At 43.3% G+C, this 123165-nt stretch overlaps 2 protein-coding genes across 2 annotated transcripts in view; one reads left to right on the forward strand and one right to left on the reverse strand.

Moving 5' to 3' along the window:
• Positions 1-21599, forward strand: part of LOC311131885 (gamma-aminobutyric acid type B receptor subunit 2-like) — a gene marked incomplete at both ends in the record, with an annotated part of 203946 nt that extends 182347 nt beyond the window's left edge. Inside the window, 6 exons of the mRNA XM_084165004.1 lie at positions 487-645; positions 7918-8142; positions 9097-9279; positions 9947-10076; positions 16527-16644; positions 21434-21599. Coding sequence (XP_084021130.1) covers positions 487-645; positions 7918-8142; positions 9097-9279; positions 9947-10076; positions 16527-16644; positions 21434-21599 — 981 coding nt within the window. The remainder of the gene's footprint in view (positions 1-486; positions 646-7917; positions 8143-9096; positions 9280-9946; positions 10077-16526; positions 16645-21433) is intronic.
• A 12031-nt stretch (positions 21600-33630) lies between these two features.
• Positions 33631-105760, reverse strand: LOC311132044 (elongator complex protein 2-like). The gene is made up of 22 exons (XM_084165211.1): positions 105628-105760; positions 105409-105487; positions 105170-105240; positions 103261-103402; positions 93974-94051; positions 93641-93705; positions 93429-93495; positions 91939-92082; positions 90280-90375; positions 89745-89845; positions 68758-68889; positions 65929-66078; positions 62381-62572; positions 61967-62036; positions 61614-61712; positions 55194-55251; positions 53390-53462; positions 47980-48178; positions 45364-45485; positions 42222-42367; positions 40029-40148; positions 33631-34370 (listed from the first exon to the last, which is right to left on the reverse strand). Exons 1-22 carry the CDS (start codon positions 105757-105759, stop codon positions 34178-34180), a joined length of 2529 nt encoding a protein of 842 aa, XP_084021337.1. The 5' UTR covers position 105760; the 3' UTR covers positions 33631-34177.
• Between the last annotated feature and the right edge of the window lie 17405 nt (positions 105761-123165).

Here is a 123165-nt window from a genome sequence, read left to right on the forward strand (position 1 = left end):
TATCCGTCAGTAGCCCACGTTCATGGCAAACTGTGTACCTTTTGTCCCTCCAAAGCAGCCCTTAGGCTTGCATCCTAAATGGCAACCTATTCCCTATATAATGCACTACTTTTGATTAAAGCCTTATGGGCTCAAAAGTAGTGTACTACATAGGGGATAGGCTGCCATTTTGAACGCAGCCCTAGTCTCAACGTGCCAGAGAGTGAGTGGTCAAATATGAAACACCTGCATAGAGGGAAAGGGTTTGTTTTTCCTGCATTTCTCATATATTCCTTTGAGACTCCAGATTTGTCATGATGGAAGCGGATATTAATTGACAGCATGGACAAAGAACTGTCGGAATATGTCACATATATTTTATTGTTAATAAAGAGCAAGGAAATAATCAACTGGGTGATGCTATCTAACTAATTTTTTTGGAAGAGTGTTCAGATATTGATTGTTGTTGTTGCTGATGATGTTGTTGTTGTTGTTGACATGCACTAGGAGCCCACCACTCACCAGCCCATCTCTTCTCTCTGTGTATCCCTACAGGCGGACCCCCAGGGGCAGGACATAGCCATCCGGCCCTTCCTGGAACACTGTGAGAACACACACATGACCATTTGGCTGGGGATCGTCTACGCTTACAAGGGCCTGCTTATGGTGAGTAAGAAGAGAGACTGTGGTGTGTGTGTGTGCCAAATCAAATCAATCCATTTTATTTGTCACATGCGCCAAATACAACAGGTGAAATGCTTACTTACAAGCCCTTAACCAACAATACAGTTTTAAGCAAAATAAGTGTTAAGTAAACAATAGATAAGTAAAAAATAAAAGCAGTAAAATGACAGTAAAAATAACAGTAGCGAGGCTGTATACAGGGGGTAGCGGTACAGAGTCAATGTGCAGGGGCACCCCCCCCCCTAAAAAAAAAAAATTTTTTTTTAAAGATTACAAATAAAAATAAAATAAAAATATATGAATAGAAAACATACAAAAAATATATAAAAATACATTGTAAAGTGGTTGTACTACTGCTTGTAAGGTGAATGCACCAATTTGTAAGTCGCTCTGGATAAGAGCGTCTGCTAAATGACGTAAATGTAAATGTAAATGTAATATGTACATGTAGGTATAGTTAAAGTGACTATGCATAGATAATAAACAGAGAGTAGCAGCAGCGTAAAAGAGGGGGTGGGAGTTGGGGGGACAATGCAAATAGTCTGGGTGGCCATTTGACTAGCTGTTCAGGAGTCTTATGGCTTGGGAGTAGAAGCTGTTAAGAAGCCTTTTGGACCTAGACTTGGCGCTCCGGTACCGCTTGCCGTGCGTTAGCAGACAGAACAGTCTATGACTAGGGTGGCTGGAGTCTTTGACAGTTTTTATGGCCTTCCTCTGACACCGCCTGGTAGGCAAGGAAGCTTGGCCACAGTGATGTACTGGGCCGTACGCACTACCCTCTGTAGTGCCTTGCAGTCAGAGGCCGAGCAGTTGCCATACCAGGCATTGATGCAACCAGTCAGGATGTTCTCGATGGTGCAGCTGTAGAACTTTTTGAGGATCTGAGGACCCATGCCAAATCTTTTCAGTCTCCTGAGGGGGAATAGGCTTTGTTGTGCCCTCTTCACAACTGTCTTGGTGTGTTTGGACCATGATAGTTTGTTGGTGATGTGGACACCAAGGAACTTGAAGCTCTCAACCTGCTCCACTACAGCCCAGTCAATGAGAATTGGGGCATGCTCGGTTCTTCTTTTCCTGTAGTCCACAATCATCTCCTTTGTCTTGATCACGTTGAGGGAGAGGTTGATATCCTGGCACCACACGGCCAGGTCTTTGACCTCCTCCCTATAGGCTGTCTCATCGTTGTCGGTGCTCAGGCCTACCACTGTTGTGTCGTCGGCAAACTTAATGATGGTGTTGGAGTCGTGCCTGGCCATGCAGACATGGGTGAACAGGGAGTACAGGAGGGGACTGAGCATGCACCCCTGAGGGGCCCCTGTGTTGAGGATCAGCGTGGCAGATGTGTTGTTACCTACCCTTACCACCTGGGGGCGGCCCGTCAGGAAGTCCAGGATCCAGTTGCAGAGGGAGGTGTTTAGTCCCAGGGTCCTTAGCTTAGTGATGAGCTTTGAGGGTAGTATGGTGTTGAACACTGAGAATGAATAGCATTCTCACGTAGGTGTTTCTTTTGTCCAGGTGGGAAAGGGCAGTGTGGAGTGCAATAGAGATTGCATCATCCGTGGATCTGTTGGGGCGGAATGCAAATTGAAGTGGGTATAGGGTTTCTGGGATAATGGTGTTAATGTGAGTCATGACCAGCCTTTCAAAGCACTTCATGGCTACAGACGTGAGTGCTACGGGTCTGTAGTCATTTAGGCAGGTTACCTTAGTGTTCTTGGGCACAGGGACTATGGTTGTCTGCTTGAAATGTCAGTGAAGACACTTGCCAGTTGGTCAGCGCATGCTCGGAGTACATGTCCTGGTAATCCGTCTGGCCCTGCGGCCTTGTGAATGTTGACCTGTTTAAAGGTCTTACTCACATCGGCTACGGAGAGCGTGTTCACACAGTCGTCCGGAACAGCTGATGCTCTCATGCATGCTTCAGTGTTGCTTGCCTCGAAGCGAGCATAGAAGTGATTTAGCTCGTCTGGTAGGTTCGTGTCACTGGGCAGCTCGCGGCTGTGCTTCCCTTTGTAGTCTGTAATAGTTTGCAAGCCCTGCCACATCCGACGAGCGTCAGAGCCGGTGTAGTACGATTCAATCTTAGTCCTGTATTGACTCTTTGCCTGTTTGATGGTTCGTCGGAGGGCATAGCGGGATTTCTTATAAGCGTCCGGGTTAGAGTCCCGCTCCTTAAAAGCAGCAGCTCTACCCTTTAGCTCAGTGCGGATGTTACCTGTAATCCATGGCTTCTGGTTGGGGTATGTACATACGGTCACAGTGGGGACGAGGTCATCGATGCACTTAATGATGAAGCCAGTGACTGATGTGGTGTACTCCTCAATGCCATCGGAAGAATCCCTGAACATATTCCAGTCTGGTAGCTTAGAAAAACATCCCTGTAGCTTAGCATCTGGCCACTTCTTTATTGACCGAGTCACTGGGGCTTCCTGCTTTAGTTTTTGTTTGTAAGCAGGATTCAGGAGGATAGAATTGTGGTCAGATTTGCCAAATGGAGGGCGTGGGTAAGCTTTGTATGCGTCTTTGTGTGTGGAGTAAAGGTGGTCTAGAGTTTTTTTTCCTCTGGTTGCACATTTAACATGCTGGTAGAAATTAGGTAAAACGGATTTAAGTTTCCCTGCATTAAAGTCCCCGGCCACTATGAGTGCCGCCTCAGGATGAGCATTTTCCTGTTTGTTTATGGCCTTATACAGCTCATTGAGTGCGTTCTTAGTGCCAGCATCGGTTTGTGGTGGTAAATAGACCGCTACGAAAAATATAGATGAAAACTCAATTGGTAAATAGTGTGGTCTACAGCTTATCATGAGATACTCTACCTCAGGCGAGCAAAACCTCGAGACTTCCTTAATATTAGATTTTGTGCCCCAGCTGTCGTTTACAAATATACAGAGACCGCCCTTGTCTTACCGGAGGCCGTTGTTCTATCTTGCCGATGCAGCGTAAACTCCGCCAGCTGTTGTTCAGCCACGACTCGGTGAAACGTAAGATATTACAGTTTTTAATGTCCTGTTGGTAGGATATTGGTGATCGTGGCTCGTCAATTTTGTTATCCAATGATTGTACGTTGGCTAATAGGGCTGATGGAAGAGGCAAATTACCCACTCGCCGTCGGATCCTTACAAGGCACCCCGACCTATGTCCCCGATATCTCCGTCTCTTTCTCCTGCGAATGACAGGGATTTGGGCGTTGTCGGGTGTCTGAAGTAAATCCTTCGCGTCCGACTCGATGAAATAAAAAATAATCTTTGTCCAGTACGAGGTGAGTAATTGCTGTCCTGATATCCAGAAGCTCTTTTCGGTCATAAGAGACGGTGGCAGTACAAAATAAGTTACAAATAACACGAAAAAACACACAATAACACATAATAGCGCAATTGGTTAGGAGCCTGTAAAACGGCAGCCATCTCCTCCGGCGCCATTATCTACATTTTCTACTGTGTGTGCGTGTGTGTGTGTGCGTGCGTGTGTGTGCACGCATGTGTGTGTGTGTGTGTGTGTGTGCACGTCCATCGATACCTACAAAGGCCTACTCATGGTTAGGGAGGTAGTCTGTGAGACACAGGGAAGGAAGAGATGTTCAATAACAAGTTCTCTGCCACACACAAAGCACACATATGGTAAATATATCTGTGTCTACATACAGTGAGGGAAAAAAGTATTTGATCCCCTAATGATTTTCTATGTTTGCCCACTGACAAAGAAATGATCAGTCTATAATTTTAATGGTAGGTTTATTTGAACAGTGAGAGACAGAATAACAACAAAAAAATCCAGAAAAACGCATGTCAAAACTGTTATAAATTGATTTTCATTTTAATGAGGGAAATAAGTATTTGACCCCTCTCAATCAGCAAGATTTCTGCCTCCCAGGTGTCTTTTATACAGGTAAAGAGCTGAGATTATGAGCACACTCTTAAAGGGAGTGCTCCTAATCTCAGCTTGTTACCTGTATAAAAGACACCTGTCCACAGAAGCAATCAATCAATCAGATTCCAAACTCTCCACCATGGCCAAGACCAAAAACCTCTCCAAGGATGTCAGGGACAAGATTGTAGACCTACACAAGGCTGGAATGGGCTACAAGACCATCGCCAAGCAGCTTGGTGAGAAGGTAACAACAGTTTGTGCGATTATTCGCAAATGGAAGAAACACAAAAGAACTGTAAATCTCCCTCGGCCTGGGGCTCCATGCAAGATCTCACCTCGTGGAGTTGCAATGATCATGAGAACGGTGAGGAATCAGCCCAGAACTACACGGGAGGATCTTGTCAATGATCTCAAGGCAGCTGGGACCATAGTCACCAAGAAAACAATTGGTAACACACTACGCCGTGAAGGACTGAAATCCTGCAGCACCCGCAAGGTCCCCCTACTCAAGAAAGCACATATACAGGCCCATCTGAAGTTTGCCAATGAACATCTGAATGATTCAGAGGAGAACTGGGTGAAAGTGTTGTGGTCAGATGAGACCAAAATCGAGCTCTTTGGCATCAACTCAACTCGCCGTGTTTGGAGGAGGAGGAATGCTGCCTATGATCCCAAAAACACCATCCCCACCGTCAAACATGGAGGTGGAAACATTATGCTTTGGGGGTGTTTTTCTGCTAAGGGGACAGGACAACTTCACCGCATCAAAGGGACGATGGACGGGGCCATGCACCGTCAAATCTTGGGTGAGAACCTCCTTCCCTCAGCCAGGGCATTGAAAATGGGTCGTGGATGGGTATTCCAGCATGACAATGACCCAAAACACACGGCCAAGACAACAAAGGAGTGGCTCAAGAAGAAGCACATTAAGGTCCTGGAGTGGCCTAGCCAGTCTCCAGACCTTAATCCCATAGAAAATCTGTGGAGGGAGCTGAAGGTTCGAGTTGCCAAACGTCAGCCTCGAAACCTTAATGACTTGGAGAAGATCTGCAAAGAGGAGTGGGACAAAATCCCTCCTGAGATGTGTGCAAACCTGGTGGCCAACTACAAGAAACGTCTGACCTCTGTGATTGCCAACAAGGGTTTTGCCACCAAGTACTAAGTCATGTTTTGCAGAGGGGTCAAATACTTATTTCCCTCATTAAAATGCAAATCAATTTATAACATTTTTGACATGCGTTTTTCTGGATTTTTGTTGTTGTTATTCTGTCTCTCACTGTTCAAATAAACCTACCATTAAAATTATAGACTGATCATGTCTTTGTCAGTGGGTAAAGGTACAAAATCAGCAGGGGATCAAATACTTTTTTCCCTCACTGTTTGTTAGATGTCGATTTCATCAGGCATAGAGCACATTCTATTATTCTATGTAAATACTGGGGTATGACTCCTACTTTACACATAGAGAAAGAGCACATGGCCTGGCATTGAATTTTCATTAGTGTATAGATAGGAAACTGAGTTCATTGATAGATTACCGACAATTAACTTGTCCTTTATTAAAGACACCCTTTCACTGTGAGAAAGAGAAATACAGGAAACACAAAAGTATTCAACTTTGACACCTCTTTGATCACTGTTCTCTCCCCAACTATATAAGGGTGCTACCATTCTGTAGTGACTAAGTTAATTGTGAGGTGAGCCCCTCACCTGCCACACCTTGTGTGTGTGTGTGTGTGTGTGTGTGTTTGTGTGTGTCACACTCACCATGCCTTTAAGCAGAGCTCCCAGTGACGTAGTTCACCGAGCCCCTCCAGAAGCCCAGGGTTTCTAAATGAAATGTGACAACTTTGAAAATGTTATTCTTCCCTTCGGCTGGCATGTTTGAATACCTTAACTAGCCCTAGACTGTAAATAATTCAGCCTTTAAGTCCACTTATAGCCATGAGAGAGAACGAGAGAGAGAAAGAGTGGGAGAGAGATACAGGTTTTGCAAGAGAGAAAAAAGCTAGAGAGAAAGAGAGAGAGGAGAGCTAGAGAGAGAAGAGAGAGAACAGACAGGTGGAGAGAGATGAAGAGAGAGAGAGAGGGTGGGATGAGGAAGAGAGTGAGAGAGAGGGGTGTGTGCTAGAGAGAAAGAAAGAGGGATGAAGCCTAAGAACGGTAAAAACAGTGAGAGGCAGACAGAAAAAAAGGAGAGTGAGAGAGAGAGTAAAACAAAAAGAGAAAGAGAGAACAGACAGAGGGAGAGCATAGGGACAGAAAGAGAGAGAGAACAGACAGAAGGAGAGCACAGGGACAGAAAGAGAGAGAGAACAGACAGAGGGAGAGCACAGGGACAGAAAGAGAGAGAGAACAGACAGAGGGAGAGCACAGGGACAGAAAGAAAGAGAGAACAGACAGAGGGAGAGCACAGGGACAGAAAGAGAGAGAGAACAGACAGAGGGAGAGCACAGGGACAGAAAGAGAGAGAGAACAGACAGAAGGAGAGCACAGGGACAGAAAGAGAGAGAGAACAGACAGAAGGAGAGCACAGGGACAGAAAGAAAGAGAGAACAGACAGAGGGAGAGCACAGGGACAGAAAGAAAGAGAGAACAGACAGAGGGAGAGCACAGGGACAGAAAGAGAGAGAGAACAGACAGAGGGAGAGCACAGGGACAGAAAGAGAGAGAGAACAGACAGAGGGAGAGCACAGGGACAGAAAGAGAGAGATAACAGACAGAGGGAGAGCACAGGGACAGAAAGAGAGAGATAACAGACAGAGGGAGAGCACAGGGACAGAAAGAGAGACACATGGGGCGACAGACTTCAAAGTTCTTGTGTCTGAGACAAACCTGGGACATGACAATAGTAGGAGCAGCATCTGAGGGTTGAGTCATCATCTCTATATGGCACACACACACACACACACACACACACACACCTATTTGTCATCTGTGACGACTGCCCCTGAAATGCTGCTACTTGTCATTTTAGTTTAAGACTCATTAACAGTTCAATTAATCCCACTCTACAGCGCTTAACTCCTACATTATTCATTAGAATGTTGAGAGACACTGGGGTTCTGTTCTGGAATACTCCATGAAGTGAACACTCAGAAAATAACCCATTTATGACCCCAAAATCAAAAGGCTTTCTAAGTTTACATTCAATGCTGCTGTCTGCTATAGGGTGCTGTAGGTCACGTTAGATGGTATAATTCATGTATTTTGTGTACATAATGAGCTGTCTCCCTTCTATTTTATTTTCTCCTCCCCTCTCCTCCTGCCCTCTCCTCCCCTCTCTTCTGACTTTTCTGTTCCTCTCCTCTCGTCCTACCCTCCTCTTCTCCTCTCCTCTCTCCTCTTCTCTACTCCTACCCTTCTCTCCTCTCCCCTCTCCTCCAGTTGTTTGGTTGTTTCCTGGCCTGGGAGACGAGGAATGTGAGCATCCCGGCCCTGAATGACAGCAAGTACATCGGGATGAGTGTGTACAATGTGGGCATCATGTGTATCATCGGGGCAGCCGTGTCCTTTCTCACGCGAGACCAGCCCAATGTGCAGTTCTGCATCGTGGCTCTGGTCATCATCTTCTGCAGTACCATCACTCTCTGTCTGGTGTTTGTGCCAAAGGTAAGGACGACAGAAAATAGCAGTGTCACTTCCTGTCCATCCAAGGTGCATGAACTGTAGAACAAACTACACTGAACAAAAATATAAACGCAACATGTAAAGTGTTGGTCCCATGTTTCATGAGCTGAAATAAAAGATTCCAGAAATGTTCCATACGGATAAAAAGCTTATTTCTCTCAAATTTTGTGCACAAATTTGTTTACATCCCTTTTAGTGAACATTTCTCCTTTGCCAAGATAATCCATCCACCTGACAGGTGTGGCATATCAAGAAGCTGATTAAACAGCATGCTCAGGTGCATCTTGTGCTGGGGACAATAAAAGGCCACTCTAAAATGTGCAGTTTTGTCACACAACACAATGCCACAGATGTCTCAAGTTTTGAGGGAGTGTGCAATTGGCATGCTGACTGCAGGAACGTCCACCATAAGCCACCTCCAACGTTGTTTTAGAGAATTTGGCAGTACGTCCAACCGGCCTCACAACCGCAGACCACGTGTAACCATGCCAGCCCAGGACCTCCACATCCGGCTTCTTCACCTGCGGGATCTTCTGAGACCAGCCACCCAGACAACTGATGAAACTAAGCAGTTTTTATGCCTGTATTAAAGCTCTTTTGTGGGGAAAAACTAATTCTGATTGGCTGGGAATGGCTCCCCAATGGGTGGGCCTATGCCCTCCAAGGCCCACCCATGGCTGTGCCCCTGCCCAGTCATGTGAAATCCATAGATTAGGGCCTAATGAATTTATTTGAATTGACTGATTTCCACTCTTAAGAGGATCTCAGAAAGTATAACGTTACTGATTGTATGAACTACTTTCCCTTGTACTTTCCCTTGTATTTAAAACATTAAAATGTGAGTGAGTAAGTGTAACATGACACCAGAGGAGGAATGGGATGTGACACCTTAACCTGTCCTTCTAAGCCACTCCCCTTTATTATGACAACTTGCAGTTCATCACGATGAGGACCAATCCGGACGCAGCTACTCAGAACCGTAGGTTAAAGTTCAATACGAACCAGAAGAAAGAGGACTCCAAGATGTCCACGTCAGTAACCAGTGTGAACCAGGCTAACACGTCCAGACTGGACGGCCTGCAGACCGACAACCACCGCCTCCGCATGAAGATAACAGAGGTGACTTCATCATTATGTTGTCTTGTGTCACGTCATGTTTCACGAAGAGGGCAAGTAGTCTTTCCCCACCACATGACCTGACCTGTTACCTACATTTAGTACCCAGAGGTTTCCCTGGTCAACTTTACATGGTCAGAAAAAACTCCTGTTGATGAAGATCATTGTGACCAGAATGACACCCTGTTTTTTAGGATTTACTGTATCTAAAGTATGGTATTATTCATTGGTGAGAGTAGGAGAGGTCACACTTAGAGCCTGCCTTATCTCTAATAGGCCCTGTCTGTCAGTAGCACCATCTTGTATCCTCCTTTCTACTTTAATTTACAAATATATGATGTTTTATGTCTTTGACGTTGAATGACATGAGGAGAAATCTCATGCCAATCACTTTTCCAGAAATCTCTCTGCATTTCACTGTATCTACTCCCTTCTAGCAGTGTAAGAGTAGCCGTTGCCTCAGTGTAAGAGTAGTTGTTGCCCTTCTAGTTGTTGCTAGTGCTTGAAGTACAATGGAGTTGAATAGAAACGTATCAAAATCAATACATTTCCATAGACGGCCCTGATCTGTCCTTGACGCTTTTTTCCTATCACTGTTTAACAACTCTATTTTAACAACTTAACACTATTTTAACCCCTTAACCCCTTTTAACACAATTTATCTGTGCAGTTGGATAAGGAACTGGAGGAGGTGACCATGCAGCTGCAGGACACCCCAGAGAAGACCCCGTACATCAAACAGAACCACTACGGAGACGTCAACAACATCCTTAGCATACGCAACTTTACAGACGGCAAAGGTGACATGCCGCTGCTACTTTTGTATACACTTCTACAGTATCATTTACATTTACATTTTAGTCATTTAGCAGACGCTCTTATCCAGAGCGACTTACAGTTAGTGTATACATATCTTTTTATACTGGCCCCCCGTGGGAATCGAACCCACAACCCTGGCGTTGCAAACGCCATGCTCTATCAACTGAGCTACATCCCTGCCGGCCATTCCCTCCCCTACCCTGGACGACGCTGGGCCAATTGTGCGCCGCCCATGAGTCTCCCGGTCGCGGCCGGCTGCGACAGAGCCTGGATTCGAACCAGGATCTCTAGTGGCACAGTTAGCACTGCGATGCAGTGCCTTAGACCAGACACACCTCTGTCAGCCTGGACTGCTGCTGACACATTAACTGTCTACACATTATTCTCTCTGAAGAGATTAACACTATCTGTCCACCGAATACAGTACATAGGCAACAACAAGCTTTTAATTGTTACTCCAGTTTCTTGTCTGCTAATTATGATACCGTACTACTATCTCTGTGTGTGAGAGCTTCAGTTTCCTCGGTGTCCACATCACTAAGGATTTATTAGGGTCCACATGTCAACACAGTTGTGAAGAGGGCACGACAACACCTATACCCCCTCAGGAGGCTAAAAATATTTAACATGGGCCCTCAGATCCTCAAAAAGTTATCAAGAGCATCTTGACTGGCTGCATCACCGCTTGGTACGGCAACTGCTCGGCATCCAACCCTAAGGCGCTACAGAGGGTAGTGCGTATGGCCCAGTACATCACTGGGGCCGAGCTCCCTGCCATCCAGGACCTCTATACCAAATGGTCAAAAACTCCAGCCACCCAAGTCATAGACTGTTCTCTCTGCTACCGCACGGCAAGCGGTACCGGAGCTCCAAGTCTGGGACTCTCTTGCACTGGCTCTATGCACACACTCACTGGACTCTACTCACACACTCACACATACTACACTGACACTCCAATACACACACACACACACACACACACACACACACACACACACACTACATACACAAAACACACACACACACATGCATATTGATGCCCATACACACACACTCACACATAGACACACGTTCAGACTATTCACATATGCTTCTGGTACTCTGTTTATTATCTATCCTGATTACCTAGTCACTTTTACCCCTACTTACATTTACATATTACCTCAATTACCTCAACTACCTCGTACCCCTGCACATTGACTCGGTACCAGTACTCCTTGTATATAGCCTCGTTATTGTTATTTTATTGTTACTATTTTAAAAACATATATACACTACCGGTCAAAGGTTTTAGAACACATACGCATTCAAGGGTTTTTCTTTATTTTTACTATTCTCTCCATTGTAGAATAATAGTGAAGACATCATCAAAACTATGAAATAACACATATGGAATCATGTAGTAACCAAAAAAGTGTTCAACAAATCAAAGTATATTTTATATTTGAGATTCTTCAAATAGCAACCCTTTGCCTTGATGACAGCTTTGCACACTTTTGGCATTCTCTCAACCAGCTTCACCTGGAATGCTTTTCCAACAGTCCTGAAGGAGTTCCCACATATGCTGAGCACTTGTTGGCTGCTTTTCCTTCCCTCTGCGTTCCGACTCATCCCAAACCATCTCAATTTGGTTGAGGTCGCGGGATTGTGGAGGCCAGGTCATCTGATGCAGCACTCCATCACTCTTTTTCTTGGTAAAATAGCACTTACACAGCCTGGAGGTGTGTTGGGTCATTGTCCTGTTGAAAAACAAATGATAGTCCCACTAAGCCCAAACCAGATGGGAATCGCTGCAGAATGCTGTGGTAGCCATGCTAGTTAATTGTGCCTTGAATTCTAAATAAATCACAGACAGTGTCACCAGCAAAGCACCCCCACACCATCACACCTCCTCCTCTATGCTTTAAGGTGGGAGCTACACATGCAGAGATCATCCGTTCACCCACACCGCGTCTCACAAAGACACGGCGGTTGGAACCAAAAATCTCAAATTTGGACTCCAGACCAAAGGACAAATTTCGTGTTTCTTGGCCCAAGCAGGTCTCTTCTTATTATTGGTGTCCTTTAGTAGTGGTTTCTTTGCAGCAATTTGACCATGAAGGCCTGATTCACACAGTCTCCTCTGAACAGTTGATGTTGAGATGTGTCTGTTACTTGAACTCTGTGAAGCATTTATTTGGGCTGCAATTTCTGAGGCTGGTAACTTTAATGAACTTATCCTCTGCAGCCGAGGTAACTCTAGGTCTTCCATTCCTGTGGCGGTCCTCATGAGAGCCAGTTTCATCATAGCGCTGGAGGGTTTTTGCGACTGCACTTGAAAAAACTTTCAAAGTTGAAATGTTCCATATTGACAGACCTTCATGTCTTAAAGTAATGATGGACTGTCGTTTCTCTTTGCTTATTTAAGCTGTTCTTGCCATGATATATGGACTATGCCTTTTACCAAATAGGGCTATCTTCTGTATACCCCCCCCCCCCCCCCCCACCTTGTCACAACACAACTGATTGGCTCAAACGCATTAAGAAGGAAATAAATTCCACAAATTAACTTTTAAGAAGGCACACCTGTTAATTGAAATGCATTTCAGGTGACTACCTCATGAAGCTGGTTAAGAGAATGCCAAAAGTGTGCAAAGCTGTCATCAAGGCAATTTGAAGAATCTCAAATATAAAATATATTTTAATTTGTTTAACACTTTCTTGGTTACTACATGACTACATATGTGTTATTTCATAGTTTTGATGTCGGACTCGTAAGTAAGCATTTCAAGGTAAAGTTGTGTTCGGCATGTGACAAATAACATTTTATTTGATTTTGATATCTTGTCGACAACTACACCACAGTGCCTCTATTAGTTCAGTACTACAGTATCCCAACCCCAAGTTTGTTGATTATTCAATGATAAGCTTCTGTTCAGAATGCAGGCTGACAGACAGACATATAATGGGTCATTATATTCACCATAAGGATTCAGCCACATCTTAGAGCACATCACCACATCCATATCTCTGCCTGAGAATCCTCATCGCTCCTCTAACTGCAGCAATCAGTATTCATGAGACTTCCTGGACTAAACGCTGTGAATGAGTGGCTGTTATGAGTACGACACAGTGTCAACAGTGATTACAATCACAACCAAGCACGAGCAACACTCTCCGTAGGCCATGAATATTCATCAGCACATCGTGTGGCCTGGTGGAGGTTGAGCGGTGGGGTTGAATGACTCAAGGACTATGACACCACCCATATTAGGAATTCCCTCAGTTGAATTCCCCCAGTTGAACAGAGTTTGGTCTGACAATTGAGTCTATGGATGCTGTAGAGGATCTGGAGAATAACACAGAACAAGGTTATTGCTCAGGAGGTAGTGACTTTTCACAATAAATTGCACTTGCACTTTGACACCGTCCCACCGACACTTTTTTCAGAGGTGGGTTTATGCATTTTGTAATCTCTAAACAGGATTATACCGTGAATCGCATGAATTGCTCATATGCAACCAAGTCCATATGAATCCATTATGCTATGTTAACATATCCGCTGCAGTAGCCCTATCTAACAATCAGAGAAAAGAAGTACAAGGAAGCAGCTTTTTTCCATCAGAGGGAGGTTATTTTTATCTAAATAGTTTCCACCTCCTCCTCTTTAGATGCATATTGAGGACACAATGCTGCGGTGTGATCTTCAAATCAGGTCAATGTTATGCTAAGAGGTTAAAATCTGGGACAACTGGAGAGGAAAAAATAGACGCAAAAGGGGATACTTTCGGGCCTCCCCAGGTGCTGTTTGAAAGACTGACAAGGCTGTTTACTTTCATTCCAACCGTGTTCACACTCTCCGTCTGTCTCCCACGGTGATGAGTCTGTTCCCCCCCTGGACTGAAATATTTCCCACAACATCATGAAGCACAGCAGTCTCCCTCTCTCTCCATCTCTCCATCTCTCTCTCCATCTCTCTCTGTCTCTCCTCATTTATCTCTCTCTCTCTCTCTCTCTCTCTCTCTCTCTCTCTCTCTCTCTCTCTCTCTCTCTCTCTCTCTCTCTCTCTTTCTCTGTCGCTCTGACTATGCTACCAGCAGAGCTCCATTTGACATGTGTTGAACTCATAGAACAGAAGTGTTTTTAGTGTTTTTGATGTAATTCTCAACAGATATTGTATCAGAAAATTGAAGCTCTAACAGACAAATTAAGATTTCAAAAATCTTCAGTCAATATTTTCATACTTAGCATTTGTTTTGAGAGAGTGCTTGACATGCATTTTGTAATGATACAGTAGCTATTAATATGACTTATAATAGCTACTGTATTAATAGCTACATCCTTCTGTGGCCTTAGCTTCTCAGGTGTTTTGATCTGAACCAAGGAGAGAGGACATATACAGTGGGGGCATCGTAAATGGCACCCTATACCCTATATAGCAGTGGTATTCAAACTTTTTTATTTAAGAATATCTCGCGACCCGGCCACACCCCAAATCTGTACATTTAGATTTTTATATCAACAAATAACCTTCAATTCATTACATTTTCATGAAACCAATAAATGTATTTACTCAATAACATTTAGTTTTTCAATGTATCTTTCTCATAAAGGTGTGTATATTCTCACTTACAAACATCTGCAATCTAATTTTTTTGTGTGTACAGTTGAAGTCGGATGTTCACATACACTTAGGTTGGAGTCATTAAAACTAGTTTTTCAACCACTCCACAAATGTCTTGTTAACAAACTATAGTTTTGGTAAGTCGGTTAGGACATCTACTTTGTGCATGACACAAGTAATTTTTCCAACAATTGTTTACAGACAGATTATTTCACTTATAATTCACTGTATCACAATTCCAGTGGGTCAGAAGTTTACTAAGTTGATTGTGCCTTTAAACAGCTTGGGAAATTCCAGAAAATGATGTCATGGCTTTAGAAGCTTATGATAGGCTAATTAACATAATTTGAGTCAATTGGAGGTGTAACTGTGAATGTATTTCAAGGCCTACCTTCAAACTCAGTGCCTCTTTGCTTGACATCATGGGAAAATCAAAAGAAATCAGCCAAGACCTCAGAAAATAAATGGTAGACCTCCACAAGTCTGGTTCATCCTTGGGAGCAATTTCCAAATGCCTGAAGGTACCACGTTCATCTGCACAAACAATAGTACGCAAGTATAAACACCATGGGACCACGCAGCCGTCATACCGTTCAGGAAGGAGACGCGTTCTGTCTCCTAGAGATGAACGTACTTTGGTGCGAAAAGTGCAAATCAATCCCAGAACAACAGCAAAGGACCTTGTGAAGATGCTGGAGGAAACAGGTACAAAAGTATCTATATCCACAGTAAAACGAGTCCTATATCGACATAACCTGAAAGGCCGCTCAGCGAGGAAGAAGCTACTGCTCCAAAACCTCCATAAAAAAGCCAGACTACGGTTTGCAACTGCACATGGGGACAAAGATCGTAGTTTTTGGAGAAATGTCCTCTGGTCTGATGAAACAAAAATAGTTTGGCCATAATGACCATCATTATGTTTGGAGGAAAAAGGGGAACGCTTGCAAGCTGAAGAACACCATCCCAACCGTGAAGCACGGGTGTGGCAGCATCATGCTGTGGGGGAGCTTTGCTGCAGGAGGGACTGGTGCACTTCACAAAATAGATGGCATCATGAGGAAGGACAATTATGTGGATATATTGAAGCAACATCTCAAGACATCAGTCAGGAAGTTAAAGCTTGGTCGCAAACAGGTCTTCCAAATGGACAATGACACCAAGCATACTCCCAAAGTTGTGGCAAAATGGCTTAAGGACAACAAAGTCAAGGTATTGGAGTGGCCATCACAAAGCCCTGACCTCAATCCTATAGAACATTTGTGGGCAGAACTGAAAAAGCGTGAGCGAGCAAGGAGGCCTACAAACCTGACTCAGTTACACCAGCTCTGTCAGGAGGAATGGGCCAAAATTCACCCAACTTATTGAGGGAAGCTTGTGGAAGGCTACTCGAAACGTTTGACCCAAGTTAAACAATTTAAAGGCAATGCTACCAAATACTAATTGAGTGTATGTAAACTTCTGACACACTGGGAATGTGATGAAATAAATAAAAGCTGAAATAAATCATTCTCTACTATTATTCTGACATTTCACATTCTTAAAATAAAGTGGTGATCCTAACTAACCTAAGACAGGGAATTTTTACTAGGATTAAATGTCAGGAATTGTGAAAAACTGAGTTTAAATGTATTTGGCTAAGGTGTATGTAAACTTCCGACTTCAACTGTACATTTTGGCGACCCAACTGCGACTTTGAATACCACTGCTATATAGTGCACGACTTTCGGAGTCCTATCGGGTCCTGGTCAAAGGGCATAGGGAGGCATATTGTGGCGTAGTGTTACAGCCTGTATGGTGACTAATCCCGCATCTCTCTGTGTCTTTGCAGAGGGGGAGAAATCTATACTGAAGAATCATCTTGAGCAGAAGCCTCAGGCGCAGTGGGGCTCCATGGACCCTTCCAGAATAAACAGAGGTCCCCTGGAGGATATCAACTCACCTGAACAGTGAGTTCTCTTCAAAACATCTCCCTCCTCCCTCCTTCTAATTCATTTTTTCTTCTTCTTGTTGACTTTTTCAGTAGACTATTGCTACCACCAGCAGCACTGCATGGTGGTTGCTCTGGCAACCAGCTCTGTGAAAGATGGACCAATAAGGTCCCAATCATCTTTCTTTCTTCACACCTACACACACACACACACACACATGTTTGTTTTACTATCCTTGTGGGGACCTAACAATTGATTCCCATTCGAAATCCTATTTTCCTTAACCCCTAACCTTAACAGACCGGGGCAGACATTTGTTGTATTTTGTTGTTTCTTTGAAAATACCAACTTTTTAAATACTCGAGGTGATCGAATATAATTTATATAGAGTTTCAACTAAAAGGCAACTATTTTATTTGATATTCAAATACAGGTCTCAGAAAAACAAAGAATATTAGAAAATATTTTGAATACCTCTCAGAAAACCAAATAATGTTTGAAGGTATTTGAATACAAAAACAAATTATACTTGATGGCCGCCAAATATTTGATGAAGAACCAAAACCTACAACAGTTCGTTGAATTAGTCTAATTACAGTGAGGGAAAAAAGTATTTGATCCCCTGCTGATTTTGTACGTTTGCCCACTGACAAAGACATGATCAGTCTATAATTTTAATGGTAGGTTTATTTGAACAGTGAGAGACAGAATAACAACAAAAAAATCCAGAAAAACGCATGTCAACAATGTTATAAATTGATTTGCATTTTAATGAGGGAAATAAGTATTTGACCCCTCTGACAAGGGCAAAACCCTTGTTGGCAATCATAGAGGTCAGACGTTTCTTGTAGTTGGCCACCAGGTTTGTACACATCTCAGGAGGGATTTTGTCCCACTCCTCTTTGCAGATCTTCTCCAAGGTCATTAAGGTTTCGAGCCTGACGATTGGCAACTCGAACCTTCAGCTCCCTCCACAGATTTTCTATGGGATTAAGGTCTGGAGACTGGCTAGGCCACTCCAGGACCTTAATGTGCTACTTCTTGAGCCACTCCTTTGTTGCCTTGGTCTTTTGTTTTGGGTCATTGTCATGCTGGAATACCCATCCATGACCCATTTTCAATGCCCTGGCTGAGGGAAGGAGGTTCTCACCCAAGATTTGACGGTACATGGCCCCGTCCATCGTCCCTTTGATGCGGTGAAGTTGACCTGTCCCCTTAGCAGAAAAACACCCCCAAAGCATAATGTCTCCACCTCCATGTTTGACGGTGGGGATGGTGTTCTTGGGGTCATAGGCAGCATTCCTCTTCCTCCAAACACGGCAAGTTGAGTTGATGCCAAAGAGCTCCATTTTGGTCTCATCTGACCACAACACTTTCACCCAGTTCTCCTCTGACTCATTCAGATGTTCATTGGCAAACTTCAGATGGGCCTGTATATGTGCTTTCTTGAGCAGGGGGACCTTGCGGGCGCTGCAGGATTTCAGTCCTTCATGGCGTAGTGTGTTACCAATTTTTTTCTTGGTGACTATGGTCCCAGCTGCCTTGAGATCATTGACAAGATCCTCCCGTGTAGTTCTGGGCTGATTCCTCACCGTTCTCATGATCATTGCAACTCCATGAGGTGAGATCTTACATTGTGCCCCAGGCCGAGGGAGATTGACAGTTATTTTGTGTTTCTTCCATTTGCAAATAATCGCACCGTTGTTGTCACCTTCTCACCAAGCTGCTTGGCGATGGTCTTGTAGCCCATTCCAGCCTTGTGTAGGTCTACAATCTTGTCCCTGACATCCTTGGAGAGCACTTTGGTCTTGGCCATGGTGGAGAGTTTGGAATCTGATTGATTGATTGCTTCTGTGGACAGGTGTCTTTTATACAGGTAACAAACTGAGATTAGGAGCACTCCCTTTAAGAGTGTGCTCCTAATCTCAGCTCGTTACCTGTATAAATGACACCTGGGAGCCAGAAATCTTTCTGATTGAGAGGGGGTCAAATACTTATTTCCCTCATTAAAATGCAAATCATTTATAACATTTTTGACATGCGTTTTTCTTGATTTTTTTGTTGTTATTCTGTCTCTCACTGTTCAAATAAACCTACCATTAAAATTATAGACTGATCATTTCTTTGTCAGTGGGCAAACATACAAAATCAGCAGGGGATCAAATACTTTTTTTCCCTCACTGTATATGATCATAAGCACATGGTTTGGACGGCTCTAAGATATGAATCTTCATATAGCCTATAGCCTAGAATTAAATACATGAGGGACATGGAATCACCTCCAATTACAGTAGACCATGTTTGCAGATTCAAAATGACGAACAATTATATTTTCATAATGAGTGTCATAAGATAATACAGTAACACTTGACACCAGCCATACTTGGTGTAATAGCATTCAAGTGACTTTCAAAAATATTTTTATTAAGGAATTGTAATAATCTATCTACTACTACTACACTGTAGTAAATAAAGTCAGACATCTCTTTTATTAAAGGTAGATCATTCAAGTGATGTTCCCCGTGTTTAAAAAAATGTGTAGTAACTTTGTGATTATAACATTAGCAACATTGTTGTTACATAGGACTTTGAAATGTCTTTATAATTGCATAATAATATTATTACATAAGTGGAATAAGGAACAGTCACTATTCCTTTTGTGTACAGTAGTTACAAAAACTATTACCAAAGTATTATGTAACAACATGCTAGTAAAATGTTTGCTCCAAAAGTAATTTCAGTTGTACACAGGCACAATACGTTTTTTAATGTTAAGTGTTACTGAGAATGCTAACGGTAACAAAATGTGCCTATTAAGTGTAGAAAGAAAACGAAATATCCCAAAACTGCTTTCTTGAATCAAATACAGCCAAGGTAGATTGAAAGTCATGTTAGTTTGTATTCTGAGTAAACAATCCCTTTAAAGATGGTATAGTGTGTGTTTGAAACAAGAACACTTATCTGTACAACATATAAATGGTTAATTGGTTTGACTTGATTATGTAAACCTGGGGTGGTGGACATTCAGGAGAATGAACATTTACAAATGTTCAGATATAAATGTATTGTGTAGATCAAATGAAGAGTTTCATTCCAAAATGCTATAGATCAATGTTCAGAAATCTTGGTAAATTAGCTTTTATTGTTTAAAGAACTTATAAAAGAGATGTGTTTTTTCACCATCTAATCATGGAATAGGGTTGTTCAATGACAGACGTATTTGTTTCAAATCTATCACTTGATGGTTTCATTTCAGAGAGACAAATAATCATGTTTTGCTGCAAAATGCTATATATCCGGTTCACTCTCAGAGAAATAAGTAGTACTGCTAGGCTTTACACAGTCAAATGTAACAAGTAGCTACATTTTTTTAAAAGAAATGTGCGAATGATACATTATTGACATCAATTATTTTATTTTTTAAATCAATACAGTAATATGAGATCTATATGTAAAATATTTACATTTGGCATTTCAGTCATTTAGCAGATGCTCTTACCTAGAGCTACTTACAGTTGTGCATTCATCTTAAGATAGCTAGCTGAGACAAACACATCAAAGTCAATATACAGGATACAAACATTCCATTTCAGCTAAGCAATGGATATATAGCATTAGTTTAAGTCAGCCAATCCAATATTTTCATAAAAGTAGTCACTTTCTCAGATTTGTATTCAAATAGTTTACAAAAGTAGGTACTTTCTGTGATCTGTATTCAAATATTTTTTACTTTCCACAAACTATAGTTAAAACTATAGTTATCCCAGGTCTGAACTCCTAACCCTAATTCTAACCCTAATTCTAACCCTAACCCTAAACTTTACCCCTAAGCCTAAAATAGTCTTTTTCCTTGTGGGGACCAGCAAAATGTTTTACTATCCTTGTGAGGACTTCTGGTTCCCACAAGGATAGTAAAACCAAAAACACACACACACACACACACACACACACATAACCAGCAGAGCACAGCTGACTGACTGCATGTTGTCCCAACTCTTAAAATGTGGTGATCCAGAACACTCATAGCACACTCCGGTGACAAATAAAGAACTACCTTCACTTATTAATAACCAGGCTGGGGAATGTCGACTTCATCGGAGAGGGAAAAAATAGTTTATGCATCATTGAGAGCCCTTCATTCCCTCCTCCTCTCCCCCCCCCCGTCCCCCCGTCCTCCCAGCTCTCCTCTCTCTTCCTCCTACGTTCATCTAACTGGGACTGGATAGAGAGAACACACGAGAGAGAGAGAGAGAGAGAGAGGGAGAGAGAGCATGATAGAGTGAGGACATGAGCGGAAGCAGGAGGATGAAACCGTCACAGAAAAGACACGAAAGAGAGAGAGAGAGAGAGAGAGCATGATAGAGAGAGAGAGAGAGAGCATGATAGAGAGAGAGAGCATGAGAGAGAGAGAGAGAGAGAGAGAGCAAGAGAGAGAGAGAGAGAGAGAGAGAGCATGATAGAGCATGATAGAGCATGATAGAGAGAGAGAGAGAATGATAGAGAGAGAGAGAGAGAGAGAGAGAGAGAGAGAGAGAGAGAGAGAGAGAGAGAGAGAGAGAGAGAGAGGCAGAAAATAGTTATTATACTTGTACTATACTGTATGTACAGTAGGTCCTTAATGTAGCACCACAGAGATTTAGAAATATATATTTTTTAGAGGGTTTAACACTTTGACAGCACACATGGGAAAAATACTCCTTCAATGTGAACCTTTATTTAGTCAGGTGAATATAATGATGTTTAATTATGCTTACTATGTTAAACCACTCATCACCATGTCTCTCTCTCTTTCTCTCTCTGTCTACAGCATACAGCGCAGGCTGTCGTTGCAGCTGCCCATCCTGCACCATGCCTACCTACCCTCCATAGGGGGGGTGGACGCCAGCTGTACCAGCCCCAACGCCAGCCCCAGCTCCAGCCCGCGGCACAGACACATGCCCCCATCCTACCGGGTCATGGTCTCAGGCCTGTGAGCATCAGTCGCCCCTGCCGCTTCCAAGAAAGACATCCATGTTTAAAAAACAGACTGAGGTCATCAGCGATAGTGGAATAATATGTGTGTTGGACCAGGGAGGGGGAAGTTTGTTCCACTCTTCATGCCTCGGTCTCTAGAACCCCTCTCTAGAACCATGGGTTGGGAAGAGAAAGGGGAGAGGGTACCTTACAAACGACAACACGATCCATAGCAACAACCTCCCTCGGTCTCTCTCCCCCCCTCACCCACCCCCTCAGGCAGCGGAGTACCAGACCTGACCTGACCAGACCTGTAGCGTATCTGCTTTGGAGGGTTTTTATGTTTTTTTTGTCATACACTTGGCTATGTGTGTGCTTGTCAAAAAGTTAGTGTTTCGCTACTTCAATGCCTAGAAGGCGTTACTATAGGAACAAAGAAGTTCCAGATCGGACTGACGTAGGATTCATCACAAGTCACCATTTTGAACAAACATGTAAATATCATACTGACTTTGACTTACCGTAAGCTTTGAGTATGCTGTGAATTAACATATGGGGGGATGGGGGGCAGGTCTGTATCAGGGTAGGCCCTAAAAAACTCTTATAAAAACTAAAAAACTGGCGTCCTACAAAGCAAAATGTAAGACAAATTGGTTTGTGTAATATTACTGCATCATTGTATTGTGTTAATTATGTTAAATGGATTGGCTCATAGCAAGAAGTAAGTCATTTTTCTGTGACTAGCAAAATGTCGAAAGACACCAGCCAGGGGCCAATTATTTTAACTTGGTGTAATATTCACACAGCTTATTTTCCACTTTGCTAAATTTGCACCATTAGTTTTTCTTTAAGATATTATACTATCTCTTTTCATAGGTCTTTAATGTGTTTCAACTCCCATAGTTTAATTTGTCTCCATACAAGCATGAAATACTACAGTACAGGATAATGCCTTTCTGGGTTTAGAGGGCAACAGAACCAAACAAATTTCCAGGAAATAATGAGAATAGTAATGTGACTCTATGTACAGTACGTGTGTTGACATAAACTCAAACAAATACTCACCTACACAAACACATAAAGATACACACCATTAGGTAAAGTGCACACCGTATCCTAGTGGTGTTAGGTGTCCAGACAAGGCTTTGCCAAAGATCAGTCTGAGGACCAGCAAGCTTCCATTACAGCTGGTTGGTCTTTGCCCCACCAGTGTAAATGGTCCAGGAACTGTCATGTCACTCTATGTAGGGAGTGGGGACCACCCAACGCAGCACCCAGAGCCCAGGTGGCCTGCTCTGTTACCTGACTGTTGTGAGGCTGAAGGAGAGGCTTTCTAATGACCATGTTTCATAAGTCAATGAAATAGGTGCATGGTCAGGCAACATCAAAAGTGGTGAGAAACTGAGATAAAAAACTCGGGAAAAAGTTCTGTTGACAATAAATATATTCAGATAGTGAAGAGTGATAAGGATGTGGGTTTGTCATTTAGGTTCCATTAGTAGTTTCGAAACAGTGAAATTACATTTGAAGCTGTTTCAATCAGTACATTTGAATTTCAATTACCGAAATGGCAAGTGGAAAATGCATGTGAGCCGTATGTGAACCCTATCCAGGAGACCACAGCACTGTCAGTCACAGGAACAATGGCACCACAGACTGGGAGAGAAGTGTCAGTAAATCATGACAGGTCTACTATACAGTGATGTTGTGAAAAATCACCTGGCACTTAGCAACAGTGGAACATACCTCATAGTTGCTGTTAAAAAGTTTTTCTGTGTAGTTGGCCCAAAGGTCATTTCTTGTAGTAAAAAGGGCCATAGACATAGCTTGCTATCGTCATTTTATTTGTACAACTGTTGTCACAAGAAAAACACAAAGTGGATGAAATCCATGAATAAGCTACGTATCATCATCAGAAGTCTAAATAGATTGGTTTCACCATTGGTGTCTTGGTTAAAATACGTTTGTTGAGCACTGTGCCTGTAGTCGTATCCTGTAGCCTGCAGGAGCCACAGTACACAGCAGGTCCAGTAGGTAGTGCTGGTGGTGTGGGCTGGGCAAACTAAACTAAACAAGCATCGGTAAATTGTACAACCTGTCATGATTTCTTTCCTATTCAATGCTCCAACACCTGGGACATACAGTACATTTTACATTACATTTTAGTCATTAAGCTGACGCTCTTATCCAGAGCGACTTACAGTTAGTGAGTGCATACATATTTATTTTTTTCATACTGGCCCCCCGTGGGAATCGAACCCACAACCCTGGCGTTGCAAACACCATGCTCTACCAACTGAGCTACACGGGACCAGTACAGTGTGGGATAGATAACTCCAGAGAGTGGGCTGCTCTGTGAGCTGGACCTGGCGTCTGAACGCTGATGATGTCTGTCAGCCACCGCAAGGAAGAAACCCATTGGAGGACGAGTGATGGGCGGGGGAGGAGCAGGTCTGCTATTGGACACATCCATGTGTGACTCCTGTCTGAGCTCCTCGCCCTAGCCTGGAGCCAATTGGGGCTAAGGAGACCCTGTCCAGAACAGCAACACAGCAGCACAGACCTTCCATGAAGCCAAAAGGTTTCTTTCTCCTCTATCAGTGAGACACTGGGTCTGGTTGTTCATTCAGAAAAAAAAAAACATTTTATATATTACATTATATGTGATTGTGTAAAATTTGCTGATACCCTGAAGGTGTCAATGTACGTATGGAATATTTGGTATTTGGCTTTCTCAAGATGGCATGAAATAAAATGTATATTCACATAAGAGTAACCTCTGTTTTTGCAACTGTCATGACAAATCCACTCTGTTGTTTCTTCTCACTCCCAAGTCAGTTTTTTAAATGTTTTATTTATTTGTTTACTTTGCTTTTAGTTTGCAAACCTGTTGTTCAGCAATCTGGTCACATTCTTCAAGAGTACATCATCAAGCAGTCAATGTCAAAGCCACGATTCTCAGTGAGAAATCCCCCTCTCACACACAATGTAATGTAAATTACATGCAGCATTATACTTGCTGCAAGATGCTGAGGGCAATAAAAGTGTACAACACATAATAGCTTTGGCTAGCTATATCAGAACTAACCTATAGAATGTTCAATAACATATTAAAAATTGTTCCTTTCCCGGCACCTGTGTCACTTTTTATTGTTCTTACAAAATGCCAAATGCTGGTTATCAGGTATTGTTACTTTGCTTTTCAATGTGGCCTATTTTTCTATTATTAATTTAACATTTACAAAGATAGTTCTTCAAATGCAATGTTGGTAGTTAAAGGGCTCATAACTTGTAATACACTGCTTATTTATGCTAATGTTCTGTATTAGCCAGGGGTCCTCAGTTCTTCTGTTTCTTTCCATTTAAAGGTGAAAACACACACACACACACACACACACACACACACACACACATATATATATATATATATATATATATACACACACACACATATTCATATATTTGTGTATATTGTCATTAGGGTTTCTGGAAAATCTATGTTCCAAAATATAAGAATATGAGAAATATATATAAAGTGGGAAAAATTTAACTTCATTCTGTAACTATTTTTGTCAATTTCATATGTGGTATTCCATGCAAACATTGTAGAATTAAAGTTCAATAAAAAAATATGAACCTTATGTTGAATGCTAAATATATGTATGAGAGGGGCAATAACTTGTTTTCTTATTCCAGAAAGAACTATATATCCAAATCTTTACATTCTAAACATTGATTTTTCATAAGAAACCTTGACGTTCACTACACCGATGATGATACTTGGAACTCAATGGAAACTTTTTTATTTACAGTATCTGTAACTATGGTATGTACAGTTGAGATAGATATGAAAACGTCTATAAAATAAGTATCACACTGGAACAATATAACATTTTGGAACCATTGGTTGTTATGGGGGGTTTGAACAGCCTTCTACTTTAATTGTCAATGTTATGGACAGCCTTTACTTTTCACATCATCGTTAAATAAAGTGAGACTGAAAATAACTCCATAAAATGTTTGCTTTGATCTATAAAAAATTGAAAATAGGTTAAAGAACTTCAGAGATTGTTTCAGTGTACCCGTATTCAAAGACCTATTGATGTACTGTTGTCTACCCTTAGGCTACTGCTCTTTACATTTAGCTTTTCAAGAAAATGGAAGTGAAGTAATGCACTGTTTATTTTTTTGTTATTTGGAGCTCAGTTATCTTAATTTTAACGTCAATTAAAACAACTGTTTTATCCACAAGGCAAGGTTGTTTAAAGGCCCAGTGCACTCAAAACATGATTGTCCTGTGTTTTATACATATACACAGGAAGTAGGGGTGCTGAGGATGCTGCATCATCCCCTGAAAAATCAGAATAAAAACTATGGTTTTATATATATTTCCACACTAATAATACTGTGAAAATTATGATGATGCCCTTTTAGTGTAAGAGCTGTTTGAAAAGACCACCTGAAATGTCATCCCGTTTTGGTGGGATGGAGTTGAGGCAGTACATTTGTTAATAGAACGATAAGAAAGAGATCCAAACCTCTCTGCCGATAACAGCTAGTTTTTAGTTTTCCCCTCCCCATTCAGAACACTCCCAGACAGTCCTAGCAAAATTCTTGCTTGAGAAATTGCTCTTCGCTAAGAAGCTATTTTGTTTCTTTTTTTTAACCATTTTAATTGATAACAATCACAGTAAGGTACAGTGGGGAAAAAAAGTATTTAGTCAGCCACCAATTGTGCATGTTCTCCCACTTAAAAAGATGAGAGAGGCCTGTAATTTTCATCATAGGTACACGTCAACTATGACAGACAAAATGAGGAAAAAAAATCCAGAAAATCACATTGTAGGATTTATTATGAATTTATTTGCAAATTATGGTGGAAAATAAGTATTTGGTCAATAACAAAAGTTTCTCAATACTTTGTTATATACCCTTTGTTGGCAATGACACAGGTCAAACGTTTTCTGTAAGTCTTCACAAGGTTTTCACACACTGTTGCTGGTATTTTGGCCCATTCCTCCATGCAGATCTCCTCTAGAGCAGTGATGTTTTGGGGCTGTCGCTGGGCAACACGGACTTTCAACTCCCTCTAAAGATTTTCTATGGGGTTGAGATCTGGAGACTGGCTAGGCCACTCCAGGATCTTGAAATGCTTCTTACGAAGCCACTCCTTCGTTGCCAGGGCGGTGTGTTTGGGATCATTGTCATGCTGAAAGACCCAGCCACGTTTCATCTTCAATGCCCTTGCTGATGGAAGGAGGTTTTCCCTCAAAATCTCACAATACCTGGCCCCATTCATTCTTTCCTTTACACGGATCAGTCGTCCTGGTCCCTTTGCAGAAAAACAGCCCCAAAGCATGATGTTTCCACCTCCATGCTTCACAGTAGGTATGGTGTTCTTTGGATGCAACTCAGCATTCTTTGTCCTCCAAACACGACGAGTTGAGTTTTTACCAAAAAGTTATATTTTGGTTTCATCTGACCATATGACATTCTCCCAATCCTCTTCTGGATCATCCAAATGCACTCTAGCAAACTTCAGACGGGCCTGGACATGTACTGGCTTAAGCAGGGGGACACGTCTGGCACTGCAGGATTTGAGTCCATGGCGGCGTAGTGTGTTACTGATGGTAGGCTTTGTTAATTTGGTCCCAGCTCTCTGCAGGTCATTCACTAGGTCCCCCCGTGTGGTTCTGGGATTTTTGCTCACCGTTCTTGTGATCATTTTGACCCCACGGGGTGAGATCTTGCATGGAGCCCCAGATCGAGGGAGATTATCAGTGGTCTTGTATGTCTTCCATTTCCTAATAATTGCTCCCACAGTTGATTTCTTCAAACCAAGCTGCTTACCTATTGCAGATTCAGTCTTCCCAGCCTGGTGCAGGTCTACAATTTTGTTTCTGGTGTCCTTTGACAGCTCTTTGGTCTTGGCCATAGTGGAGTTTGGAGTGTGACTGTTTGAGGTTGTGGACAGGTGTCTTTTATACTGATAACAAGTTCAAACAGGTGCCATTAATACAGGTAACGAGTGGAGGACAGAGGAGCCTCTTAAAGAAGAAGTTACAGGTCTGTGAGTGCCAGAAATCTTGCTTGTTTGTAGGTGACCAAATACTTATTTTCCACCATAATTTGCAAATAAATTCATTACAAATCCTACAATGTGATTTTCTGGATATTTTTTTCTCAATTTGTCTGTCATAGTTGACGTGTACCTATGATGAAAATTACAGGCCTCTCTCATCTTTTTAAGTGGGAGAACTTGCACAATTGGTGGCTGACTAAATACTTTTTTTCCCCACTGTACTTAATTGTTACCCAGAAATGATTTGATATTGAGATTAAAGTCTGCATTGGACCTTTAAGAATTCATGACCTACTTTTCTTCCTAACCTCAGAACCCTTCTAGGAGTCCAAATTAATGCATGACCACAAAGAATGGAGTGCAATTATTTACTGGCGCAAAGCACTGTGGGTAAAAATGTCAATCAGGATATTACAGTAGTCTGAACCTGCTTTAAATGCCCACAATCCTGCAGTTCAAAAGTATATGAAACCCCAGCCTTTGAAACGCTTCTGTCTTGTTGACAAGACATAATGTATATAACACTGGACATTTATTTAAACATTAGGGCATTTTAAATAATTTGTTACATGACTAAAGTGTACATTTGTGAGGTATTATTGTCTGTATGTGTCTCTTACATATGTACACTAAATCAGCTTATTTTTATTCAACACATGGGATCATCAGATTTTTCAATAAAATGATCGCAAATAATCTGTTGATTAATAAATTGTTACAGTGATTTAATTTCTATTTCCATCACTGGTCATCATTAAGACGAGCAAAAAAACTAAAACTGCCTAAGTGAAAGGCCTAAGATTACTATACAGTAGTTTCACAACAAATCTTTCAATAGCATCATGAGCCTTGTTTATACCTGGTGCTAACAAGGCTACGTTTACACAGGCAGCCCAATTCCGATCTTTTCCCACTAATTGGTCTCAGATATTTACACATCAGATATTTTTCAGAGCTGATCTGATTGGTCAAAATACTGATTATAAAAATAAAATAAAAATATCAGAATTGGCCTGCCTGTGTAAATGCAGCCCATGTGTCCTGATTTTGTCCACATTCTGATTGTGCCCACATTTTAAGACAGGTGTAGGCGATTAAAAGAGCTGATTGTGATCAGATCTTCCTGACCACCTCCGGATGTAGTCAGGGACGAATTGATTGGTTGGATGAATGCTCAGTGGGCAGAGCTTAGTGACAGGTCAGTGGAAGGAGTTTACAGGTGAGAGTTAAATAAAGGAAATGCTTGCAGGGAGGCGGGTGTTAAACACGGGTTATGACACACTAGGGGGTTTTCTTCTCAGTGACCAATAAACCGTGGTCTAGGAGTGTGTCAATTTGTTAGTAGGTAAATGGAAGACGGTCCTCCTCGAAAGACTCCTTTTTGCGAGGAAGCACGAGTGTATCCTACAGGAAATCTGCCACACCCCCTTTGAATCAGCTATTGTTTTCTCGAAGGAGAAAAGCATGCAAACGTTTTAAAACTATACGCTACTAATCCTTTTATCTATAAAATGTCTTGCACAACTAGCTAAATTTGTTTTAGGAGGGAGGAGAGAGGACGCAGGAGTTGAGCAAATCTAATTGAGAAAAGGCCAAGGTTGCCAGTTCGAATCCTGATGCAGCTTTTTTCACCCAACCTTACCCAACATAATTAACTGACATTTCAAATCTTCTGAATGACTAATTTACTGAACAGCTTTATAAATGTGAAAAAAAATGTGTTTGGTGCCCTCCCATTTGCTGGCGTATTGGACTAGGCACTGGGATAGGGGCCAGAAGGTCACGGGTACTAATCTTGCCAATGCCCTTTCTCAAAAAAGGTATATTTTATATAGTTCGATGTCAGACCAGTCATTCTTGCTTTAAATTGTGAGTCTAGATAAACTATTTTAATGTTTTAATTCACAGGCAATAAAGATAAAAAACCACGTAAAAAAAACTAGGGGTTATTTTAGATTCTGAACTCAATTTCGAATCACACATTAGGAATGTGACCAAAATAGTTTTTACCACATGCGGAACATTGCTAAGGTGCAGCCTTTTCTCTCTCAGGCTGATACAGAGAGACTCATCCATGCTTTTATTACAAGCAGGCTTGACTTCTGTAATGCTCTACCCAAGAAAGCCATTGGTCAACTGCAAAACATACAGAATGCTGCAGCACGGGTACTGACCAAGACCAGACTGAGGGCACACATTACACCGGTTTTAAGGGGTCTGCACTGGCTGCCTGTGAGTTTTAGAATTAATTTTCTATTGGTTTTTAAATCAATCTACAATTGTGCACCCCAATACATGTCAGACATGCTTTTAAATTATGTACCCAGTCAGTCCCTCAGGTACTGGCCATTTAACTATCCCAAAGCCTAGGACCAAGACGCATGGAGAGGCAGCCTTTAGTTACTATGCCCCCAGCCTTTGGAATAGCCTGCCAAAGAACTTGAGGGGGTCCGAAACTGGGGACATTTTTAAAATAGATCTTAAAACACACCTTTTTAGCTTTGCTTTTCCTTAGGGTGTTTTTTTGTCGTTCAGTTTTTGTTATTCTATTGTTTTTTATCCTCTTATGTTTGTTGTATAGTAAATATTTAATTGTTTTTATTAGTTTTTTCCTGTAAAGCACATTGTGTTGCATTCCATGTCTGAAATGTGCTGTATAAATAAAGCTTGATTTGATAACTAGCTATGATGTGGGGGTAAAATGAAATTGGGCCAGGTCTCAGCATGTGAGCTCAGCTGTCTGCAATCTGCACATATTACACATAAAGCCAAGGTGGCCAATACATTAGTAATGAAAAGCTCAGTATGTAGAGGATGATAAATAATACAACTGTCAAGGCCCAGTGGCAAACAGGCTGTAAGGAATGTGTGTTGAGTCCTCGTGTCAGAGGAGAAGAGGCCATTCCATCATGCTCTCAAATATTTACCTTGTCAGTGCTAGACAGAGGGCTCAGCGGCCCAGAACAGTCCCAGAAAGGGAGATAGGGCAGAGGCTACAGCAAGGCAACCTCAAGGCCTACTGTACTGTACCTATGGACCTCTGTAGACTTCAAGCTGCTCGCTCCGACCTCAGATGTCAAAGCCAATTTGGTATTATGTAATAATCTGTTTTCTGTTCGAATGGCGATAGGAATCTGATCTGGAGTCTCAATGTGATCCACTGATTCAAAGGACACTTTATACATATTGCAAAGCTACTGTGGGAAAGGGATTGTGAGCCCAGCTAGCCTAGTAGCCTACCACCACTACTGATAGTGTGGAAGATACAGTATACTGTTTGGATACTGGTTAGGCAGCTACTGTATATGACTGGTGTGGAAGGGAAGGGGTGCTACTGAAAGATGTTTAATCTGAACTGTCTCAGTAAAAGTCAAGCTGTATAAAGGGAAGATTGGGGTAGAATAAAGTGACATCAGGCATGTGGTAGGCCTACATGTGGTTTTTCAGGTTTGGAAATCCCATTCTGGAAAACAAAATGGCTACCACATACTGTAGGCTACTGTGTGCTAGTCAAGACAGTACCGAGGCTAGAAGGTACAGAAGCCCATACAAATTAGGGCTCTATTCAATCCATATCGTGGAAATTCAGCGCTATTGCGCAATTTAAACGTTAAGGCAATTAGCGTTAGTAGAGACTGCATTCATGGTAAACGCTGCAGATGTCGGCTCAATAGGAAATTACCTTTACATTTCCTGTAATGTTTCAGCAATACAGATGGAATAGAGCTCTTAGCGTTATGAAATTATACTTTAAAAAATGTCTAGTACTACATCCATATCTTTCCATCATGAATCATCTGTGGAAATACAGAAGCATTCAAATAATTAGAGTCATTTGTATGGGAGATGACGGTGTGTAAATCGCCATATGTATAGCATTAGACACTGTCAACATAGTCATCCAATTCCCTTTCCTCTTGAAAAACAGCCATTTCCCACAAGGGCAAGGGGCCCCCAGATTGAATAATGTCTCCATATACATGCTGAGCGATTAGAGTTATGTCCTCCACTTACACTCTGCCGTGCCTAGATTGATGTTCAACACGTAATCATGGCTCACTCTGCTGCGTGCACAGTAAATCCTAACCATGTCTGCGTCCCAAATGCCACCCTATTCCCTATATAGTGCACTACTTTTGACCAGGTCCCATGGGTTTCCTCTGGCTCTGTCCTTGAGAATTGCACCCTATTCTACCCTACAGTTGTGGTCAAAAGTTTTGAGAATGACACAGGTATTGGTCTTCACAAAGTTCGCTGCTTCAGTGTTATGAGATATTTTTGTCAGATGTTACTATGGTATACTGAAGTATAATTACAAGCATTCCATAAGTGTCAAAGGCTTTTATTGACAATTACATTAAGTTTATGCAAAGAGTCAATATTTGCAGTGTTGACCTTTCTTTTTCAAGACCTCTGCAATCTGCCCTGGCATGCTGTCAATTAACTTCTGGGCCACATCCTGACTGATGGCAGCCCATTCTTGCATAATCACTGCTTGGAGTTTGTCAGAATTTGTGGGATTTTGTTTGTCCACCCGCCTCTTGAGGATCGACCACAAGTTCTCAATGGGATTAAGGTCTGGGGAGTTTCCTGGCCATGGACCCAAAATGTAAATGTTTTGTTCCCCGAGCCACTTAGTTATCACTTTTGTCTTATGGCAAGGTGCTCCATCATGTTGGAAAAGGCATTGGTCGTCACCAAACTGTTCTTGGATGGTTGGGAGAAGTTGCTCTCAGAGGATGTGTTGGTACCATTCTTTATTCATGGCTGTGTTCTTAGGCAAAATTGTGAGTGAGCCCACTCCCTTGGCTGAGAAGCAACCCCACACATGAATGGTCTCAGGATGCTTTACTGTTGGCATGACACAGGACTGATGGTAGCGCTCACCTTGTCTTCTCTGGACAATGTGTTTTCCGGATGCCCCAAACAATCGGAAAGGGGATTCATCAGAGAAAATGACTTTACCCCAGTCCTCAGCAGTCCAATCCCTGTACCTTTTGCAGAATATCTGTCTGTCCCTGATGTTTTTCCTGGAGAGAAATGGCTTCTTTTGCTGCCCTTCTTGACACCAGGCCATCCTCCAAAACTCTTCGACTCACAGTGCGTGCAGATGCACTCACACCTGCCTGCTGCCATTCCTGAGCAAGCTCTGCACTGGTGGTGCCCCGATCCCGCAGCTGAACCAACTTTAGGAGACGGTCCTGGCGCTTGCTGGACTTTCTTGGGCGCCCTGACGCCTTCTTCACAACAATTGAACCTCTCTCCTTGAAGTTCTTGATGATCCGATAAATGGTTGATTTAGGTGCAATCTTACTAGCAGCAATATCCTTGCCTGTGAAGCCCTTTTTGTGCAAAGCAATGATGACGGCACGTGTTTCCTTGCAGGTAACCATGGTTAACAGAGGAAGAATAATGATTTCAAGCACCACCCTCCTTTTAAAGCTTCCAGTCTGTTATTCTAACTCAATCAGCATGACAGAGTGATCTCCAGCCTTGTCCTCGTCAACTCTCACCTGTGTTAATGAGAGAATCACTGACATGATGGCAGCTGGTCCTTTTGTGGCAGGGCTGAAATACAGTGGAAATGTTTTTTTGGAATTAAGTTCATTTTCATGGCAAAGAGGGACTTTTCAATTAATTGCAATTCATCTGATCACTCTTTGTGACATTCTGGAGTATATGCAAATTGCCATCATCAAAACTGAGGCAGCAGACTTTGTGAAAATGTGTATTTGTGTCATTCTCAAAACTTTTGACCACGACTGTAGTACTCTACTGTATCAAGCAAAAGAGAAGGGGCAGGGTATCTACTGAGCATTTGTGGTATATTTCAAGTAAATTGTATGGCATATCAATATCAACAGTATGCTATTACATTTTGCTACAGTGTGATGAAAGATACTAAAGTCATGCAGTTGTCATTGTCATGGGGGTCAACTGGTTCTGATTGTAACTCACAGGAATCAATCAATGTTAACAACAGGCGCTTTATTCAGATATGTACGTTTTTTTACATTAAAAGTATCAGTACTGTGTCATATTCTGTGTTAAACAGAGACAGCAACACATCAGAAAGAAAGACGATATGGTAAAAAAGAAACAGGGGACTTTCAAATATGATTTGACAGTTACTGAGCCCTAACAAATGAATACATTTCAACATAAAAGTATGCTGAAACGGTGAGCCTAATATCCCTTGTCCCAGACCTTAAGAGTGGAGAAGATGATGACTGCAGGGTCAAAATAAAGACCAGAGCTCCATCCAGAGAAACAGAGAAGTCCTGGGCTGGGGGATTCCTGAAACCAGCCCACCAAACCTGGCCTTGTGACTGCCTGGCTGTCTTGTCTGAGCTGGCTGGCTGTCACACAGGGTGAATGGAATGACCCAGTGAACGACCAGCCCCAGCTCTGCTCCACTCCTCTCCTCTCCACTCCAGGCAGACAGCCCTGTAGTCTCAGTCAGCAGTGTCAGGATGCCACTATCTAATGGTGTCAGTGTCCCAGACCCAACGCTAGCTACACAGCCAGTCTATTGATGTTGAATATTTTGACAGAGTGGTCTGCCCCGGCGCTGGCCAGCTGCACCCAGGAGCTGTCTGCTCCTGTGACCCTGCCTTCGCCCTCCTCCTCGCCCCCCTGGCCAGCCCGGCCAGCCCGGCCCGCCCTCGGCCTCCAGCGCAGCCTCTTCACTGTCAACGCATGACTCTGACTGGAGGGGGGAGGTGTTGTCAAGGAAACAAGACAAAGAGTGGTGACAGTGTACAACAGTCATAGTGCAGCAGTGTGTTGTTCTGTCTCCCTCAAGCAGACTGTATATAAAGGACATGGTTAGGCACATGGAAATACAGTGCATTTGGAAAGAATTCAGACCCCTTCACTTTTTCTACATTTTGTTACGTTACAGCCTTATTCTAAAATGGATTAAAAAAAATATATTCCCTCATCAATCTACACACAATACCTCGTAATGACAAAGCAAAAATAGTTTCTATACATTTTTGCAAATGTATTAAAAATACTCAAATATCACATTTACATAAGTATTCAGACGCTTTACTCAATACTGTCATGACTTGCCCTCATGGGCTGAGGATCAAAGATGCCGGCAAGGCAAAGGTTTGAACACCCCCGTTTCCTGGGGGCCAGTTTCATGATCGGTCATAAATTCCTTGCAGAAATGTTATTTTCCGTGCCATGCAATATTGGGAGAGGGAATTTCCCTGTGAGACAAAGGAAGTCTTCCCGCCAAGACTCCAACATCCAAAAGTGGATAATGAAACAATATTCCTACTTAAAATAATGTGGGAAATGGTCAGTGGGGACTTAAAAAACAATCATGTCAAATTCCTTACTATGTTGTGATGTCTTTAAAGATGGTGGAACAACAAAACTGTATCTCTGGGGGTGTACACTTCCCAGTTATGAGGTTTGCATCCAATTGTTGTATAAAACAAATTATTTAGTATAATAATACGTTTGTGAAGATAAATGTGATTTTAGCATTCTAGATGAGATGATTGTTTTCCATATTGATTTGTTCTCAGTCAGTGGCCACGCCCAGATGAGCACAAACATGATGGAATGCCCCTTTTACCCCGAGTGCATAAAAAGCCTTGAAAAACAAATTAACCTCAGACCAGGAAGCCCCACGGCTTAAAATGGTTGACACTCTACAAGACCAGCAGACGTGAAGCGTGAACGTTACAAAATGGTTTAAAACTACAACTCCATTACCAAAGGAAACCAAGCAGCTTACGGTATAAGCTGGATGTTGCAAATGGTTGAATTTCTACCAGACCAGGAAGCGTGAAGCTGTTAGTCCACACGTTTGAAATGGAGAAACTCTGAAACTCTCAACCTCTACACGAGGTGAAGAAGAAGACAATGCACTAGACCTCATCTCAGTCTGCAGCTGGCATACAGTGGGGAGAACAAGTATTTGATACATTGCCGATTTTGCAGGTTTTCCTACTTACAAAGCATGTAGAGGTCTGTAATTTTTTATCATAGGTACACATCAACTGTGAGAGACAGAATCTAAAACAAAAATCCAGAAAATCACATTGTATGATTTTTAAGTAATTAATTTGCATTTTATTGCATGACATAAGTATTTGATACATCAGAAAAGCAGAACTTAATATTTGGTACAGAAACCTTTGTTTGCAATTACAGAGATCATATGTTTCCTGTAGGTCTTGACCAGGTTTGCACACACTGCAGCAGGGATTTTGGCCCACTCCTCCAAACAGACCTTCTCCAGATCCTGGCTAAGCCACTCCAGGACCTTGAGATGCTTCTTACGGAGCCACTCCTTACTTGCCCTGGCTGTGTGTTTCAGGTCGTTGTCATGCTGGAATACCCAGCCACGACCCATCTTCAATGCTCTTACTGAGGGAAGGAGGTTGTTGGCCAAGATCTCGCGATACATGGCCCCATCCATCCTCCCCTCAAAACGGTGCAGTCGTCCTGTCCCCTTTGCAGAAAAGCATCCCCAAAGAATGATGTTTCCACGTCCATGCTTCACGGTTGGGATGGTGTTCTTGGGGTTGTACTCATTCTTCTTCTTCCTCCAAACACGGCGAGTGGAGTTTAGACCAAAAAGCTCTATTTTTGTCTAATCAGACCACATGACCTTCTCCCATTCCTCCTCTGGATCATCCAGATGGTCATTGGCAAACTTCAGACGGGCCTGGACATGCGCTGGCTTCAGCAGGGGGACCTTGCGTGCGCTGCAGGATTTTAATCCATGACGGCGTAGTGTGTTACTAATGGTTTTCTTTGAGACTGTGGTCCCAGCTCTCTTCAGGTCATTGACCAGGTCCTGCCGTGTAGTTCTGGGCTGATCCCTCACCTTCCTCATGATCATTGATGCCCCACAAGGTGAGATCTTGCATGGAGCCCCAGACCGAGGGTGATTGACCGTCATCTTGAACTTCTTCAATTTTCAAATAATTGTGCCAACAGTTGTTTTCTTCTCACCAAGCTGCTTGCCTATTGTCCTGTATCCCATCCCAGCCTTGTGCAGGTCTACAATTTTATCCCTGATGTCCTTACACAGCTCTCTGGTCTTGGCCATTGTGGAGAGGTTGGAGTCTGTTTGATTGAGTGTGTGGACAGGTGTCTTTTATACAGGTAACGAGTTCAAACAGGTGCAGTTAATACAGGTATGAAAAAATAACAGGTCTGTGAGAGCCGGAATTCTTACTGGTTGGTAGGTGATCAAATACTCATGTCATGCAATAAAATGCAAATTAATTACTTAAAAATCATACAATGTGATTTTCTGGATTTTTGTTTTAGATTCCGTCTCTCACAGTTGAAGTGTACCTATGATAAAAATTACAGACCTCTACATGCTTTGTAAGTAGGAAAACCTGCAAAATCGGCAGTGTATCAAATACTTGTTCTCCCCACTGTATATAGGCGTCTAGAGAACATTCACTAAATACACAAGTTGGGAAGGACAATCCCGCTCAGACAACCGCTGATACATCTGAAGTATCCATTCTAACCACCACTACGACCAGAAACTCTACCAAGGACATTGGGATCTTTGGTGGGCAAACCAGAACCCTACATCATCAACTCAACTATCGAGGACAGCTACACGTAAATACATGTTGCATTTCTAATCCGAATGAGCGTTTAGTGGGGTTTTAAGCATTTGTATTTCCGTAAGCGTAGTTTCCAAAGTAACCACAATAGTTTGAATCTCTGCCTCTCCCTTCCACTCTGACCCTCCTTCTACCCAAGCATTCATGCTATTGTTAGTCCAGTCCACTAGGGACCTGTTTTCATCAATAACCTGTGTGTGTGTGTGTTTGTATTGTGTTATTATTTAGTTAGTAAATAAATAATTAAGCCAATTTGTGTATTGCTGATTCATCAATAAGGTTTGGGTTCTTGCAGGTTCAAGGATTATGCGACGTTCAGAATGAGACTGATAAGAGGTAATTATTTGATAAGTGACTGTTATCGATATATAACATATATATCTTCTAAGAGTTTAATTTGGGAGATGGTAACTCGTTAAATAACTTCTTCCGTGGTGCCCCAAATTCCTAATGAGTTAATTGTTACATGATTAATTTAGTGACAATTTAACATAGTTAGGTGATTCGATAAATAACAGTCACACATTAAAGTTAGTCACGTCACGACAGTACTTTGTTGAAGCACCTTTGGCAGTGATTACAGCCTTGAGTCTTCTTGGGTATGACACACCTGTATTTGGGGAGTTTCACCCATTCTTCTCTGCAGATCCTCTCAAGCTCTGTCAGGTTGGATGGGGACCGTCGCTGCACAGCTATTTTCAGGTCTCTCCAGAGATGTTCGATCGGGTTCAAGTCCGGGCTGGCTGGGCCACTCAAGGACATTCAGACTCGTCCCGAAGCCACTCCTGCGTCGTCTTGGCTGTGTGCTTAGGGTCATTGTCTTGTTGGAAGTTGAACCTTCGCCCCAGTCTGAGGTTCTGAGCACTCTGGAGCAGGTTTTCATCAAGGATCTCTCTGTACTTTGCTCCGTTCAGCTTTCTCTTGATCCTGACTAGTCTCCCAGTCCCTGCCACTGAAAAACATCCCCACAGCATGATGCTGCCACCACCATGCTTCACCATAGGGATGGTGCCAGGTTTCCTCCAGACGTGACGCTTGGCATTCAGGCCAAAGAGTTCAATCTTGGTTTCATCAGACAAGAGAATCTTGTTTCTCATGGTCAGAGTCCTTCAGGTGCCTTTTGTCAAACTCCAAACAGGCAGTCATTGCCTTTTACTGAGGAGTGGCTTCCGGCTTGCCACTCTACCATAAAAAGGCCTGATTGGTGGAGTGCTGCAGAGATGGTTGTCCTTCTGGAAGGTTCTCCCATCTCCACAGAGGAACTCTATCAGAGTGACCATCGGGTTCTTGGTCACCTCCCTGACCAAGGCCCTTCTCCCCCGATTGCTCAGTTTGGCTGGGAGTCCAGCTCTAGTAAGAGTCTTCGTGGTTCCAAACTTCTTCCATATAAGAATGATGGAGGCCACTGTGTTCTTGGTGACCTTCAATGCTGCAGATATTTTTTGGTACCCTTCCCCAGATCTGTGCCTCGACACAATCCTGTCTCGGAGCTCTACGGACAATTCCTTTGACCTCATGGCTTGGTTTTTGCTCTGACATGCACTGTCAACTGTGGGACCTTATATAGACAGGTGTGTGCCTTTCCAAATCATGACTCCAATCAAGTTGTAGAAACATCTCAAGGATGATCAATGGAAACAGGATGCACCTGAGATCAATGTCGAGTCTCATAGCAAAGGGTCTGAATACTTATGTAAATAAGGTATTTCTGTTTTTTATTTTTAATACATTTGTAAAAATGTCTAAAATTTCAAAAATATAAAAAGATGATGGGGAACAGACTTTCTAATTTACAATTTCAACATTTATATTTTGAGCTACAGCATGTTGTTTTCTGCAGTAGTAGAAGAATAATCCAAACTTTTACAGATCAGGTAACATTAGAACACTGTTTGAACATTTCCACAGGCTCTTCAGACCATGGATTTCACATCCTTCTCTTCATGACTCAGTGGAAACACCAGCCGGTGGGGCCTTCACAAAAAGAGTCTGTGGATTGTATTTCCTCCTCAATGACACTCTGTTATTACACAGCTATTCAAAACCACCTGGGAATAATATTTTTCCACGGTTAAAGGTACACTCAGCGAAATGACGTTGCCACAAGCAGCACCGCAGATATTGAGATGAGCGAGATGCAAGACTTTGCTCTCACAAAGTCACACACAGTATCTGCGCATGTGCACAGGTTCTCTTCACGCTGTTCCAGCGTGGTAGCCACGGGACCAAAACAGCAGAGAAGTTGAGCCTCACGCTTCAAACCTCTTAGTTGTTGCAGAAATTAACCCACTATGCTGTTTACTTGCTGCACCTACGTCATATCGCTCAGTCTAGGTACTTAGATGTTTTAGGTTGGAGTTTTTATGACTCTGCCAAGAGTTTTAAGGGTACGTCCCAAATGGCACCCTATTCCCTACATAGTGCACTACTTTTGACCAGGGCCCATAGGGTAGGGAATAGGGTGCCATTTGGGATGTACCCTTAAAACTCTTGTCAGAGTCATAGAAACTCCTGCCTAAAAAGTCAGAGTACCTTTTTGGGTATTTGTCATTGAGAGATGTTTTCTTGAGGAGGCTCCAGTGTAGAATAATGGAACCAGTGGTAATAAAAGTATTGGTAGTTAGTCAGTGCCAAAAGGTACGTGGGTGGTTAAAAGGCTATTTTAAAAACTTAAATGTGTGATGAAAACTTGGGATTGTGTGTGTGTGTGCATGTGCACATCAGTGTGTGTGCGTGTGCGTAAAGGATACGAGGTGTCTGTCTCTCCGTATCTGGTCCAGTCTGACGCTCCAGCTCCAGCAGGCTCCTCACTAGGTCTCCACTTATACAGCAGGACCTGGCCACTCTCCAGCCCCACCGCCAACAGGTAGCTGGAGGAGCATCAATCAATCATTCAATCAAACTTTGTCCCCAGATGTAAATTTGGTTTGCAGGCAGGGTTAAACATAAACATACAAAATAGTTAAATACAGATCACACAAAAGACGAATGAACACAGAAACATCATATTGCAAATTCAGGAACTGTCTGGCAATAAAGTGCATGTGCAACTCAAAGGCGGGGCACTAGGCAGACAGGTGGTGCCACCTGTGTGGTGGCTACAAGGGAAGCATACTGAACATACTAAATCCAACATACAGTGAGGGAAAAAAGTATTTGATCCCCTGCTGATTTTGTACGTTTGCCCACTGACAAAGACATGATCAGTCTATAATTTTAATGGTAGGTTTATTTGAACAGTGAGAGACAGAATAACAACAAAAAAATCCAGAAAAACGCATGTCAAAAGTTTTATAAATTGATTTGCATTTTAATGAGGGAAATAAGTATTAGACCCCTCTGCAAAACATGACTTAGTACTTGGTGGCAAACCCTTGTTGGCAATCACAGAGGTCAGACGTTTCTTGTAGTTGGCCACCAGGTTTGCACACATCTCAGGAGGGATTTTGTTCCACTCCTCTTTGCAGATCTTCTCCAAGTCATTAAGGTTTTGAGGCTGACGTTTGGCAACTCAGACCTTCAGCTCCCTCCACAGATTTTCTATGGGATTAAGGTCTGGAGACTGGCTAGGCCACTCCAGGACCTTAATGTGCTTCTTCTTGAGACACTCCTTTGTTGCCTTGGCCGTGTGTTTTGGGTCATTGTCATGCTGGAATACCCATCCACGACCCATTTTCAATGCCCTGGCTGAGGGTCTCACCCAAGATTTGACGGTACATGGCCCCGTCCATCGTCCCTTTGATGCGGTGAAGTTGTCCTGTCCCCTTAGCAGAAAAACACCCCCAAAGCATAATGTTTCCACCTCCATGTTTGACGGTGGGGATGGTGATCTTGGGGTCATAGGCAGCATTCCTCCTCCTCCAAACACGGCGAGTTGAGTTGATGCCAAAGAGCTCGATTTTGGTCTCATCTGACCACAACACTTTCACCCAGTTCTCCTCTGAATCATTCAGATGTTCATTGGCAAACTTCAGACGGCCCTGTATATGTGCTTTCTTGAGCAGGGGTACCTTGCGGGCGCTGCAGGATTTCAGTCCTTCACGGCGTAGTGTGTTACCAATTGTTTTCTTGGTGACTATGGTCCCAGCTGCCTTGAGATCATTGACAAGATCCTCCCGTGTAGTTCTGAGCTGATTCCTCACCGTTCTCATGATCATTGCAACTACACGAGGTGAGATCTTGCATGGAGCCCCAGACCGAGGGAGATTTGTGTTTCTTCCATTTGCGAATAATCGCACCAACTGTTGTCACCTTCTCACCAAGCTGCTTGGCGATTGTCTTGTTGCCCATTCCAGCCTTGTGTAGGTCTACAATCTTGTCCCTGACATCCTTGGAGAGCTCTTTGGTCTTGGCCATGATGGAGAGTTTGGAATCTGATTGATTGATTGCTTCTGTGGACAGGTGTCTTTTATACAGGTAACAAACTGAGATTAGGAGCACTCCCTTTAAGAGTGTGCTCCTAATCTCAGCTCTTTACCTGTATAAGACACCTGGGAGCCAGAAATCTTTCTGATTGAGAGGGGGTCAAATACTTATTTCCCTCATTAAAATGCTAATCAATTTATAACATTTTTTACATGTGTTTTTCTGGATTTTTTTGTTGTTATTCTGTCTCTCACTGTTCAAATAAACCTACCATTAAAATTATAGACTGATCATTTCTTTGTCAGTGGGCAAACGTACAAAATCAGCAGGGGATCAAATACTTTTTTCCCTCACTGTACACACTACATATGTGGCATGAATAGGTTTAAGCAATAGGATTTAAGCGATAGGCTAAAGCTTCCCTATGCCTTCTTGCCTTCTGATAGGCTGCGTATACATTTCCGGCATACTGCTTATACCTATCCAGTATCCAATCATTTCAGATCTGCAGTAGTGCCTAGGGTGAAGGGGCAAGAGGTCGATTTGGAATTGTGCAAATAAGTGCTGTATTATGGTACCTGTTGTCGGGGCAGAGGACGGGGCAAAAGGAGACAGCAGTGGCCGAGTCTCCTACATCTAATATGGAGGAACAGGGCTGGATGACTGGAGGTTCATCAGGGGTCACACTGGCCTCAGAACTACTGCAGTCACCCCATACTATCACCTGTAAAGGGCGGCAGGTAGCCTAGCGATTAGAGCGTTGGGCCAGTAACTGAAAGGTTGCTGGTTAGAATCCCCAAGCCGAAAAGGCTCTGTCAATGTGCCCTTGAGCAAGGCACTTAACCCTAACTGCTCTTGTAAGTCGCTCTGGATAAGAGCGTCTGCTAAATGACGTAAATGTCAATGTAAAGGAAAAGGTGAATTAAGTTATACTGTCACTTCATACTAACATAGGCCATTGTGCATCCCAAATGCCACCCTATTCCCTATAGGCCCTGCTCAAAAGAGGTGCACTACAAGGCCGTGACTAGACTTGACAGTTCATGCAGCTTTTGTATTCTGATCATGGAGTTCTGATCATGGAATTCCGAACACATCATGCGTCTACACCTACATTTAAATGTGTCTACCGTGTCCACAGTGTGTCCGGATTCCATTTTCCTGCGCTATATTGAAATGCCAGTATGCATTCTGCAAACGGTGGAAAAGGCTAAATCTGATAATAACACAACAACAACTTGATGGCTAACTACTGTAGCTAACTAGCTAACCGCTGTAACTAGCCAGCAAGCTAGCAAGCAAAGCTAAAGGGATTGACAACAGGTTAGGATAACTAATCGTTTTCCTAATAAACTAGCTAGCTGGCTAGCATTTATGAAGCCAGCAAACACGTTCCTCACACGCTAGGAACGTATTTCCTCCAACATTTAATGAAAAAAGGTGCTTCTCGCTTTCTGGAGACTTGTGGGCAAAGTGCTGATGACGTCGCCCACTGTATGAGCTTTCGGTAGCCTGATTGCGTCCAGACTGAGCAGAAATCCGTACACAATGTGTCCCTACACACCACTTGAAGTGGTCAGCCAGATCTGAACACAATCTGAACACAATGCGACTTTTGTGCATCTGGACACGTCTTTTCAACGCGATCTTCGTATTCTGATAGCAGAAGTCGCATGGAAGTGTCAAGTCTAAAGGGAATAGGGTGCCATTTGGGACGCAGCCTACGATGAACAGCATCATACTACTTCTTCCTTACCATTGTGACCTTTACTTACTGAGGAGCTCATTTGTAACTAACAACCTTTAAAGGCTGAATCCTGACTTGCGCTTAACACATAATTAAATGTAATGTGAATCTTGTATTGATGTCAGAGGAGTCTTAAGCTGGAGTTCAGGGCCTGTATCACAAAGGGTCTCAGAGTAGGAGTGCTGATCTAGGATCAGATCCCCCTCCTCTAATTCATTATGATTTAAAAGGCGAGACGGATCCTTGATCAGCACTTCTTCTCTGAGACGCTTTGTGAACACGCGCCCAGACCTAAGTGAATACAGTGAGGGAAAAAAGTATTTGATCCCCTGCTGATTTTGTACATTTGCCCACTGACAAAGAAATGATCAGTCTATAAATTTAATGGTAGGATTATTTTAACAGTGAGAGACAGAATAACAACCAAAAATTCCAGAAAAACGCATGTAAAGAATGTTATAAATTGATTTGCATTTTAATGAGGGAAATAAGTATTTGACCCCCTCTCAATCAAAAAGATGTCTGGCTCCCAGGTGTCTTTTATACAGGTAATGAGCTGAGATTAGGAGCACACTCTTAAAGGGAGTGCTCCTAATCTCAGCTTGTTACCTGTATAAAATACACCTGTCCACAGAAGCAATCAATCAATCAGATTCCAAACTCTCCACCATGGCCAAGACCAAAGACCTCTCCAAGGATGTCAGGGACAAGATTGTAGACCTACACAAGACTGGAATGGGCTACAAGACCATCGCCAAGCAGCTTGGTGAGAAGGTAACAACAGTTTGTGCGATTATTCGCAAATGGAAGAAACACAAAATAACTGTCAATCTCCCTCGGCCTGGGGCTCCATGCAAGATCTCACCTCGTGGAGTTGCAATGATCATGAGAACCGGTGAGGAATCAGCCCAGAACTACATGGGAGGATCTTGCCAATGATCTCAAGGCAGCTGGGACCATAGTCACCAAGAAAACAATTGGTAACACACTACGCCGTGAAGGACTGAAATCCTGCAGCGTCCTGCTCAAGAAAGCACATATACAAGCCCATCTGAAGTTTGCCAATGAACATCTGAATGATTCAGAGAAGAACTGGGTGAAAGTGTTGTGGTCAGATGAGACCAAAATCGAGCTCTTTGGCATCAACTCAACTCGCCGTGTTTGGAGGAGGAGGAGGAATGCTGCCTATGACCCCAAGAACACCATCCCCACCGTCAAACATGGAGGTGGAAACATTATGCTTTGGGGGTGTTTTTCTGCTAATGGGACAGGACAACTTCACCGCATCAAAGGGACGATGGACGGGGCCATGCACCGTCAAATCTTGGGTGAGAACCTCCTTCCCTCAGCCAGGGCATTGAAAATGGGTCGTGGATGGGTATTCCAGCATGACAATGACCCAAAACACACGGCCAAGACAACAAAGGAGTGGCTCAAGAAGAAGCACATTAAGGTCCTGGAGTGGCCTAGCCAGTCTCCAGACCTTAATCCCATAGAAAATCTGTGGAGGGAGCTGAAGGTTCGAGTTGCCAAATGTCAGCCTCGAAACCTTAATGACTTGGAGAAGATCTGCAAAGAGGAGTGGGACAAAATCCCTCCTGAGATGTGTGCAAACCTGGTGGCCAACTACAAGAAACGTCTGACCTCTGTGATTGCCAACAAGGGTTTTGCCACCAAGTACTAAGTCATGTTTTGCAGAGGGATCAAATACTTATTTCCCTCATTAAAATGCAAATCAATTTACAACATTTTTGACATGCGTTTTTCTGGATTTTTGTTGTTGTTATTGTCTCTCACTGTTCAAATAAACCTACCATTAAAATTATAGACTGATCATGTCTTTGTCAGTGGGCAAACGTACAAAATCAGCAGGGGATCAAATACTTTTTTCCCTCACTGTAGATGTTGAAGTCTGGAGAATACAAGCTACCTCTGCTAATAACACTAAGGTTTTGCTGGTGTAGAATATTTACCTTCTTGTCTCGACTCGACGTCACAAAGTACTTGTTGTCGACGCTCCAGTCACATGACCATATGATGCGTGTGTGTACAGCAATGTCCTTCCTGGTGTGTGTGTACAGGGAGAAATGAGGTTCTGGACAGGGAAGGAGCACACCCACAAACAATATATGATATTATTTCAAATATCCATCTACCTTCCACTTTGCATTAGTGTTGAAACACACAAAGCTACATGCCACACACAAAGAAACAGTCTGTCTAAACAGTACATAACTGCTCAGCGGTAACAATGAATCTCTCTAATGACAAACAAATAAACCCAGAGCCTCAGTTACTCCTCCCCCTGATGTCTATCATTAATGTTGGTCGTGACACACTGCATCCTGGGTAGTTCCAGCAGCCACCCTTCTAGAGAGACACACTGCTGTCTGTGTAGTTCCAACAGCCATCGCTCTAGAGAGACACACTGCTGTCTGTGTAGTTCCAGCAGCCATCGCTCTAGAGAGACACACTGCTGTCTGTGTAGTTCCAGCAGCCACCCATCTAGAGAGACACACTGCTGTCTGTGTAGTTCCAGCAGCCATCGCTCTAGAGACACACTGCTGTCTGTGTAGTTCCAACAGCCATCGCTCTAGAGAGACACACTGCTGTCTGTGTAGTTCCAGCAGCCACCCTTCTAGAGAGACACAATGCTGTCTGTGTAGTTCCAGCAGCCATCGCTCTAGAGAGACACACTGCTGTCTGTGTAGTTCCAGCAGCCATCGCTCTAGAGAGACACACTGCTGTCTGTGTAGTTCCAGCAGCCATCGCTCTAGAGAGACACAATGCTGTCTGTGTAGTTCCAGCAGCCATCGCTCTAGAGAGACACACTGCTGTCTGTGTAGTTCCAGCAGCCATCGCTCTAGAGAGACACAATGCTGTCTGTGTAGTTCCAGCAGCCATCGCTCTAGAGAGACACACTGCTGTCTGTGTAGTTCCAGCAGCCATCGCTCTAGAGAGACACAATGCTGTCTGTGTAGTTCCAGCAGCCATCGCTCTAGAGAGACACAATGCTGTCTGTGTAGTTCCAGCAGCCATCGCTCTAGAGAGACACAATGCTGTCTGTGTAGTTCCAGCAGCCACCCTTCTAGAGAGACACACTGCTGTCTGTGTAGTTCCAGCAGCCACCCATCTAGAGAGACACACTGCTGTCTGTGTAGTTCCAGCAGCCATCGCTCTAGAGAGACACACTGCTGTCTGTGTAGTTCCAGCAGCCACCCTTCTAGAGAGACACACTGCTGTCTGTGTAGTTCCAGCAGCCATCGCTCTAGAGAGACACATTGCTGTCTGTGTAGTTCCAGCAGCCACCCTTCTAGAGAGACACAATGCTGTCTGTGTAGTTCCAGCAGCCACCCATCTAGAGAGACACTGCAGTCTGTGTAGTTCCAGCAGCCATCGCTCTAGAGAGACACACTGCAGTCTGTGTAGTTCCAGCAGCCACCCATCTAGAGAGACACACTGCAGTCTGTGTAGTTCCAGCAGCCACCCATCTAGAGAGACACACTGCTGTCTGTGTAGTTCCAGCAGCCAGCCACGGTATTGTTTTCCCCCTCTAGAGAGGTTATTTGTATTCAGGCAGGGTGTCTGGCTCTGTCTGTCTGTATCAGCCCACGTCCAGACACACACACCTAGACAGACAGGATAAGGCTGGCTCTGTCTCTCTGTCTGTATCAGCGCACACACACACACACACAGGAAGAGACCTGTCTTCTCTCTACTTCCAGCCACTCTCCATCCCTTTCCTGGCGGGGGCAGCACTGGGCTTTCCAGCCCCCCGATTGGCAAGTCTGGACTGGTTAAGCAGAGAGAGATAGAGCGAGAGCGAGCGAGAGAGAGAGAGAGAGATTTGGGACAGACAGAGCGAGGAAGAGAGGGAAAGCGAGGGAGGGAGGGAAAGAGAGGGGGGAACACGTCCACATCAGTTTGATAGAGATTTGTGGGTGTGTGACGCGGGAGGACAGGGAGCGCTGGGAGAGCAGGGTGTTTGATCACACCTGACACTGTCTAAACTCCCCTGGTCTGGGGGGCTGGGAGGACACTGCTAAGCTAGTGTGTGTGTGTGTGTATATGTATGTGTGTGTTAGCCTGTGAGTAATTCAAGGTTCAACTGGAATAGACTGCCAGTCCGCCGGGCACAGGGGAACCCACCAAGGCTCCCGCCAAAAAGGAAAATAGGTAAAGAAAAACAGTCGCACCGCCGGTTAGGGCCATGTCACTGGTGATTTACCTGACTGGGTTTAAATGGGGATTGAAGACGTTGGTTGTTGGTGCTAGAGGAACACATTGGTCTTAAAATATGTGGTGGTTCAGCTCATTCTGCTATTGTGTTTGTTGTATTCTCCAGTGCTAGCCGTACTGAGTGTTGGGATGCAAGCTCAGGGAAAGTCTCTTTACAGGCTCATTGATACCACTTGAACTATCCCTAGGTTAACTTAAACAAAACTAGCTCTTGGCTGCATAAACCATTGATATGAACCTGAACTAACTCCTAAAGCAGGGAGAAAATAAAATGAAAAGTGACCAGTAAAAAAATCAAATCAACAACGAAGAAGACAGACAGACAGACATGACATGACCCTTCAGCTCACCTGTGTCTGTACGGGTGGCAGCGGGGTAGTCCCGTCTCCATAGCGACCAGGTCCTGTCCCGGGACACGGCCAATAGGAAGTGTCCGTTGGGGGAGAAGGCCATCTGGGTGACGGTGAGGCTGTGGTAGGGCAGCACCTGCAGCTGGCGCCAGGTGGTGGCGCTCCAGAGCAGCACGGCTGCGTGCTCAGCCTTAGAGGCCTAGAACCAGAGAAGAAGAGAAGCACTTGGAGGACAATACTGAACTAGCTTAGACTTACAGCCCATGTTAACTGGGGAAGATGTATTGCCTATCCAAGCTAGCCTCGTCCAACGTGGCTTGCCATGTGGTTGCTAACAAGCTGAGAGCATGCTAGGTAGCGCTAGGTATCAACATCCAATCCCAGTAGGAGCTATATTGAGCTTCGATTGGTCAATTGTGGCTCGATATCGGCGAGTATTTGCATAAAGTTCCGCTTTCCCCAACTTATGTCACGCCCTGTTCTCCTCACCCTCTGTTTGGTGAACACCGATATTAAGCTTTGACGTAAACATTATGTACTAGCAACCCTGGTATAGTCTACTCACGTAATAATATTACAAAATACAGTTGAAGTCGGAAGTTTACATACACCTTAGCCAAATACATTTAAACTCAGTTTTTCCACAATTCCTGACATTTAATCCTGGTAAAAATTCCGTCTTAGGTCAGTTAGGATCACCACTTTATTTTAATTTTAAGAATGTAAAATGTCAGAATAATAGTAGAGCGAATGATTTATTTCAGCTTTTATTTATTTCATCACATTCCCAGTGGGTCAGAAGTTTACATACACTCAATTAGTATTTGGTAGCACTGCCTTTAAATTGTTTAACTTGGGTCAAACGTTTCGGGTAGCCTTCCACAAGCTTCCCACAATAAGTTGGGTGAATTTTGGCCCATTCCTCCTGACAGAGCTGGTGTAACTGAGTCAGGTTTGTAGGCCTCCTTGCTCGCACACGCTTTTTCACTTTTCAGTGGACACGCTGCCCACACATTTTCTATAGGATTGAGGTCAGGGCTTTGTGATGGCCACTCCAATACCTTGACTTTGTTGTCCTTAAGCCATTTTGCCACAACTTTGGAAGTATGCTTGGTGTCATTGTCCATTTGGAAGAATCATTTGCGACCAAGCTTTAACTTCCTGACTGATGTTGTTTCAATATATCCACATAATTTTCCTTCCTCATGATGCCATCTATTTTGTGAAGTGCACCAGTCCCTCCTGCAGCAAAGTACCCCCACAGCATGATGCTGCCACCCCCGTGCTTCACAGTTGGGATGGTGTTCTTCGGCTTGCAAGTTTCCCCCTTTTTCCTCCAAACATAACGATGGTCATTATGGCCAGTTCTATTTTTGTTTCTTCAGACCAGAGGACATTTCTCCAAAAAGTACGATCTTTGTCCCCATGTGCAGTTGCAAACCGTAGTCTGGCTTTTTAATGGCGATTTTGGAGCAGTGGCTTCTTCCTTGCTGAGCGGCCTTTCAGGTTATGTCGATTTAGGACTTGTTTTACTGTGGATATAGATACTTTTGTACCCGTTTCCTCCAGCATCTTCACAAGGTCCTTTGCTGTTGTTCTGGGATTGATTTGCACTTTTCGCACCAAAGTACATTAATCTTTAGGAGACAGAACGTGTCTTCTTCTTGAGCGGTATGATGGCTGCGTGGTCCCTGTACTATTGTTTGTACAGATGAACGTGGTACCTTCAGGCGTTTGGAAATTGCACCCAAGGATGAACTAGACTTGTGGAGGTCTACAAATTTTTTTCTGAGGTCTTGGCTGATTTCTTTTGATATTCCCATGATGTCAAGCAAAGAGGCACTGAGTTTGAAGGTAGGCCTTGAAATACATCCACAGGTACACCTCCAATTGACTCAAATGATGTCAATTAGCCTATCAGAAGCTTCTAAAGCCATGACATCATTTTCTGGAATTTTCCAAGCTGTTTAAAGGCACAGTCAACTTAGTGTATGTAAACTTCTGACCCACTGGAATTGTGATACAGTGAATTATAAGTGAAATAATCTGTCTGTAAACAATTGTTGGAAAAATTACTTGTGTCATGCACAAAGTAGACGTCCTAACCGACTTGCCAAAACTATAGTTTCTTAACAAGAAATTTGTGGAGTGGTTGAAAAACGAGTTTTAATGACTCCAACCTAAGTGTATGTAAACCTCCGACTTCAACTGTATATGTTGGCCAATGGTTTTTATTGGATAAAGGAGAGACAGTAGGAAAGATAATGGGCCAAATTGGAAACCACAGCAACCCTGCTGTACGCGGCGTCACTGACCGCTAGTCCACCCAGGTCACGTGACATCTGCCTTCCTCTGTGTGCTAACGTGTGTGTCCATCTGTCTGTCTATGTGTATTTTTGTGTGTGTCTCTTTCAGTGTGTTCATTCCCAATTGTGCTTGTGTGTGTGTGTGTGTGTGTGTGTTCGTACCTGTCGCCCAGAGCACTAGTGCCACACCTGACCAAGGCAAACTGACAGTAGAGCAGACAGTAACCCTGGCGTGTGTGTATGCGTGTGTGTGTGTGTGTGTGTGTGTGTGTGTGTGTGTAGGAGTGATGAGGGATGGCAGCGACAGGGAGGATGTTGGCAGGCAACATGGAGAATGTGCTTCTCTTCACAGGACCCTGAGTGTGATCTGTAGCTGTGTGTACAGTGGGGGAAAAAAGTATTTAGTCAGCCACCAATTGTGCAAGTTCTCCCACTTAAAAAGATGAGAGAGGCCTGTAATTTTCATCATAGGTACACGTCAACAAAAAACAGCTTTGCACACTCTTGGCATTCTCTCAACCAGCTTCATGAGGAATGCTTTTCCAACAGTCTTGAAGGAGTTCCCACATATGCTGAGCACTTCTTGGCTGCTTTTCCTTCACTCTGCGGTCTGACTCATCCCAAACCATCTCAATTGGGTAGAGGTCGGGTGATTGTGGAGGCCAGGTCATCTGAAGCAGCACTCCATCTCTCTCCTTGGTCAAATAGCCCTTACACAGCCTGGGGGGTGTGTTTTGGGTCATTGTCCTGTTGAAAAACAAATGATTGTCCCACTAAGCGCAAACCAGATGGGATGGCGTATCGCTGCAGAATGCTGTGGTAGCCATGCTGGTTAAGTGTGCCTTGAATTCTAAATACATCACAGACAGTGTCACGAGCAAAGCACCCCCACACCATCACACCTCCTCCTCCATGCATCACGGTGGGAACCACACATGCGGAGATCATCTGTTCACCTACTCTGCATCTCACAAAGACACGGAGGTTGGAACCAAAAATCTCAAATTTGGACTCATCAGACCAAAGGACAGATTTCCACCGGTCTAATGTCCATTGCTCGTGTCCATTGCTCTTGAAGGAAAAGCAGCCAACAAGTGCTCAGCATATGTGGGAACTCCTTCAAGACTGTTGGAAAAGCATTCCTAATGAAGCTGGTTGAGAGAATGCCATGAGTGTGCAAAGCTGTCATCAAGGCAAAGGGTGGCTACTTTGAAGAATATAAAATATCAAATATATTTTGATTTGTTTAGCACTTTTTGGGTTACTACATGATTCCATATGTGTTATTTCTTGTTTTGATGTCTTCACTATTATTCTACAATGTAGAAAATAGTAAAAATATTTTGACTGATACTGTATATACACAGTGCATTCGGAAAGTATTCAGACCCCTTCCCATTTTCCACATTTTGTTACGTTACAGCCTTATTCTAAAATGGATTAAATAAATAAAAATCCTCATCAATCTACACACAATACCCCATAATGACAAAGCAAAAACAGTTTAAAAAAAAACATAAATATCACATTTACATAAGTATTCAAACTCTTTGCTACAAGAATCGAAATTGAGCTCAGGTGCATGCTGTTTCCATTGATCATCCTTGAGATGTTTCTACAATTTGATTGGAGTCCACCCGTGGTAAATTCAATTGATTGGACATGATTTGGAAAGGCACACACCTGTCTATATAAGGTCCCACATTTGACAGTGCATGTCAGAGCAAAAACCAAGTAATGAGGTTGAAGGAATTGTCTGTAGAGCTCCGAGACAGGATTGTGTCGAGGCACAGATCTGGGGAAGTGTATCAAAAAAAGTTTGGAACCACTAAGACTCTTCCTAGAGCTGGCCGCCCGGACAAACTGAGCAATCGGGGGAGCAGGGCCTTGGTCAGGGAGGTGACCAAGAACCCGATGGTCACTCTGACAGAGCTCCAGAGTTCCTCTGTGGAGATGGGAAAACCTTCCAGAAGGACAACCATCTCTGCAGCACTCCACCAATCAGGCCTTTATGATTGAGTGGCCAGACGGAAGCCACTCCTCAGTAAAAGGCACATGACATCCTGCTTGGAGACAAAAGGCGCCTAAAGACTCTCAGACCATGAGAAACAAGATTCTCTGGTCTGATGAAACCAAGATTGAACTCTTTGGCCTGAATGCCAAGTGTCACGTCTGGAGGAAACTTGGCACCATCCCTACGGTGAAGCATGGTGGTGGCAGCATCATGCTGTGGGGATGTTTTTTAGAGGCAGGAACTGGGAGACTAGTCAGGATCGAGGGAAAGATGAACAGAGCAAAGCACAGAGAGATCCTTGATGACCTGCTCCAGAGCGCTCAAGACCTCAGACTGGGGGCGAAGGTTCACCTTCCAACAAGACAACGACCCTAAGCACACAGCCAAGACAACGCAGGAGTGGCTTCGGGACAAGTCTCTGAATGTCCTTGAGTGGCCCAGCGAGAGCCCGGACTTGAACCAGAACGAACATCTCTGTAGAGACCTGAAAATAGCTGTGCAGCGACACTCCCCATCCTACCTGACAGAACTTGAGAGGATCTGCTGAGAAGAATGGTAGAAACTCCCCAAATAGAGGTGGGCCAAGCTTGTAGCGTCATACCCAAGAAGACTCGAGGCTGTAATCACTGCCAAAGGTGCTTCAACAAAGTACTGAGTAAAGGGTCTGAATACTTATGTAAATGTAATATTTCAGTTTTTCTAAAAACCTGTCTTTGCTTTGTCATTATGGGGTATTGTGTGTAGATTGATGATGAAAAAAACAAACAATTTCATCAATTTTAGAATAAGGCTGTAATGTAACAAAATGTGGAAAAAGTCAAGGGGTCTGAACACTTTCCGAATACGGAAGAGGAACTGATCTTTAAAAAATTAAGGACAGTTATTAAAATAAAAAAAGCATTTTCAATGGAGGTTCTCCATTGCTTTTTTAGTCCATGACTAGGCTTAATCTGTGTCCGGGAAACAAGTCACTAGTCCTTGCAACAGACTGCAGTAGCACTAATGACTACAATTTGAGGTGTGTGTGTGTGTGTGTGTGTGGTAGTTTCAGGTAGTCGTGTGGCTTTTGGCCCCTCACTTGTCACGCTACCTTACATGCAGACGCCACCACCGTCCTCCCGCTGTCAGACGCCAGACAGAACATCTCAAAGCCGTGTCCGTACCTGGAGAGAGGGACCGAGGGAGAGAGGGACCGAGGGAGGGAGAGACGGAGGGAGGGAGAGGAAAAAAGAAAGAGGGAACAATAAAGAGAGAGAAAGGAGGGAATGGAATGAGGGAAGAGGAGGAGTGATGAGAGCTTAGTCACTGATAAGACTGTTATAAAAGCCAAGTAGTCAAACTTGAAGCACAAACAATTGTCCTGAAATCTTTCAAATTCTGCATCTAACAATCTCAATAGAATCTCACTTCTCGTGTCGGAGCTGCCAGGTTCTAAACAGGCGCATTTGGAACAGAGGCCAAGTCCCAAATGGCACCCTAATCCCTATGTAGCGCACTACTTTTTTACCAGGGCCCATAGGGATTAGGGTTACATTTGGAACACAAGCCAGAGAGTTTTCTGTATGGCATTATGGAGATGCCCCTTAGACAGGCTGGAAAGCTTAAGACAACACAGATACCTTACTGGTAAATAAGACTGCTGGAGCTATTTAGACTGTGGAATTAAACAGTGAGGTACAGGACTCTTGAATGACGGACTGAACGCAAGCGCAAACACACACAAACAAAGTGATTATGCACTGGCTAATTATTCAACCTTTAATTGCTTTCAGGCCGCGGAAAATCTACTTGATGTTTTAAAAGTGAGCAATCACCAAACCATAGATTTTCAGCCAGGTGGGAGAAACATCTCATCCTCTCAACCTACCAAACCTAAACATTTCATATTCAGAAATATACACAAAATAGATACACCACCACAAAATCATTGAACCACAAAAATAATATGCCACTTATCTATTTTTATGTTAGCTATTAAGCATCCAATTATACAATTAATTCCTTGCCAAATGGGAGTAAGAAAAGTGCTATTCAAAAACACAATGGCTGCACTTTCAAGCTGTATGTCATGTTAATGCAGGATTGACTGGTAAATGGATTTAACATTAGCCACAAATGGAGGCGATATATTCTACTGGGGAGAGAAGAGGCTCATGGGGCATGGGGGGGAAATCTGCATTCTGATTGGTGGTGGGGGGGCTTTTGGCTGACTGGCTGGATGGCTGTCTCTGAAGGGCATTTAGAAACTAAATTTTCAGACACATTAATCCTCACAGGCAGCGAAACAAAAAATAACCAGTTATTTGTCTATAAATATGAGAAATGTGTCAAAACGTTATCGCAAGGAAAATGGATGCTGCTCACAAAAGGTTGAAATCACACATGCCTCATATACATTCCAATACAGTAGGAAACAGTGCTAAAACAATTTTGCTGTCAAGGCCCCATCTGATTCTGTAGTTGATGAAGCGGGTGCAAAAGTTGTGCTCTCTGACATTGGCTGCCTTTATACAGGCAGCCCAATTCTGATCTTTTGGCAAAAGAGTTAATCTGATTGGTCAAAAGACCAATTAGTGGAAAAAGATCTGAATTGGCCTGCCTGTATAAACGCAGCCATTGAAACAGAAAATGTGTGTCAAATAAAATAAAATTGTATTTGTCACATGCACCGAACACAACAAGTTCAAACTTAACAGTGAAATTGCTTACTTACGAGCCCTTTCCCAACAATGCAGTTAAAAAGTACGAAAATAAACAAATAGATACAAAAATAAAATAGTAACACAATAAAATAACAATAAAATAACAATAACAAGGGTTATTGTGTGTGCACGCATGCGTGCATATGAGGATGGAAAGGAAAGGACTAGTTAGAAGGATAATGGGACACTTACAGTTTTTGGACCTCAGGCCATAGTGTATTTTGGAGGAGGTGGTCCTCTGGAGGGGGCTCTGTGGATTCACGAGCGCACACACACACACACACAAAATAACAAAGAAAGTCAATTTCAAAATCCTTACATATCTACTCAACATATTCAACATTAGCTTGTTTTATAATTCAAAATGGGAACCATTTTCCTATTGACTAAATTAAGATTGTACCTAAGTGTCTGGCTGTTGTGATTTTCTTGTTTAACAACCCACCTAACGTTAAGCAGGGAGGGAGAGAGGGAGTAAAAGGAGTAAAAAGAAAGAGAGAGGGAATTAAAGACGCGAGGCACACTGGAGACACGAATCAGAATGAAGAACACAATTGACCGCCTCAAGACAACGTTTTCTCGTTTTCTTCACAGCGCTCATCGTTAGCATTTAGCTCCAATGTGTAACCCTCAACTTGCTATTTCTGAAAAGCAATTTTGAACGAGGCTTTATCTCCCAATTTTCAACGGCTGTTAGCTTTGAGGGGTGCTGCGAAATGAGAATCAAATGTACCCCCTCTCTCATTCTCCACCCATGGCAAGACGACTTCTATTCACCATCTACTCCTTCAGACACATAGCGTGTCCCAAATGGCACCCTATTCCCTTTATAGTCCTATTGGCCCTGGTCAAAAGTAGTGCACTATGTTGGGAATAGGTTGCCATTTGGGACGCAGCCACTTACACAACCCATCCTCTCCTTCATTACACATGAAATTGAAAGCCTAGTTCCCCCTCTTTTTTTTATTTGTCCCAGGCTTCCCATTTCTCCCTAATTGTTCCCTCCCTTTACCCCCTCTAGTAGTGAATCAGAGACATGGCATTATTCTGTTAACTCATTATTCTGTTAACAACTCTGTGTCTGCTTCATTTCCCTCTCCCCATAGCCCTCTACGAACACACACACACACACACAGTAGCCCTGTACATCAATATTATAATTTCGCTCTGTACAGACACACACACACGTGCGCACAAACACACACATAGAACCCTGTAGACTAGAGCCATCAATATCATAACTCTGTAATCAAATACAGTGCCTTCAGAAGGTATTCATACCCCTTCACTTATTCCACATTTTGTTGCATTACAGCCTGAATTCAAAATGGATTAAATTGATTTGTTTTCTCACCCATCTAAAAGAAATACTCCATCATTACAAAGTTAAAACATGTTTAGAAATGCAAATTGATTGAAAATGAAATACAGAAAAATATAATTGATATAAGTATTCACACCCGAGTCAATACTTTGTAGAAGCACCTTTGGCGGCGATTACAGCTTTGAGTCATCTTGGGTATGTCTGCATCAGCTTTGTACATCTGGGTTTGGGGATTTTCACCCATTCTTCCTTGCAGATTTTCTCAAGCTCTATTAAGTTATATGGGGAGCGGCGGTGAACAGCAATCTTCAAGTCTTTCCACAGATTTTCAGTGGGATTGAATTCGTTTTTTTTTTGCTGGGCAACTCAATGACTTTCACATTCTTGTTCTGAAGCCATTCCAGCGTTGCTTTGGTTGTATGCTTGGGGTAATTGTCCTGTTGGAACATAAATCTTCGCCCCCAGTCTAAGGTCATTTGCACTCTGAAGCAGGTTCTCTTCAAGGATTTGCCTGTATTTGGCACCATTCATGGTCCCTCTATCCTTACCAGTCTCCCAGTCCCTGCCGCTGAAAAGCATCCTCATAGCATGATGCTGCCACCACCATGCTTCACGGTAGGGATGGTGTTAGATGGGTGATGAGATGTGTCTGGTTTTCTCCAGACATAGCGCTTTGCATTCAGTCCAAATAGTTCAATTTATGTCTCAACAGACCACAGAATCTTTTGCCTTATGCTCGGAGTCTTTCACGTGCCTTTTTGCAAACTCCAGGCGTGCAGTCATGTGCCTTTTTCTCAGGAGTGGTTTCCATCTGGCCACTCTCCCATAAAGCCCAGATTGGTGAAGTGCTGTAGAGACTGTTGTCCTTCTGGCAGGTTCTCCCATCTCAGCCAAGGAACTCTGTAGTGCTGTCAGAGTGGACACTGGGTTCTTAGTCACCTCCCTGACCAAGGTCCTTCTTGCCCGGTTGCTCAGTTTGGTCGGACGGCCAGCTCTAGGCAGAGACTGGGTAGTTCCATATTTTGTCAATTTCCCAATGATGGAGACCACTGTGCTCTTGGAAACTTTCAACAATCAAGAAATTGTTTTATACCCTTCCCCAGATACAGTGGGGGGAAAAAGTATTTAGTCAGTCACCAATTGTGCAAGTTCTCCCACTTAAAAAGATGAGAGAGGCCTGTAATTTTTATCATAGGTACACGTCAACTATGACAGACAAATTGAGATTTTTTTTCCTCCAGAAAATCACATTGTAGGATTTTTAATGAATTTATTTGCAAATTATGGTGGAAAATAAGTATTTGGTCACCTACAAACAAGCAAGATTTCTGGCTCTCACAGACCTGTAACTTCTTCTTTAAGAGGCTCCTCTGTCCTCCACTCGTTACCTGTATTAATGGCACCTGTTTGAACTTGTTATCAGTATAAAAGACACCTGTCCACAACCTCAAACAGTCACACTCCAAACTCCACTATGGCCAAGACCAAAGAGCTGTCAAAGGACACCAGAAACAAAATTGTAGACCTGCACCAGGCTGGGAAGACTGAATCTGCAATAGGTAAGCAGCTTGGTTTGAAGAAATCAACTGTGGGAGCAATTATTAGGAAATGGAAGACATACAAGACCACTGATAATCTCCCTCGATCTGGGGCTCCACGCAAGATCTCACCCCGTGGGGTCAAAATGATCACAAGAACGGTGAGCAAAAATCCCAGAACCACACGGGGGGACCTAGTGAATGACCTGCAGAGAGCTGGGACCAAAGTAACAAAGCCTACCATCAGTAACACACTACGCCGCCAGGGACTCAAATCCTGCAGTGCAAGACGTGTCCCCCTGCTTAAGCCAGTACATGTCCAGGCCCGTCTGAAGTTTGCTAGAGTGCATTTGGATGATCCAGAAGAGGATTGGGAGAATGTCATATGGTCAGATGAAACCAAAATATAACTTTTTGGTAAAAACTCAACTCGTCGTGTTTGGAGGACAAAGAATGCTGAGTTGCATCCAAAGAACACCATACCTACTGTGAACCATGGGGGTGGAAACATCATGCTTTGGGGCTGTTTTTCTGCAAAGGGACCAGGACGACTGATCCGTGTAAAGGAAAAAATGAATGGGGCCATGTATCATGAGATTTTGAGTGAAAACCTCCTTCCATCAGCAAGGGCATTGAAGATGAAACGTGGCTGGGTCTTTCAGCATGACAATGATCCCAAACAGACCGCCCGGGCAACGAAGGAGTGGCTTCGTAAGAAGCATTTCAAGGTCCTGGAGTGGCCTAGCCAGTCTCCAGATCTCAACCCCATAGAAAATCTTTGGAGGGAGTTGAAAGTCTGTGTTGCCCAGCGGCAGCCCCAAAACATCACTGCTCTAGAGGAGATCTGCATGGAGGAATGGGCCAAAATACCAGCAACAGTGTGTGAAAACCTTGTGAAGACTTACAGAAAACGTTTGACCTGTGTCATTGCCAACAAAGGGTATATAACAAAGTATTGAGAAACTTTTGTTATTGACCAAATACTTATTTTCCACCATAATTTGCAAATAAATTCATTAAAAATCCTACAATGTGATTTTCTGGATTTTTTTTCCTCATTTTGTCTGTCATAGTTGACGTGTACCTATGATGAAAATTACAGGCCTCTCTCATCTTTTTAAGTGGGAGAACTTGCACAATTGGTGGCTGACTAAATACTTTTTTTCCCCACTGTATATATATATATATATCCCTCATAACAATTCCATCTCGGAGATCTACAGACAGTCCCTTGGACTTCAGGGTATAGTTTCTGCTCTGACATGCCCTGTCAACTGTAAGACCTTACATAAACAGGTGTGTTTCTTTCCATATCATGTCCAAACAATTGAATTGGCCACAGGTGGACTCCAATCAAGTTGTAGTGGCATCTCAAGGATGATCAAAGGAAATTGGATGCACCTGAGCTCAATTTGGAGTGTCATAGCAAAGGGGTGTGAATACTTACAGTATCAGTCAAAGGTTTGGACACACCTATTCATTCAAGGGTTTTTCTTTATTTTGACTATTTTCTACATTGTAGAATAATAGTTACGACATCAAAAACTATGAAATAACACATATGGAATCATGTAGTAACCCAAAAATATGTTATATTCTTCAAAGTAGCCACCCTTTGCCTTGATGACAGCTTTGCACACTCTTGGCATTCTCTCAACCAGCTTCATGAGGAATGCTTTTCCAACAGTCTTGAAGGAGTTTCCACATATGCTGAGCACTTCTTGGCTGCTTTTCCTTCACTCTTCAGTCCAACTCATCCCAAACCATCTCAATTGGGTTGAGGTCGGTTGATTGTGGAGGCCAGGCCATCTGATGCAGCACTCCATCACTCTCCTTGGTCAAATAGCCCTTACACAGCCTGGAGGTGTGTTTTGGGTCATTGTCCTGTTGAAAAACAAATGATAGTCCCACTAAGCGCAAACCAGATGGGATGGCGTATCGCTGCAGAATGCTGTGGTAGCCATGTTGGTTAAGTGTGCCTTGAATTCTAAATAAATCACAGACAGTGTTACCAGCAAAGCACACCCACACCATTACACCTCCATGCTTCACGGTGGGAACCACACATGCGGTGATCATCCGTTCACCTACTCTGCGTTTCACAAAGACACAGCGGTTGGAACCAAATATCTCCAATTTGGACTCATCAGACCAAAGGACAGATTTCCACTGGTCCATTGCTCGTGTTTCTTGGCCCAAGCAAGTCTCTTCTTCTTATTGGTGTCCTTTGGTAGTGGTTTCTTTGCAGCAATTCGACCATGAAGGCCTGATTCACGCAATCTCCTCTGAACAGTTGATGTTGAGATGGGTCTGTTACTTGAACTCTGTGAAGCATTTATTTGGGCTGCAATTTCTGAGGCTGGTAACTCTAATGAACTTATCCTCTGCAGCAGAGGTTACTCTGGGTCTTCCATTCCTGTGGCGGTCCTCATGAGAGCCAGTTTCATTATAGCGCTTGGTTTTTGCGACTGCACTTGAAGAAACTTTCAAAGTTCTTGAAATGTTCCAGATTGACTGACCTTCATGTCTTAAAGTAATGATGGACTGTCGTTTCTCTTTGCTTATTTGAGCTGTTCTTGCCATAATATGGACTTGGTCTTTTACCAAATAGGGCTATTTTCTGTATACCACCCCTACCATGTCACAACACAACTGATTGGCTCAAACCCATTAAGAAGGAAAGAAATTCCACAAATTAACTTTAAACAAGGCACACCTGTTAATTGAAATGCATTCCAGGTGACTACCTCATGAAGCTGGTTGAGAGAATGCCAAGAGTGTGCAAAGCGGTCATCAAGGCAAAGGTTGGCTACTTTGAAGAATCTCAAATATACAATATATTTTGATTTGTTTAACACTTTTTAGTTTTTTAGTTTTGGTTCCATATGTGTTATTTCATAGTTTTAATGTCTTCATTATTATTCTATAATGTAGAAAATAGTAAAAAAAACTATTACAGAAACTACAGAAAACCCCTGGAATGAGTAGGTGTGTCCAAACTGGTGTTTTGACTGGCACGGTATGTAAATGAGATATTTCTGTATTTCATTTTCAATAAAATTGCAAACATTTCTAAAAACATGTTGTCACTTCGTCATTATGGGGTATTGTGTATAGATGGGTGAGAGAAAAAAATATATTTAATCAATTTTGAATTCAGGCTGTAACAACAAAATGTGGAATAAGTCAAGGGGTATGAATACTTTCTGAAGAAACCGTAAGCCTTTATTCTAACTATGATCTCAGACTTTAAATAAATAAATAAGGAGCTTTTTACAAATCACAGTGAATGACAACCCTGACACCGTTTGCCTACAGCCAAGGTACCCAAAGCTTCCCCAACCCCCCGATTCGGTCTCCCTCCATCCCTCTCTCTCCCTCCCCTCTGCCATTCTCTCTCTGCCTCTCTTTTCCTCCCCCTCCCTCATGCTTCTCTTCCTCCTATCTCCAGTAGTTCGGATTCATCCCCCTCTTCTAACATGCAGAGCAGAGTGTCTACTAACTTTGAGAGAGAGAGAGAGAGAGAGAGAGAGAGAGAGAGAGAGAGAGAGAGAGAGAGAGAGAGAGAGAGAGAGAGAGAGAGAGAGAGAGAGAGAGAGAGCTGCACTGGCGAATTCTATAGGGACCCAGTAAACAAACAAAAAAATTTATGGTTTATGTAAGTCTGATGTTTTGTGGGAGTAAAGCCTCAGACATAAAAAGCTTTGTTGTTTTTAACTTGGACTAATATATGTTTTCAGTATGCAATACCATTAACTGTGAGAGGGTGGAAGTAGGACTCTTGGTATTGGTCAGAAACACTGTTGAACCCGGTTCCCTCCTCTTTATTGGTCTTGGGAGCAAGATCACCTGTCAATCAAAAGGAGAAACTATCAGAATCAGCCAGATGTAACGAGACATTGACCATTACATGCAGAAAGACCAAGTTTAGGATGAACGTAGGCTGCACTTACACAGGCAGCCCATTCTGATCTTTTGACCAATCATATCAGATCTTTTCACATCTGATCATTTTCAGAGCTTATGTGATTGGTCAAAAGACCAATTACTGAAAAAAATATCAGAATTGGGCTGCCTGTGTAAATGCAGCCTTAGAGCCATACCTTGAAACACAGCCTTATTGGAGAGGCCTAGGGCAGGAGTACTGGCTCCTTCTGGTTGATCTACAGTGTCCTGATAAAGGGAAACAGACACACACAAACATACATACAGGGGAGAGGGTTCAAAAGGGAATCTCAACGGTGTAGGCTTTTTCTCTATCTTTTCTTCCTTTTTTTTTTGCATCCTCTTTCCTCGCATTAGAGAAGAAGGTCAGAGGGGAGGGACCTTGGACCTTCTCCTCCAATACGGTTGAGAAGGAGGACATAGGGTGAGGAACTGCGGAAAGGCCCTACAGTAGCAATTGGGGGTGATGTAGGAAGCAACTGGGGTTGATTGACACTACACTCGACCAATAACAAAGCGGGATGTTGATACGCCGACCAATAGCAAATCAGGATTTTGGAACTGCTACTCACACTGGAGGCCAGCAGCTTCTCCAGAGGTGTGCCAGAGATGTTGGCGAAGTTCTCCACAAAGTTGCGGGGGGCACGGAACACCCGCAGGACCTTCTCGTCGGCCCCGGAGACGTACTGGAAGCGCCCCACCATGGCCAGACACTGCATATCATAGCCGTGGATCTGGGGGCGAGAGATCTCGTGCCAGGTAGGCTGTAGTTAAGACACAGAGGACAGGGGGGGATTAGATATACTGAAGAGATACTGAGGTATAGTATTATAGTAAGAAACCTGGTGCCAGGTGGGCTGTGGGGAGGACAGAGGGTGTAAGAGATAGTAGAGGAAATGTTAGAAGAGGTCACCTATGGCTACGTCCCTAATGCCACCCCTATTCCCTATATTGTAACACTTTTGACCAGGGCCCATAGGGTATAGGGAATAGGGGTAGTGCACTACAGTGGGGAAAAAAAAGTATTTAGTCAGCCACCAATTGTGCAAGTTCTCCCACTTAAAAAGATGAGAGAGGCCTGTAATTTTCATCATAGGTACACGTCAACTATGACAGACAAAATGAGAAAAAAAAATCCAGAAAATCACATTGTAGGATTTTTTATGAATTTATTTGCAAATTATGGTGGAAAATAAGTATTTGGTCAATAACAAAAGTTTCTCAATACTTTGTTATATACCCTTTGTTGGCAATGACACAGGTCAAACGTTTTCTGTAAGTCTTCACAAGGTTTTCACACACTGTTGCTGGTATTTTGGCCCATTCCTCCATGCAGATCTCCTCTAGAGCAGTAATGTTTTGGGGCTGTCGCTGGGCAACACGGACTTTCAACTCCCTCCAAAGATTTTCTATGGGGTTGAGATCTGGAGACTGGCTAGGCCACTCCAGGACCTTGAAATGCTTCTTACGAAGCCACTCCTTCGTTGCCCGGGCGGTGTGTTTGGGATCATTGTCATGCTGAAAGACCCAGCCACGTTCATCTTCAATGCCCTTGCTGATGGAAGGAGGTTTTCACTCAAAATCTCACGATACATGGCCCCATTCATTCTTTCCTTTACACGGATCAGTCGTCCTGGTCCCTTTGCAGAAAAACAGCCCCAAAGCATGATGTTTCCACCCCCATGCTTCACAGTAGGTATGGTGTTCTTTGGATGCAACTCAGCATTCTTTGTCCTCCAAACACGACGAGTTGAGTTTTTACCAAAAAGTTCTATTTTGGTTTCATCTGACCATATGACATTCTCCCAATCCTCTTCTGGATCATCCAAATGCATTCTAGCAAACTTCAGACGGGCCTGGACATGTACTGGCTTAAGCAGGGGGACACGTCCGGCACTGCAGGATTTGAGTCCCTGGCGGCGTAGTGTGTTACTGATGGTAGGCTTTGTTACTTTGGTCCCAGCTCTCTGCAGGTCATTCACTAGGTCCCCCCGTGTGGTTCTGGGATTTTTGCTCACCGTTCTTGTGATCATTTTGACCCCACAGGGTGAGATCTTGCGTGGAGCCCCAGATCGAGGGAGATTATCAGTGGTCTTGTATGTCTTCCATTTCCTAATAATTACTCCCACAGTTGATTTCTTCAAACCAAGCTGCTTACCTATTGCAGATTCAGTCTTCCCAGCCTGGTGCAGGTCTACAATTTTGTTTCTGGTGTCCTTTGACAGCTCTTTGGTCTTGGCCATAGTGGAGTTTGGAGTGGTGACTGTTTGAGGTTGTGGACAGGTGTCTTTTATACTGATAACAAGTTCAAACAGGTGCCATTAATACAGGTAACGAGTGGAGGACAGAGGAGCCTCTTAAAGAAGAAGTTACAGGTCTGTGAGAGCCAGAAATCTTGCTTGTTTGTAGGTGACCAAATACTTATTTTCCACCATAATTTGCAAATAAATTCATTAAAAACCCTACAATGTGATTTTCTGGAGAAAAAAAATCTCAATATGTCTGTCATAGTTGACGTGTACCTATGATGAAAATTACAGGCCTCTCTCATCTTTTTAAGTGGGAGAACTTGTACAATTGGTGGCTGACTAAATACTTTTTTTCCCCACTATATATAGGCATTATATGGTGCTCTGTAGCTCAATTGGTAGAGCATGGCGCTTGTAACACCAGGGTAGTGGGTTCGATCCCCGGGACCACCCATAAGTAAAAATTTATGCACACATGACTGTAAGTCGCATTGGATAAAAGCGTCTGCTAAATGGCATATTATTATTATTATATTATTATTATTATTATTATTATTATTATATTATTATTATAGTGGATAGGGTGCCAGTTGGGACACAGCCTATATCTTTCCTATATCTTGTTTGTTATTTGCATTTTATACGCCTAAATGTATCCCTGGTGTACGATGTGACGTTGTGATGAGTTCAGAGCAGGGGTTAGGAAATGTGATGGTAACAAATACATGCGCATAACTTTGACAGAAGTATCCATCTTTAGAAATATATATTATTTTATTAGTTTTATGCAATCCTTGGAATTTTTACCCAACAATAGGTATTATGAAAAGTGGTACTGATCTAAAACGCACTATTCTCTTTTTAAAAAATCACCTCAGAGAGAAATAAGCCATTTGAATGTGGTTACGTGCCTGAATACGAGACAGAAAAACGCATTTGCCCTTCTTAACAAGGTTTTCCTGCCAGACAGACACATCACAGTAAAAACTTAAACAACAAATTGCTGACTCCTTTAAACCTTAACAAGTCCTCTATGAGAGAATGTAGGGCTAGTAAAACTATTTTATCTTCACAAACTGTTAATATTCTACTGTAAACGCAAAATGACGCAGTCCACAATATAACACTGCCATATTAAAAACATGCAAAAACAGGAGGATGATATTTGGCCATTACCAAGAGGAATAAGCACTTTGAGCAATAAAAGTACTTTGAGTTTTCGGGCCACAGTAATGTTGCCAGTCGTTTGGTTAAAGGCCTTAAAAAAGGCTCAATTCAATCGACTTACATTAAAGTGTTCATGCAGTAGTACACAACCTTTTTTTCCTGTGGTCAAATAGAATTGCAGTATGGTTTTATTACTAGGGCTCGGTAGGGGCATCAACATGGGCTTGTTCTGGAGGCAGCTCTGCAGATTGGTCACTAGCTGGCAGTCATAAAATCGGATTTAAACCTAACCCTAACCCTAATGCCTAACCCTAACCTTAAATTAAGACCAAAAACCTAGCCAATTTTGACTTTGCAGCTGGCCTATCTAAGGGGAAATCGCTCAGTTCTGCCTCCAGGACAAGACTAATGACAATAAAGTCAACCTGCTCAATGTGACGTCTATAGGGTACTTATTGATACGCCTCTATGTCTATTAATGTCTACAGTGCATCTGTGGGTCTGCCTATAGGAGTGAAAGGGGTCTTCAGGGCTCTCCAAACCTGTTCCTGGAGAGCCACTCCAACCCTAATCTAGCGTACCTAATTCTAAGAATTAGCTGGTTGATAAAATGAATTAGGTTAGTTACAACTGGGATTGGAGCGAAAACCTACAGGACGGTAGCTTTTCAGGAACAGGGTTGAAGAGCCCTGGGTTACATGTACCTGTGTTTGGTCCTTCCTCCTCCATGGTGTTAGTAGCCTGGTGGTCTGGTCTGACCCCACACTGAGGATGAAGTCCCCCTCAGGGTCCCAACTCAGGTCCTGCACTGCATTGAAGTGACCAGATATCACCACCCCTGGACTCCACTCTCCCTGGGACAACACACAGACATACCCTTTTTGCACTACTACTGAACCTGATACCTCCTTCACTACTACTGAACCTGATACCTCCTTCACTACTACTGAACCTGATACCTCCTTCACCACTACTGAACCTGATACCTCCTTCACTACTACTGAACCTGATACCTCCTTCACTACTACTGAACCTGATACCTCCTTCACTACTACTGAACCTGATACCTCCTTCACTACTACTGAACCTGATACCTCCTTCACCACTACTGAACCTGATACCTCCTTCACTACTACTGAACCTGATACCTCCTTCACCACTACTGAACCTGATACCTCCTTCACTACTACTGAACCTGATACCCCCTTCACTACTACTGAACCTGATACCTTCTTCACTACTACTGAACCTGATACCTCCTTCACTACTACTGAACCTGATACCTCCTTCACTACTACTGAACCTGATACCTCCTTCACTACTACTGAACCTGATACCTCCTTCACTACTACTGAACCTGATACCTCCTTCATTACTACTGAACCTGATACCTCCTTCACTACTACTGAACCTGATACCTCCTTCACTACTACTGAACCTGATATCTCCTTCACTAATACTGAACCTGATACCTTCTTCATTACTACTGAACCTGATACCTCCTTCACTACTACTGAACCTGATATCTCCTTCACTAATACTGAACCTGATACCTTCTTCATTACTACTGAACCTGATACCTCCTTCACTACTACTGAACCTGATATCTCCTTCACTAATACTGAACCTGATACTTTCTTCATTACTACTGAACCTGATACCTCCTTCACTACTACTGAACCTGATATCTCCTTCACTACTACTGAACCTGATACCTCCTTCACTACTACTGAACCTGATACCTCCTTCACTACTACTGAACCTGATACCTCCTCCACTACTACTGAACCTGATACCTTCTTCCCACTTTCCTGCCGACCCAACCACACTGTGCTGTAGTGTTGTCACGAAGCAGAATTCACTCTAGGGTCCTTTATAACCTACTTTTGTACAATATTGTGTGCTATAGCTTGCAAAATAAACAAATGTGACTCTGGGTGAAAACATAAGGCTGTTTTTTCCAACATTAGGACTGTTTTCCTCAAGACATTCAGTCCTTTCCTTTCCTACTTCCTAGTATGGCCATACTGGTATAGTGACAACCCTACTGTGCTGACTCAGATATTTTGCTTTCACATTGAACCAGGCCAGTACAGCTCAACTCAGTTCAGTAGTGTGAAACAACAAGGGTAACAGAGTAGTCAGCCACTAAGAGTCAGGTCTAGTTCCCAGGGTAACATAGTAGTCAGCCACTCAGTCAGGTCTTGTTCCCAGGGTAACATAGTAGTCAGCCACTCAGTCAGGTCTTGTTCCCAGGGTAACATAGTAGTCAGCCACTCAGTCAGGTCTTGTTCCCAGGGTAACATAGTAGTCAGCCACTCAGTGAGGTCTTGTTCCCAGGGTAACATAGTAGTCAGCCACTCAGTCAGGTCTTGTTCCCAGGGTAACATAGTAGTCAGCCACTCAGTCAGGTCTTGTTCCCAGGGTAACATAGTAGTCAGCCACTCAGTCAGGTCTTGTTCCCAGGGTAACATAGTAGTCAGCCACTCAGTGAGGTCTTGTTCCCAGGGTAACATAGTAGTCAGCCACTCAGTCAGGTCTTGTTCCCAGGGTAACATAGTAGTCAGCCACTCAGTCAGGTCTTGTTCCCAGGGTAACATAGTAGTCAGCCACTCAGTGAGGTCTTGTTCCCAGGGTAACATAGTAGTCAGCCACTCAGTCAGGTCTTGTTCCCAGGGTAACATAGTAGTCAGCCACTCAGTCAGGTCTTGTTCCCAGGGTAACATAGTAGTCAGCCACTCAGTCAGGTCTTGTTCCCAGGGTAACATAGTAGTCAGCCACTCAGTCAGGTCTTGTTCCCAGGGTAACATAGTAGTCAGCCACTCAGTCAGGTCTTGTTCCCAGGGTAACATAGTAGTCAGCCACTCAGTCAGGTCTTGTTCCCAGGGTAACATAGTAGTCAGCCACTCAGTGAGGTCTTGTTCCCAGGGTAACATAGTAGTCAGCCACTCAGTCAGGTCTTGTTCCCAGGGTAACATAGTAGTCAGCCACTCAGTCAGGTCTTGTTCCCAGGGTAACATAGTAGTCAGCCACTCAGTCAGGTCTTGTTCCCAGGGTAACATAGTAGTCAGCCACTCAGTCAGGTCTTGTTCCCAGGGTAACATAGTAGTCAGCCACTCAGTCAGGTCTTGTTCCCAGGGTAACATAGTAGTCAGCCACTCAGTCAGGTCTTGTTCCCAGGGTAACATAGTAGTCAGCCACTCAGTCAGGTCTTGTTCCCAGGGTAACATAGTAGTCAGCCACTCAGTCAGGTCTTGTTCCCAGGGTAACATAGTAGTCAGCCACTCAGAGTCAGGTCTGAACACTGACAGCCAGGGTCTTTAGTCAGTCAGTCAGCCTAATTACACTTAGCACAGTCTCTCTCTAACAGTGTGGCTGACTGGGAACTCACTGTGATTGAATCGCATTTGAGATAGACCCATCACAGTGCCGCTCAATCAGTAGTCTATAGAATAGAACATAATAGGAATCTCACCTTTTTGCCTTGTTTTGTAGGTCCAGAGATGTAGAACAGAAAATAATAGGAGTCTCACCTCTTCCTCGTGGGCCTGGGTCCAGAGATGCAGCGCTCCGTGGAAGGAGTGGGCCAGGATCATGGATCCGTCTGGACTCATCTGGCAGCCGTAGAAACCCAGTGTGTTTCCCCCCACCTCCCCCACACGTACCTGGAGAGGAGTGAGTGAGAGAAATGGGGCAGTCATTTGACATCATCTAAAGTAAACCCATGGCTCCAGACATTCCAGCTAAACCCACACACAACTGCTGGCATCAGCTGTGTGATGAGTGATCCCTTTTTTAGGTCAGAACCTTTGCATCAGTGCAGTCTCACTGAAAATCCAATAGAAATCCACACTGGTTACTTCCCAAATGGCACCGTATTCCCTACATAGTGCACTACTTTTAAAACCGGGCACATAGGGCTCTGGTCGAAAGTAGTGCACTATAGTGAATAGGGGGCCATTTGGGATGCAGCCTTTATTCTGCCCTTTATTCTAGCCTGTTTGAGTAGTTTATTTGGGTCCCATCTTTTGGGTCACCTCCAAAACACACAGTGTATAATGACTCTGTTGGGAGTCAGAGCAGTGGGGCCAGGACTTTTTACTGACCATGTGACGTTGCAACCAGGGAAAAACTCTGGGCCCTAGTTATATAGGGTTAGTGCTATCCGGGATCATTTGGACATCGCTACCCTAACCTTAACCCCTACCCCTACCCCTTACCATAACCCTTACCATAACCATTTTAAAATGTCAACTTCAATGGGGTAGGGACGTCGCAAGGACCCGGTTAGCAAGGACCCTAGTACTAGGCTGGTCAGGGATACCGGCTAGCAAAAACCCTAGTTCTAGGCTGGTCAAGGATCCCAGATAGCAAGGACCCTAGTTCTAGGCTGGTTAAGGATCCCAGATAGCAAGAACCCTAGTTCTAGACTGGTCAGGGATCCCAGATTGCAAGGACCCTAGTTCTAGGCTGGTCAGGGATCCCAGATAGCAAGGACCCTAGTTCTAGCCTGGTCAGGGATCCCAGATAGCAATAACCCTAGATCTAGGCTGGTCAGGGATCCCGGCTAGCAAGAACCCTAGTTCTAGCCTGGTCAGGGATCCCAGATAGCAATAACCCTAGTTCTAGGCTGGTCAGGGATCCCAGATAACAAGAACCCTAGTTCTAGGCTGGTCAGGGATCCTGGCTAGCAAGAACCCTAGTTCTAGGCTGGTCAGGGATCCCAGATAACAAGAACCCTAGTTCTAGGCTGGTCAGGGACCCCAGATAACAAGAACCCTAGTTCTAGGCTGGTCAGGGATCCCAGATAACAAGGACCCTAGTTCTAGGCTGGTCAGGGATCCGGGTAGCAAGAACCCTAGTTCTAGGCTGGTCAAGGATCCCAGCTAGCAAGAACCCTTGTTCTAGGCTGGTCAATGATCCCAGATAGCAAGGACCCTAGTGCTAGGCTGATCAATGATCCCAGATAGCAAGGACCCTAGTTCTAGGCTGGTCAAGGATCCCAGATTGCAAGAACCCTAGTTCTAGGCTGGTCAGGGATCCCAGATAGCAAGGACCCTACTTCTAGGCTGGTCAGGGATCCCAGCTAGCAAGGACCCTAGTTCTAGGCTGGTCAGGGATCCCAGATAGCAATAACCTTAGTTCTAGGCTGGTCAGGGAAAATGCCTGCCCCTACTAATTAGTAACGACCAATAGATAATCCCAGATGTCCCATCCAACCATCTCTTATTAACAAACACCCTCCAAGCACAAAGGCTTGGTGACAAACAAATCAGACAGTCAAGCCAGAAGAAGTAATTACACAAAGCTGTAAGACTCATTATTAGAGGGGAATAAATTGGTGTTATTTCTGGAAATTAATTTATCATCTAATGCGATAATGAAAGCAGTCACAGCGCTCCATATCACATTAAAGAAATGGGCACCAAAAAGGGCATAGCTCGTGAACATATTAAGACTAGACTAGGATTTGTATAAATTGGATTCGGGTGAGAGAGCCTTTGACCTGGGAATGTAATCGCTCCATAGATCTTACAAGTAGCTTATGTCCAAATGGCACCCTAATTGCTATATAGTGCTACTTTTGACCAGGGCCCATATGGAATAGGGTGCCATTTGGGATGCACACTAACACGTCTGCCCACTATATGACTATAAGCATGTATCGAAAAATCCCATTCATTTGAAAATGATCAGTAACCCCAGCTGTAACAGCCAATAGAGAATACATTATATTCTTTCTACATCACAACCACATGCTCCATACTTAAATAATGCTATATTTAATTATGTAGAGAGAAAGTATGTAGTTCAATATATAAACTAGAGCCAGAATGATCTCTTTTCACTGGTTGAGTGAGTGGGATAAGTCTATCAGGGCCCATATTCAAGAGTGCTGATCTGGGATCAGGTCCCCCCGTCTATATAATCTTATTCAGTATAATGGAAAAAGCTAAACTGATCTTAGATCAGCACTCCTACTCTGGGAGGCTTTATGATAAGGGCCCCGATTCTGACAATTTTCCAATGAAGTCATTCGCCAATTAGCAATAGCGAAATGAAGATGGCTTAAGTGGTAAACAAGTACATTTCAGGCAGAGAGAATTGTGGGGGAAAAGAGGATTATAATTGAGTGATAACATTACGACGTAAAATAAATATAATTTTATGCAAATTAAGCCCTCACATGTACGCATTAATCCAGTTCCTGACACTAATATCCATGGAAAAACAATACTAAAAACAAATCAAAATAACACAAGACAGACCACATTAAAAACACTGTTTCTTGTGGGTTGTGTAACCAGTGGCATTTGCAGTAGGATTAAAGGCCAAGTGCACTAAAAAATTTGATTTTCCTGTGTTTTATATACAGTTCAAATCAAATCAAATGTTATTTGTCACATTCACCTTACAGTGAAATGCTTACTTACAAGCCCTTAACCAACAATGCAGTTAAGAAAAAAGTGTTAAGTATTTACTAAAATAAACTGAAGTAAAACAAATAAAAATAAAATAGAAATTTGCCAAAATAATGGAAACACTTGAGTACATGAGGAATACAAAGTATATTGAAAGCAGGTGCTTCCACACAGGTGAGGTTAATGAGTTAATTGAGCAATTAACATCCTATCATGCTTAGGGTCATGTATAAAAATGCTGGGCAGGCCATTATTTTGCCTACCATGGCTATGCCCCCATAGGATGAATCGTTCAATGAGCATGAAAACCATATACCATGACCGTCGCAGTCACCAGATCTCAACCCAATTGAACACTTATGGGAGATTCTGGAGCGGCGCCTGAGACTGTGTTGTCCACCACCATCAACAAAACACCAAATGATGGAATTTCCCGTGGAAGAATGGTGCGCATACCTCCAACAGAGTTCCAGTCACTTGTAGAATCTATGCCAAGGTGCACTGAAGCTGTTCTGGCTCGTGGTGGCCTATTAAGACCCTATGTTGGTGTTTCCTTTATTTGGCAGTTACCTGTATATTTCCACACTATGGGGTTGGAAAAATACTGTGACATTTTGAAAATAATGATAGTGCCCTTAGCGTAAGAGCTGTTTGAAAAGAATGCCTAAAAGTCCAGCCTGTTTTGGTGGGTTGAAGTTTTGGCCTGCCTGGTGACATCACCAGGCTGTAAATTAGTTAACAGACCAATAAGAAAGAGAGTTCCAAACCTCTCAGCTAATAACAGCTAGTTTTCAGTTTTCCCCTCCCTACTCAGACCCCTCCCAGACAGTAGAGAGTAGAGAGGAGAGAGAGAATAATCTAATTTAGCAGGCATTTCTTTCTTTCTGGTCCTGACGAGAGAGAAAAAACTGTTGAGGTTCTCTTCTCCACTGTAAATGTGGAGGAGTTGTTAAGATGGAGTCAGTGTCGCCTTTTTAACGTCAAAAAGTGGAAGTCGGGTCCTTTCACCTGAAAACCGGATGCATCCGGTTGTTATCAACCCCGCAGCGGGTGGGTGGAAAGAGAGGAGACAGAGAGAACAACTTATTCTGCTCCCTCAGCACTTTGGCGTGTGTCCAATCTAGCCAAAGCTATCCAATATCTGTGTTAAGTGATTTATGGGCACATTCCACTATCCTATGGAATGTAATCAATTGTCCAGAAGTGTTGCAAAATATGAGAACTCAGAATATTATTCTGGCCTCAACGATAGTCAATGAATTAATCAATTTTCCTTGTTTGGATTGATCAAGTACAGTGCCTTGCAAAAGTATTCATCCCTCTTGGCGTTTTTCCTATTTTGTTGCATTACAACCTGTAATTTAAATGGATTTTTATTTGGATCTCATGTAATGGACATACACAAAATAGTCCAAATTGGTGAAGTGAAATGGGAAAAAATACTTGTTTCAAAAAATTCAAATAAATAAATAACGGAAAAGTGGTGCGTGCACATGTATTCACCCCCTTTGTTATGAAGCCCCTAAATAAGATCTGGTGCAACCAATTACCTTCAGAAGTCACATAATTAGTTAAATAAAGTCTACCTGTGTGTAATCTAAGTGTCACATGATCTGTCAGATGATCTCAGTGTATATATACACCTGTTCTGAAAGGCCCCAGAGTCTGCAACACCACTAAGCAAGGTGCACCACCAAGCAAGCGGCACTATGAAGACCAAGGAGCTCTCCAAACAGGTCAGGGACAATGTTGTGGAGAAGTACAGATCAGGGTTGGGTTATAAAAAAATATGTGAAACTTTGAACATCCCACAGAGCACCATTAAATCCATTATAAAAAAATTGAAAGAATATGGCATCACACCAACCTGCCAAGAGAGGGCTGCCCATCAAAACTCACGGATCAGGCAAGGAGGGCGTTGCTTAAAGAAAGAAATAAGCAAACACGTTTGGTGTTCGCCAAAAGGCATGTGGGAGACTCCCCAAACATATGGAAGAAGGTACTCTGTTCAGATGAGACTAAAATTTTGCTTTTTGGCCATCAAGAAAACGCTATGTCTGGCACAAACCCAACACCTCTCATCACCCCGAGAACACCATCGGCAGGGACTGGGAAACTGGTCAGAATTGAAGGAATGATGGATGGCGCTAAATACAGGGAAATTCTTGAGGGAAACCTGTTTCAGTCTTCCAGAGATTTGAGACTGGGACGGAGGTTCACCTTCCAGCAGGACAATGACCCTAAGCATACTGCTAAAGCAACACTCGAGTGGTTTAAGGGGAAACATTTACATGTATTGGAATGGCCTAGTCAAAGCCCAGACCTCAATCCAATTGAGAATCTGTGGTACGACTTAAAGATTGCTGTACACCAGCGGAACCCATCCAACTTGAATGAGCTGGAGCAGTTTTGCTTTGAAGAATGGGCAAAGTTCCCAGTGGCTAGATGTGCCAAGCTTATAGAGACATACCCCAAGAGACTTGCAGCTGTAATCGCTGCAAAAGGTGGCTCTACAAAGTATTGACTTTGGGGGGGTGAATAGTTATGCATGCTCAAGTTTTTTCTCTTTTTTTTTGTCTTATTTCTTGTTTGTTGTTTCACAATAAACAATATTTTGCATCTTCAAAGTGGTAGGCATGTTGTGTAAATCAAATGATACAAACCCCCCAAAAATCCATTTGAATTCCAGGTTGTAAGGCAACAAAATAGGAAAAATGCCAAAGGGGGTGAATACTTTCACAAGCCACTGTACAGTAACTCCAAGATTGGTGCCCTCAGGCAAAATTGTGATGTGAGGGAGAGCTAAGGATGGAGCCGGCCATGGTATCAACATCAATAACAAATAATCTCTCCAATGAGAAGACAGCATTGATCAAATGTGTTAAGAAGTAAATAATTTCAAAGCGCACGTACACTCAGGTAGAAACAAAGGCAGTCAAAGAAGAAAAGTATTGTGGAACTTGGGCCCAAAGGCGCCTCTACTTTAATGTTTCCATATTGGTTAAATGACTCAAGTATGATGGCAGTTAGTCAATAACAACGAACAACAACTAATAACAACCATTTAAAGTTCAAATGGGAATACTATGTCAGATATTTTGTTTATTTATACAACAGATTACTGTGATATCACTGTACTTCATCTACAGTACTAGCAGAACCAAATGTCCTGGATTGCAGTTGAGATTACATTAAAAGTACATGTTGCAAGTGATCAGTGCCGTTCGAGATTCTGCGCAGATTATTAAAGCAATTGTGAAGATCTCCACAGACCTGCAATGACTGCATGCTATCTTGAAGATGCACGCTTTATATGGTTACATAAGAAGAAACGTATAGTTACAGTAACCTCCAAATGTGGCCATGGATGTGCTACTCAACCAAATATCAACATTTAAAGGATATGTACAGTGCCTTGCAAAAGTATTCATCCCACTTGGCGTTTTTCCTATTTTGTTGCATTAAAACCTGTAAAATAAATGGATTTTTATTTGGATTTCATATAATGGACACACACAAAATAGTCCAAATTGGTGAAGTGAAATGAAAAAAATAACTTGTTACAGAAACGTCTAAAAAATAAGTAACGGAAAGTGGTGCGTGCATATGTATTCACCCCCTTTGCTATGAAGCCCCTAAATAAGATCTGGTGCAACCAATTACCTTCAAAAGACACATAATTAGTTAAATAAAGTCCACGTGTGTAATCAGTGTCACATGATCTCAGTATATATACACCTGTTCTGAAAGGCCCCAGAGTCTGCAACACCACTAAGCAAGGGGCACCACCAAGCAAGCGGCACCATGAAGACCAAGGAGCTCTCCAAACAGGTCAGGGACAAAGTTGTGGAGAAGTACAGATCAGGTTTGAGTTATAAAAAAATATCAGAAACATTGAACATCCCACGGAGCACCATTAAATCCATTATTAACAAATGGAAAGAATATGGCACCACAACAAACCTGCCAAGAGAGGGCCGCCCACCAAAACTCACGGACCAGGCAAGGAGGGCATTAATCAGAGAGGCAACAAAGAGACAAAAAAGATAACCTTGAAGGAGATGCAAAGGTCCACAGCAGAGATTGGAGTATCTGTCCATAGGACCACTTTAAGCCATACACTCCACAGAGCTGGGCTTTATGGAAGAGTGGCCAGAAAAAAAGCCATTGCTTAAAGAAAGAAATAAGCAAACACATTTGGTGTTCACCAAAAGGCATGAGGAAGACTCCCCAAACATATGGAAGAAGGTACTCTGGTCAGATGAGACTAAAATTGAGCTTTTTGGGCATCAAGGAAAACGCTATGTCTGGTGCAAACACAACACCTCTCATCACCCCGAGAACACCATCCCCACAGTGAAGCATGGTGGTGGCAGCATCATGCTGTGGGGATGTTTTTCATCGGTAGGGACTGGGAAACTGGTCAGAATTGAAGGAATGATGGATGGCGCTAAATACTGGGAAATTCCTGAGGGAAACCGGTTTCAGTCTTCCAGAGATTTGAGACTGGGACGGAGGTTCACCTTCCAGCAGGACAATGACACTAAGCATACTGCTAAAGCAACATTGGAGTGGTTTACATGTCTTGGAATGACCTAGTCAAAGCCCAGACCTCAATCCAATTAAGAATCTGTGGTATGACTTAAAGATTGCTGTACACCAGCGGAACCCATCCAACTTGAAGGAGCTGGAGCAGTTTTGCCTTGAAGAATGGGCAGAAATACCAGTGGCTAGATGTGCCAAGCTTATAGAGACATACCCCAAGAGACTTGCAGCTGTAATTGCTGCAAAAGGTGGCTCTACAAAGTATTGACTTTGATGGGGTGAATAGTTATGCACGCTCAAGTTCTGTTTTTTTTTTTTCTTATTCCTTGTTTGTTTCACAATTAAAAATATTTTGCATCTTCAAAGTGGTAGGCATGTTGTGTAAATCAAATGATACAAACCCACAAAAAAACAATTTTAATTCCAGGTTGTAAGGCAACAAAATAGGAAAAATGCCAAGGGGGGTGAATACTTTTGCAAGCCACTGTAGTAGTAGTCGTAGTAGTAATAGCAGACTAGTTGTAGTAGTAAAGTGCCTTCAGAAAGTATTCATACCCCTTGACTTATTCAACATTTTGATGTGTTACAGCCTGAATTAGAAATGGATTAAATAGATTCTCACCCATCTACACACAATACCCCATAATGACAAAGTGAAAACATGTTTAGACATTTTTGCAAATGTATTGAAATATCTTTATTTACATAAGTATTCACACCCCTGAGTCAATACTTTGTAGAAACAACTTTGGCGGCGATTACAGCTTTGAGTCGTCTTGGGTATGTCTGGATCAGCTTTGCAGATGTGGATTTAGAGATTTTTACCTATTCTTCCTTGCAGATTTGCTCAAGCTCTATTAAGTTAGATGGGTGGCAGTGAACAGCAATTTTCCAGTCTTTACACAGATTTTCAAATGGGATTCAAGTCTGGGCTTTGACTGGCCCACTCAAGGACTTTCACATACTTGTTCTGAAGCCATTCCAGCATTGCTTTGGCTGTATGCTTGGGGTCATTGTCCTGTTGGAAGGTAAATCTTCGCCCCCAGTCTAAGGTTGTTTGCACTCTGAAGCAGGTTCTCATCAAGGATTTGCCTGTATTTGGCTCCATTCATGGTTCCCTCTATCCTTTACCAGTCTCCCTGTCCCTGCCGCTGAAAAGCATCCTCATAGCATAGTAAAAATGTTATCAGACCACAGAATCTTTTGACTTATGCTTTCAGTCTTTCACGTGCCTTTTTGCAAACTCCAGGCATGCTGTCGTGCCTTTTTCTCAGGAGTGGCTTCCGTCTGGCCACTCTCCCATAAAGCCAAGATTGGTGAAGTGCTGTAGAGACTGTTGTCCTTCTGGCAGGTTCTCCCATCTCAGCCAAGGAACTCTGTAGTTCTGTCAGAGAGTGGTAATTCGGTTCTTGGTCATCTCCCTGACCAAGGTCCTTCTTGCCCGGTTGCTCAGTTTGGTCAGACGGCCAGCTCTAGGCAGAGACTGGGTAGTTCCATATTTTGTCAATTTCCCAATGATGGAGACCACTGTGCTCTTGGAAACGTTCAACACTCTAGAAATTGTTTTAAAACCTTCCCCAGATCTATGCCTCATCACAATTCCATCTCGGAGATCTACGGACAGTTCCTTGGACTTCATGGTATAGTTTCTGCTCTGACATGCATTGTCAACTGTGGGACCTTATATAAAACAGGTGTGATTCTTTCTAAATCATGTCCAAACAATTGAATTGGCCACAGGTGCACTCCAATCAAGTTGTAGTGACATCTCAAGGATGATCAAAGGTCATTTGATATATATTTAATAAATTTTGAATTCAGGCTGTAACAACAAAATGTGGAATAACTCAAGCGGTTTGAATACTTTCTGATGGCACTGTAGTAGAAGTAGCAGTAATATAGTAGCAGTAGCAGTAGCAGTAGTAGTAGTTGACTAGTAGTAGTATTAGTAGAAGTAGTAGCAGTAATATAGTAGCAGTAACATAGTAGCAGTAGTTGTAGTTGACTAGTAGTAGTAGTAGTAGTAATATTGTAGCAGTAGCAGTAGTAGTAGTTGACTAGTACTAGTAGTACTACTACTAGTAGTAGTAGTAGTACTAGTAGCAACAATAGTAGTAGTAGCAGCTGACTAGTTGTAGTAGTAGTAGTAGTAGTAGTAGTAGTAGCAGCAGCAGCAGCAGCAGCAGTAGTAATAGCAGCAGCAACAGTAGTAGTAGCAGCTGACTAGTAGTAGTAGTAGTAGTAGTAGTAGTAGTAGTAGTAGTAGTAGTAGCAGCAGCTGACTAGTTGTAGTAGTAGACTAGTTGTAGTAGCAGCAGCAGCAGTAGTAGTACACTAGTTGTAGTAGCAGCAGTAGCAATAGTAGTAGACTAGTTGTAGTAGCAGTAGTAGTAGTAGTAGTAGTAGTAGTAGTAGTAGTAGTAGTAGTAGTAGACTAGTTGTAGTAGCAGCAGCAGCAGTAGCAATAGTAGTAGACTAGTTGTAGTAGTAGCAGTAGTAGTAGTAGCAGCAGTAGCAATAGTAGTAGACTAGTTGTAGTAGCATTAGTAGTAGTAGTACACTAGTTGTAGTAGCAGCAGCAGCAGTAGCAATAGTAGTAGACTAGTTGTAGTAGTAGTAGTAGTAGTAGTAGCAGTAGTAGACTAGTTGTAGTAGCAGCAGCAGCAGTAGCAATAGTAGTAGACTAGTTGTAGTAGCAGCAGCAGCAATAGTAGTAGACTAGTTGTAGTAGCAGCAGCAATAGTTGTAGACTAGTTGTAGTAGCAGTAGTAGTAGTAGTAGTAGTAGTAGTAGTAGACTAGTTGTAGTAGCAGACTAGTTGTAGTAGCAGTAGTATACTAGTTGTAGTAGCAGCAGCAGCAGTAGCAATAGTTGTAGACTAGTTGTAGTAGCATTAGTAGTAGTAGTAGTAGACTAGTTGTAGTAGCAGCAGCAGCAGCAGTAGCAATAGTAGTAGACTAGTTGTAGTAGCAGTAGTAATAGTAGTAGTAGTTGTAGTAGCAGACTAGTTGTAGTAGCAGCAGCAGCGGTAGCAATAGTAGTAGACTAGTTGTAGTAGCAGTAGTAATAGTAGTAGGAGTTGTAGTAGCAGCAGCAGCGGTAGCAATAGTAGTAGACTAGTTGTAGTAGCAGTAGTAATAGTAGTAGTAGTTGTAGTAGCAGACTAGTTGTAGTAGCAGCAGCAGCGGTAGCAATAGTAGTAGACTAGTTGTAGTAGCAGTAGTAATAGTAGTAGGAGTTGTAGTTGTAGCAGCAGCAGTAGCAATAGTAGTAGACTAGTTGTAGTAGCAGCAGTAGTAGTAGTAGACTAGTTGTAGTAGCAATAGTAGTAGACGAGTTGTAGTAGCAGCAGCAGTAGCAATAGTAGTAGACTAGTTGTAGTAGCAGTAGTAGTAGTTGTAGACTAGTTGTAGTAGTAGTAGTAGTAGTAGTAGTAGTAAACTAGTTGTAGTAGCAGCAGCAGCAGCAGTAGCAATAGTAGTAGACTAGTTGTAGTAGCAGTAGTAATAGTAGTAGTAGTAGTAGTAGACTAGTTGTAGTAGCAGCAGCAGCGGTAGCAATAGTAGTAGACTAGTTGTAGTAGCAGCAGTAGTAGTAGTAGACTAGTTGTAGTAGCAATAGTAGTAGACGAGTTGTAGTAGCAGCAGCAGTAGCAATAGTAGTAGACTAGTTGTAGTAGCAGTAGTAGTAGTTGTAGTTGACTAGTAGCATTAGTAGTAGTAGTAGACTAGTTGTAGTAGCAGTAGTAATAGTAGTAGACTAGTAGTAGCAGCAGCAGCAATAGTAGTAGACTAGTTGTAGTAGCAGCAGCAATAGTTGTAGACTAGTTGTAGTAGCAGTAGTAGTAGTAGTAGTAGTAGTAGTAGTAGACTAGTTGTAGTAGCAGACTAGTTGTAGTAGCAGTAGTATACTAGTTGTAGTAGCAGCAGCAGCAGTAGCAATAGTAGTAGACTAGTAGTAGTAGTAGTAGTTGTAGTAGTAGACTAGTAGTAGCAGCAGCAGCAATAGTAGTAGACTAGTTGTAGTAGCAGCAGCAATAGTTGTAGACTAGTTGTAGTAGCAGTAGTAGTAGTAGTAGTAGTAGACTAGTTGTAGTAGCAGACTAGTTGTAGTAGCAGTAGTATACTAGTTGTAGTAGCAGCAGCAGCAGTAGCAATAGTAGTAGACTAGTTGTAGTAGCATTAGTAGTAGTAGTAGTAGTAGTAGTAGTAGACTAGTTGTAGTAGCAGCAGCAGCAGCAGTAGCAATAGTAGTAGACTAGTTGTAGTAGTAATAGTAGTAGTAGTTGTAGTAGCAGACTAGTTGTAGTAGCAGCAGCAGCGGTAGCAATAGTAGTAGACTAGTTGTAGTAGCAGTAGTAATAGTAGTAGTAGTTGTAGTAGTAGACTAGTTGTAGTAGCAGCAGCAGCGGTAGCAATAGTAGTAGACTAGTTGTAGTAGCAGCAGTAGTAGTAGTAGACTAGTTGTAGTAGCAATAGTAGTAGACGAGTTGTAGTAGCAGCAGCATTAGCAATAGTAGTAGACTAGTTGTAGTAGCAGTAGTAGTAGTTGTAGACTAGTTGTAGTAGTAGTAGTAGTAGTAAACTAGTTGTAGTAGCAGCAGCAGCAGCAGTAGCAATAGTAGTAGACTAGTTGTAGTAGCAGTAGTAATAGTAGTAGTAGTAGTAGACTAGTAGTAGTAGTAGTAGTAGTAGTAGTAGTAGACTAGTTGTAGTAGCAGCAGCAGCAGTAGCAATAGTAGTAGACTAGTAGTAGTAGTAGTAGTCGTAGTATACTAGTTGTAGTAGCAATAGTAGTAGACTAGTTGTAGTAGTAGTAGTAGTAGTAGACTAGTTGTAGTAGCAATAGTAGTAGACTAGTTGTAGTAGTAGTAGTAGTAGTAGACTAGTTGTAGTAGCAGCAGCAGCAATAGTAGTAGACTAGTTGTAGTAGCAGCAGCAATAGTTGTAGACTAGTTGTAGTAGCAGTAGTAGTAGTAGTAGTAGTAGACTAGTTGTAGTAGCAGACTAGTTGTAGTAGCAGTAGTATACTAGTTGTAGTAGCAGCAGTAGCAATAGTTGTAGACTAGCTGTAGTAGCAGTAGTAGTAGTAGTAGTAGTAGTAGTAGTAGACTAGTTGTAGTAGCAGCAGCAATAGTAGTAGACTAGTTGTAGTAGCAGTAGTAGTATTAGTAGTAGTAGTTGTAGTAGCAGACTAGTTGTAGTAGCAGCAGCAGCGGTAGCAATAGTAGTAGACGAGTTGTAGTAGCAGCAGCAGTAGCAATAGTAGTAGACTAGTTGTAGTAGCAGTAGTAGTAGTTGTAGTAGTAGTAGTAGTAGTAGTAGTAAACTAGTTGTAGTAGCAGCAGCAGCAGCAGTAGCAATAGTAGTAGACTAGTTGTAGTAGCAGTAGTAATAGTAGTAGTAGTAGTAGTAGACTAGTTGTAGTAGCAGCAGCAGCAGTAGCAATAGTAGTAGACTAGTAGTAGTAGTAGTAGTAATAGTAGTAGTAGTTGTAGTAGTAGACTAGTTGTAGCAGCAGCAGCAGCAATAGTAGTAGACTAGTTGTAGTAGCAGCAGCAATAGTTGTAGACTAGTTGTAGTAGCAGTAGTAGTAGTAGTAGTAGTAGTAGTAGTAGACTAGTTGTAGTAGCAGCAGCAGCAATAGTAGTAGACTAGTTGTAGTAGCAGCAGCAATAGTTGTAGACTAGTTGTAGTAGCAGTAGTAGTAGTAGTAGTAGTAGTAGTAGTAGACTAGTTGTAGTAGCAGCAGCAGCAGTAGCAATAGTTGTAGACTAGCTGTAGTAGCATTAGTAGTAGTAGTAGTAGTAGTAGTAGTAGTAGTAGTAGTAGTAGTAGTAGTAGTAGACTAGTTGTAGTAGCAGCAGCAGTAGCAATAGTAGTAGACTAGTTGTAGTAGCAGTAGTAGTATTAGTAGTAGTAGTTGTAGTAGCAGACTAGTTGTAGTAGCAGCAGCAGCGGTAGCAATAGTAGTAGACTAGTTGTAGTAGCAGTAGTAATAGTAGTAGGAGTTGTAGTAGTAGACTAGTTGTAGTAGCAGCAGCAGCAGTAGCAATAGTAGTAGACTACAGTGGGGGAAAAAAGTATTTAGTCAGCCACCAATTGTGCAAGTTCTCCCACTTAAAAAGATGAGAGAGGCCTGTAATTTTCATCATAGGTACACGTCAACTATGACAGACAAAATGAGGGAAAAAAATCCAGAAAATCACATTGTAGGATTTTTAATGAATTTATTTGCAAATTATGGTGGAAAATAAGTATTTGGTCAATAACAAAAGTTTCTCAATACTTTGTTATATACCCTTTGTTGGCAATGACACAGGTCAAACGTTTTCTGTAAGTCTTCACAAGGTTTTCACACACTGTTGCTGGTATTTTGGCCCATTCCTCCATGCAGATCTCCTCTAGAGCAGTGATGTTTTGGGGCTGTCGCTGGGCAACACAGACTTTAAACTCCCTCCAAAGATTTTCTATGGGGTTGAGATCTGGAGACTGGCTAGGCCACTCCAGGACCTTGAAATGCTTCTTACGAAGCCACTCCTTCGTTGCCCGGGCGGTGTGTTTGGGATCATTGTCATGCTGAAAGACCCAGCCACGTTTCATCTTCAATGCCCTTGCTGATGGAAGGAGGTTTTCACTCAAAATCTCACGATACATGGCCCCATTCATTCTTTCCTTTACACGGATCAGTCGTCCTGGTCCCTTTGCAGACAAACAGCCCCAAAGCATGATGTTTCCACCCCCATGCTACACAGTAGGTATGGTGTTCTTTGGATGCAACTCAGCATTCTTTGTCCTCCAAACACGACAAGTTGAGTTTTTACCAAAAAGTTATATTTTGGTTTCATCTGACCATATGACATTCTCCCAATCCTCTTCTGGATCATCCAAATGCACTCTAGCAAACTTCAGACGGGCCTGGACATGTACTGGCTTAAGCAGGGGGACACGTCTTGCACTGCAGGATTTGAGTCCCTGGCGGCGTAGTGTGTTACTGATGGTAGGTTTTGTTACTTTGGTCCCAACTCTCTGCAGGTCATTCACTAGGTCCCCCCGTGTGGTTCTGGGATTTTTGTGATCATTTTGACCACACGGGGTGAGATCTTGCGTGGAGCCCCAGATCGATGGAGATTATCAGTGGTCTTGTATGTCTTCCATTTCCTAATAATTGCTCCCAAAGTTGATTTCTTCAAACCAAGCTGCTTACCTATTGCAGATTCAGTCTTCCCAGCCTGGTGCAGGTCTACAATTTTGTTTCTGGTGTCCTTTGACAGCTCTTTGGTCTTGGCCATAGTGGAGTTTGGAGTGTGACTGTTTGAGGTTGTGGACAGGTGTCTTTTATACTGATAACAAGTTCAAACAGGTGCCATTAATACAGGTAACGAGTGGAGGACAGAGGAGCCTCTTAAAGAAGAAGTTACAGGTCTGTGAGAGCCAGAAATCTTGCTTGTTTGTAGGTGACCAAATACTTATTTTCCACCATAATTTGCAAATAAATTCATAAAAAATCCTACAATGTGATTTTCTGGATTTTTTTTCTCAATTTGTCTGTCATAGTTGACGTGTACCTATGATGAAAATTACAGGCCTCTCATCTTTTTAAGTGGGAGAACTTGCACAATTGGTGGCTGACTAAATACTTTTTTTCCCCACTGTAGTTGTAGTAGCAGCAGTAGTAGTAGTAGACTAGTTGTAGTAGCAATAGTAGTAGACGAGTTGTAGTAGCAGCAGCAGTAGCAATAGTAGTAGACTAGTTGTAGTAGCAGTAGTAGTAGTTGTAGACTAGTTGTAGTAGTAGTAGTAGTAGTAGTAGTAGTAGTAAACTAGTTGTAGTAGCAGCAGCAGCAGCAGTAGCAATAGTAGTAGACTAGTTGTAGTAGCAGTAGTAATAGTAGTAGTAGTTGTAGTAGTAGACTAGTTGTAGTAGCAGCAGCAGCGGTAGCAATAGTAGTAGACTAGTTGTAGTAGCAGCAGTAGTAGTAGTAGACTAGTTGTAGTAGCAATAGTAGTAGACTAGTTGTAGTAGCAGCAGCAGCGGTAGCAATAGTAGTAGACTAGTTGTAGTAGCAGCAGTAGTAGTAGTAGACTAGTTGTAGTAGCTGTAGTAGTAGTAGTAGTAGTAGTAGTAAACTAGTTGTAGTAGCAGCAATAGTAGTAGACTAGTTGTAGTAGTAGTAGTAGTAGTAGTAGTAGACTAGTTGTAGCAGCAGCAGTAGCAATAGTAGTAGACTAGTTGTAGTAGCAGTAGTAGTAGTAGTAGACTAGTAGTAGTAGCAGCAGCAGTAGCAATAGTAGTAGACTAGTTGTAGTAGCAGTAGTAGTAGTAGTTGTAGTAGTAGACGAGTTGTAGTAGCAGCAGTAGCAATAGTAGTAGACTAGTTGTAGTAGCAGTAGTAGTAGTTGTAGACTAGTTGTAGTAGTAGTAGTAGTAGTAGTAGTAAACTAGTTGTAGTAGCAGCAGCAGCAGCAGCAGTAGCAATAGTAGTAGACTAGTTGTAGTAGCAGTAGTAATAGTAGTAGTAGTTGTAGTAGTAGACTAGTTGTAGTAGCAGCAGCAGCGGTAGCAATAGTAGTAGACTAGTTGTAGTAGCAGCAGTAGTAGTAGTAGACTAGTTGTAGTAGCAATAGTAGTAGACGAGTTGTAGTAGCAGCAGCAGTAGCAATAGTAGTAGACTAGTTGTAGTAGCAGTAGTAGTAGTAGTTGTAGTAGTAGATGAGTTGTAGTAGCAGCAGCAGTAGCAATAGTAGTAGACTAGTTGTAGTAGCAGTAGTAGTTGTAGTAGTAGACTAGTTGTAGTAGTAGCAGTAGCAATAGTAGTAGACTAGTTGTAGTAGTAGTAGTAGTAGTAGTAGTAGTAGACTAGTTGTAGCAGCAGCAGCAGCGGTAGCAATAGTAGTAGACTAGTTGTAGTAGCAGCAGTAGTAGTAGTAGACGAGTTGTAGTAGCAGTAGTAGTAGTAGTAGACTAGTAGTAGTAGCAGCAGCAGTAGCAATAGTAGTAGACTAGTTGTAGTAGCAGTAGTAGTAGTAGTTGTAGTAGTAGACGAGTTGTAGTAGCAGCAGCAGTAGCAATAGTAGTAGACTAGTTGTAGTAGCAGTAGTAGTAGTTGTAGACTAGTTGTAGTAGTAGTAGTAGTAGTAGTAGTAGTAGTAGTAGTAGTAGTAGTAGTAAACTAGTTGTAGTAGCAGCAGCAGCAGCAGCAGTAGCAATAGTAGTAGACTAGTTGTAGTAGCAGCAGTAGCAATAGTAGTAGACTAGTTGTAGTAGCAGTAGTAGTAGTAGTAGACTAGTAGTAGTAGCAGCAGCAATAGTAGTAGACTAGTTGTAGTAGCAGTAGTAGTTGTAGTAGTAGACTAGTTGTAGCAGCAGCAGTAGCAATAGTAGTAGACTAGTTGTAGTAGCAGTAGTAGTTGTAGTAGTAGACTAGTTGTAGTAGTAGCAGCAGCAATAGTAGTAGACTAGTAGCAGCAGCAGTAGCAATAGTAGTAGACTAGTTGTAGTAGCAGTAGTAGTAGTAGTTGTAGTAGTAGACTAGTTGTAGTAGCATTTACATTTTAGTCATTTAGTAGACACTCTTATCCAGAGCAACTTACAGTTAGTGAGTGCATACATTTTCATACTGGCCCCCCGTGGGAAACGAACCCACAACCCTGGCGTTGCAAGCGCCATGCTCTACCAACTGAGCTACAGGGGACCCAGTAGTAGTAGTAGTAGTAGTAGTAGTAGTAGTAGTAGTAGTAGTAGTTGAAGTAGCAGTAGTAGTTGACTAGTTGTAGTAGTAGGTTTATCCTAGATCTGACTGTAGCTTAAATTATGTAACCTGGGGCCCATAGCACTAACAACATCCCTGCCAAGCTGCTGCTAGCTCCATTATTCTCCCTCCTAAAGAGGCCCAGCCATCAAGGACCTTCAAAGACAAGTTCCCTGTCGATAAGGCTGAACTAATGACGTCTATAAAGCCGGCCGCTATCACTTTGAGTGGCACCTATCTCCCCCTGCCATTCAGGGGATAGCCGACGAGGAGAGACAGCGACGCAACATTAAACAGATTGATTTTTATTCTGCATACAACAGGCCTGCCGTAAATCACGCAAAACTCAAGAGGCACACAACAAAAAACGTCATCAGTCTTGTTTACTAGAGAGAAAACAATATGGACGCGAGGCGCGACGCGGGGTCTTATCGCTGGCCAGCGGGTAGAGGGGGAAGAATTAAACAAAGAACGACAGAAAAGAGGGGGATGGCATATTTCACAGAAGACGAGGACTTAATGATGTCTGGAAACGGACGAGAAGAGAAGGCCGTACGGTACAGTAAAGGGATAGTTCACATCATTGCTCAGCTTTGTCCATCCACAGGTTTATACTAAACAGCCTGGTCCCTCTCTAGGTTTCTTCCTTCTAGGGAGTTTTGCCTGGCCACTCTGCAACCGTCTCTGCTCGCTCTTTGTGGTCTAGGCAGGGTTACTGTAAACTACAATCAGTCACGTCTGAGGAGGGAGGGATGCTCTGGTCTATTGGCCTCCCTGGTGCTTAATTACTAGTATGGCTCGTCGTTAGTACTTGGTGCTTAACTCCGCGGTGGGCCTAGCCACCCCACTGCTCGCCCCGACCCTCCGCTAAATTTGACCAATTACTCTAATCATCACGGAGGGGGTGAGGTTTCCTTTGTAAAGGCGTTAATTAAGACCTAGCCAAGGCTAGCCATTTATTGCCTGGCCTTCGGTTCACCGAACTCAGTCCTGGGGCGTGTTCAGTAGGGAACACCGTAGCAATACGTTTTGCAACGGAAAATGAAAACTAGCATATCTTATTGGAGTTCTGGTTGTACCTCCCCAATTTCACTCCCTTTTCAAAACCTTTTCTCCCTACTGGACAGGAGTCGGATCTAGAAAAGGGATAGGTCTCCTTCTGGTGCAGACAGGACATGTGGAAGGCCTTAGCAATGCCATCTATCCCAATTGCGAACATTTCATTGGAATCAGTAACAAAATGTCTTTGTATTTTGCTCTGTCCACTGTTTCGGTGTGCTTCCATGGACCGGGCGTGGAGTTTTTGAGATGAATAATAACCTTTTGTCAAAGGATATTACAATGTGAATACCATTTCACCTATTTAGCTGTCCACTCGATGTGAGTGCAGTGGGGAGGAAAAATATCTGCTATTAGGCTTAAATCATTGAGATGTACGATAGACGTTGGTGTGCCAATAAAACATCGTATTTTATTTTTCTTTGTAGGCCGGGAAACTGTCAGTTCAAAGAGGTTTGTACCCGTTTGAAAAAAAAGGACAGGAACAGTTCACAGCATCACTTCATATATTATGCAATATCATGCTAAACAAAGACAGAGGCTATTCCAGGTGTGTTTTAGAATAGGAGTGCTGATCTAGGATAAGTTTTGCCTTTTTGATCGCAATAAATAAGATTACATGGACAGGGAGGACATGATCCTAGATCAGCACTAATATTCTGAGATGCTTGATACATAGAGTGGCTTGCGAAAGTATTCACCCCCCTTGGCATTTTTCCTATTTTGTTGCCTTACAACCTGGAATTAAAATGGATTTTTTGTGGGTTTGTATCATTTGATTAAACAACATGCCTACCACTCTGAAGATGCAAAATATTTTTTCTTGTGAAACAATCAAGAAATAAGACAAAAAAACAGAAAACTTGAGTGTGCATAACTATTCACCCCACCAAAGTCAATACTTTGTAGAACCACATTTTGCAGCAATTACAGCTGCAAGTCTCTTGGGGTATGTCTCTATAAGCTTGGCACATCTAGCCACTGGTATTTTTGCCCATTCGTCAAGGCAAAACTGCTCCAGCTCCTTCAAGTTGGATGGCTTCCACTGGTGTACAGCAATCTTTAAGTCATACCACAGATTCTCAATTGGATTGAGGTCTGGGCTTTGACTAGGCCATTCCAAGACATTTAAATGTTTCCCCTTAAACCACTAGTGTTGCTTTAGCAGTATGCTTAGGGTCATTGTCCTGCTGGAAGGTGAACCTCCATCCCAGTCTCAAATCTCTGGAAGACTGAATTTCCCTGTATTTAGCGCCATCCATCATTCCTTCAATTCTTAGCAGACGCTCTTATCCAGTGCATACATTTTTTTCATACTGGTCCCTCGTGGGAATCGAACCCACAACCCTGGCGTTGCAAGCGCCATGCTCAACCAACTGAGCTACACGGGACTACTAAGGAAAGAAGGACAGTATAATACGTTCTCTCCAACAATGGGATTTAAAGCTGTAATCCTTAATGGTGAAACTGCCATGGCCATTTTAAAATATTACAACAACAAAGAAGTTACTGCAAACAACTTACCGATAGAACAGCAGCATAAGTACTGCACTTTTTGGGGGGGGTTTCGATGCACAAAGCTCCCCATCTTTGCTTCGTCAAACAAAACAAAACAGAGAAATAGTAATGCCGTCTTTTTGTAGGCACTAACTCCGCTATGGTTCGTTGGACAAAGCCTATGGGGAAATGAATGGAGTTTTCTATTCCCCATTAATTTTCCCCATAGGAATGGCTGAACAAACCAGAGGTAACTAATTTCAGTTTTTTAGGAGCTGGAGAGCTCCATAACGGCGGCCGTGGGGTGGACGGTGGCGCTGTTACTGCGGAAGGTTATCTAAGGTCTCTCCCAGAATTCACCTGTCACTCCTGAAACTCAGGGGCAGATGGGGAGGAACTTACAACTTCCACACTTCTCTTAAATTTAGCCCAGCACTGATGAAAACAGCAGATGTTCTGTGTTCCAAGAGGGAGAAAAAGAGAGAGATATAGAGAGAGACATAGAGATAGACATAGAGAGAGAGAGATAGATGGAGGGAGGGAGGGAGAGAGAGGGGGGGGGGAGGGAGGGAGGGAGAGAGAGGGGGAGGGAGGGAGGGAGAGAGCTAGAGAGAGAGCGAGAGAGAGAGAGCGAGAGAGCGAGAGAGCGAGAGCGGGAGGGAGGGAGGGAGAGAGAAGGATCTGGTATGTCTTTCGTTATCCCTTCTTCTCCTGTGGCTTCTCTCTGCAGCAGCCTCTAAAGAGGCCTATGACTGATAGCAAGGAGACAGGGAGGAAACCAACCCATACAAGCCCAACCTACAGTGTAGAACTGTAGACTAATGCCCGCTTCATCCGCCTCTAACAATGCCATTTCTACAATCCAACACCACATCAGTAACAGAAGTCAAATTATAAACCGGGTAGTTTGGGTCCTGGATATCAGACAATATACCATGGGTATGACACAATATTACTTGTTTACTGTTCTAATAAAGTTGGTAACCCGTTTATAATAGCAATAAGGCACCTCAGGGGGCTCCGCATTGCGTTGTGCATAAGAACAACCCTTAGCCGTGGCATATTGGCCATGGGGGGGGGGGGGGGGGGGGGGGTTTGACCTTTACCAGTGTAGGATTTGAAAAACAACAAAGCTGTGAAAGGAGAGGGCTGTGTCCCAAACGGCACTCTATTCTCTATGTAGTGCACTATATAGGGAATAGGGTGCCATTTGGGCCACAACTAGAAGCCTCCTGTTGACACTGACCTGCTCCACCCACACACCCGAGCCCTCCTCTGGAGCCCACAAGATCATGGTCTTGTCCATGGACGCAGAGAGCAGGCTCAGAGACTGATGCTGGTCGCCACCTGTAGGGGGAGACAAAGAGCATCACAATGAAGGAACTTCAGTAGTGAAGTTGCCCATAGACGCTGATCTGGGTTCAGTTTGCACATTTCCCCCACTAATGGTTAAGTTTAGGATTGGGGCAGGGAAAGCTGATCCTAGATTTGCACCTAGGGGAAACTTCCACCCCTGGAGCCACAATACAGAAACGCAGGTTGGACGGATAAAACATAATGAAAGAACCGCAGCAGACAGACAGTGAGTGACGTGAACTAATAGAAGAGTTTAGGGTTCACCCTTTCTGATTTAATGGGCGTATGGTAGGCCCATCAAACAAATCACTCACTCTCCCTCCAACACCATCAAATCATTGAGTAGTATGGCACCTCCACATCACAGTGAAATAAGAAAAGTCTGACGTGGGGACTGAATGGCGTATAGGTTGACGGTCTAGTACCTTTGATGACAGGGGGCTGCCAGTGGACTCCATAGACCTTGTTCTCGTGTCCGGCCAGGACTGACTCTAGCGTCACTGCAAACACTGAGGAGGCATCTGGGGTGAGGAGACAACATGCATACATTACATGACCAAAAGTATGTGGACACCTGCTCGACGAACATCTCATTCCAAAATCATGGGCATTAATATGGAGTTGGTCCCCCTTTTGCTGCTATAACAGCCTCCACTCTTCTCTGAAAGCTTTCCACTAGATGTTGGAACATTGCTGCGGGGACTTGCTTCCATTCAGCCACAAGATAATTAGTGAGGTCGGGCACTGATGTTGGACGATTAGGCCTGGCTCACAGTTGGCGTTCCAATTCATCCCAAAGGTGTTCGATTGGGTTGAGGTCAGGGTTCTGTGCAGGCCAGTCAAGTTCTTCCACACTGATCTCAACAAACCATTTCTGTATGGACCTCACTTTGTACATGGGGGCATTACATGCTGAAACAGGAAAGGTCCTTCCCCAAAATGTTGCCACAAAGTTGGAAGCACAGAATCGTCTAGAATGTAGTGTTAAGATTTCCCTTCACTGGAACTAAGGGGCCTAGCCCGAACCATTAAAAACAGCCCCAGACCATTATTCCTCCTCCACCAAACTTTACAGTTGGCACTATGCATTGGGGCAGGTAGCGTTCTCCTGGCATCCGCCAAATCCAGATTTGTCCGTCGGCTGGCAGATGAAGAAGCATGATTCATCACTCCAGAGAACGCGATTCCACTGCTCCGGAGTCCAATGGCGGCAAGATTTTCACCACTCCAGCCGACACTTAGCATTGTGCATGATCTTAGGCTTGTTTGTGCGGCTGCTCAGCCATGGAAACCCATTTCATGAAGCTCCCGACGAACAGTTATTGTGCTGACATTGCTTCCAGAGGCAGTTTGGAACTCGGTAGTGAGTGTTGCAACCAAGGACAGACGATTTTTATGCGCTACGCGCTTCAGCACTTGCCGGTCCCATTCTGTGAGCTTGTGTGGCCTACCACTTCGCGGCTGAGCCGTTGTTGCTCCTAGACGTTTCCACTTCACAATAACAGCACTTACAGTTGACCGGGGCAGCTCTAGTAGGGCAGAAATGTTACGAAATGACTTGTTGGAAAGGTGGCATCCTATGACGGTGCCATGTTGAAAGTCACTGAGCTCTTCAGTAAGGCCATTCTACTGCCAATGTTTGTCTATGGAGATTGCTCGATTTTAAACACCTGTCAGCAACGGGTATAGCCGAATCCACTAATTTGAAGGGGTATCCATATACTTTTGTATATATAGTGTACATGAATCTTTAGTAGAATGGTATGATTGTACATTAAGCTCCATCCACATTTGTGTGATAACGTACTCAGTCAAATACATTTTTAGAATCATACGATCGAACAATCCACATTCCCCTGATTAAAATAACACATCAATCCAATGAACATTGGAAATGACATTCACATGAATGATCACGACTGTTTATTAATACATTAACGCAGATCTTGTTGATAGACAGACATTCATTGTCTTATGAAATCAACAAAAACCTGATGTTTTGATTTAATCAAATTTTTTATAAGGAAATTATTCGAATTAACAGAAACGTTCTAATGAAGCCTGATAATGAAATGTCTGCTCACCGTTGTCTGTCAGTGTAAAGACGTCCTCAGTCATCCTAATGGTGTGTTCATCCTGCGTGTTTCCCTCTGTCCCAGATTTGGCAACCAGCCTCCACACCCGGATCAGACAATCCTGAGCACAGCTGGCCATTAACAGATCCCCCTCTGTACAGCATGGAGGTAGAAATTAGTTTGATTCTATTTAGTATATATTTTTAATTTAAAGGGATTGTTCACTCAATTCTAACGGCATCATCATTACAGTTTTTGCTCTTTACTGAAAGTGCTCCATCTTGGAAACTTGACTGCTGACATGCACAATTTTATGGGTGGACTAATGAACAAAATACAATATATTTTTGGGAGTGAACTATCCCTTTAATTGTATATATTCCATATATAGGCCTCTAGTGCATCACATTTGGGCTCTGATCAAAAGAAGTTCACTACAGAGGGAATAAGGTACCATTTCAGCTCCATTCTAGGTAAGATGGCTGAGAAGAGAACACACACAACCTCTTCAAACTAAGGTCACCTGGGGAAGAGTAACAGGGAGAGGAGAGGGGTTGAAAGGAAGGGGGTGATTAGTTGGCCATGGTAGTATAAGGGGGCCAGGTTGGGACTTAAGCCAGGACACCAGGGTTAACACCCCTATTCCTGCAACAAGAGGGAATCTTCAGTGACCACAGAGTGTCAGAACCTCGGTTGAACCGTGTCCTCTGAAGGTTGGAATTAAAAAGACCCCCAGCTGAACTCAAAGATAGGGCTGTGGAGCCACGCTGCTTGAAGGATACAGTATATCTGATAGAGAGGGGCAAAACTAAAGCACTGACTAGGTCCTGCTGCACCCGTTTCATGCATTATAGAAAGACATCTGTCTGCAAAAGCAAATCAAATTAAATAGATGCCCCAGTCATAAAAGGATGGATTTTCATTTTCTTTTATAGGAGAGAGAGACTGGAGAGAGGTTACTTTTGCAATGCCTATGGGGCTGCTACATATAAATGAATCTCTGATTGCATCCCATAGGCCCCTGGTCAAAAGTAGTGCACTATGAAGGGAACAGGGTGCCATTTTGGACACAGCATCTCTCTCCACCACTAATGGCCACCCAGCTTGGAGTAGTTCATTGACTGAGTGGGAAGAGTCCAGTGGAGAGGGCTGGTAAAGGAGATGAAACAGCTTTTACAAACCCTGGGCTGAGTCCCAAATGGCATCCTATTCCCTAATATAGTGCACTACTTTTGACCAGGGCCCATAGGGTTCTGGTCAAAAGTAGTGCACTATATAAAGGCCAGGGTGCCATTTGTGATGTAGCCCTGAACAGAGCACTGCTGGAGTACATCTGGAGTGGGTTACACAACTCAACTAGCCATCTGGATATACAGATTATACCAGAAATACTTCAACATATTTTGTCATACCATCTCAGATTATTTGACAGATTTATGACTAAAATGTAAAACAAGGCAGTGAAGAAACAGATTGCTAAACACTGGTGTGGTCCTCACCTACATACGCCCACTCCACACCACGGACCCAATCCTCATGCCCTTGCAAGGAGAGGACTTTCATGAACTGTCAAGAGACACGGGGAGAAAAGGCCAGCATCAATGTAAATGAATAGGTTTACATGTCGTAAATCCAACATATTCGATTTATTCATTTTTACATTACTGTCCGTTAATTTGTTGGCCAATGCCAGCTATTCGAGTTCGCTCACCTGTCCATTGCTCTGCACATACAGATGGATTCTGCAGTCGTCGCCCCCGCAGGCCAGTATGGGAACTGCAAAATGAAATGTATCGCATTAGATAGTCCTGTCACACTTGCTGCTGAAGCCAGGACGCATTATAACACATTTACATCTACCTCATGTTTTTAAGACAGGTTGAGTGAAGGGGAGGCAGGGCAGGGGGGACAAAGCATCAAACAGAGAACAGGCATGTGAAAGGGAGGAGAGATGAAGTGCGGAACACTTCATGCACAAATTGCATTTTTAATATGGGGCGGGGGGTATCTCCAACCGGCAAACGCCGCCGTAGAAACAGCTTACCTCTGCTGCCTGGCAACAAAACTAGCGAGACATCCATCATGAACCCGCTCCCAAACGATATGGTTTGTGTGCACTCCGCTTCAGGGAATGAGAGGGAAAAAATAAAGTTAGGGTGTGAGTTATACTATCCCTAAAATTATGCAAAAACATTGGGTTCCATACATCACCGACAAGCGTTCCTAAATTAACTGCTCCCAGATTATTTAATCAACTCATCCTAGAGAGGTGAGATGGCTAATCACTAGGCTAGTTCTTCTGACGCTGCAGAGACATTTTGTCAAAGGGTGACATGTTTTTTTTCTCTCCTTTTGCCAGAAACACAGGGGTCTTCCAGGCACTAACAACAAATGCTGGCAGCAGAGCTCTGGCTGGCCTACATCAGACAACACACCCTGAGGAAAGACCCAGACTTCATCCCAAATGGCAACCTATTCCCTATATAGTGCCCTACTTTTGACCAGGGCCAATAGGGAATAGGGTGACATTTGGGATGCAGCCCCAGCCACACGCTCATCTCTATGACTGTCATGTAACATCACCATTCGCTTCCCTCCACACCCGCTAACATACAGAGAGGAATTACCAACCAATGCCACAAAGGCACCTAATCTCAGAAACCCAGAACTAAAATCTTGCACAAATGTGTCAGATGCTTGATTAGGTTCTGGGAACCTAAGATACACTACTTGACCAAAAGTATGAGGCCACCTGCTCGTCAAACATCTCATTCCAAAATCATGGGCATTAATATGGAGTTGGTCCCCCCTTTGCTGCTATAACAGCCTCCACTCTTCTGGGAAGGTTTTCCACTAGATGTTAGAACATTGCTGCAGGGATTTGCTTCCATTCAGCCACAAGAGCATTAGTGAGGTCGGGCACTGGTGTTGGGTGATTAGGCCTGGCTCGCAGTCATTGTTCCAATTCATCCCAAAGGTGTTAGATGGGGTTGAAGTCAGGGCTCTGTGCAGGCCAGTCTTCCACACCGATCTCGACAAACCATTCCTGTATGGACCTCGCTTTGTTTACGGGGGAATTGTCATGCTGAAACAGGAAAGGGCCTTCCCCAAACGGTTGCCACAAAGTTGGAAGCACAGAATCATCTAGAATGTCATTGTATGCTGTAGCTTTAAGATTTCCCTTCACTGGAACTAAGGGGTCTAGCCCGAACCATGAAAAACAGCCCCAGACCATTATTCCTCCTCCACCAAACTTTACAGTTGGCACTATGCAGTGGGGCAGGTAGCGTCCGTCGGACTGCCAGATGGTGAAGCGTGATTCAGTCCAATTGCGACAAGCTTTACACCACTCCAGCCGACGCTTGGCATTGTGCATGGTGATCTTAGGCTTATGTGCGGCTGCTCGGCCATGGAAACCCATTTCATGAAGCTCCCGACGAACAGTTCTTGTGTTCAGATGCAGTTAGGAACTCGGTAGGGAGTGTTATAACCGAGGACAGAACATTTTTACACGCTGCATGTTTCAGCACTCGGCGGTCCCGTTCTGTGAGTTTGTGTGGCTTACCACTTCGCGGCTGAGCCGTTGTTGCTGTAGTGATCACAGTATAGTAGCCATATCTAGGAAAACCAAAGTGTATAAGAGGTCATATAATACGTTTTGTAGTGATTCCTATAATATTTGTTGGTCTGTGGTGTGTAATGAGGAGCAGACAGACGCTGCACTTGACACATTTATGAAATTGCTTATCCCAGTTACCAATAAGCATGCACCCATTAAGAAAATGACTGTGAAATCTGTTAAATGCCCGTGGATTGATGAGGAATTCAAAAAATTGTACAGTTGAGGCAAAGGAAATGGCAAATAAGTCTGGCTGCACAACCGATTGGCAAATATACTGCAAATTGAGAAATCATGTGACTAAACTGAATAAAAATAAGAAACTACACTATGAAACAAAGATAAATTAAATAAAGAATTATAGTAAAAAGCTTTGGAGCACCTTAAATGAAATTATGGGCAAAAAGGCAAACTCTGCTCCATCATTCATTGAATCAGGTGGCTCATTCATCACAAAACCCACTGATATTGCCAACTACTTAAATTATTTTTTCCATTGGCAAGATTAGCAAACGTAGGCATGAAATGCAGCAACAAACGCTGACACTACACATCCAAGTATAACTAATTAAATTATGAAAGACAAGCATTGTAATTTTTAATTCCATAAAGTGAGTGTGGAAAAAGTGAAAAAAGTATTGTTGTCTACCGACAATGACAAGCCACCGGGGTCTGACAACCTTGATGGAAAATTACTGAGGATAATAGCAGACGATATCGCCACTCATATTTGCCATATCTTTACATCTTCAATCTAAGCCTACTAGAAAGTGTGTGCCCTCAGGCCTGGAGGGAAGCAAAAGTAATTCCACTACCCAAGAATAGAAAAGCCCTCTTCAATGGCTCAAATTGCCGACCAATCAGCCTTTTACCAACCCTTAGTAAACTTTTGGAAAAAATGGTGTTTGACCAGATACAATGCTATTTTACTGTAAACAAATTGACAACAGACTATCAGCACGCTTATAGGGAAGGACATTCAACAAGCACAGCACTTACACAAATGTCTGATGATAAAAAGATTGTGGGGGCTGTTTTGTAATACTTCAGTGCGGCTTTTGACATTATCGATCATAGTCTGCTGCTGGAAAAACGTACGTGTTATGGCTTTACACCCCCTGCTATATTGTGGATAAAGAGTTACCTGTCCAACAGAACACAGAGGGTGTTCTTTAGTGGAAGCCAGGTAGAATCAGGAATTCCCCAGGGCAGTGGTTTAGGCCCCTTACTTTATTCAATCTTTACTAACGACATGCCACTGGCTTTGAGTAAAGCCAGTGTGTCTATGTATGCGGATGACTCAACACTATACACGTCAGTTATTACAGCGACTGAAACGACTGCAACACTTAACAAAGAACTGCAGTTAGTTTCAGAATGGGTGGCAAGGAATGTAGGTTATAACTTACCCCTAGCAGCTACTGTTAGCCAGCCAAGTGCAAAGCTAGCCACTGAATCGACTCAGCCAGTTCTCTCTCTCCAGATGAAATCTTGCGACTTGTGACGGCCGGCCGCCCAACAACCTGCCCGCTTGACCCTATCCCCTCCTCTATTCTCCAGACCATTTCCGGAGACCTTCTCCCCTACCTCACCTCGCTCATCAACTCATCCTTGACCGCTGGTTATGTCCCTTCCGTCTTCAAGAGAGCGAGAGTTGCACCCCTTCTCAAAAAACCTACACTCGATCCCTCCGATGTCAACAACTACAGACCAGTATCCCTTCTTTCTTTTCTCTCCAAAACTCTTGAGCGTGCCATCTTTAGCCAACTCTCTTGCTATCTCTCTCAGAATGACCTTCTTGATCCAAACCAGTCAGGTTTCAAGACTGGTCATTCAACTGAGACTGCTCTTCTCTGTGTCACGGAGGCTCTCCGCACTGCTAAAGCTAACTCTCTCTCCTCTGCTCTCATCCTTCTAGACCTATCTGCTGCCTTTGTTACTGTGAACCATCAGATCCTCCTCTCCACCTTCTCCGAGTTGGGCATCTCCGGCGCGGCTCACTCTTGGATTGCGTCCTACCTGACAGGTCACTCCTACCAGGTGGCGTGGCAAGAATCTGTCTCCGCACCACGTGCTCTCACCACAGGTGTCCCCCAGGGCTCAGTTCTAGGCCCTCTCCTATTCTCGCTATACACCAAGTCACTTGGCTCTGTCATATCCTCACATGGCCTTTCCTATCATTGCTACGCAGACAACACAATTAATCTTCTCCTTTCCCCCTTCTGATAACCAGGTGGTGAATCGCATCTCTGCATGTCTGGCAGACATATCAGTGTGGATGACAGATCACCACCTCAAGCTGAACCTCGGCAAGACGGAGCTGCTCTTCCTCCCGGGGAAGGACTGCCCGTTCCATGATCTCGCCATCACGGTTGACAACTCCGTTGTGTCCTCCTCCCAGAGTGCAAAGAGCCTTGGCGTGACCCTGGACAACACCCTGTCGTTCTCCGCTAACATCAAGGCGGTGATCCGATCCTGTAGGTTCATGCTCTACAACATTCGCAGAGTACGACCCTGCGGCACAGGTCCTAATCCAGGCACTTGTCATCTCCCGTCTGGATTACTGCAACTCACTGTTGGCTGGGCTCCCTGCCTGTGCCATTAAACCCCTACAACTCATCCAGAACGCCGCAGCCCGTCTGGTGTTCGACCTTCCCAAGTTCTCTCACGTCACCCCGCTCCTCCGCACACTCCACTGGCTTCCAGTTGAAGCTCGCATCTGCTACAAGACCATGGTGCTTGCCTACGGAGCTGTGAGGGGAACGGCACCTCCGTACCCTTCAGGCTCTGATCAGTCCCTACACCCAAACGAGGGCACTACATTCATCCACCTCTGGCCTGCTGGCTCCCCTACCTCTACGGAAGCACAGTTCCCGCTCAGCCCAGTCAAAACTGTTCGCTGCTCTGGCACCCCAATGGTGGAACAAGCTCCCTCACGACGCCAGGACAGCGGAGTCACTCACCACCTTCCGGAGACACTTGAAACCCCACCTCTTTAAGGAATACCTGGAATAGGATAAAGTAATCCTTCTACCCCCCCCAAAAAAAAAATATTGTAAAGTAGTTGTCCCACTGGCTATCATAAGGTGAATGCACCAATTTGTAAGTCGCTCTGGATAAGAGCGTCTGCTAAATGACGAAAATGTAAATGTAAATGTAAGGAATACGTTAGTCCTAAATATTTCAAAAACTAAAAGTATTGTATTTGGGACAAATCATTCACTAAACCTCAACTAAATCTTGTAATAAATAATGTGGAAATTGAGCAAGTTGAGGTGACTAAACTGCTTGGAGTAACCCTGGATTGTAAACTGTCATTGTCAAAACATGTTGATACAACAGTAGCAAAGATTGGGAGTAATAAAGCGCAGCTCTGCCTTCTTGACAACATTGTCAACAAGGCAGGTCCTACAGGCCGTATTTTTGTCGCACCTGGACTACTGTTCAGTCGTGTGGTCAGGTGCCACAAAGAGGGAGTTAGGAAAATTGCAATTGGCTCAGAACAGGGCAGTGCGGCTGGCCCTTAAATGTACACAGAGAGCTAACATTAACAATATGCATGTCAATCTCTCATGGCTTAAAGTGGAGGAGAGATTGATTTGATCACTACTTGTTTTTGTAAGAGGTGTTGACAAGCTGAATGCACCGAGCTGTCTGTTTAAACTACTAGCACACAGCTCGGACACCCATGCATACCCCACAAGACATGCCACCAGAGATCTCTTCACAATCCCCAAGTCCAGAACAGGCTATTGGAGGCGCCATAACAGGCTATTGGGGATCCATAATAAAATACTAAATACAAATACCATGATACAATCCTGGTTTCAAGATACAGTGGAAACCACAGCGCTAACAATAGGCCATTACATTGATTTCAGACAATCCTGAAGTGATGACTCATTAAATTCTGTGACTCAAATGAGCAGACTGTTCAGTCTGTTTCTACTACCACAGCATACCAGCAGATGTCAGGGTAGGTGGAGAATTCAGACAGATTAACTCAAAGATGCCTCTTTTGCAATGGGGTGAAGTTTCCCTTGTAAACAAACAAGCGAATCTCAGAGCAGGAAACAAGGAACACTTATAGTCCTTTTTTTAATGCAGGTTTTATAGCTCCAGGGTGAAGTTTCCCCTAGGTAAAGATCTACAGTGGGGGAAAAAAGTATTTAGTCAGCCACCAATTGTGCAAGTTCTCCCACTTAAAAAGATGAGAGAGGCCTGTAATTTTCATCATAGGTACACGTCAACTATGACAGACAAAATGAGGAAAGAAATTCCAGAAAATCACATTGTAGGGTTTTTTATGAATTTATTTGCAAATTATGGTGGAAAATAAGTATTTGGTCAATAACAAAAGTTTCTCAATACTTTGTTATATACCCTTTGTTGGCAATGACACAGGTCAAACGTTTTCTGTAAGTCTTCACAAGGTTTTCACACACTGTTGCTGGTATTTTGGCCCATTCCTCCATGCAGATCTCCTCTAGAGCAGTGATGTTTTGGGGCTGTCGCTGGGCAACACGGACTTTCAACTCCCTCCAAAGATTTTCTATGGGGTTGAGATCTGGAGACTGGCTAGGCCACTCCAGGACCTTAAAATGCTTCTTACGAAGCCACTCATTCGTTGCCCGGGCGGTGTGTTTGGGATCATTGTCATGCTGAAAGTCCCAGCCACGTTTCATCTTCAATGCCCTTGCTGATGGAAGGAGGTTTTCACTCAAAATCTCACGATGCATGGCCCCATTCATTCTTTCCTTTACACGGATCAGTCGTCCTGGTCCCTTTGCAGAAAAACAGCCCCAAAGCATGATGTTTCCACCCCCATGCTTCACAGTAGGTATGGTGTTCTTTGGATGCAACTCAGCATTCTTTGTCCTCCAAACACAACGAGTTGAGTTTTTACCAAAAAGTTATATTTTGGTTTCATCTGACCATATGACATTCTCCCAATCCTCTTCTGGATCATCCAAATGCACTCTAGCAAACTTCAGACGGGCCTGGACATGTACTGGCTTAAGCAGGGGGACACGTCTGGCACTGCAGGATTTGAGTCCCTGGCGGCGTAGTGTGTTACTGATGGTAGGCTTTGTTACTTTGGTCCCAGCTCTCTGCAGGTCATTCACTAGGTCCCCCCGTGTGGTTCTGGGATTTTTGCTCACCGTTCTTGTGATCATTTTGACCCCACGGGGTGAGATCTTGCGTGGAGCCCCAGATCGAGGGAGATTATCAGTGGTCTTGTATGTCTTCCATTTCCTAATAATTGCTCCCACAGTTGATTTCTTCAAACCAAGCTGCTTACCTATTGCAGATTCAGTCTTCCCAGCCTGGTGCAGGTCTACAATTTTGTTTCTGGTGTCCTTTGACAGCTCTTTGGTCTTGGCCATAGTGGAGTTTGGAGTGTGACTGTGTGAGGTTGTGGACAGGTGTCTTTTATACTGATAACAAGTTCAAACAGGTGCCATTAATACAGGTAACGAGTGGAGGACAGAGGAGCCTCTTAAAGAAGAAGTTACAGGTCTGTGAGAGCCAGAAATCTTGCTTGTTTGTAGGTGACCAAATACTTATTTTCCACCATAATTTGCAAATAAATTCATTAAAAATCCTACAATGTGATTTTCTAGAATTCTTTTTCTCAATTTGTCTGTCATAGTTGACGTGTACCTATGATGAAAATTACAGGCCTCTCTCATCTTTTTAAGTGGGAGAACTTGCACAATTGGTGGCTGACTAAATACTTTTTTTCCCCACTGTAGGATCAGCTTCCCCTCCCTCTCAACCATTAGCGGGGAAAATGCTAAACTGACACAAGATCAGCATCTAGGGGCAACTTCACCCTACTTAGGTAGAAATAAGCCCACTTTAGGTGAACATTGTGGTTTGTGCAGCCTTATCATATTGAGATAAGAGTACTTGAGAGTACTACTGAAGTTACAAAATACAAATGAACATGGCTGGGCGGCCTATGGGCAATGTTCCCGCTAAACTGCGCGGCCTCCCACCTCCTCCAGGACTGCTGCGCAGAAGAAATGCCAGTCTGCACAGAGACGCAAGAGATTTAACTTCACTGAGTTCGCCCCATTAGTTTGCACTATATGGATCAATGTTTTTTCTGTATTCAACTCAACATTATATCAGTCCCTTTTCAATGCAAAAAACTAAAAAACAAATCTAACTTTGCAAGATTGAGTCTGTGATTTTGTTTTTGGCAGAGCCAGAGCGGGGGTAGCCCATGAGCGGTCTTTCAATCACCCTCGAGTGAATGCGCTTTTCAGATCAGAACACAGAGCCATGCGTGATATTATTTGCCCAGATATAGATAAGTATAGGTCAGCAATGGGGAGTTACTGCTTCCTACAAGAGCACAAAACGTGTAGGCTACATTTCAAGCCGTCTTTGAAATGCCATTTGGGAAAAAAGCTTACTTCTTAATTAAAGGTGCAGTGTTGTATTTTGAGACAGGCTTGAATATGCAAATAAGCCAATAGGCAGAGGTGTAACCTACATTGTCTAATTCTCTGTGTGGTAAAAATAACTAATTTTATAATGTGGTTTCTTGCATCATACAACACAATAAAATGCAATTTACAGTCACCTATTTAGCCCATGGTTTTACAGACAGAATTAATGTCAAGCCCTTCATAATGTAAACACTTTTTTTAAAGTCTCATGCAATGTGGCCTGTATTGAACACCACATTTATGCTCCTGTAGGCTATATCATAGAAAGCAAAAGCTATTTCCATGTGAAAATGTTATGGGATTTGCTCCATTGGATTTGTTGGTAGGCCTACATATTGCTCAAATAGCCTAAATAGCCTATTGGCTACTGTCTAAAACGGTAAGGGTACAGCCTCAGTGTTCACTGTAAATGCGCGCCGGAAGTTGCACAAAATTCTCACAACGTTCAAGTTTCCGCTCACAAGACCTAACATTTGCTAAGTGCCCAAAAAATGTTGAAGGAACATTGGATAAGGGCCCTGGTCAAAAGTAGTGTACTACATAGGGGAATAGGGTGCCATTTGGTCAGTGTCAATGATCTTTTTTATTTTTTTTATTTCACCTTTATTTAACCAGGTAAGCCAGTTGAGAACAGGTTCTCATTTACAACTGCGACCTGGCCAAGACAAAGCAAAGTAGTGCAACAAAAACAACACAGAGTTACATATGGGGTAATAAAAACATAAAGTCAGAGATACAACAGAAAATATATATACAGTGTGTGCAAATGTAGCAAGTTATGGAGGTAGGGCAATAAATAGGCTATAGTGCAGAATAATTACAATAGTATTAACACTGGAATGCTAGATGTGCAAGAGATTATGTGCAAATAGAGATACTGGACTGCAAAAGAGCAAATTAAATAACAATATAGGGATGAGGTAGTTGGGTGGGCTAATTTCAGATGGGCTGTGTACAGGTGCAGTGATCGGTAAGGTGCTCTGACAACTGATGCTTAAAGTTATTGAGGGAGATAAGAGTCTCCAGCTTCAGAGATTTTTGATTACCTTACCCGATCTGACTGTCCTAAAGAGTTCCTTTACCCACTCTATGTCACACAAAAGCATAAAGTAAAGTAGCCTTATCTGAGCCAGAACACCCCATAGGGCAGGAGCCTCCTGTTCCTATAGTGTGAGGCAGTTTGATGTACAAGACAAGTACACCCCCTGGACAGGACACTAGTCTATTGCTGGGATTAAAAGCATCTCTTACCTTTACTCCCAGTGTAGAGCCATAGTTTGACAGTGGAGTCAGAGGCTGTGGAGGCGATGAGTAGCTTATTGTTGTCCAGGTGGATGGCATCCACAGCACACACTGGCCCAGTGTGTCCAACACACTTTACACAGGGGTTAAACTGGGGCAGGGAGTACAAACACAACAAATATGCGTAAGAATGGATCAATATACCGTGCATTCGGAAAGTATTCAGACCCCTTTACTTTTTCCACATTTTGTTGCGTTACAGCCTTATTCTAAAATGTATTTTTAAAATGTTTTTTCTCATCAATCTACACCCAATACCCCATAATGACAAAGCGAAAATATATATATATATATATATATATATATTTTTTGCAAATGTATTAAAAATAAAAAACATAAATACCTTATTTACATAAGTGTTCAGACCTTTGCTATGAGACTTGAAATTGAGCTCAAGTGCATTCTGTTTCAATTGACATGTTTCTACAACTTAATTGAAGTCCACCTGTGGTCATTTCAATTGATTGGATATGATTTGGAAAGGCACACACCTGTCTATATAAGGTCCCACAGTTGACAATGCATGTCAGAGCAAAAACCAAGCCATGAGGTTGAAGGAATTGTCTGTTGCGCGCCGAGACAGGATTGTGTCGAGGCACAGATCCGGGGAAGGGTACCAAAAACATTCTGCAGCATTGGAGGTCCTAAAGAACACAGTGGCCTCCATCATTCTTAAATGGAAGAAGTTTGGAACCACCAAGACTCATCCTAGAGCTGGCCGCCCGGCCAAACTGAGCAATCGAGGGAAAAGGGCCTTGGTCAGGGAACTAACCAAGAACCCGATGGTCACTCTGACAGAGCTCCAGAGTTCCTCTGTGGAGATGGGAGAACCTTCCAGAAGGACAACCATCTCAGCAGCACTCCACCAATCAGGCCTTTATGGTAGAGTGGCCAGATGGAAGCCACTCCTCAGTAAAAGGTACATGACAGCCCGCTTAGAGTTTGCCAAAAGGCACCTAAAGGACTCTCAGATCATGAGAAACAAGATTTTCTGGTCTGATGAAACCAAGATTGAACTCTTTGGCCTGAAGTCCAAGCGTCACGTCTGGAGGAAACCTGGAACCATCTCTACGGTGAAGCATGGTGGTGGCAGCATCATGCTGTGGGGATGTTTTTCAGTGGCAGGGACTGGGAGACTAGTCAGGATCGAGGGAAAGATGAACGGAGGAATGTACAGAGAGATCCTTGATGAAAACCTGCTCCAGAGCACTCAGGACCTCAGACTGGGGCGAAGGTTCACCTTTCAACAGGACAATGACCCTAAGCACACAGCCAATACAATGCAGGAGTAGCTTCGGGACAAGTATATGAATGTCCTTGAGTGGCCCAGCCAGAGCCCGGACTTGAACCCGATCGAACATCTCTGGAGAGACCTGAAAATAGCTGTGAAGCGACACTCCCCATCCAACCTGACAGAGCTTGAGAGGATCTGCAGAGAAGAATGGGAGAAACTCCCAAAATACAGGTGTGCCAACCTTGTTGCGTCATACCCATGAAGGGTCAAGGTTGTAATCGCTGCCAAAGGTGCTTCAACAAAGTACTGAGTAAAGGGTCTGAATACTTATGTAAATGTCATATTTCCGTTATTTTTTTTAGACATTTGAACACAAAAAAAATACATGTTCTTGCTTTGTCATTATAGGGTATTGTGTGTAGATTGATGAGGGAGGAAACTATTCAATCCATTTTAGATTAAGGTTGTAATGTAACAAAATGTGGAAAAAGTCAAGGGGTCTGAATAATTTTCCGAATGCACTGTAAGTCAACCTATTGCTGTGTTTTAATAATGTGTCTGATGAAGTGCCAATAAATCATTAACATATGTGACCAATTCCTGCTTCTAGTAGCATTAACACACCTTCCCATCTAGGGCCTCCCACACAATCAGTACACTGTCAGACCCTCCTGACACCAGGTGAGTTTCTGTACCTGTACCATCATCAGGGATGAAGACAAACAGTCTATCAAAGTATATCAAAGCATTGGATGAAGCATATCAATGTATATTATTAGAATATCAAAGCATTGGATGAAGCATATCAAGGTGTATTATCAGCATATATAAGCATTGGATGAAGTATGCAGGTAGCTACTCACCACAGTCCTCTCTGTGGACCCACTGGACTGTGTTCACCCTCCCGGTGTGTCCATTCAGGACAGCTACAACACCTTTCTCCTGTAGAATGGTATGTAAAGAGTAAAGCTGACTGTCGCAACAAATATACCTTATACCTAAGGACACCAACATTGACAAGACTGATGATGTAGCAACTGTAGCGATACGAGTACATTTAAATTGTGAAAGATATATATTACCTGTGGGTCATAGAGAGCGACAGAATGACATGTTCCATATGCAATGAGCCCCCCACGACCCCATGAAAGAACATGTGGGGTTCGATTAGCACAACATGCGACATGGCATGTTTCTAGTACGGGCGCCGCCATCTTGAATTCTACAAGTCAGCAGAGTTACCGTAAATACAGGAGTATACGGCACATATTGCTACAAACATTCCGCTCAAAGAGCGCAATGGGTAAAATGAAGTGGAACACACTCTGGCAAACTGTATATTTTTGTTTCACAAGACTGCCATTTAAGGGGACAGTTGCTTGAATTTTATTGGTGGCATTGGTACCTTTACAATAAAACATTACCCAGGTTTCATCATAATCTACATGAGCGTGGACAATCTCTAAACCCTTCTGATTGTATTATTGGATAGAATCCACTAGGTGGTGAAATAGACTCATTGTGGGGCTTGCGCAGCAAAAGCCACAGTTTCAATCGTCGACATACAGTGCTTCTTATTAATGGGACTTGCGAAGCAAACGTCCCATTCTAAATCTTTGACATACTTCTTAATGAGCCCCACCTGTTTAGCTAAAAAAAAAAAAAAAGTTGCCTATTTTGGCATTAAAAGTGTCACATATCAGTTTACAAACAATGTTTAAAAAATCATTGAGTTAATAAAGCTGCATACAAACATGGTCTCTTTTTTGCTTCCTTGAGTAAGGCAGCTCCAAAATGCAGGAGGTTTCAGCCTAGCTCAGTGATTTTCTGCTAATGTTCTCTAGTTGCGCCGTGATTGGCTCAGTGTTCTGTCACTCATTGGGACACTATGTCACTGCAAATTCTACGGGGGAGCTCGAAAATCCAAGCCCCTTGGGTGCTGCCATATATTTACATTAGAAGTGCCCATCCAAGAAAGCTCAAGGTCATTGAACACAGATAGAATGAAGTCAAATCACGTTATAGCTACCATAGCTTTGATTGGACTGATCATGTCAACATCATACATTCAAAATCTTAGCTAGACAAGCAGTCATCATCATGAATCAAGTCGACAATGTACTGGGAAATCCTTTTCAATCCTTGTCATATGAAGCTCAATTATAGATAAAAGGTATCAGTGCTCATTGGCCATTGGACATAAACATTACACAACAAGTTGGAAATTGCAAATTCAACAATGAATGGTTTGGAAGGAATCAGTGGCTAACTGAAAGTCTGGGTTTAAGGGTCTCTTTTCCAAGCTTAAAAGGATAAACATTCACATGCAACACCATGGGCCAGAAAAGGTTGAATACATTGGCCATGCTGTCAATCCAGCATGACTTCTGCCGTGTTAAAAATAACTGGAAACTCAGAACTGGGAAATCTCAGACTTCAGTGAGTTCAAGACAACTGGGAACTCGAAAAAAAACGAGCTCCGACTGGGAAAATACAGACAGTAGATTCCCGCTCAGAGCGCGGCAGGTGTTTATTACGCCTTCGCAGAAGGCAGGAGTCGTGGTCACAGGCAGGCAATGGTCATACACAGGTAGGCAAACAGGCAGGTGAAACAAAACTAGGATTGGTGGTGGGGTGGAGGGATGAATGCATGAGTGAGTTCTGAGCATATTCGGCCCAGGCCATATACCGACTCCAGTCGTGTGGAGAGGCAGAACATTGTTGGCGGAGGTACTTCTCTATTTCTTGGTTCAGGCATTCCGTCTGCCCGTTGGTCTGGGGATGGTACCCGGAGGCGAGGCTGAGGGCGACCCCCAGTCGGTCACAGAAGGCTCGCCACACCTGGGAGAGAAACTGGGGCCCGCGGTCAGAGACGATGTCCTCCGGAATCCCATACAGACGGAACACCTGTTGGAACATACACTCAGCCAATTCCATGGCGTTAGGTAAATGAGGAAGAGGAACCAGATGACACATTTTTGAAAAACGGTCTACTATGACAAGGGTGGTGTTACCAGAGGATTCAGGAAGGTCTGTGATGAAGTCAACAGCTATATGGGACCAGGGTCTGTGAGGGATTGGCAAAGGTTGAAGCTTACCTGAAGGGAGATGACGAGGGCTTTTGGTTTGGGTGCAGACTGGACAGGACAGTACATAATCCCTGATGTCTGATGCCAGTGAGGACCACCAGAATTTACGGGCTAGAAGTTCGGTGGTTCGTGTAATGCCCGGATGTCCTGACCCCAAGGACGTGTGACACCATTGCATCAGTTGGGGTCTAACAGCTGCTGGTACGTAACTCTTCCCAGCTGGTGTCTCAGTAGGAGCCGGGTCTGAGGTTAGGGCTTCTTCTATAGCAGAGTGAACCTCCCACTGTACCGGTCCCATAATGCAAGAGGAAGGAAGAATGGGTGTAGAGTCTGAGTTACTAGTTGGAAGGTCAAACTGGCAGGAGAGAGCATCAGCTTTTACGTTTTTTCTTTCCAGGGATGTAATTAACATGAAAATGGAAGTGTGTGAAGAGAGCCCAGCAGGCTTGTCTGGAGTTAAACCTCTTGGCCCCTCTGATATATTCCAGATTACAATGATCTGTTAGGACGAGAAAGGGATGTTGTGCTCCCTCCAACCAGTGGCGCCACTCCTTGAGGGCCAGCTTGATGGCGAGGAGTTCTCTGTTCCCCACATCATAATTCCTCTCAGCGGGGGATAACTTCCTGGAGAAGAAGGCACAAGGATGTAATTTTGGAGGTGTTCCCACCCACTGAGAGAGTATGGCTCCTACTCCTACTTCGGAGGCATCCACCTCCAGGGTGAAAGGAAGGGTCGGATCAGGTTGGCGAAGGACAGGAGCTGAGGTGAAGAGGCGTTTCAAGGTGTTGAAAGCAGTCAGTGCGGTATCAGTCCATTGAAGGGTCCGGGTATTTTGGCTGGTAAGGGCAGTGAGGGGAGCAGCAGTAGAACTGAAGTTCCGAATGAACCGGCGATAGAAGTTGGAGAACCCAATGAAACGTTGGAGTTCCTTAACGGTGGTGGGTTTGGGCCAGTTACTGACGGCGGTGACTTTGTTCTCATCCATGCTGACCCCTCCAGGTGTCAGTACGAAACCGAGGAAGTTTACTGAAGTTACATGGAAGGTGCTCTTTTCAGTCTTCACATAAAGGTTATGGTCAAGGAGCCATTGAATAACCCTTTGTAATGCTGTATGTGTTCCTTCAGGGAGTGGGAGTAAATCAGGATGTCATTAATGTAGACGATGAGAAAGCGGTTGATCATATCGGTTGATCATATCCTGGAAAACCTTCTTCATAAAGGATTGGAAGATGGCGGGGGCGTTAGTAAGGCCGTAGGGCATGACCAGGTATTCGTAGTGCCCTCGTGCGGTGATAAAGGCAATCTTCCATTTGTCATCTTCACATATACCAACAAGGTTATAAGCACTCCGCAGGTCGAGTTTTGTATAGATGTTGGCGTGGCCCACTTGTTCAAGGGTCGCTGGGATCAGAGGGAAACTGTTCTTGACCGTAACGTCATTCAGGGAACGGTAATCAATACATGGACGAAGACCACCGTCCTTTTTTCCAACGAAGAAGAAGGAAGAAGCTGGACGCAGCCGGGGAAGAAGGACGAATTAAACCGTTTGAGTGCTTCATCAATGTAGTTCTCCATTGCCTCATTTTCCGGGATAGATAGGGGGTAACACTCCAGGGTGGGGACACTCCAGGGAGTAAATCAATAGCACAGTCCCCTGTGGCAGAGTGTAGGCCTTGATTCTGAACACATTGCTGTACTGGGCGTATTCAGATGGTATGGTGGGTGGCACTGCAGAGGCAGAGTCCTCAATGGTGGTGGCTCTGCAGGGTAGGCTGAGACAACTGGTGAAGCAGGTAGAAGACCAGGACAGTAGTTCACCTTGTCGCCATGAGATGACAGGGTCATGACGACAAAGCCAGGGGTGTCCGAGGATGAGTGGCTGTTTGGGGGATGAGAGTTCCATGAGTTGAATGGTTTCAGTGTGGAAGACTCCAATCTGGAGGGTAACGCTCTGTGTCAGGTGCGTAATGAAGCCCGTGCCCAATGGCTGCCCGTCCAGGGTGTTAATCCTTAAGGGGGGGTGACAGGTGTAAGATTAATGTCAAGCTCTTGTACTAGCTGGTGATCGATAAAACTACCTGCTGCTCCCAAATCCATCAAGCCCTCTACGTACTTCGTATATGAGATTACATCGGCAAATAACTTCATATATGAGATTACATCGGCAAACAAATCTTGTATGCTTTACGGAAACTTGGCTAACGGAGGTCATACCTGATTCCCAAGTGGAGCTGGATGGTTTCACGATCATCAGAGCTGACAGGAGCTCAGAACTTTCGGGGAAAAGTAGCGGGGGAGGTGTCTGTCTGTATGTGAACAATCAATGGTGCCACACTAAGCATGTCACAGTGAAGGAGAGGGTTTGTTCCCCTCATGTGGAGCTATTAGCATTGGGCTGCCGACCCTACTATTTACCTAGGGAGTTTCCCAGCGTGATAGTGATTGTTGTTTACAAACTACCGTCCAAAAATACTAAACTGGCCACATACACTATCCACAAAGTCACCACAGGCCTACTCAATCGATCACCCGAGTCAGCTGTTGTTATCTCTGGAGATTTCAACCACAGTTTGCTGTCCGCGACACTTCCTACCTTCAAACAGTATGTTAAAGTTCCAACTCGTATGGACAAGACCATTGACCTTCTCTACGCCAATGTGAATGATGCCTACTGCTCGACTGCTCTGCCTCCGCTGGGACAGTCTGACCACAACCTCATCCAGCTGCTACCAAAATACCGCCCACTAGTCCAGAGGCAACACGTCACTCAGGCAGTGATTCACCAATGGACACCCGAAGCTGGAGAGGCACTACAGAGCTGCTTTGAAGGTACAGATTGGAATCTATTTATAGACGATTGGGAGGAGGATCTTAATGGTTTTTCTAAATGTATAACAGATTATGTTAACTTCTGTACTGACAATGTGGTGCCAAGCAAAAATGCTATGCAAATAATAAGTCATGGGTCACAAAATAAATCAAGGAGGCACTGAACAGGAAAAAGAAGGCTTTTGAAACAGGAAATAGGGATGAGGTGAGAGTAGTACAGAAGGAAATTAAAGGGCTGATCAGGAAAGGCAAACATGAATACAAAACTGAAGCTAGAACGCAAGCTGCAAGCGAATAACATGAAGGACATCTGGGATGGTATGAAAAAGATAACAGGCTACAGCACCAGTGGACAACTACAGAGTGATGAGTGAAGGGACAGAGCCACAGAATTTAACCAGTTTTTTAAACCAGATTTGGTAAGTATGATTTCTCAGCAGAGCAACAGCTGATAGGGGAGGTGCTGGACTCAGATCTGGGAACCACTGAGCCCATGAGCATCTCGGAGGAACAGGTGGTGAAGCAGCTGAAGAGGATCAATCCCAGTAAGTCAGCAGGGCCTGATGGGGTCAAAGCCAGAGTACTCAAGGTATGTGCTAGTCAACTGGCTTTCATACTGCAGTATATTTTAAACCTCTCCCTAACACTATCAGATATTCCTACTAAATGGAAAGCATCTTGCATAGTGCCCATCTCAAAGAAAGCAGGAGGGACTGCACTGAAATACTTTAGACCAGTGGCTTTGACATCACAAGTCATGAAAACCTTTGAGCGGGTTTTAATACCCTTATTAAGAGTTGAGGTGGCAGCCTATCTGGATCCTTTGCAATTTGCCTACCGCCCAAAAACTGGTGTTGAAGATGCTCTGCACTATCTCTCCGGCTGTGTGGTGAGAACAATGTTCTTTGACTTCTCCAGTGCTTTCAATACCATACAACCCCACCTGCTGGCCCAAAAGCTAAAGGACGTTCACGTAAATCCACACACAATCAAATGGATTGTGAAGTACCTGACCAATAGACCACAGTTCGTAAGACTGAACCAGGCAGTATCAGATGACTTCACACACAACAACGAACTGAGCCACTTACAGAAGTTCTCTGATGACTCTGCTATAGTAAGCTGTGTCCTGAGAGGAGACGATGCTCATCACAGGGATATAACAGAGTCCTTTGTGAAATGGTGTGAGGCCAATTATTTGGACCTGAATGTACTGAAGACCAATGAGCTAGTGGTAGATTTTAGGAAAACAAAATATGTTTTTAATCCCATTTGTATTAATTGTGAAGAGATTGGTACTGTTGACTCTTATAAGTACTTGGGTGTAATAGTGGACAACAAACTGAACTGGAAGGAGAATTCTCACAATATCTACAAAAAAGCCCAATCCAGACTGTACTTTTTAAGGAAGTTTAGATCTTTTAATGTATGTGACAAAATGCTTCATATGTTCTATAGCAGTGGCGTGGCCTATGCCATTACATTGACGTCATTTAGCAGACGCTCTTATCCAGAGCGACTTACAGTTAGTGAGTGCATACATTTTTCATACTGGCCCCCCGTGGGAATCGAACCCACAACTCTGGCGTTGCAAACGCCATGCTCTACCAACTGAGCTATACGGGGCCATTGTGTGCTGGAAATGGAATTTGGCTAAGGAAGAATTAAACAAGCTTGACAAAATCATTAACAAAGCCAGTGCTACAATTGGCTGCAGCTTGGAATCAATGCAGGACATGTTCATAAAAAGGCTGCAAGTAAAAACACACATGATCATGGACAATGACACACACCCACTCCACAGCACTCTAATGCAACACAGGAGCAGCTTCAGTAGCAGGTTTATCCTGCCCAAATGTTCCACAGAGAGGTTTAGACGGTCATTTTTACCAACAGCCATGAGGCTTTTTAATGAGTGTAATGGATTAACTGTTTTATGAGGTTCTTCTATTGGAAAATGTTGTTGCCTGTTTCCCCCAGAGTAGGATAGAAAACAGCACTTGACTCAGACTATTCTTTTAGGGATAATATGGTTGGTGCATGTGCCTTTGTCATTAATGTGTTTTTTAAATTATATTGTGTTGTTCATTGTTGCGTGTTCTGTCATTGTAAGTAATTGATGATGCATGCTGTGATAAAACAATTTTCCAATTTGGGACTAATAAATTAATACTCTACTCTACTCTTTAATCTCTAGGTCCGGCCGGCCAGATAGCTAGCAGATAGCTTGGTCCGGCCGGCCAGCCAGATAGGTAGGTCTGGTCGGCCAGACAGGTAGGTCTGACCGGCCGGCCAGATACTTAGGCCGACAGGCCAGATAGCTAGGTCCGGTCGACAGGCCAGATAGCTAGATCCGGTCGGCCGGCCAGATACCTAGGTCCGGCTGGCCAGCCGTACCTACCCACTTGGCCGGCTGGCCAGACCTAGCTAACTGGCCGACTGGACCTAGATATCAAACCGGCCGGACCAGATAGCTAGGTTCGGCCTGTCGGCCTACCTTTCCGTTCGGATGCTACAGACTTTTTCATGAGAAGACCGATTTTAGGGATGTCTCATGGTCTGACAAACACCGCTCTAACTCTGCCACCTTTCACCGCAGATGTGGAAGTGCGACAGTGGCGTATGCGGTGGATTGAGACGCATCTAATGCAAAAATCAGTTCATCTATCTTAAACTGACAGATTTTGATAGGGATTTCTTGGTTATGTAACTTAGATTGACGCACCGGTGTGTCAATCAACTCTAGGGGGTTAAAGGGCTTAAACTAATAAAGTCCACAACTGGGACACTGTACTACACAAATACAATTCAAATGTGCTGCCCTTTGACTGTTTATGATGATTTTAAGCAATGAGATGGCTGACTTGATGGCTGTCCAATTTCAATATGGTACATTGACATTGGCCATATGATATATTGCAAGTTCACACTTCCTTGTTAGTATAGGAAGGGGACTGTGTACTCTCATCATATCGATATCTAGAGGAGTACCGGTGGCCCTGAATGCGTGGCAAAAGGAATTTTGCTAATAGCATGCACAGAAGCAGTGTCAAACTACATGAACCTCCGCGCAGGGGTAGTCGAGGGAGCTGATGGGGAACGCAACACCACGAAAATCATCTGTCAAAGAGACTCACATTTTCTATTATCTCCCTCTTCTTCCTTGACAAGACAGTGCACCTTTGTGTATCCTATATACTCTTTGGCCAGTTTATTAGGTACATCACCCGTTCTGACAGTAAGTCAGTCACTTTGTGTAGCCTATTCACTCTTAGAAAAAAAGGTGCTATCTAGAACGTAAAATAGTTCTTCAGCTGTCCCTGTAGGAGAACCCTTTGAATAACCACTTTTGGTTCCAGTTAGAACCCTTTTGGTTCCAGGTAGAACCATTTCGGGTTCCATGTAAAACCTTTCCATAGAGGGTTTTACATGGAACTCGAAGAGTTCTGCCTGGAACCAAAAAGGGTTATCCTATAGGGACAGCCGAAGAACCCTTTTGGAACCCTTTTTTCCAGAGTGTATGTTCTGTGGCAGCAAGGGCGAAATTGTGGTGTAGATATTGGGGGATGGGGGGGTGGTAAACAGTAGACGGGGGTAAGGATATCTTTTTTGACATTTTAAAACGCATTTCCTGCAATTCTACACAGTTTGACATGACTTATTATGCCTCTCTTGATTATTATAATGTTTAGGGAAAACATTTTTTTCAGGAAAATGGCTAACTTCCTACATTTCAACACAAAGAAAAATGTGCCGTTTTATTATGCTTTTCTACACATTTTGTCATGTTGCAGTTTTAAAGCTAATTTCCTGCAATTCTACACATTCTGCCATGGGGCAGAGAGGAACATCTGCTGTTTTATAGCTCATCTCATGCTATTCTTCACATTTTGCCATGAGGATGAGAGAACATTTTGCAGTTTTAAAGCTAATTTGCTGCTGCTCTATACATTTTGCCATGAGGCTGAGAGAAAATGTTGCTGTCCAGTGAAAATCTCACATTGAGAAGTTCATATTCTGTTAACTCATACCCAAATAATGTCTCATTCTATACTCATATTGGTGGCCAAAGCATAAATTGGAGAAAAAACACTTCAAAACCCCACCTCAAACTTGTATCTCAAACAGACCGTTTAAAAAATGCTTGCTATTTCCTCATAGAGGTATCCTGGATGGATATTGATCTCATTCCATCAGTAGAGGATGCCTGGTTGTTCTTTAAAAGTGCTTTCCTCTCAATCTTAAATAAGCATGCCCCATTCAAAAAAAATCTGAACTAAGAACAGATATAGCCCCTGGTTCTCCTCAGACTTGACTGCCCTTGACCAGCACAAAAACATCCTGTGCCGTACTGCATTAGCATCGAACAGCCCCCGCGATATGCACATTTTCAGGGAAGTCAGGAACCAATATACATAATCAGTTAGGAAAGCAAAGGCTAGCTTTTTCAAACAGAAATGTGCATCCTGTAGCACTAACTCCAAAAAGTTTTGGGACACTGTAAAGTCCATGGAGAATAACAGCACCTCCTCCCAGCTGCCCACTGCACTGAGGCTAGGAAACACTATCACCACCGACAAATCTACAATAACCGAGAATTTCAACAAGCATTTTGCTACAGCTGGCCATGCTTTCCACCTGGCTACCACTACCCCGGCCACCAGCTCTGCACCCTCCGTTGCAACTTGCCCATGCCCCCCCCCCCCCCCCTGCCGCTTCTCCTTCACACAAATTCAGACAGCTGATGTTCTGAAAGAGCTGCAAAATCTGGACCCTTACAAATCATCTGGGCTAGATAATCTGGACCCTTTCTTTCAAAAATTAGCTGCAACCCCTATTACTAGCCTGTTCAACCCCTCTTTCGTAACGTCTGAGATCTCCAGAGATTGGAAAGCTGCCGCGGTCATCCCCCACTTCAAAGGGGTGACACTCTAGATCCAAACTGTTACAGACCTATATCCATCCTACCCTGCCTTTCGAATGTTTTTGAAAGCCAAGTTAACAAACAGATCACCGACCATTTCGAATCACACTGTACCTTCTCTGCTATGCAATCCGGTTTCCGAGCTGGTCATGGGTGCACCTCAGCCACGCTCAAGGTCCTAAATGATATTATAACCGCAATCGATAATAGACAGTACTGTGCAGCCGTCTTCATCGACCTGGCCAAGGCTTTCGACTCTGTCAACCACCGCATTCTTATTGGCAGACTAAATAGCCTTGGTTTCTCAAATGACTGCCTCACCTGGTTCACCAACTACTTCTCAGATAGAATTCAATGTGTCAAATCGGAGGGCCTGTTGTCTGGACCTATGGCAGTCTCTATGGGGATGCCACAGGGTTCAATTATTGGGCTGACTCTTTTCTCTGTGTATATCAATGATGTCGCTCTTGCTGCTGGGGATTCTCAGATCCACCTCTACGCAGACGACACCATTTTGTATACATCTGGCCCGTCATTGGACACTGTGTTAACAAACCTCCAAACGAGCTTCAATGCCATACAACACTCCTTCCGTAGCCTCCAACTGCTCTTAAACACAAGTAAAACTAAATGCATGCTCTTCAATCGAACACTGCTGGCACCCGCCCACCCGACTAGAATCACTACTCTCGAAGGGTCTGACCTAGAGTATGTGGACAACTACAAATACCTAGGTGTCTGGTTAGACTGTAAACTCTCCTTCCAGACTCACATTAAGCATCTCCAATCCAAAGTTAAATCTAGAATCGGCTTCCTATTTCGCAACAAAGCCTCCTTCACTCATGCTGCCAAACATGCCCTCGTAAAACTGACTATCCTACCTATCCTTGACTTCGGCAATGTCATTTACAAAATAGCCTCCAACACTCGACTCAGCAAATTGGATGTAGTTTATCACAGTGCCATCCGTTTTGTCACCAAAGCCCCATATACTACCCACCACTGTGACCTGTAAACTCTTGTTGGCTGGTCCTCACTACATATTCGTCGCCAAACCCACTGGCTCCAGGCCATCTATAAATCACTGCTAGGCAAATCCCTGCCTTATCTTAGCTCATTGGTCACCATAGCAACACCCACCCGTAGTATGCGCTCCAGCAGGTATATCTCACTGGTCATCCGCAAAGCCAACACCTCCTTTGGCCGCCATTCCTTCCAGTTCTCTGCTGCCAATGCCTGGAATGAACTGCAAAAATCTCTGAAGCTGGAGACTCTTATCTCCCTCACTAACTTTAAGCATCAGTTGTCAGAGCACCTTACCGATCACTGCACCTGTACACAGCCCATCTGAAATTAGCCCACCCAACTACCTCATCCCCATATTGTTATTTATTTTGCTCATTTGCACCCCAGTATCTCTATTTGCACATCATCTCTTGCACATCTATCATTCCAGTGTTAATACTAATTGTAATTATTTTGCACTATGGCCTATTTATTGCCTTACCTCCATAACTTGCTACATTTGCACACACTGTATATATATTTCTGTTGTATTTTTTGACTTTATGTTTTGTTTTACCCCATATGTAACTCTGTGTTGTTGTTTTTATCACACTGCTTTGCTTTATCTTGGCCAGGTCGCAGTTGTTAATGAGAACTTGTTCTTAACTGGCTTACCTGGTTAAATAAAGTTTAAATAAAATAAAATAAAAAATAAATAGAGGATGATGTCATCCTCCTGAGGAGGATGAGCTGGCCAATCAGTGGTCTACTCACATGAATATTTTTAATGACCGGTACAGTGAGGGAAAAAAGTATTTGATCCCCTGCTGATTTTGTACGTTTGCCCACTGACAAAGAAATGATCAGTCTATAATTTTAATGGTAGGTTTATTTGAACAGTGAGAGACAGAATAACAACAAAAAGATCCAGAAAAACGCATGTCAAAAATGTTATAAATTGATTTGCATTTTAATGAGGGAAATAAGTATTTGACCCCCTCTCAATCAGAAAGATTTCTGGCTCCCAGGTGTCTTTTATACAGGTAACGAGCTGAGATTATGAGCACACTCTTAAAGGGAGTGCTCCTAATCTCAGCTTGTTACCTGTATAAAAGACACCTGTCCACAGAAGCAATCAATCAATCAGATTCCAAACTCTCCACCATGGCCAAGACCAAAGAGCTCTCCAAGGATGTCAGGGACAAGATTGTAGACCTACACAAGGCTGGAATGGGCTACAAGACCATCGCCAAGCAGCTTGGTGAGAAGGTGACAACAGTTGGTGTGATTATTCGCAAATGGAAGAAACACAAAAGAACTGTCAATCACCCTCGGCCTGGGGCTCCATGCAAGATCTCACCTCGTGGAGTTGCAATGATCATGAGAATGGTGAAGAATCAGCCCAGAACTACACGGGAGGATCTTGTCAATGATCTCAAGGCAGCTGGGACCATAGTCACCAAGAAAACAATTGGTAACACACTACGCCGTGAAGGACTGAAATCCTGCAGCGCCCGGAAGGTCCTCCTGCTCAAGAAAGCACATACAGTGGGGGAAAAAAGTATTTAGTCAGCCACCAATTGTGCAAGTTCTCCCACTTAAAAAGATGAGAGAGGCCTGTAATTTTCATCATAGGTACACGTCAACTATGACAGACAAATTGAGAATTTTTTTTCCAGAAAATCACATTGTAGGATTTTTTATGAATTTATTTGCAAATTATGGTGGAAAATAAGTATTTGGTCACCTACAAACAAGCAAGATTTCTGGCTCTCACAGACCTGTAACTTCTTCTTTAAGATGCTCCTCTGTCCTCCACTCGTTACCTGTATTAATGGCACCTGTTTGAATTTGTTATCAGTATAAAAGACACCTGTCCACAACCTCAAACAGTCACACTCCAAACTCCACTATGGCCAAGACCAAAGAGCTGTCAAAGGACACCAGAAACAAAATTGTAGACCTGCACCAGGCTGGGAAGACTGAATCTGCAATAGGTAAGCAGCTTGGTTTGAAGAAATCAACTGTGGGAGCAATTATTAGGAAATGGAAGACATACAAGACCACTGATAATCTCCCTCGATCTGGGGCTCCACGCAAGATCTCACCCCGTGGGGTCAAAATGATCACAAGAACGGTGAGCAAAAATCCCAGAACCACACGGGGGGACCTAGTGAATGACCTGCAGAGAGCTGGGACCAAAGTAACAAAGCCTACCATCAGTAACACACTACGCCGCCAGGGACTCTAATCCTGCAGTGCCAGACGTTTCCCCCTGCTTAAGCCAGTACATGTCCAGGCCCGTCTGAAGTTTGCTAGAGTGCATTTGGATGATCCAGAAGAGGATTGGGAGATTGTCATATGGTCAGATGAAACCAAAATATAACTTTTTGGTAAAAACTCAACTCGTCGTGTTTGGAGGACAAAGAATGCTGAGTTGCATCCAAAGAACACCATACCTACTGTGAAGCATGGGGGTAGAAACATCATGCTTTGGGGCTGTTTTTCTGCAAAGGGACCAGGACGACTGATCTGTGTAAAGGAAAGAATGAATGGGGCCATGTATCGTGAGATTTTGAGTGAAAACCTCCTTCCATCAGCAAGGGCATTGAAGATGAAACGTGGCTGGGTCTTTCAGCATGACAATGATCCCAAACACACCGCCCGGGCAACGAAGGAGTGGCTTCGTAAGAAGCATTTCAAGGTCCTGGAGTGGCCTAGCCAGTCTCCAGATCTCAACCCCATAGAAGATCTTTGGAGGGAGTTGAAAGTCTGTGTTGCCCAGCGACAGCCCCAAAACATCACTGCTCTAGAGGAGATCTGCATGGAGGAATGGGCCAAAATACCAGCAACAGTGTGTGAAAACCTTGTGAAGACTTACAGAAAACGTTTGACCTGTGTCATTGCCAACAAAGGGTATAAACAAAGTATTGAGAAACTTTTGTTATTGACCAAATACTTATTTTCCACCATAATTTGCAAATAAATTCATTAAAAATCCTACAATGTGATTTTCTGGATTTTTTTTCCTCATTTTGTCTGTCATAGTTGACGTGTACCTATGATGAAAATTACAGGCCTCTCTCATCTTTTTAAGTGGGAGAACTTGCACAATTGGTGGCTGACTAAATACTTTTTTTCCCCACTGTATACAGGCCCGTCTGAAGTTTGCCAATGAACATCTGAATGATTCAGAGGAGAACTGGGTGAAAGTGTTGTGGTCAGATGAGACCAAAATCGAGCTCTTTGGCATCAACTCAACTCGCCGTGTTTGGAGGAGGAGTAATGCTGCCTATGACCCCAAGAAAACCATCCCCACCGTCAAACATGGAGGTGGAAACATTATGCTTTGGGGGTGTTTTTCTGCTAAGGGGACAGGACAACTTCACCGCATCAAAGGGACGATGGACGGGGCCATGTACCGTCAAATCTTGGGTGAGAGCCTCCTTCCATCAGCCAGGGCATTGAAAATGGGTCGTGGATGGGTATTCCAGCATGACAATGACCCAAAACACACGGCCAAAGCAACAAAGGAGTGGCTCAAGAAGACGCACATTAAAGTCCTGGAGTGGCCTAGCCAGTCTCCAGACCTTAATCCCATAGAAAATCTGTGGAGGGAGCTGAAGGTTCGAGTTGCCAAATGTCAGCCTCGAAACCTTAATGACTTGGAGAAGATCTGCAAAGAGGAGTGGGACAAAATCCCTCCTGAGATGTGTGCAAACCTGGTTGCCAACTACAAGAAACGTCTGTTTTACAGAGGGGTCAAATACTTATTTCCCTCATTAAAATGCAAATCAATTTATAACATTTTTTACATGCGTTTGTCTGGATTTTTTTGTTGTTATTCTGTCTCTCACTGTTCATATAAACCTACCATTAAAATTATAGACTGATCATGTCTTTGTCAGTGGGCAAACGTACAAAACCAGCAGGGGATCAAATACTTTTTTCCCTCACTGTATATACCCAAACTATTCTGTTGTTGGGGTACGCCCACACTATTCCAACACAGAAAAGCTGCTTTTTAAAATACTTAATTACCATTTTTATATAGAAATCTGGAAACACCGGACAGTTACTTTAATGGTTGACTTTGGGCAAAACCGCAAAACTAACGGCTTAAACTGTAGAACTGATCAATTAACCATCATACCACGTCATTTAATGCTGAATTTTCTTTATGAATAAGATAATTGGCTACAGAAGTGCCATTTCTTACCAATCTCTACAGCTTCCTTCCAAAAACAAATCCTGTGAAATTACGTCAACACATACTGGAAGAGTTACTGGCTAGCTATAAGTAGTTATCTTATCTAACGAACTAACTACGTCAGTCGCGGCGCACATGACCAGAATGTCACATCGATGAACCACCAAAGGCACACCCCATTTCTGTTTGAAAATTGAGAAAGAGGAGGAGTTGGACAGTTTCTTGTGCCCAAAGTCGACCGTTGAAGCAAATTTCCTGCAATTCTACACATTTTGCCATTGCTAATGACGTGTTCATATGCACATTTATTATTTATTTATTTTAAGCTGCAATATGTAACTTTTTGGGCGACCCGACCAAATTCACATAGAAATGTGTGTTTCTACATTTGTCATTCTCATTAAAAGCAAGTCTAAGAAGCAGTAAATCTGTTCTATGTGCACTATTTCTATGCTTCGCGTTCTTAAATTTTGTTGTTGAGTCTTTTGGTTTTGTACACCCGCTTCAAACTGCTGAAAATAAAATATTTTTGGTTATGGAAAACATATTTCACAACTGTTTATATGGTACAATGATTCTCTACACTATACTTGCTTGTTTTGTCACATAAACTGAAATTAGGCGAACTATTAGAATTGTAGCAACCAGGAAATGGTGGAGCGATTTCTGCATAGTGCATGTTTAAAGAAATGATTGGGTGTGACAAATCGACCTGTTCCGTGGCAATTTCACCCATGTGTGGTAAGGCGTATTCACTAGTCTAGTCCAGTACTAGTAGTAGTAACTCCCCTGCTATTTCCCACAGCCACGAACTATGGCACCAGCCATTCTGAAGGCTTTGTTGTGCTTGCTCTCTGATATAAGTCACAGACACATTCTGCATCAGAAATGATCAACTCATTATCTCTCCCAGCACCGGACAGATTGGGGAGCAGGTCAAGCTAATCACTATGTCCAGCAGAGGTCAACCCCCTGTCGTTCACAAGGAAGACGCAACCCCTGAAGTGTGTGTTTGTGCGTAATATTATCCCTACCTGTACGCATCAGCTTGCAGAGCAAACAGACGGTCTGTAGTTTAAGGTGCAGGATAAAGAGAGAGGCTCGGAGAGTATTAATGAGCGTGTGTGGGATTTAAATGTCCATGATTATGTCACGACAGCGGAAATGCTTTAACAGAACACAACAGCAAGATTACTGGCAGCAGCCTCTGTGTCACTTTCTGCAGCCTGTTTTTGTTTACAGGCAATTAAATGATCCTAGCCCCTAAGGGCCTCTCTCTGGCAGGCTGGCCAGCAGTGGTATAGGCATATTGGGCATATGGCACTGGCAGTCACAATCACTGATGTCCAGAGGGAGCACCAGCTTGCACCTGTGGTCTCAAATGCCAGGGAAAAGGGGTTTAATGGTAGAGGTAAGTGAATCTTTCCACCATGCCCTTTCTGAAGGTGAAAGTATCCACTCTCTGGAAACAGAAAAACAACTATGTTTTTATAGTCTATAGTTATTGCAGGGCCCGTCCAATGTCATTAGCTCAAAACCTGAATGCCTCTGGAACGCAAAACACATGGGTGTTACAGGAAATACTATATGATATCTGTTGTACATTTCTTGAACTCTATTTCAGAAAAGATCTGACACCACTACTTTTTATTAGGGAAAACTACCACTCAAACTTTGTTGGTGGATTATTCTAATCATCATATGCCGCCCATGAACCCAATATGCCTGAGAAAATACTTCAAAATCCCACTGCAAGCCATCCCTTAATCTGCATATCCCAGGGAAATGATTGAGTATGCAGCTTATTCCACGTTTCACTGTGCACAAAATCACCCTCAATTCATGATCTTTACATTCAGCTCAGCAGTTCTGTTCCCAAGAGCCACACAGCCAAGAGGAAAGATACAGAGAGTGAAATAGCAGTCAGTGTTTCTGACGAGTATAAAAACTTAAGCGGCAGCTGTTAGCAAGACAATCCCACAATGCCTACACATGCTAGGACAGTGTGGATACGCTTACACAAAAAAATGTGAGTTCTCTGAGTCCGATTGTTTTCCTTAGAAAATATGTCTGACAAAGAAAACAGAACATTCAATCTGTCAAAGGGAGATTAGAAAAAAAGAAATGGAAATACAATATGGCAACATTGTGGACTACATTGTAATTGCTAGTGTCTCAGTGCTTCGAAACGTGTTAGTCTGCTTTTGATCACTTGTGAAAGCAGGATATGTTGTTCTTGATAAATGTCAAGTGTAGTCTATAACTGAACTCTATAATAACCCCTGAATTGCAGAGTAGGCAAATTAACAAAAGCATAGCCTGGCATCAAAGTTTAAAACACAATCCAGTGTTTAAGAAACCAATCCTACTGGAATTTAATGCAGCCTAATGATCTCTGATTGCTGAGATCTGAGATCAGTTGTTGTTGTTGTTTTGTGTTCGCTATAAAAACAGAAAATATAACCAAAGCACTGGTTTGAGATCTATGGTTGTTGTTATGTATCCGCTATATAAACAGATAGCTATGCTATCAAGCAGAATACATAGCTACATACACTACAT

The sequence above is a fragment of the Coregonus lavaretus genome (genome assembly GCF_964263955.1).
Source record: "Coregonus lavaretus genome assembly, chromosome: 7".
In the NCBI taxonomy this organism is placed as follows: domain Eukaryota; kingdom Metazoa; phylum Chordata; class Actinopteri; order Salmoniformes; family Salmonidae; genus Coregonus; species Coregonus lavaretus.

What these genes read in the sequence shown, in the direction of transcription:
- LOC311132044 (XM_084165211.1), bottom strand. Translation starts at nt 105,759, where the DNA reads ATGGCGGCGCCCGTACTAGAAACATGCCATGTCGCATGTTGTGCTAAT. An exon ending in GGGAGGCCCTAGATGGGAAG is followed by an intron (nt 103,403 to 105,169) that starts GTGTGTTAATGC and finishes TCCCTGCCCCAG; the next exon opens with TTTAACCCCTGTGTAAAGTG. An exon ending in CGGGTGTGTGGGTGGAGCAG is followed by an intron (nt 68,890 to 89,744) that starts GTCAGTGTCAAC and finishes ACTCCTCTCCAG; the next exon opens with GTACGTGTGGGGGAGGTGGG.